The sequence below is a fragment of the Nilaparvata lugens genome, chromosome 10 (assembly GCF_014356525.2).
Source record: "Nilaparvata lugens isolate BPH chromosome 10, ASM1435652v1, whole genome shotgun sequence".
NCBI classification, from domain to species: domain Eukaryota; kingdom Metazoa; phylum Arthropoda; class Insecta; order Hemiptera; family Delphacidae; genus Nilaparvata; species Nilaparvata lugens.
The window spans coordinates 8595257-8720032 of record NC_052513.1 but is presented as its reverse complement, the minus strand read 5'-3'; the positions used below and the strand labels follow the sequence as shown (position 1 = coordinate 8720032).

General features: G+C 33.9%; 2 protein-coding genes and 1 long non-coding RNA gene across 3 annotated transcripts; 1 reads left to right on the top strand and 2 right to left on the bottom strand.

The window, feature by feature from the left end:
- Positions 1–7497: 7497 nt before the first annotated feature.
- On the bottom strand, positions 7498–56185 carry LOC111046826 (inactive hydroxysteroid dehydrogenase-like protein 1). The gene is made up of 6 exons (XM_022332463.2): positions 55847–56185; positions 21987–22109; positions 19282–19392; positions 16883–17103; positions 10243–10470; positions 7498–8461 (listed from the first exon to the last, which is right to left on the bottom strand). Exons 1-6 carry the CDS (start codon positions 56007–56009, stop codon positions 8342–8344), a joined length of 966 nt encoding a protein of 321 aa, XP_022188155.1. The 5' UTR covers positions 56010–56185; the 3' UTR covers positions 7498–8341.
- Positions 56186–84769: 28584 nt separating this feature from the next.
- LOC120353255 lies at positions 84770–86613 on the top strand. Its single transcript, XR_005572249.1, has 2 exons — positions 84770–85257; positions 86485–86613. It is a non-coding gene; the product is annotated as an uncharacterized LOC120353255 (long non-coding RNA).
- A 24446-nt stretch (positions 86614–111059) lies between these two features.
- LOC111050911 (charged multivesicular body protein 6) lies at positions 111060–122929 on the bottom strand. The gene is made up of 6 exons (XM_022337290.2): positions 122675–122929; positions 121400–121509; positions 120393–120516; positions 117467–117794; positions 114795–114891; positions 111060–111302 (listed from the first exon to the last, which is right to left on the bottom strand). Exons 1-5 carry the CDS (start codon positions 122735–122737, stop codon positions 114845–114847), a joined length of 672 nt encoding a protein of 223 aa, XP_022192982.2. The 5' UTR covers positions 122738–122929; the 3' UTR covers positions 111060–111302; positions 114795–114844.
- Between the last annotated feature and the right edge of the window lie 1847 nt (positions 122930–124776).

Below are 124776 nucleotides of genomic sequence, written 5' to 3'. Positions count from 1 at the left end.
CTATCAAGTGCAACTTAATTCTGGACCGAATTATCTGACATCTCAGGTATAACTTCAAGGCTCACTTATCAGGTTCTGACTCATTTGAATCTCCCTGTAAATGCCGAATCACCTGGCTGGCTCAGGTGTGATGTCAAAAATTTCAGGTCGGACCTGATCAATATTTTAGGAACTCAGACATGACTTAACGACTGACTGCTTTTAGGCCCATATGCACAATCTCAGTTTAAACGGAGATAAAGCAGCTGATCGTTTAAACCCAGAATATAACACATTAGAATGAATGCGACCATATTAATAAGTAATTGTGGTTTAGAGTTTAACGTAGATGGTACATATATGCACTACCTCCGTAAGCAAAGCCATAGTGCATTCTGGTGGCATCAGCACAGGTCTACTCACCACCTCCTACATCAATAAAAACACTAACTCACATTATTTGCTGTCTCAGCGCCTAGTCCGAGTCAGACAAGCATCCAGCCTGCACTGCGGAGCTAGGTCTAGAGACTCTGTGATGACAGAAAACGCTGCATGACAGGTGTGGCACCGACTCAAAGCCCGGGCCACACTTATCATACAGCTTTCCAATCCCTCTCCGATCCGATCACATAAGATCAGTGATGATAATGGCCTGGAATGGTGCATGTCACACATGTCCGTCATTCTGTAAAATATTATTAGATATAATGGGATTATTCATACTCGCTTGGGCAGGACGAGTGGGAATAGTCCCATTAGATCTCATGCGAGTATGAATATTCCTATTATTAGAACTCATGGTAATAATTCGCACTGAACCGGACATGTTCACTGATACTGGTATGTGGGAATCAACCTCCCTGGTTATACACTAATATAAACCATATCCACAGCTTGAATACCACAATGATTTCATTACTTCATAGTACATACATACTGTAGTAGAATTAGAAACCTTTTCAGAAATGTAGGCTTTAATCATCTAGAACTGAACATGAATCTATATATACTGTGTATAAAAGCGAAATGGCACTCACTCGCAGAACTAAAAATCTACCGGACCAAAAACTTTCAAATTTGGTAGGTATCAGTTGGCCCTTTAGAGGCGCACTAAGAACGGATTTGGAAAAATTTCCAGAGATACGCCCAAAATCTGCGTTTTTCCAGCGTTTTTAGCGGTTCTCAGCTTTATCGAGAACAAATGAACAGAAAATGTTCAAATTTAGTACAGAAGCTAAGCTAGGGTGTAATAATGTTGTGTTAGAAGGAATTTGAAATAACGCCAAGGATACGCCCAAAATTAGCGGTTTTTTTGCGTTTTCTCAGTTCTTTCAACAAGTAATAGAAAATGTTCAAATTTGCAAATTTTGATGAGGTGACTTTAATATTTCATCAAAGATACGCCCAAAATCAGCGTTTTTCCAACGTTTTTCTCAGCTTTTCTGCGTTTTTTTCACCTTTTTCAACAATTGATGGAAATATATTAAAACAAATTCAGTACTCAGGTTTAGCTGAGGTGGAAGAATTTTGTTCGCCAAAGATACGCCGATATAGTAACAGGTGTTTTTACCACTGTTTTTCTACGTTCTCAAATTTTCGAGATCAAATTGACATAAAACGGCTAGATTGGAGTACAATAATTCTCATAATATCCTAACGAAGTTTTCCACCCTGTACTAAATAATTGAAATTAATCGGTGATTGAATCGAGCGAGGAAGTATTTTGACTTTCTAATGGAATGAAGCATGCTCAAATGAAAAATGCAGGCGAGCGAAACGAGCCCGGTGATCTCATCCTTGGACGATCCAGTCGGGGGTCCAGGGGGTGGAGCCCCCTGGTTTGACGGATATGGCGAGCGAAGCGAGCCTGACGGCTAGTGGTTGAATAAATCCATTAGAGGAATCAAAAAATTAAATATATAACGGTTGCTATGGTTGCATCACCACATTCTTCCCCGTTTGAGAGAATTCCAATTCAAGAGTTGTGAGGTTTAGGTGCCAAAAAACGAAGAGATACTGTCGATTCACGTCCATCTTGATGACGGATTAATTTCATTCTCGGGATTGGCTTGAATGAGTTTAACCTCTTCGACTAAAGTGTCGCTTTTTGATCTTCTAACTAGCTTCTTCAACCAGACTGTGCCAGGGGCTGTCAACCAAGCAGGAAGAGATGTGCTGGTCTGACAACGTCGAGGGTGGAGAAACATTCGTTCATGCGGGGTGGCATTGGTCGCTGTGCACAGTAGAGACCGCATTGAGTGTAGTGCTCCTGGAAGGCCTGTTTCCCACCTGCAAATCGGCAAGGCAAGGCTTTTCAAGCCCAAAGTTATGGTTTTCCAAACAACTCCCACGTATCGTTCCGTCTGCCCATTTCCTTTAACCTAGCTCCGCAGTGCAGGCTGGATGCTTGTCTGACTCGGACTAGGCGCTGAGACAGCAAATAATAGAAGCGTTAGTGGGAATGCGAGCGGCCGCAGTAACATCTTCCACCCAGCAATGGTCGGCGTAGTTCCGCCTAGCGGACAGACGAAAGATCAATCCAGTCGGTTATTTGATCCCTCCAGCCAGGCTCAGCCAAGCAGCCGAGACAATAGATCAATGGAGTGACGGTCTTATTCGCGTTCATCAGCAGTTTTCTTTCTCACGATTATTTTGATTTTTGTGCTACCTATAATCAATAATAACTCCAGTCACCAGTAAAAAGTTTCCAGTGTACTACCATATTAATGACTTTTCATGATGATTTTTAATTATTTAAAAACATTGTTGACATTCTGAGCCTTCAGGCTAAACTTGGGGTCGCTGAGAACGAATCTGCAATCAGAATTTCTCTATCACGAAAAATAACGAAAAAGACCCAACTGTTGATCTTCCGGCAACCGTTAACAGTCATCCTGCAATGCGGCCGAAACACTTCCAAGCCAGACACCCATCTCAAATGACAACAACGCCAAGCTCTGAGAAACCATCCTGCACTGCGGCGCTAGGTTTAGTATCAGTATAGTAAGCTGAAAGTCTATCATAAATATCACCCTCTTCTTCCTCCTTAATATTAACTAGTCCTTCCATCTTCTGAAGTAGCCTCAAGAATAATGCTGTTGATGATGAATCAATGGTGTGTGTATCACCATGTCTCACAAGCAACTACTTACTCACCTTCATACTTAAACTTATCTACTGATTTGCACACATTTAGGGTTGTAAGGTGTTGTATGGCTGATTGCTGTACCTTTTTAGTTCTAAGACGATCCGACATGAATGACGATCCCCTATCTCAATGTTTGTATGAAGGTAGACCAAATAAGACGAAAAGGTTATCGAGATATTTGATGACTGTCTCGGCCGATGTGTCTGTACAAGGAAAAGCCCATGGAAATCGGTAGTATTCATCCAAGAATAGTGTATAGAAGGTTGCCTTGATCACATAAGATGCGTGGAGAACACAGCCGGCTATGATGTGACGTCATTCTGCGACCTCTAGGCCCGGTTTAACATGCATTCAAACGTAAAAATGCCCAACTTTGAGCCCTCATAGCAAATTAACCATCAACACTACATCATAGAAGTGAGTCACATCAGAATGTTCAGCATTTATCCTCCTTGAAACAATATCAGAACCAATTTTCAATAAAAATCTTATAAATGTTACTGGCGAGTCTGAAACAAATCGTTTGAACACACAAATCGATTTGATAATACCATTTCAAATACGTTTTTGTACTTTCTCTTAATTTTTTATGCATCGTTTCAGTTCTTTCTCTTATTTAGATTCTATTCTCATTTAGAAATTTTAAAATTTCATCCTCATGAAGGTCTGTGGAAAGAACCAACAGCTTCTTTAGGAATTTCAGGATATTATACATTATTCTATCAACAACTCCTGAAACAATGTGCACCCATCAACGGTTGCCTAGCTTTATCACAAAAATAAACAGTCTAGATAAGCCCTAGGAATGTTTGAACATCATTTAAACATTGTAAAGATTTTTATTAATCCTAATTATGAATAAAAAATAGATAAACACGACTTTCAATGACTTCAATGCTGTTATTTTATCAACAAATAAAGCGCATTACACTACCATACTGTAAGGTAGTTGAAACATTTTATGAATATGAAAAATTGATGTTTGGTATTTAAAGTTATAATTAGTTAAAGTATTTGAATTATAATTAAGATCTATTCTTGCTTTACACAAGTGTTCTTTGCATTCATAAGTATCCCATGGACACATTGAAATAAAAATAACATTCTGCTGTGAATAATATGATATTTCATTTGTAAGTTTGTGTTCCATGAAAATAATCAATAAAATATACTAATAATCGTCAATAATAATACTGCACTGAGTAGAAACAAAAACACAATAAAAGAGCAACGTGTTGGCACCACGCTTTCCAGTAGACAACTGAAATAATTGTTAGTAACCAGACAGTTCAACGATCTAAAAATAGCTTGTAACCATGGTGAACAGTTCCATGAATTCGCTAAATTGATTCTAGGTATTTGTCAATTAATAAAGTCCTAAACAAATACAGTAGTCATATACATATTTGTTCGCTATATTTTGTCGTATTAGTGTTTGAAATAAGTCGCTAGACTTTTCACAAATATGAATCGGTTTTACCGATTGAATATAGTGCTAGATTCAAGGACTTTCTACACTTTTCGAAATAAATAAATGTTTTCAAAATACATATTGATGTAAAGCTAGTTTCTTTCTGAATTGAATCGTATATTCATATTTTTTATCAATATAGCGGTTTTCAATATGCCAGTTTCTCTGAGTGCCAGTATAACGGTGTGAATCTACTCTTACGTCCTCCCTGTTTCTAGTAGAATAATTATGTACATCACTATTTATAACATATTTGCCCACATTCTTCCTCATGTAAATCAAACACACATAGACATATAGTGATGGAAGAGTCAACACACCTAATCCTTGAAAGAGAGGTTTACACCTTGCAAGCGGTGGTGCATGGCAAAAAAAGAGCTTTTTTGTGATTTAAAAAGTGTAACAGCCGTAGAGCAATTTTCCCATAGCTGGACACCATAAGCCAAGTGACTATATAAGTATATATGTGCGCATAATAGACACTCATTAATACATCATGTTCGACAATATCGCTTAATCTACGCAAAAGAAATATCCCTTTACTGAGCTTACCAGATATATAATCTATGTGACATTTCCAGTTCAAGTTTGTGTCCAGCATAAGACCTAAGAATTTCAGAGAACCCAAGCAAGTAAACCTCGTATTGAAACAAAATTGGAGGTCACTGGTCTTCAACGAGTTGAAACTCAGATTATTGGAAGCACACCAGTCTTCAATAGTCAATGTGCTTCTCTCAAGCACTACATTAATATGCTGTTCATCAGTACCACTGACTTTCAAGCCCAGATCATCGGCAAAAAGGAAAGAACAACTGTTTCTGCAGAAACTACTTATTGTATTTTGGCATTGATGTAGATTATGAACAACAGCGGCCCAAATATGGAACCTTGCGGTACACCATACCTGACCACTTTGCCACTTGAAAACTCATCACTCCTAAACCCAAATTGCATTCTGTCACCAAGGAAGGAACGAATAAGATCTACTGCCGCTTTTTCAATGCCATAAAAAGAGAGTTTATTACATAGAATTTCATGCTCAACTGAATCAAAAGCTTTAGTTAAATCAAAAGCTCTTAGATTAACATTACTTTGTTGCTCCAAGTTCTTGATAACTCCCTCTACAAGGTTTAAAACATTATCACTTGTACTTAAATTTTTCCTAAAGCCATACTGGTTTTTTGACAATATCTTATTGTTTTCGAAATAAGCGACTAGTTGCTCATGAAGGAGAATTTCAAAAACTTTAGGCAACATCTCCACTATGCAAATGGGCCTATAATTTTCTATTTTTGTCCTGTCACCATTTTTATGAACTGGCATCATTTTTACTTTCTTAAGCTCATCTGGGAATATTCCTAACTCTGCACATATTGAAAATGTGTGTTAGAACTTCGCTATATTTGGAGCAGCAATCTTTAAAATAACCATTTTAGAGTTCAGTCCATTTATATCCAAACATTTGCCGTTACTTAATTTTTTATGGTCTCAAGTACCTGCTTGACCTTGAAGCGCCTGAAACTAAACTTAGATTCGGGTTTAGACATCTGTTGAACGTAATAGTTTCACTTCTCCATCCTCAATCAAATATCCCAAGTATTTAAGGGTAGATTGGGAATATTTGCACTTGTCCTGGTTTACGGTTAGATTGTATTTTTTATTGCGTCTTGAAAACGTCTTAGTTTGTTATCATGATCTGGCTTGTCTATCCCGCAAATAATAATGTCATCCAAGTAGGCATAGACACCTTCCAACTTCTCATTCTGTATAATCGAATTTTTATTACGTTGAAAAGCAGCCACGCCATTTGTTACTCCAAAAGGGATTCTTTCGAATTGGTACAATGAGTTGTTGGTTTCGAATGCTGTATAAGGTCGTTCTGACTCCAAGATTTCAAGCTGATTTTAGGTCAATTGAGTTGTAAATTTTTAATTTTGAGATTGTATTTACCAAGAATTCTATTCGAGGTAATGGATGGGCATCAATAAGGGGTGTATTTGTTTATTGTTCGAGAGTAATCTATCACGAGCCTTCTCTTCTTGTTCTCTCCTGAGACTGGAAAAGGTTGTGCTCTCCAAGGAGAATAGCTCTCCTCAATAATATCCTCCGCCAGTGATCGATCGATCTCTTCTTTGATGAATTGTTCGTCGTCTCGAGAATATTCCCTTGATTTGACAGCAATGGGCTTGCAATCAGGAGAGATGTTCCTGAAAATAGATATTGGTTCGATCGTTGCATGTGATAAGGCGCAGATGGAAAGGGTGGGTTGGTCGCCGCCAAACCCGATACTCACCGACGAATGTTCTTTGAGGATGACGTCTTGGCCAATTATGACATCAGTGCATAAGTTAGGCAATACTTGTAGTGGGACGTTCTTGTAGATCTCATTGTTCAAGTTTATTTTACATCATACACTAAATATGGTAGACAAAATAATATTTTTCTGGATAGGTTAAAAATATAAAACATAATATTTGACAAAGTATTTTTTTTATTAAACTACTACTAAAATATCAGTCAAAATTGAATGGTAGGGTACAAACTTAGATGAAGCATACAGGAAGAAAGGCAAGCAAGCTAATTAAAGAACAATCCCCTAATAATAACATAACACAACATCTACAATACTAGCTAATTCTAATTAAGATGAAAAATGAAATGGATGAAAATAAAATAAAATGGATGGAATGTGAAATAACTTGAAATATACATAAAAAACATTTTGATGATTGATTTTGATAGAAATAAAATATTAATATAAGTTTAATTTATAAACTAATAGAAATAATAATTCACAGTGCTTGAACAATTCCATTACAAAATATATTATGGATGTGAATATAAAAGTATTATGATAGAATAAGAATGATGAATAAAACCTTTTTCAATTAGTTTTTTAGATTTTATGATCTTGAAAGAATAAAATAAATTTTTAATATAATTTCAGCAGGAACTTCATTAAGTGCGAAAAAGTGTCTAGAGAAATCAAAGTTATTAAAGATCAATTTGTATGATGAAATAGAATATTTACAGATATAACTCCACACAATAGGCTACTTACGCTTACAAAATGAAGAGCTGAGAGAGAGCATTAGTCACAAATGAATTATATTACGCTTTATTTCTCCATGATTTTCATGCCATAATGCAACTGATCATAAAGTAGTAAATTAAGAATAAGTTATGAGAAAAGGTAATTTTATTTTCTGCAAGCATTAGTAGGAGGATTTATAACACATTGATAGGTAGTTTATGATATTTATAAGTTTTGTGAATAAAAGAATAATTCAGAGCATGTTGGAGCGATATCATGGTTTTCAGTATATCATTCAGGATTAGGGTATGTAAATTAATGGCACTTTATAATTTGAAATAAGTTTCACAACGAACCCTCTATAATAATTTCTCAACTATATTTCTGAGATTAGGATTCTGAACTCTGTGATCAGGGTACCGTAATCGAGAAACAATTTTAGTAAATTTCGTTCATGTTATACTTCTTAATGAGATTACATCTCTTATTCAAGCAAATTTTGAATAGTTTATAGATAAAAACAATTGGTTCTGGTACCTTTCGTGAGATTCAAGATTGAGAGGATTGAAAAATCATCGCTTGAGACTTGGTACGGTACAAAAACCGGTAAATATTTTCCCAGATGTTTGTAAAAGTCTCCGTTACATCAACCACAATGCAAATTGAACTCTTTGATTCTTTACACCTTATATGTGAGTGATTAACTAATTTATAACGCTGGAATGTCCTTCAGCTTGCAGTTTTTCAAGTAATCTTGTCTGAAAACTTGATTGAGCATTCCTCCGACGTACATTCGCATCCACATGGGTGACAGCATCATTCCAAAATTCTGTAAAACAAAATGAAAATGAGTTGTGATTTCAATACCAAGTAGGCAAACATGATTTAAAAACAACAGTTATCATTTTTACCAAAATATAAATAATGACTTGCGAATACCAAAAATGTGGTCCAAATTTCTCCAGTGGAAAAATGATTGCTTATTTCCAAACTATGCAATGGAATTTGAATATCCATTGACAGGTGGATGAGACTCGAAAGTTATCTCCATCATCCAATCTTGTTGCAGTGCACCTGTGGATGAGTTGAAAAAATAGTTCAATGGATAACAAGTATTTCAGCTGGGTGACTGTCACAAAGCATGGGTTGGACTAACTTACTCGAGATCTAGATTTTTTATATGAAGAGCCGTGCCTCATGCTGAAATACAAGGCATCATGTACCTTTTTCTCATAAACCATTCAAGCTACAGACACTTTGGTATACTGTTCTATTGCTATGTCATGCATGTTTCAGCCAGTTATTACTATTGATTTATAAAATATCCTCATCAAGATATGATTTTTCTCATAGTTCCTTTTAAATCCCATATTAAGAAAAAAATTAAGCTAACCAAAAAATTACTGTATCTCAGGCTAAAATGTATAAATTTAAATTATAATAATACCTTATGCCTCTGTGAAATTTCACTACTTTGTCATTTATGTTAACAGAGGCACACATTAAATACAAAGACTGGTTCTTGAGAACAAGTTGGAGAAAATATTATTTTGAGAAAATTAATTCAAAAGAAAAATATTAAAGAACTAAAATTTTGCTCTACTGTAAGTTCATTTCCAGACGATTATAAGGAAAAAAGCTATTTACAGACAATGTGTTTTGTCAAAGTTTTTCACACAAGTTGATATGTACCTTGACGATGGAGAATCATAAAGAATAATTTGGATAACATAAATTAAAATTTATGTGAAAATCAAGAATAAAGTATCACAAAGACTTGAAATATGGTCCCAATTTCTCCAGAGAAGAAAATTATTGCATTATTTCTGAACTGTGAATTGGAATTTCATAAAATGTTCATTTAAATAATACTGTCTAACTATCATATAGTTAAAAGTATTGCTTATTTCTGAACTGTGAAATGGAATTTCATAAAATGTTCATTTGAATAATACTGTTTATCACACAGTTAAAATTATTGCTTATTTCTGAACTGTGAAATGGAATTTCATAAAATGTTCATTTAAATAATACTGTCTAACTATCATATAGTTAAAAGTATTGCTTATTTCTGAACTGTGAAATGGAATTTCATAAAATGTTCATTTAAATAATACTGTCTATCACATAGTTAAAATTATTGCTTATTTCTGAACTGTGAAAAGGAATTTCATAAAATGTTCATTTGAATAATACTGTCTATCACAGTTTTCCATCAAGGGAGTTTGTGGTTATGTGAACGAAGTGGAACTTCCTAGGGGACTCCCTACAATCCAAGCTATACGCTAGAGCAACAACAACAACATTTGGATAACTAATATTTCATAATGTCGATAAATCTCAATTCTCTTTTGCCATCCTCACAATGAGACCAGTATATTATTGACTGGATAACTAATATTTCATAATGTCAATAAATCTCAATGCTCTTTTGCCATCCTGACATGTACACCATGAGACCAGTATATTATTGACTGGATAACTAATATTTCATAATGTCAATAAATCTCAATGCTTTTTTGCCATCCTGACATGTACACCATGAGACCAGTATATTATTAACTTGGTAACTAATATTTCATAATGTCAATGCTGTTTTGCCTTGCTGACCTGTACACCATGCGACCAGTAGCCAGTGGTATGGCTGACTTCACCGAGGGTGTTGATGGCATTCTGCGCATATGTCTCGGCGTCGGGCACAAACAGTGTGCTCTCCTGCAGGCGATGGCTGAACGCATTCATCTTGGTGTTCACAAATAGAGGCGACACGTTCTGAATCGTGATTCCCCGGCTCTGGTACTCAATGCGCAGGGCATCCGTGAAGCTCTTCATGAACACCTACCAAAAATAGGAATATAAGTAAGTTTATACTGAAAACTAAAGTTCCAATAAGTAACTTAACTGAATCTTCAAAACTAACTTAATCTTCAACGAGACATAATAAGCTTCAGTTGACGTATGAGGCTCTTTGAACCTATGGATCCTTGAATCCGTCTCTTCAAAAACAAAATCTTCAATACTAACTTATTGAATTCTGCCTTGAGGTTGAATGGTAGAGAGGACTTGAAAGTCCTAACTCCGCCTATTAAATAATTTTTCCATTCCATTTTTATTGTAACATATGTGGTGAATTGAATTAAGATTTTCTCTGCAATCATAAAAAATAGATTGGAGCCATATTCAGAAAATATACTTGGTGAATACCAGTGTGGCTTTCGCAGAGATAGGGGTACAACTGACCAGATTTTTGTAATAAAACAAATAATAGAAAAATTCTATGAGCATGGAATAGATGTGCACTGCCTTTTCATTGATTTTAAGCAAGCCTTTGATAGTCTCATCAGGCCTAAGCTGTGTCAGATACCCAAGAGTTTTGTTATTCCGAGTAAGCTTGTTAACCTCATCACAATGATAATGGCTGCTACTACAGCCAAAGTGAAGATGGGAAATAGGCTGAGCAGAAGCTTTCATTTTAATGCTGGTGTAAAGCAGGGTGATGGGCTCTCAGCAGTACTGTTCGACATTGCTCTCCAGAAAGCTATTGAAAGGGTGGATCAGAGAGGTACCATATTCAACAAGATGCATCAAGTATGTGCATATGCGGATGACGCATAAAAAGTCGGACTGGTTGTAAATGAGAACAAGAGTGAATATCTGTGTGTGTCAGCAATCAAGTCCAGAGTACCAAGAAATATCTACGTGAATAACAAAAAGTTTGCAGGTGTAGAGAACTTCAAGTATCTAGGATGCCCAATAAATGCCACAGGTAATAATGCTTATATAAAAGAAAGGATTCAAGCAGCTTCTAGGGCCTACTATGCCAATGTTAGATTATTTAAAAGTAAGTTGGTCGGCAGGAGCACCAAGATAACAATATATAAAACATTGGTGAGTCCAGTGGCAACATATGCGGCAGAAACTTGGGTGATGAATATGGCTGACGAAAATGCGTTAAAAATCTTTGAAAGATCCATACTAAGAAGAATTTACGATCCCGTTCAGGTTAATGAGCAGCAATGGCGAATAAGAAAAAATGAGGAAATAGAAGCATTAATAAAAGGAGAAAATATAGTACGCTTCATTAAAGCCCAAAGAATAAGGTGGTTGGGGCATGTGATGAGGATGAGTGAGGCTAGAATGCCGAAAATAGTTTTTAATAGCAAGTTGCACAGCAGAAGAAAGAAAGGTAGGCTAAGGAACAGGTGGGTGGACCAAGATAGTGATGGATGACCTGAGAAAGATGGGGGTAAGAGGATGGAAGGAAAGAGCCATGAACAGGGAAGAATGGAGGTGTGTTGTGAAGGAGGCCAGAGCTCACCTAGGGCTGTAGCGCCGGATAAAGATAAGAAAGATGACGTATTCCTGTAAATTTTCGCATGTATGTTCTGAATGAAGAGTTTGATGGATATCTTTTCTTGTGCTTGAGATGAATCAGGACCTCCCACATTAAAGGAGGCCCTGAATGAATATAAATTCAATTCATCAAATATGGTACAATAAGGCAGTATTGAAGATTTAGTTACCGAACGGTTAAAGATTTACTGATAATCCAATTATCAGGCTACAGCTTAAATGAATATTTATTGAGTCCTGATTTTTGAATTTTTGTCTAGTGTAAAATAAATATTGATGTTTGAAATGTAAACAGAAGAAATAATTATTTCCTATGATAACTTTAATTACGTATATTTATTTTTCATTCTTATGTAAATTTTCATGTATGTTCTCAATAAACATCCTTATGTAAATTTTCATGTATGTTCTGAATAAATAGTTTAATTGTTGATTGATTGTGTAATGGTCCATTTTATCAAGCAAAATATGTTACAATTGTTAGCTTCCTTGTGCATGAGATGAATGTAATACAACATTCAATAGGGTAATCCCTCTATAATTCTGGCACTCCATTTTGTCTCCTCCCTTGAAAATCGGATGAATAATACCCCCTCACCATTCTTCAGGCATCACTTCCTCTCTCCATTTTAGACCTATCAGGTAATGCAAACTTTCGAAAAGAGTTTGTCCTCCTTCTTTGATCATTTCTGCCATGATAGCATCCTCTCCTGGTGCCTTACCTATTTTTAACTTGTTTTGCCCATGAATACGTCATAAAGATGGAAAAGAAAAATACGTTATTAAGGTATTATATAAAATAATTTTTCTACTTTTTCAACTTCAAACATCAATATTCAGACTAGAAAAGAATTCAAAATTCAGTTCTGAATAAATTCATGATGTAGCATATAGTATTTTTTTCAAATTTCGAATTATCACGTTCATGCCTTATGCAATCTGGTTAACAGCTTTCGAATTCACTGTGAATTATACTGGATTAGATACATGAATTCTATTGCGTATAATAGTGTGTTGTTGAAACGGTTTCTGGGGTGATATTTTCTGGGATGTTATCTGGGGTGATAGGTGCAGAATGAGGTTTGGTTTTCTAGTGAGGTGAGAATCGCACACTACCCAAGCGGCTCCATGCCGCCAGGTGCCTTGTTGAAGGGTTCCCACCTCAGAAAAATAGTGTTTTGTTGTTGAGGATGCAATTATAGTGGAGCGGTGAAGGTACCTTCAAGCTTGAGAGTTTTATTGCATGTAATTCAATGGTGGGGAACAGCAGAGCGGTACCTATGTCTCAGCCCATTCAAATACATGCATTACATTCAACACTCTAGCTTGAATACAGGTATTGTCCAATCTCAAATGATTTTGTCTTTTTCCAATTATTAAAAAGCGATCAAAAATGATAAAAAACGGCCACTCACAACTATTCTGTTCAAAATAATGGTCAACATTATAGGTAAAATGCGAGAACCCATTTTGAAAGAAACATATAGGCTATTACTTAGGCACATATGCTGGTTGTGCTCTTTCCAAAAGTGATTCCACATGTAAGAAAAGAGTAAATAAATGGATAAGTCTTACAAAGTATTTCAATACTTATTGTTAATTCGTTTTGAACTATTTTTGACGACACTGCAGTCTTATTTTTGAATAATACTTACTTACTCCCAGGGCCATCTATATCTAAGTTGACATTTGGCCGCACCAACAAACTGTCTCCACGTAGTTCGCTCCTCAGCATCTCTTTCTGTCGCTCCAAGTCTCTCCATGTCAGTCTTAACCTGTTGCCACCATCTCTGTCTGGGTCTCCCACGGGGTCTTCTTCCTGGAGGGTTGGGTGTTGAAACTTGTTTCAGCTTTGACTCTTTTCCTCTTGTGAGTATGTGCCCAGCCCACTGTAATCTCCTACACTTTATTTCACTTACAATTGCTGGTTTATTGTAGATTTCCTTATTATGTTTCCTCCTCCATTCTCCTTGCTCGTACGTGCGCCCATATATCTTTCGCAGCACTTTATTTTCAAACACTATGAGCTTTTGTTCTTCTTTCTTGGTCATTTTCCAAGTTTCAGCCCCATAGAGTAACACTCCACTTATAATTGTCTTGTATAGTCTGAGCTTTGTTCTGTGAGATAGGGACTTTAAAGAAAGTAGTTTTTTTGCAGGCATACATACACCTGTTTGCTGAGTTTGCCCTATTTTGTATCTCTACACTATCCAAATTTTACTTGAGATTGTTACTCCGATATATTTGAATTCCTGCACTTGTTTGAATTCATGTTCATCTATTTTCAGGCTGCCCATCCCTTCCCTCTAGTTTCTTGTAAAATGTATCAATTTAGTTTTGGAGTTATTTATTATTAGGCCCATTTTCTCGGCTTCTTCTATTAGCAATTTGGTGAGAGTTTTCATGTCCTCTATATTTTCTGAAATAATTGCCACATCATCTGCAAAAGCCAACACATTAATCTTCGATCCAACCTCTACACCGACATCTTGCTGTGCTACTTTTTGAAGCGCTTCTTCTATGGCCAAGTTGAATAGAATTGGAGAGAGCCCATCACCCTGTTTGACTCCTGAATTAACCAAGAACGGTTCACTGTAGTTGCCATCTATTTTAACAGAGCATCTTGATCCTGTCACTCTCATTTTTGACAAATTAATCAATTTCTTTGGGATACCAAATTTCTCCAGTTGTATCCACAGTTTATCTCTTTTAATGCTATCATATGCTTTTTGGAACTGCATAGAATTCTTTGTTGTACTCCCAATACTCTGCTATTATTTCTTTTAAGATGAAAACTTGGTTTGTTGTTGACGTGCCTTTCACGAACCCAGCTTGGTGCTCTTCAATTGCCCCATCACAATAGTATTCTAGGCGGTTGAGAATTACTTTTCATATAACTTTTGGATAATAGTTGTTGAAAACTAGATCTCACGTGTGGAGCGCTTTCGGATTTTTAAAAATCCATTTTCAACACTGAAAATTTCACACTGAAGCGCACCACACCTGATTATAGGTACTAGTTTTAATAACTACCTATTATTAAAAAAATAGACTGTAGTCCCGTCAAAAATAGGTAGGCCTACTTCAAAACGAATTATTAACTAGCAGCTTCTCAGCTAGCAGGTGTGTGACGGAGCATTTTCGTGATGGAGAATCCACGAATCGGCAATCCCCGAACGGACTCGATGAACACGGGCGGTTAGTCGACGGAGCACCTCTCTGTAGTACTGGCCGTTCACAAAGAGTTTGTGCCACCCGGGCAAACTGTAAACGACCAGAGAGGTGCTCCGTCGACTAACCGCCCAGGTTCATCGAGTCCGTCCGGTGATTACCGATTCGTGGATCCTCCATCACGACAATGCTCCGTCGCACACCTGCCTGCTCGTCACCGAGCAGTTGGCCAAATAGTCGAGGGTAACGTTGCCATATCCTCCTTACAGCCCGGATATGGCACCACCGGACTTCTTTTTGTTCCCCAAGATCAAGAGACAACTTAAGGGGACGTGGTTCGGGACTCTGGAAAACGTTCAACGTGCTTCGACGAGGGCTCTAGACAGCATTGAGGTTGCCGACTTCCAGGGAGCGTTCAGGGATTTGAAAATCTGTTATCAGCGTGTTATCGACTCCAATAGGGACTACTTTGAAGATATCTAATGAAAAATTGTACATATTTGAAAAGTGATAATGAAAAACTGAAAACAGATATTGCGGACCTACAATCTTACAGTCGTAGAGATAATATTGTGGTTACCGGAATAACAGAAACAAATAACGAATGTGTCAATGAGGTTTTTAATATGCTTTCAAAAACGATTGGAAGTGAGTTAACTGCTAGAGACATAAGTGTTGCTCATCGCCTTCCCAGTAAGAAGAAAGACAGCATCAAACCGATAGTAATTAAATTCGTACGTCGTCAAGATAAGATGTCATGGATGGGTCATTTTCGTCTAGCATCTTCGCAGGACAATAGTGGGGCTGGTATATCGGCGAAAAACATTTCAGCTGTTCTACCTGAAACAAGGGTGATGGCTTACGAACATTTGATACCTTCAACGCTTGAACTGCTAAATACGACCAGAACAATCGCTCGGGAGAAAGGATATCGCTTTGTGTGGGTACGTGATGGTAATATTCTTGTCAAAAAAGACGAAACCAGTAAGAATGTTTTACATATTAAAAGTGATGTGGACCTTTCTAAGATGTAAGTACTAAAGACTTGTTTAACAATGAACAGTAAAATAATTTTATTATGGACATTTTTGAAAATTTAGATGAATTCGATGAAGTTGAGACATTATGTTTGAATAACTCTAATGATTATTACAATATTATTTCTAATCAACCCAGTGTAAATTTTGATATAATTCATAGTAATATCAGATTCATTGGGAAGAATTTAGACGAGTTCTGTTTAGAATTTGCTAATGTATTGCCATTTATAGACATGATTGTATTATCTGAGACGGGTCACCAAGGTGTTAGGCCCATAGGGTGTGATATACCTGGTTTTAATCAGTACTATTCAATGAATCACACAAATAGAAATGGGGGTGTAGTAGTTTCTTGAAAAAAGATTATGATCATGTTCATGTGCGGGAATGCACAATAGTTGGGGCTAGTTGTCTCGTGATAGAGCTGAAAATTTTTGAGGAGGAGTGGGTTATTGTTTGTGCTTACAGATCACCTAATGATAATTGCCAGGACTTTGTTAACTCTTTAGCTGAGCTGCTTTCGAATTTAAATTTAGGAAAAAATATTATATTTGTAGGAGATATAAATATTGATATCTTGAATAATAGAAATAAAATACAACTGTATACTATATAAGTTTACAAGTTTTTGAAAATAAGGATGAGTCGTTGTAAGTAGAGCAATGAGTAAATGTTGGATTGGTTACTTTGGAGGCAGCGTAGACAGTCATGAGCGGCAGAGGCTGGAACTCAGCGCTGGACGACACATTGACAATGGCTCCCTTCCGGCGGTCGACCATCTGGGGGAGGACAAAGCGGGTCATCGCCGTGGTCGCCCCCACGTTGATGTTGATTATGTCCCACAGCTCCTTCTCTGGCACCTCACTCAGGTACATCGGGTACGCGTACTGCTTGCCTACATTGTTCACTGCAAATCAACACATTTCATATTTTGGACGTGAAATTCAAATTAATCCATGATAATGGTACATTTGACAAAGTAAAATTAATGATTTCAGATACTGTTTTTGGTAAGAGTAGCTATATTCATTCATAATGAAACACTAGCCGAATGTTGTCTTGAAATATATCGAATTTACTGAAAGTTAAATACATGTTTCAAGATGACATCATAGGTGTTGAAACATAATTATTATCATTAAAAAAAATCCAAAATATATGCTGTAAATCACCACGAAGACTTCTGCTACTGCAAATATTGACAACAGTTAATAAAACAGGGGTGATTTACAGCATTTAATTTGCATTTCGTTTAATAATAATTATTCATTAAATAGCATTTGAATAAATGCAATTTAATAGCATTTGAATAAATGCAATTTCTCATTAATTTCCATATGTATGTAATTTTTCAATAAATTCGTGATATTTTTGGACAACATTCTAGTGTTTCATTATTAAAATGAGGGTGTATGATTGATGCATCTGCAGGTTTCACCATAGAGAAACAATAGAATAAGTAGATATCCCATGGTATAGGGAATTTATGTCGTAACTTTTACTGTTATCTCAAGCCGATTACTGTCGATTATTGTCAATTTTTACTGTTTTGTTGGGGTGAGAGTGTAGGAACGGCACAATTTGAGAGACTACCAGCGTCACACAGCTGCATGGGAAAGAACTATGTGAACTATCTGCTTGGGATAACAGTAAAAGTTGCGACATAAACGCCCTATACCATGGGATATCTACTTACGCTATCGTTTCTCTATGGTTTCACTTAGTTCCTCCCAGGGCCATCTATGTCCAAGTCGTTATTTGGCCGCACCAACAAAAACCTCCACATCACTACCCTGATCATCTCCTTCGGTAGCTCCAAGCCTCTCCATGTCAGACTTGACTTGTTTATAAGTTTTACTACTTGCATAAATTATTACTACAGTGAGGTGAGGTCCACGTTATATATTTGATTAACATTGGTGTTGCTATCCTTGTCTATCAATCGACAAAGCAGATAGCGCTATCCTTTTCTATCTCCGCAACATTGCCAGATCGTTTTTCAACAATCTAGACATATAATAGGCTAATAAATTGACAGATTATTCAATTTCAATTATAAAAATGTATTTTTTAATCACTGAAAAATATACTTTCTTGACGATATAATAAATGATTATTTTGAACAAGAATGAACAGTTAATATGACATCAGATATACCAGTATCAGCTATTCTCTATAGAAGACAGTAACAAGGCAGAGAATCGGCATCGCTGTTTTCCTATTTTTCTTCACTGCTATTATAACGTAGACCTTACTAAGTAACTGGTTGAATGGTATTTTGAGTAGGTGCATTATCTTTTTCACGGGTTGTGACAATCGAGTGCACTATATATGTACTCATCTTGTCATCTATGCACCAAAGTGTTTTTAGAAACATCAAACCCCCTTCTCTGCGTGACATCCCAAATAAATACACTCAAATAGATCACATATTACAAATTATTCGTGTAAAAAAATAATTTTCCTACAGTTACGTTGAAAAGTGGTCATTGCTGCACTGATTACAGAACGCAAAGAATCACTTTTCCGCTCTAGTGCAGGAAAAATTTTTCTGCACTCCAGATTTGCAACATGGCAACGCAAAATACTTAGTAGGTTATATGGAGCAACAGTGCAGCAAAATCAAAATGAAGTTGGTAACAGTGACTGCTGTGGCTGCTATAGTGAGCAGAGGTGCAACGAAGCACAACGCGCTAATTATTATTCATTATATATTATAACCAAGGACAACGAGGACTTTAGGATTTTAGGATTAAGGTTTTTATCAATAATAAAATTACACAGAAAAACATTTGATGCATTTCAGGCAATTTTACCCATAATTACCCACTTTTCATATTCAATGGTAACTGTAGGAAAAACCTAATGTGAAATATGTGCGCAAAGTTCCTCTGCTGCACTCAAGAAACCATTCCGCCCTCGCCTACGGCTCGGGCGTAAACGTTTCTTTCGGTGCAGCAAACTGTCACTTTGCGCACTAGTTGCACAAATAACTATTAATTGATTTTTGTGTTTGTCACCTCATGTTCACTGTATGGACCGAGAGTTTGGTAGAAATAGTCAACATGGGCATTACCGTACTTACCTAATATTCCAATGGGAATATCTTTCAGCTCTTCGGCGATCATCTGATAGATCTCCTGACCCTGACTGAAATCAGCCACTATTATTTTGGTTTTCACTTGGTAGATTGTTGCTGCAAAAATTAACATAAAACAGTGAATAGATTATTCATGTCCTTAATCTTGAACGCTTCATGACTGGGTCCAAGATAAAATTATCTACGTTTCTTGTAGAATGTTAGCAATATTAATACACAATTAGCACTAATAATTATATACTAATCATGAAAATAAATAAGATTCAAAGTTTTAAAAATCTAAGTAAATGTTTTTCAGTTTGGAGAAGCCCTTCCAACATTATTCCAATTATTGCGAAAATGTATCAAAAACTGAAATACTGATGAGTTAAAGTACTGACTAGTGTTGCAAAAATATATAACCTATATTGTATTACAGCTTACAACATGATAAATAACGGCCAAAGATTTAGTAAAATTTCAATGGTAAATCTTTCTATAGTATAACAATATTCTAGGAGGATGCGAGGTGGTGAGGCAGCAAAATAAAATTGTTTATAAATCACGCAATCATATAGCTCAGATACCAAAATATAAATTGGACCAATATTCTTCCCTAGATATACCGCTTCTCTTTTCTCAATCCATCAAGTCTGCAATATCAATAATTACACAGTAATTTAAGACAATAATAGATAATTGCAGTTATTATAACTGACATTCAGTTATAATTGCAGTGTCTTATCTAAGTGCAAATGTGAGTTGAAGTGGTTACCGGCATCTGACAATCAAGTTGCTGGTGGAGTATTTCAGAAATGATACACTCTTTGTATCATGTAAACAAACTTAATTTTTCAAGTGTAAACTTAATAAGAATGTTTGCTTAAGAAGTTGAAACGTGTAATAATATGTCCCAAAAACCAGATGAAATCGAAGTTCAAGTACAAGGAAACGTTTAAGCTTGTATTTATGCTCCTTGAATATGCAACCGGTTCAAAACCAGCATTTTTACACCTTGTTTAACTCTACTAAATCTCTTCCTAATTCAGTTATTGAACATGATTCTATTCAAGTTTATAAATACATCAGTAGCAGCTTGAAAAAACGAATCAAGAAACTTCTTAATACAAAATCTTCATAACTACTCTGGTATACACATATATAGAGGTCATATATCATTCATAAGACTCCAGTAATCCTGAATACTGCACACGGTTCTGTATTTGCTGAGAAGTGGAATCACTGAACCTCCAAGCTCAACGTTTATTCAATGACATTGCTAAGTTTCTTTCAAAACTCTTTATTGATCTCATCTTTCTTAAATACACATGAGAAATCCAACAAAGAGAACATGATGTACTGGAATGTAATAATGCAAATAAAAATTTGCTGAAGGTCTCCCTAGATAAATATTATCATACATGGTACGTCGAATACCCACTACATTAAACAATAATGACTTAGTCATAAGTACTGTGCATTGAATCTCCTTTGTCAACATTCCACAAAACTTCAAGTAGTGAGTCACAAGGACATTATTAACGCAAACATTTTTTATCAGTAATTTTTCTTAAAAATATGCAAATCTAATCATCTTAGAAAGCTTTCATTTTTCATTTTATTAGTGCTGTAAAATGATAAAAAGTGTATTACTTCTGATTAATACGGTAATATAATTTCACCAAAAATTTTTTACCAGATATAATCATCTTAGTAAGCTTTAATTTTTCATTTTATTAGTGCTGAAAAATAAAAATGTATATTACCTACGATAAATACGGTAATATAATATTTCACCTTTGACATGAGAATCTTGTTCATTATAACTAGTTGGATAAATTCATTTTTACTTTCCTTGCCCTATTACCATAGGTAAGGAAAGTACCTATTGCTTTCCGAAAAAAATTAAGGTACCCCAATTTCTACATTTCTATACGTTTCAAGGTCCCCTGAGTCCAAAAAAGTGGTTTTTGGGTATTGGTCTGTATGTGTGTGTGTGTGTGTGTATAAGTGTATGTGCGTCTGTGTACACGATATCTCATCTCCCAATTAACGGAATGACTTGAAATTTGGAACTTAAGGTCCTTACACTATAAGGATCCGACACGAACATTTTCGATCAAATGCAATTCAATATGGCGGCTGAAATGGCGAAAATGTTGTCAAAAACAGGGTTTTTCGCGATTTTTTCGAAAACGGCTCCAACGATTTTGATTGAATTCATACCTAGAAAAGTCATTGATAAGCTCTATCAACTGCCACAAGTGTCATATTTGTAAAAATTTCAGGAGCACTGCACCATCTATGCAAAGTTTGGTTTTTGATTCCCAATTATCAGGCTTCAGATACAATTTAAACAAACAATTTTGAGTGGAATAGATTGAGCATGAGAATCTATACAATTAATGTTCAGTAACATTTTCACCTAAAATTAAAAATAAGCTCGAAATTCGAGAAAATGTGATTATACAATTACAAACTGTTGGCAACTGTTGTTTCTATTAAATGATTCACTATGAAGAGATAGCAGACCTCGTGTGTCTCCAGCGTTATTGCCCTGTCACCAGCTGGCTAAAATCTTTGAATAGTAGACTTGGGATGCGCGTGAACACTAGCGTCAGGTGATCAATTTTCATAACGGCAAGGAAAGTTGTGTGAGTGCGCCACACCAGATTTTTATGGTTAAACCATATGAAATACTTGAGTCTTACTTATCTCGTTAGCGACTTTGTTGAGTTTCTCCACACTTCTGCTGATGAGAACGATGTTGAGACCCCTCTTGGCCAATTCCTTGGCGTAGGCCTTGCCAATACCATCCGTTGAACCGGTAACCACTAAAACATACAAATTAATACATTTTTATTATTTTCCAAAATTGAGAATCAATTGTAATTGTAAATCGGTGTTACATCAGATCATAATGAAACAATATATTGTTATCAGCAAAAGGAAATAAAATAGATGGTATTGCACATTAAATATAACCGTAGGTCAAAAGATAGTTGTTAGATCTCGTGTCTACACTAACTTGTTCTCACTTGTCACCACACGCTTTCATTGTCTGCATAGTTGGATGTGTCAGCCCTCACAATATAGTAGCCTATTGAAATATCGTGGCGCGCTCAAACTCAGTAACTATTATAATACACTATTTGGGTGGTAATACACAATAATATAATATAATATAATATAATGTAATTATACAGAATTAATACAATAATATTATGGAGTGAGTTTTTGATTTAAAGGTAGAAGGGAGAGAAAAAACTAGCTTCAATAATAAATGAAGAATAAAGAAGATAAATAGATCTATCATATAACAATTTCCATTTTATATCATATAATCATAGACTAAACAAATATTTTGTCCTCTTATCTATATCCTACATTGTTATATATCATGTTAGGTATTTAGAAATAAGAATGTTATGTTGATTGAAGAAATGCCAAATTAATTCTATTCCATCGACCTGTATTTCATATAAATACTTTCAATATAGCCTACTACTGAACATTCTAAATAATGTGAGCATAAAGTAAGGGAATATTATTTATTATTATTTTGATAATCTCTGGTGTAAGTAAGTATACGCCAACTCTGTAAAAAATGATATTTTCTGTTTATTATTACAACTTCTATATATGAGACAACACTTTACCATTATATAAAGGAGGGAAAGGTAGTAGGTCAGTATCGTGTAAATGGGAGTTCGCATAATAAGAAGTTCTATTCGAAGATGAAATATTTTGTTAATTATTAATCCTACATTGTTATAAGATGATCTGACAAAAGAGCAAAGCGAGAAAGAGATAGCGCTATCCGCTTTATTGAATGATAGACATGGATAGCAATAGGTACCATTGCAATACCATTTGCAAACAAACACTGCCATTATAACGTGGCCCTCAATAGGCCTATAGGTATTTATATTATTTATTTTTAACATGGAAATTTCATTTTTTACAACTTTTATTAGTAATTCTAAGAATGATTCCATGTTTTAGATCAGATAATATCAATGTATGAACCAATCTCGTCTCCTAGCCATGTAAACCAGCATTCCTTGACATAATGGCTAACTATTGTCTTCCATCTAAGACTTAATGGGCAACATCATTTCTATTCTATCTATCATTTACCCACAATGATGCTGAATAATAATGAAACACTAGACTGTCGGACTTTCTATTAGAAGTGGAGAGTGATGCAATTAATGTAACGATGCAGTATTTATTGAACAATCGTGACTATCATTTAATTGTAATGCAAGTGATAAGAAACTCGGTAAAAGCAGGTCAAGAATACTCATTCAATCAAGAAACACTGACTTGAGCTTTCAATCGATGATTTGAGATTTGAAGTACCTAATAATTAACACTCCAATTATTGTCATAGACAGGTAAAAGTACAGTAGGCTATACATAATTTAAGAGCAAAGGTACCAAGAGAGATATTCTTCGAAAACATTCTTCTCAACTATACATTACCGTACACAATATTCTCAACTATGATGTGTTACAATAGCCTTATAGATGATAATGAATCATAAATTCGAAATTAATGTAATTTTTTATTTTTTTATAGAGTCAGTTTTTGTTTATTTGCACAGTTAAAAGCAAACATTTTGAAACTGCATTATTGATTTTTATACATATAGTACCTTTGTACTATTTTCATTTTCATTCTACCACTCTACCTAGTACCCACAATGAATTATATGTAATTGTTAAAAGTGTTAGTGTTTTGCTAGTTGTGCTGAATTTCACACAGAGGTGGAAAACACCTGCAATACTTCGGCTTCCAGAAAAACTTCTCACCATTTGCATCAGTTTCAACCTTGATCATGATTGGTACCGTATACTAACTCCTCAAGTATCCTCAACTATCGAAACCACATTATTATCCTGTCTTCAACACGGAAATTACATAGAATTGCAAGTGATTTTCCTAGCAAATTCAAGGTTGAAGTCAGTCCCAGTATTAGTTTGATTGATTTTTGAATAAATTACACAGGAACCAATAAAAGACAATAGTATAAAATCATATAAAAAACTTATTCATGTTTTTAGTAGAAAAAGTGTTTTGTTTTCACTCTTCGACATCCCATGCACATTCCATCCATTATTTTTATTGTTGATGTTGATTGCTGGAACAATTTTCCAATCAATTGAATTTTTGTTGCAACAAATATGATTATCTCTGCAAATATGATTAGGCTATATTATACTATGATATAGGATATGCTATGATATGCTATATGCTAAGATGCAGGAAACAAACGATTCAAATGTCTAGACCTACTCCTCCACCAATGTAATTGTACATAAATTTAATTAATAAATAAATGTTGAATGAAAACCTTATTTTTGGAAAACTTTATTCAAATCAATTTACAATTAGCCTAACGATTTTTAGTCATACTTTGGAACTCCATCATCAAACAGCACGGTGATTGACTGTCTATCCCGGTTTCTTTCTCAACTAGTATTTTGCTTGAAAATAGAGATGTTGGCTGAGATAAGACAAAGACACTAGAGAATAGAGTACAAAGTTGAAAAACGATTTAAAATAGAGATGTTGGGTGAGATTAACACAAAGACACAATAGAGTACAAAGTTGAAAATAGCTTGAAAATAGAGATGAAGTTTGATATAAGGCATACACAATACATTACAAAGTGAGTACAACAGACACAAATTATGCTTATAACTCACATATTTAGAGAAAACCGTAACCCATTATACAGTAGATATTCTCTATTAGCAAAACCCTATGAGCAAAACGGAAATAAGATATTTATTTATTTATTCGTGGATGCAATCACAAAATCATATTAATATGATTGAGAAGGAGCAACAGGCTTAGCCCAAAACTATTCCATTCCCGAATTTTGATAATTAATATGATCTTCGATTGATGAAATATTATTGCTGAATATCTTAGTTTTGAGTTTTTGTATTATTATGTATGTTTTATTTTTGCTCTTACTTGTGATTGATTTGAAATCTAGGTTATATGTTCCTCTTATTAAAATGTCTATATTGTTTTTGTTTAAATAACAAATAAATCGATTGATTTGATCTTGTTTTGTGAACTAAAATTAGTTTTCTGTCTTCATTTGAATCCAGGCAGATAGTGGAATGGGCATACAGAATAAGGTGTGGGCATACAATATAAGTTGATACTGTAACTTTATTAGTAGCCTTTTTCTGTTTCTTTCAGTAATGTTGTAAGCCTTTTTTTTTGTCTGGAGTTTGCATAAGGTGCGCGTGTTTATACTATAAATTATAACGCAGATAATCACACCCATTTCTCTGTTTAACATATACATGGACCTGCGAACGCACCTAGCTAAGTTTTGCAAGCAGCCTCCTGAAGCCAAGCCACTTCGTGAGTGGTGAAGTAGGTAGGCTATTACACTGATTATATAGTCGTCCATCACTTCATTACACGGAGGTATTCAGCTAATAAATTACACGCTGTTTTTTGAGAATATCCTTTGAATATTTCTCAATCACAGGTAGGATGTTGCGAAACAAGACTCCATCTCACTATACCAAAGTTCATGATCTCTTCAATTTACATGATCATGATATCCAAACTTGTTTATTGATTAAGAAAGCGTATTTCTTATACGATTACAGTCTAAGCAATGAACTTAATGTCTTATTTTTTTGAGGGAAACGAATCTCTGAAAAAAATGCATGTTATCAAGTTACTTGAAAACCGGATTTGCTTTGTAGAAATCACAGATTTTGAGAGACTGCAGTCTGATTTGCAACATGGGTTCTTGTTAATTTTTGTCAGTGGAAAATTCTGTTACCGTATTTTACCTGCTGACTCAACTTGCATCTCTAATTAATATTCAGCTATCATTACAGGACTAATTAATTGAACTGTTGTTTCTTTTTTCAATATACCTAGTATGTATGTTTTATTTTTGCTCTTACTTGTGATTGATTTGAAATCTAGGTTATACGTTCCTCTTATTGAAATGTCTATATTGTTTTTGTTTAAATAACAAATAAATCGATTGATTTGATCTTGTTTTGTGAACTAAAATTAGTTATCTGTCTTCATTTGAATCCAGGCAGATAGTGGAATGGGCATACAGAATAAGGTGTGGGCATACAATATAAGGCGTGGGCATACAATATAAGTTGATACCGTAACTATTAGTAGCCTTTTTCTGTTTCTTTCAGTAGGCTAATGTTGTAAGCCTTTTTTTCGTCTGGAGTTTGCATAAGGTGCGCGTGTTTATACTATAAATTATAACGCAGATAATCACACCCATTTCTCTGTTTAACATATACATGGACCTGCGAACGCACCTAGCTAAGTTTTGCAAGCAGCCTCCTGAAGCCAAGCCACTTCGTGAGTGGTGAAGTAGGTAGGCTATTACACTGATTATATAGTCGTCCATCACTTCATTACACGGAGGTATTCAGCTAATAAATTACACGCTGTTTTTTGAGAATATCCTTTGAATATTTCTCAATCACAGGTAGGATATTGCGAAACAAGACTCCATCTCACTATACCAAAGTTCATGATCTCTTCATTCTACATGATCATGATATCCAAACTTGTTTATTGATTAAGAAAGTGTATTTATTATAAGATTACAGGCTAAGCAATAAACTTAATGTCTTATTTTTTTGAGGGAAACGAATCTCTGAAAAAAGAATGAATGTTATCAAGTTACTTGAAAACCGGATTTGCTTTGTAGAAATCACAGATTTTGAGGGACTGCAGTCTGATCTGCAACATGGGTTCTTGTTAATTTTTGTCAGTGGAAAATCTTTTTACCGTTCTTTACCTGCTGACTCAACTTGCATCTCTAATTAATATTCAGATATCATTACAGTACTAATTAATTGAACTGTTGTTTCTTTTTTAAATATACCTATTATTTATGTTTTTATTAGGTATTTATTATCCTCTGATAATATATAATTTGAAATGTATCTCACAACCATCCTTAATGAAAATGAAATAGACAGTAGGTTATAGTTGAAAATTCAACTAGCCTATACATGAATAAACAAGATTTTATTGTATTTCAATCCAATCCTTTAAACGTTTAACCATTTGAGAGTCAGCAAAAAATAAATAAACTTCCCCAATTATTATAGTGGCTTTATTTTGCTTGAGGCTTATAAGTTGAGGTCAACATTCACTACCGGTAGGCCTACAGATTTTTTGTGTCTTTTCAAACCAAGAATGTGACCAAAATGATGAAATTTTCATTTGAAATTGAGTGATAGAGAATTGAATTCCTATAATGATATAGAAATTGAGTTTCAAAGTTTAAATAAACTATAATTTTGTGATGATAGAAAATCAAGGTTGTCATAGGCCTAGGTACACATTCAAAATTATTTATGTAAAAACGTACGATACATATAAGGACCTATTCATGATTATTTATCACACGTATACATAATTGTATGTAGTATGTAGGCCAATCAACGGTGAAACTATTTTACAGTCCTTAGTCGAGTGGATCAGATGCTGGCTTCATGATTCAGAGGCCCGGGTTCAAATCCCGGCTCGGGCAAGATATTTATCTCGGGCCACTCCCGTGTTTCGGATGAACACGTTAAGCCGTCGGTCCCGGCTGCCTAAAAAGCAATCGTTAGGTCATGTCAGAGGCCCTGAAATTGATCAGTTGCGACCTGAAAACTCTGACACCAGACCTGAGCCAGCCAGGTCATACAATATTATTATTATTAGTCCTTGAATTTAAGGCTACACGCAAAAATACGTATATATTGTTTCTGTGTGAAAGTCTTCAATAGCAATAAGTACTATAATTATTTTATTTATTAATAGCAATCTTTAATAGATTCAAAACAACGAATAATCCATAATAAATTGGAATCATGTCTCTGAACTATTTATTTAGTTACTTTAAAAGAGGTAAATTACAAATTAAACTGCAAATTCATGTCTGGTGAAAGGAATACACTGTAGGTTACTGACGAAAAATGTAGAGAAGAATACGGAGAATATACAGAAACCATTGATGAGTTGCCCGTAGAACCGAGGTAAAGGCAGTAGGCAGGTGTGTAAGCCGAATTCTTGTTATGTAAGCAAAGCTATTAAGTGAGAAACTTCGCTTACAAAGTCCAAAAGGTCACTTAAGAGGAGCAACACAGAGAGAGTTGAGCCCCAAGAAAGAGGACAATAGAGGCGTTACGAAATGGATATATTTAGGTGCGGTCAATGTACGACGGATACTAACTTAATGGTTTTTGGCCAGCCTGAGGTTTATTGTAATTGATAAGTTTCCTAAGTTATGATAGGCCTACCAAATTTTAAAAAGATGGAATATTATTAGTATATTATTAGCGTATGGCTTTGAATGGTGGGGAGACCCAAGGGTAGTTCCACCTCGCCTTATAGTCCAAAGTTCCCTAATAGGAAATCGCACTCTAAGGATATAGTGATCACAATACTTTAAATTTACACTTTTCAATTCGAAATTAAGTTGTTTTTTATGTTAAAAAGTCCAAACATATACAAAACCAAAACAAAACACAAAACCACCAAGCCAAATTTAGAAAATATTAAATTTAGACAATATAGTCAGGGCGCAAATGTCATTCCGTAGTCATTTTTGAGAAACAGCCGTGAAAAATGTCTCAATTTCTGCGTTAGGTCTAGCATAATAAGGATCGTGATGATGGTAAGTCGAAATCACGGGCAAACACCTCGGAAACAAGATGGCCGCCCAAATTTTCAGGGTTATGCTATATCGCTTTTATTTCAGTAACCGTTCAAGATATTCAACCGGTTTTCTAGACGAAAATATTTTTAAAATATTCCTCTACAATTTTTGTAAAAAAATTAAAAAATGAAATTTTCCTCTAAAACGCATATTTTTTTAGTTCTAACGCCCAAAAAAACGTTTTTTCTAACTTTGTTCAAATTACATTCCATTATAACTTTTTTTGAGCAAGAGATACCGTACAAAGAAATTTGAAATCTATGAAATTTAGAGCGTTTTTACTTTCCTTGCCCTACTACCATAGGTAAGGAAAGTATTGCTTTCCAAAAAAATTAAGGTACCCCAATTTCAAGTTTTCTATACGTTTCAAGGTCCCCTGAGTCCAAAAACATGATTTTTGGGTGTTGGTCTGTGTGTGTGTGTGTGTATGTGTGTATGTGTGTATGTGTGTATGTCTGTGAACACGATAACTCCATTCCTAATTAACCGATTGACTTGAAATTTTAAACTTAAGGTCCTTATACAATGAGGACCCGACAATAAGAAATTCAATAAAATTCAATTCAAGATGGCGGAAAAAATGGCGGATAATTACTAAAAAACCATGTTTTTCACGATTTTCTCAAAAACGGCTCTAACGATTTTCTTTAAATTTATACCATAGATAGCTATTTATAAGCCCCATCAACTGACATGAGTCTCATTTCTGGGAAAATTGCAGGAGCTGCGTAATATTCTCGAGAAAAATGGCGGATAATTACTAAAAAACCATGTTTTTCACGGTTTTCTCGAAAACGGCTCTAACGATTTTCTTCAAATTTATACCATAGATAGCTATTTGAATGCCCTATCAACTGACATGAGTCTCATTTCTGGGAAAATTGCAGGAGCTCCGTAATATTCTTGAGAAAAATGGCGGATAATTACTAAAAAACCATGTTTTTCACGGTTTTCTCGAAAACGGCTTTAACGATTTTCTTCAAATTTATACCCTAGATAGCTATTTATAAGCCCTATCAACTGACATGAGTCTCATTTCTTAGAAAATTGCAGGTGCTCCGTAATATTCCTGAGAAGAATGAATTTTGTTAAATTTCTATCACGATTTTCTCAAAAATGACCGATTTTTTTCAATTTCATACCCTGTATAGTTATATACAGGTAGGTAGGTAGAGCAGTTTATTCAAAAGAACACACATGTCGATATTTTATTTTTAAAACAGCTGTTTTGACAACTTTTAAAAAATCCTCAAATTTCATAATTCAAACAAAGGAAAATGTACTCTGAACACAATCACAGTATAATCGTAGTTTTAATTATTCAGCCGCCAATCGGCATAATGTTATTCCCTAAATTATCCTCGTTAATGAGGCTTATAGATCAATGGGCAAGGAAAGTTGTGTGAGTGTACCACACCAGATTTTTTCAACTCTAGAACGATCATAGAAAAATCCAAGATGGCGGCTAAAAATCTAATTTCAAGAGTTTGAAGTTCGCCATAGTAAAAGTTGTTGGAATTTGATAAATCTTACGGATATTGTAGTATGATTATTTTGGAGCTTCCAGATGGCTGAATCGATCCGATATCATCGACATTATTAGAACTACAGACTACATACTGTTCACTTTCTTGTTTAGGACAAATATTGTCCTTGTATTTACATACGGTACAAATAGAAAATCAAACTACCCTTTTCTATATATATTTTTATTTTTTCACAGCATGTTTCAACAAAGCCACTTTCAAGTGAATATGATATTATAACTTATTAAACATAGGAATAACAAAATGAACCTTAGACTGGTCAAAAAAATTTCAAAGGTATATTTCGTACATTGACCGCATCTAAATATATTTTTATATTGCTTCTTTTTCTTGTTCATTCATATCTTTTCATTAGGTAGGTACTCAAGCTGTTACAAACTCTTATGTTACTATGAACATAGTCTAAATTTCATATTCCAACACCCTTGAACCTTGTATGTTGATTTTCAACAAGGTAAATGAGCTGACAATTATCGATTATATTGCATCAACAAACCACCTTTGAACAATAGACATCAACTGTAGGTACTCTAGATCAGAGGTGATAATAGGTAGCCTTTCAGACAGAGACAGACCTAATAGTGATATTTTGTATATTATGAACAGGTTCACTCATTCTGTCGTAATTGTTGACACTCGTTAAGAAATACATAAGAATTAGAACACCTCTCCTGATTGCAAATTACACATTCCAAATCTACGTTTCCCTTGCGGCTTGATTAATAATTATTATCTCAATTATTGAGATAGTATCAGAGCGAAAGGATAGAGGATAGTTTACCGTAAACTGTTTTTCATGAATTAGTGAATCTGCTGGAGGAGGCTAGGTCCACTATAATTTTGGCCAAATTAGTGTCCAAAATGAGAATTGAATAAATGAGCGAATATTATAGGGTTTAGTACCTCTGATGGATTCTAACAAACGTTTAATTCAGCGTGAATTCTGCGTTGAGGATAATTTTCTTCTACTGGTTTTGACAAGTGTCTGTTCCACACGTTGGCGAGTCATCTATAGTGAGATTTCCTTGGCACTGTCACAATTGGTTGAATAAGAAGTATTGATGCTATTTCTTAGGAATGCTGACAGTATAAAGTGAATCTCACCATCATTTTACAAACAACCGTCTACTGTTATTAACTCCTCAGCTAAATGCATTCTGCAAACTGGTTTCAAAACTGACATTTTATTGCTGTTTGATGGATCAATTATGTTGGTGATAAAATTGAATTTTCATTCACGAGGAAAATTGATTTAAGCAATGTATTTCAGATACATTGAATGAATCCAATGCATATAAAAAGAATCAATACAATCCAATACAGAGAAATAAACCTGGGACAAAAAATAAATTTATTATTATTAGTAATTATGTGCTACTGCACAATTATACCAATACAAAATGACTAGAGAAGTTAGGTAAATCCTGAATTTCCTATCATAACTCGTTTTAAAACGACAGATAAAAGATTCACCATAGAAGAAATAAATATCAAGTACCGTACAGTATCAAGGAAAACTCAGATAGATAGAATCACTATAATAAGATTTTTGATTAGATTGTGGTAGAAATCTATTTGTCAGATTGATAAATTAATTTTAAATAGTGAGTGGCTTATTCTAATCGTGATTTTGCAATTATTCTTCACAATTTCATGGAAGTAGATTACAAAATTTTGCAATCAGCAGCGTTACATCGAAGACCTCACTTTCCTGGTAAGATTCGTTGTATAAATAATTAACTTGGCACTTGATTATTTCCATTTAGAATTTGAGAGATGCTTTGAATCGTGGGAAAAATCTTCTTTTAGTATTGGGATAAGAAAGGCAAACACATTTTGTCTTTGTAGATAAGATGGCATATTCTGAATTTTGTCATATTCTGCCAGTTGCAGGAAACCTTTCTTTCACTTTCTTGTTTTTTGTTTCAAAAACGACTTAAACATTGTTTTTGCTTTCTTCGAATATCAATACTTCATGTAGTTTTTTTGGTTTGATTACCGCACTAACAATATTAAAAAACTACATGGTGACTTTGTTGACATCATAGTACTACGAGCTCCTATGTTACGTCACTGGTGGTTCTTTACAGTAATAGAAGCATGAAATCAGTGTTTCTCTATTATCTCATGCCGACCTTAATCATTATTCCAATAATAAATTTGTGGCTAGCACATATTTTATGCCTTGAAGAGAAAGCTGGATACTAGTTTTGATAATACCATATCATTAGACCAGTAATGACCATGGAAAATATTCAATATAATTTCCGTTTCAATCATCTTTAGTATTCAATCAACTACTGTATGGTGATATTTTTGGTTACATAAAAAGGGGGGCAGTGTCTCATGTCACAGAATATTGAACGCATTCTAGCCTAGCGATAATAGCTCTGTATATTTTGTCACGCTGGCGAGTATCAAAAAATTAACTAGTAAAATATTTTGATTGTATGGTATGAGATGTTGTGGTATTTCTCCATAATTGAAAAAATAAGACTTTGATATTGTCAATACCACTTTTAAAATATTGTAAAATATTGTTGAATATTTCTGGATTATAAAAATAGGCTTCTGCATGTGAAATAGGTACTAAAGGTAGAATGGATTTGACAATTATATACGGTAGGCTACTTGTACAATTAAATAGGCTATTTGTGGATTTAAGTGAAATTTTTAATATTTTTTTGTAATTGTGAAGGAAGATTTTTGTTTGGATTTGTACATTTACATAACCTCTAGACTGTGTATTCCAAATTAAGGTTTAAAGCAGTTTTGGGCGAATGCCTGTTGTTTTTACCTGCATTGTATCTATTGTCTATGAATAAATGAAATTAACTAAATGTACGTGCTCTTAAATGAACTAGAAAAATTTGAAGGTCCGAAAAAATCAGAATATCTTATTATTTTATCAACTCTGAAAATGATAAGGCCAAATGATGTGTTGGCTACTAAGTTATCATTTGCTCTCCTTGTTTGAAAATGTATTATTGATCAATAATTCTATAATCATTCTTACCAAAATGAAAAGAAAATTCTCAACATTTTCCGATTCTTTGTATGGTAATTCCAATACAAACGAAAGAATATTTAATATACGGATACCAATGATTTTCCAATCTTTAAATTTCGACATTCATTGAGATAAATTGAACTTACAGAATAATAATAATAAATATAAAGAACTGAGTTTTATGTGAACTGAGCTGAGTTCTATAAAACATTCTTTTTGAAATAACAGCTTCTTGCTTTTGACTAATCTAAGGTGGTAGAGTAGTTCTTTCTTCTAGAATATTTCACACATCATGTGTCAGAATATCATTGGTAAAAAGCCTTCTATTCATGATTTAAAAATTCTCCAGAGTTTACTACGGAAAATCGAAGACTTAGATTACGATCGGTTCTCTTTATTGTAGCGTACTGTACACCTCCTTCTTCGTACACCTTCTATCTCTTTAAAGTACATTTTACAAAGTTTTCAAGTTATTTAGAACAAAGGCAGAGACAAGAACTTTGATTTACTTATTCCGTACAACTTTGACACCTGTGGAGCTGTGGACTAGGTCAAGACCCACTTTCTCTCCACTACACCCAACTCCCACAGAGAACGAAGAAAGGAAAAAAGAGAGAGAGGGTACTATTGGAACTGTGACAATAACGTCCTTATGTATTGATGGAGGTAAGAATAAAACTGTCCAGTTTCTCAGAGGTTAGTTATATCACTCTGTGTGAATGAAGTCTACGATCTCTTCGGAGAGAATGTTTCCTACAATGTTATTATTTGCACTCTCAGCCCGCGTAATAGACTTACATAACGTGGTTGTGATAGACTCGGGTCACCTTTCACTTGAAGGTTCAAATACATAAATGATCTGCGCAAATTTGAGAACCATAAATCTGTCATTTCTAGAGAGTGATCAAAAGTCATAATGGACATAACTGTATGGATTCCATTTATTTTAGTATTATGACCTATTCACATTGCATTTACGATAGTAGGCCTATAGCTTCAAAATTTCAGAGCAATAAACTTTTCCAAAATTCAAATGATATGTAATCAAATAATGTAGAATTGATTAGATTTCTACAAAAATCTACTAGGCTATTTAACTTTTAAAAACAAATTATTTAGTTGTGCATTGAGGACAAACTTTTATGTAACTTGTAAGAGTCAGAATTTAGTAGTTGAGCCATCACAGAAGTAATATTTTTTGGGGAATTAGAAAAACTATATATTTTATTTGAGGAAAATCACTTCCTTGAATGTCAATCAAATCAATCTATCTTGTATTTACAATTTACAAGTATGCATAGTGATTAATTTTTCCAAGAGAGTTATTTGAAAGCGGTCATACATGGGAAACAATTGAAATCATAGAGAAAAGATAGTTCAAATTAATTCTTGATTTTTTCAAAATTGATTCTTGATTCGACATTTTTTCCCTAAATTCATAAATTTAGGGGGTGGGGATTGCATCCATGAGCTATGATCTTGGGGCAGTGGTGGGTGGTGGGCATCTCTGCATGATAATTAATGTTGAATCAACGAGGAATTCAATTACAGAAATAATATGTCGATTTTCATTCGAAAAATTCGTACTGTAAGTAAGTGTAGTAATGGTTGAGCACTCATCATGTTTAGGGAATTTACAGGTCCAGGTACTGTTCTTGGTGAGATACATGTTTGTAAATTTTTAATAAATTCGTGATATATTGAGACAATATTCCAGTGTTTTATTATTAATTTACAGCTCCTTCTCCTTCACATGTATTCGTCAGTGTACTTGTTTGGTTACCGTATTTTTTTCAAAAATATTCAGGCAAAAAATTGCTTCATTTCAAAACAGATTGCATCAACTAAATACCTTCTCGGTAGATCTGCCTGGATCACTGTAGTCCGGATAGTAGCCAAATCCATCATTAGTATGATGAAGTATTATTATCATGATGAACTCTTCAATTTGAAGGAGGACATTGTAACAAGTTAATGTCTTTCACCTGAATATTTCATAATAACTAGGTATTAATCAACAGCTCCTCAAGTACTAGGCCTACTATCCTATTAAAAGAGCGGTATTACTAAATAGGATGTCATTCGTCTAGTCCAGTCTACAGTACGGTAATGGATCGTAAAATAGAATTAGTTAACAGACTGTTACTTTTACTTCCAGAACGAATTTTTCGCCTTGTAATCATGATATGCATCCAGTGGTGTTTCTCAAGTACATACATGTTGAAGAATCCTAGCTAAGAATCTGCTACATTTCTTCTTGGCCTATATGACTATTTTTTTATAGATATTACAGGACTGAAGAAAAATATACATTATTTTGATGAGAAGTATGAAATTCCTTATCATTTGAAAATAGTTAATGGATAACCAGTAGTTCTGTGAACAGTAGACCTCACGCAGTTATGCGATCTACTGTCCATCAGAGTAAATTTCTGTCCTGTCCTGTCGTGTCGGTGAGATATCGGTGTATAAACGGGCTGTTTGGGTTGTTGTATCGACAATGCTAATAATTTATGTAAACAGCTATGCTGCTATCATAAAATGCTTACCGAGTTGAAAGCAGAGAAAAGTCGGGAGAAAATACTATGCTACTTCAAGTTATCAATGGCATGCAATTAATAGTCCACACAACAGCTGTTTTTTTCAATAAGTTACATTGAGATATTGAATTGCATGCGTCATTGCATGCAATTTATAATCCACTCGACAGCTGATCTATGATGAATAAATTCTATAGTCTGATTTTTACTCTAATATTGGCGTATGAAGGAGGCTCCTTTTCCTTTTATTATTATCCTTGAAATGCGAAATTTCCAAAAATCTTGTATATACGTCGACGCGAAATTAAAAAAGGAACATACCTGTCAAATTTCATGAAAATCTATTGCTGCGTTTCGCCGTAAATCCGGAACATAAATATAAACATAAAAACATAAATAAAGAGAAATGCAAAATCATCGACTTGAATCTTTGACCTCACTTCGCTCGGTCAATAAATTTAATATTCAACTATACAGAGTTTTCCATGAAAGATGTAACAGCCGAAGAAAAAAGATTCTACATGAAATTTGCAACAAAAAATGTCCAGTAAATTTTTCTAATAATTACCCTAGATTTCCAGATCGATTGATTCTTCGATATTTTTTGCCGAAGGTCTACTTACCACCATTAAAACGTCATTAACTAGAAAGAAACGTGGAACAATAGAACACATTATATGAATGCTGTAGAAAATTTCTTCCTCTTTCCAACCATATTCTTAGAATTAGTCAGAATTGACTGCTAGTTTTCTAGTTATTGATATTTAAATGACGGTAAAGGCCTATTTCAAAAATATTGAAAAATCGATAGATTTCGAAAACTAAGGTCTATATGAAAAAATTCTACTGGACATTTTTTTTAGTAAAAAATGTAGGACATTTTTAAATAGCAAATTTCATTTAGAATACCGGTATATGGCTGTTACAATCTTCAACCTTTCGTGGGACACTGTATAATTTTCTCTCGTGAAATTTGATTCATTCTTCCCACAACGGTATCATTCAATTATTTCATACTTTTCAAATTTTAAATCTTAAGATTTCATTCATCCTACACTTTATTTTTTCGTTTCATTTCTCATTATCAAACTTAGCAAAAACATTATTATAGGCTATTCATTTTTTGGATGACTTATATTGTAGCCTACTATAATAACGTATGGAAAAGCATAAATTTATTGTATTCCTATTATACTAGTAGTTCTGTGACCAGTAGACATCGCGCTCAGTGAGTTACATTGACCTGTTGTTATGTTTTCTCAAAAATTAATAAATAATTTATCAATTAAAAATGTCTAGAAAAAATCCCAAATAAACATAGAGCTTTCTGTCCTATATTGTACCGTGACGTGTCGTCCCGGAATGTGAGTGTGAGCGCTGTTATCAGGTCTGGCTGCAACTGTCTACAACGTTGATGGAAAGATACAATTTTCAAGATGTTCGATGTTTTTGAACGGGTAGTATTATAGTCAACTGTCTACTAACGTTAATGGAAAGAAACATTTTCAAGATGTTCGATGTTTTTGAACGGGAAGTATTATAGTCCACTAGACAGCTGATTTATGATTAATAATTCTATAGTCTGATTTTTACGGTAATATTGGCGTATGAAGGAGGCTCCTTTTTCCTTCTATATTATCCTTGAAATGCAAAATTTCCAAAAACCTTGTATATACGTCGACGCGCAATTTAAAAAGGAACCTGTCAAATTTCATGAAAATCTATTACCGCGTTTCGCCGTAAATGCGCAACATAAAAACATATAAACATTTGAACATTCAAACATTTAAACATTAAGAGAAATGCCAAACCGTCGACTTGAAACTTAGACCTCACTTCACTCGGTCAATTATTTATTCCTATTGACTTATTCTCAAATGAAATCAATAGCTATACTTTAAACTTCTTTCAACAGAATGTTCAGAATCAGGACTGATATTAGGCTCTATTAATTAGGGGTAGGGGTACTGGAGGTACGCGGTCGCGTAGGGCTCCGAGCAAAAGGGTGCGCTATAGGTAAAGGAAGCGCTAACCGAGAAGGGGTGGCGCTCTCAAATTATTCAGTATTCAGAATGAAATTAAAATAGAACAGCAAACTTTACTTGCTCTTTGCTATTTAACAGCAAATTGTATTTCAATTAAAATTTAGCGTTCTTAGCCAAGCATTCTTAAGGAACCACTCAGAATCGTAAAACCACCTTTTGGAATCTTTCTGATTAGTTTCTTTCACTTGCAGGTAATATACGAAAACATTGTAGCACAGTACTGTACAACACAGCACAGCACCGTACCTAGCTGATCTGAAGATTTTCTCATTAACCATTAATTAGCCATTGAGGACTTCAGACCCACAAAGGTTTTTCATAACAAAAAGTCTCTCAATTCTTTTTACAGCATGATAGCTCGCACATTCTCATTATTAGATTTATTATAGAGTATTATAGATTTATTATCGAGTATCCTGCTTTTTTCCAATAATCAACCTTCTTTTTCTGACAATCAAGAAAAACTTCTTACAATCATCCTATTTAAAACAAATTTATCTCAACAGATCTCTTTATTCAGATCTTTTTATTATTAAAATCTCTTTTATTCTCTATATTATTTTATCTCTATAGTTATATCTGTCTTAAACAGAAAATAAAAGAGATTTTAATAATAAAAATATCTGAATAAAGAGATCTGTTGAGATAAATTTGTTTTAAATAGGATGATTGTAAGAAGTTTTTTCTTGATTGTCAGAAAAAGAAGGTTGATTATTGGAGAAAAAACAATAGATAAAGATACAAAATAGAATTCAGTGAAATTTCGAAACTCATCAGAAAGAAATGGAATGAATGGATAACTGAAAGAAAAACAAAGAAGTCAGAAGAGACCTTGAAATTTGGAAATAGCATTAAAGAGTTCAACAGAAAATGACTACTTGGAAAGAACACAATGATTTGTATGAAAAATGAGAGAGGAAATGAAGTGAGAGAAATAGAAGGTATACTCGAGATAATTTGTAATTTCTATGAGAATCTGTATAACCAGAAGAATGTAACTCAGAACAAGAAATTGGAGAACATGAATGTAGAAATGAAGAATGTCCACCGATATTGAAGAGTGAAGTAAAGCGCGCAATCGAGCACCTCAAGGAGGGGAAAGCAACAGGCCCTGATAGAATATCAAACGAGGAGTTAAAAGCAGGAGTTAAAAGAGTTATTGAAATAACAAAAATATTCAATTTATGCCTTATGAGTGTGGCTCAAAGCTAACTTGATATTACTCTTCAAGAAAGGTAATAGGAAGGAAATCAAGAATTACCGACCAATAAGTCTCCTGTCAAATATTTACAAGATATTTATGGCAGTAATTTCCTACAGGATAGATGGATATTTGACGGCAGCAACTTCAATCAACCAGACCGGATTCAAGAAAAACTTCTCTACACTGGATAACACCCTAGTCTTACAGGAACTGATAAGGAATTCTAATGAATATGAATTTCCACTAGTGCTGCTATTCATTGATTTCGAGAAAGCATTCGATAAAATCAACACTTCTTCCGTATTACGAACGCTTGAAGACTTGGGAATTGACAATAAATAGCTGGAATTATTCAGATTCATTTACAGAAACATGAAAATTGAGAGGAAAAGGTAGAGTTGTTAAAGTAAATAGAGGCTCAAGGCAGGGAGATATAGCCTACCATCAGCGAAAATATTTAATGCAGTTCTGGAAAAATCTCTAGATGAATTACAATGGCAGGAAAAATGAATCAACATCAATGGGGTGAAATTGAATACATTGAAATTGGCCGATGATATTGTTATTATAGGAAATAGCTCCGAAGAAGTATGTAGAATGATGAAGGAAATGATTGAAGTAACAAAAAAGGTTGGATTGAAAGTAAATGTTGATAAATCAAAAGTAATGATTCATAACAGTGAAAGTAACGAGAGAGTATTAGAGACCGAAGACGGAAGGATAGAAGCAGTTGAACACTTCATCTACTTAGGACAGAGAATAGGGAGAGATGGACAATGGGGAGAGATTACCAGAAGAGTGGCAATAGGTTGGTCAATGTTCAAGAAATACAGCTATCTCTTCAGACGCCTACTTCTAACATGTATTCTACCAGCAATTTTATACGGCTGCGAAACGTGGACTCTCAATGAGAAAATAATCAAGAAACTCAGAACAAGTGTGAGATCGATGGAAAGAATAGATAGGAAAACCAAAATATGGATCAGAAATGAAACAAGAATTGAAGATGTAGGTAGAATGATAATGGAGAGAAAATGGAATTGGGCAGGCCATATCTCAAGGACAACGGATGGAAGATGGACCAAAACAATACTCGACTGGCACAGCACGCACGCTGAGCAGAAGCAGAGAAAGGCCTCCGTACAGATGGGACGAAGAATTCAGGAGAGTATGCGGCGGAATGACGTGGCAGAGAGTAGCAAGAGAAAGGAAGGAATGGGAGAGAATGAAAAACGTATTCAAAGAAGTCTGGCTTGAAATGAAGAAGATGAAAGAAATCTTTACAAAACGCACTCGTACAACACTTTATCCTTCTATGGAAAATAGGGCGTGGGAATATACTACATTTTACTACCACGGTTGGGTGGTGGTCCAAAGTTGAATAGCCTACCTCAAGCAGTTGGCTCAAGCAATTCTATTTACTAATTTTAGTTTTGGCTGATCAGGCGACAACAATTTTGATTGGTATGTTTGGCCAACAACATTGATAATGATATAATAAAGATGATAATGGAGACATATAGGCTACATAGGCTATGGAACAGCTCAAAACTCAATCATTAGTGGTGTGGAGAGTTTAGTTTGAAGAGTCTATGTGGTGTCAAGATGCGTCTTGAAAACTCAAAAATTTGAAAGACGGTATCCATCCATAGCTCAAAAACATTGAACATTAATAGCTCCATATCCATATCCAATCATATTATGTTTGTTTTTAGCTCTTATCATTCGTAGTAGCCTTCCTATGGTAATAATGAGTTGGAGTGTCGAAAGAATTGTATTCAATCTTCAATGCGACCTAATGATAGGGCGTGGGAATATACTACATTTTACTACCACGGTTGGGTGGTGGTCCAAAGTTGAATAGCCTACCTATAAAAATATCGTAGTTGTAGTGATAAGAAACGAGAACAGATATACGTAACTGAATGACCTTGAAACGGTTGATGCACTTTGGATATACCGGTAAAGTATTAAACCACATTCCGTTAACTCTCTATTCTTCAGTGCACATTGCTGCAGCCACAACGCCATATAATGCAATGCAGTCATAGTCAGTGATGTACAACCTCAAGTAGCCTTACCTACTTACCAGAAAGTACTTACCTACCATAATAATGAGTTTTAGTAGTATTCACTCATCCTCGTCCCTTTATTAACTAACAACTAGGATTCTTGCAATTGCTTGCAGCATGACATGCATTGAATGCAACAAACCGCCACTTAAGATGTGCATGTGCATAATAACGAACTGTTTTTGGCTTTTAACAAGCACTGCAAATCAAGTATTTCGCAAGAAAAGATAGCAGTCTCTTGAAAGGCCGAGCTGTTATGTGATGAAACTGCAAAAGTTGTGCTTCTTCGTATCCTTCTTGCAGGTAATATACGAAAACATCATTTTCAGCACAGTAATGAAATTACTAGTACCTAGCTGAGCTAAAGATTTTCTCATATTCACTATTTAGCTAATAAGGAATTCAGACCCACAAAGGTTTTTCTTAGCAAAAAGTCTCTCAATTAATTTACAGTATTTGAAATAATAATGATATATATAATGATAGCTCGCCCATTCTCATTTTTAGATTTAGTATAGAGTATTATAGATTTAATATGTAGTATCCTGTTTTTTCCAATAATCAACCTTCTCTTTCTGACAATCAACAAATAACTTCTTACAATCATCCTATTTATAACAAATTTATCTTAACAGATCTTTTTATTATTAAAATCTCTTTTATTTCCTATATTATTCTATCTCTATTTATGATGGTATCTCTCTCGGACTCTTCAATCTCTTTCTCTTTACCGAATGTGTACTTTCTCCTCCTCCTCTTCATCCTACTCGCCCTTCCTCCTCCTCCACCTCCTCCTCATTCTCATACTTCACTTCCTCCCCATATCCAACTGCGAACTCTCCTGCCCACACCCCACTGTGCAGACTTCTAGCTTTCAAATAAAATCCTCACTTTAAATTTATTGTCCAATTCAACTAATTTGGAATTACTGTATTGAAGATTCTGAGCTAATTATGTAACTCAAGTGACCTGTTCATATTCCATCAATCGGAAACATGGAATATTATTAAATGATAGAAAGGCACCTATAAGGGTACATATAGGCGGATTTCGTGTTTATGATAATGATAAAGATTAGATGTATTTCATAATTAGGATATTGGGTTCAGTATTAGGTAAACGCCGACTTTTTCTGCTATTACAAATTTAAAAATATGGTGAATTCTACTTGATTAGTTTAATGATTTATTTATCATCTCATTCATGTGTTAATACAACTTTAATGAGAAGTTAAATTTTTTTAACGTCAAGTTTCTAACAGGATGAATGAAAAAAAATCGACTTGTATTTACAATAATGAGCCGTTTTGTAACACAGTCAAGTCCCAAAGTGAAAAGTTGAATTGGAATTGAAAAACTCCAAAATCTGCATATCTCAAGAAGCCGGTTAAGGTTTTTTTAATCTCACGAATTTATTAGCGAGCAGGCTCTTTTGGCTACCAACTCAACTGACCATTGCGAGAAAGAGCTGAGCTTGAATTCTCCTTATTTGAAAGCAGATACATTATTCCGCAAAAAATAGTCCCCTTCCATTCAATTTCCTCTCAAATAAATTATTTTTTCTCTGTCAATTTCATCATATAGTTCATGAGAAATCATTTCCAACACAAAAAGTGTTATTGAAACTTTTTTCTTTCTTCCCCTATAACTGGTGCCTCTCTATAGTTTCCGACTCTCGATTGTTCTTTCGAACAACTGAAGTGGGGGTTTGAAGGTTTTGATGTGGGTTTTCGTTTTTGCGTAATGATTTGATGACTACTGAAGAATATTTCTGGCTCTTTTGGGAGTGTACACACTTTCGCAGCCTGCGAAAGTGTAAACTTTCCTATAACCACCAAAAGTTTTCTTCATTACTCGTCGAATTATCACGCAGGGGTGCCCAACCCCTCCCAATGACACATTCCCTCAAATTTGGAAAAAAATCAGCTTTTGCCTTTCCGTAAATTCGGAGCCCAGGAAAAATAGGGTAACCAAGCGCGACTGCTATTTTTTGGGGGGACTTCCCCCACAAGATTTGCTTGCGAGCCCCCCTCAAGAATTTCAATGACGCATTCTTCCCTGTGGGCAACCCTGCATTAAACGAAATTCTACTTCAACATCATAACATTATTAAGAGAGGTTTTGGTATTTGTCTGAATCTCAGTCAAGTGGAGGATTCAAGTAATTTTGTAATAATTGCCAAGCAGTGTGCCAAATATAATACTGTACTACCTGAACAAAAAGTATAGGAAATATACAGTATGTGACAATTAATAATTCAATTAACACTTTGCACGGAGATGTTGTGGAATTTCTCCATATTACGGTGAAATAAAAAGATGTTGTCAATTCCACAAAGTATTTTATTTGAGTCCAAACTAGTTTCGATGCACTTGGCATCATCATCAGTGGTACACTGAGGAAACTGGAAATTGTATAGGGGAAGGAAACTCTGGCTGGTCAGTTCAGGTGTGACAACACAAAATGTGATTCAAATATTAAAAACAAAATGAATTATAATAGCTTATATTTTAAAAGCTTATAAGCTATTTAGCTATAATAGCTTATATTTTATAAGCTTATAAGCTATTTAGCTTATAAAGCTATTTAGCTTATAATTCATTTTGTTTTTAATATTTGAATCACATTTGTGTTGTCACACCTGAACTGACCAGCCAGAGTTTCCTTCCCCTATACAATTTCCTGTTTCCTCAGTTTACCACTGATGATGATGCCAAGTGCATCGAAACTAGTTTGGACTCAAATAAAATACTTTGTGGAATTGACAACATCTTTTTATTTCACCTTAATTTATAATTCAATTTGTTTTTTCTTTTTACAGTTACAGTATTATCCACAACTAAAAACAAGATTCGCTGGAACTTGGAATGGAAAGCTTATTGAATGTTGCGAACAAAAATCCAGTCAACGAAGGATTATGGAGGGAAAAGTTTGGATGACAATTTCGATTTTTGACTGCTCTTTCAAAAACATTGTCTTCCAAACTTTTCCTTCTATTCCCTTTTTTTAACATTCATTGCCTGGAACATATATTATAAGAGAGACTTATTTAAAGCAGTCAACATAAGCGCCAGTAATTTTTGTTACGTTTTTCTGTTATAGGTACAAATTTTTTTAAACGACAGTAGTGATGGAGAGATGCTAATCCAACAAAATGATTGAGAATAAAGCAATTACAATGTAGAACGGTACTGAAATACTACTGTGACTGGAAATTAAAATCTTTCATTATGTAGTGAGGAAACATTGCCAGGAGTCAAGTACACTTCCAGAAAATTCTAATTGGTACTCTCCACTTTGGTAGTTGGAGCGGAAAGTGCTACCGATGTCACCACCATGTGAACGGTGAACGGTTTGCAACACCACACAACTGAAAACGTGGAACCGGTTCCATTTCATTGCAACAGTCCAGCTACAGCTGCCAGCAAATAAGCACCAAATATCTGCATAAGCAGTGGACAACGGTCCTCTCAACTTTCCACTACTAGATTCACTTCAAACTGTCAGCATTTCTTATCACGTGGTTCCCATCCAACCAATGCTGACAGTCTAGAGTAAATTCCGCTGAAGAAACGGAAACAAGAAACGCTACAACTGTGATCTGAACGGAGAGCAGAGAGATTATTAAATGTTTCGAAAGGGATAATCACGAGGCGAGCGAGCGAGAGGACCTATAGAAGGAGTTGGCAGCGCCAGTCGTGATGAAACATGCGCCGATCCCTGCAACGTGAATGTCGTTATCAGGATGTTGACTTCAGTTTCATCAGTGATGCTGTTGAATTATTCTCAAAATTCTATCAACTGATAAAAGTGGTAAACAATTTTAGTCTAAAGATTATTTACAATACACAATAGTTATTCAAATAGAGATTGAGAAAATTGTATATTGGTAGAATATAATGAAAAAAAATGAAAATTATAGATCATGTCATATTTCCATCAATCATTTTATGTGAATTATTTTTCTAAACATCAAAATGAGCATTAAAGTTCATGAGCTTTAAGGTTCATGGAATACATCATCCAATGATGTATAATTTAAGTAAAGGACTGATTCTGAATAATATTGACAACACAAAATTAGTAAGTTGTAGCCCGACCAAGCACCTTTTATCCTTTACCATAAAATAACAAATTAAATCAAACATTTAATATATTAATGTAAATAATACATAAGTTTACCTCAGTTTATTATTATCTTTTTGTTCATATACAAATTATAAGTGTGTTTCTTTTTTATTTCTTTATGCTGGGACTCCCATGTAGGCCTTTGCCTCGAGAGTACCTAATTATTTCCTTTCAGATGTTTGTGTGTGTAGAAGTGATATTTTGTTTTTTTCACGACATTAGCTATATACAGACTTTTGTAACAATACATCACTTAACTATTCATACAGTGTAATTAATATTATTTTATATGATATTGTTTTTTGTTCTTTTGTACACATCTTAATGGAAATAAAAATTATTATTATTATTAATAACCATTAAAAGTCATCTAGAGAACTTTCGCGACACCAACAAAAGTTGGTGATGATAAAAGAATTTGTATCACGTAAATGCTATTCATAGCTATGAATAAATGCTATTTTATTTCAAGGGGTGCCCCCAAGATGCACCCTCTTCCTCTGAATTTAGGAAAAATTTGGCTTTTACTCCCCCTTATGGAGAAAATGTGTCAGTAGTCTGACCTTTTTTCAAAACCCACAAGATTCTAATTTAATCCCCCCCTCATTATAAATTTCAAGGACGCAGTCTGCGTCCATCTAGTTCGCCCCTGTGGGCACATCTGTTATTTTCAATACCTGCCATCACCCATGCAACTATTTATTTGAAACAAATTTGCCTTTTATTTTTCAATAAAAAACAAAAAACTATAATAAGGATATATTAAAAAAGTCACGTTACTCTTTTAACAACATCTCAAAATTCAATAACATATTTTAACCATAGATTTCTCTATTCCCAATTAGAAGGAGAAGAGGAGAAATTAGAAATAAGGGATAAATTAGGAGAGAGCTCCTCCAACAATCCTTACATACAGAATTCACAAGATAGTAGAAGAATAAAAATTGTTTTATAAACGATATTCAAATAAGATAAAACTGATATTCACTTTGAACGAACATTATTGTTTTGAAATATAAATTATCAATCTGATATTTTCTAAAGATCACTGTTGTCAAGTAGAAAGTTCTCGAGCACTTTGTCTTCCCATTGGCGAGCCAGCATAACTGCGGTTTTTGTGTACAGATGTGGACCCATGAGAGGTCCCATTTGACCCATGTAAATGCACAGCCAGAACAGCCAAATGCAAATTGCACTCAGGGTAACCATCAACTGCACTAATCCAACGTCATTCACGCACCATTTTGTTATGAAGCACGGCACTATAAATGCGATACACGCAAAACAAATAGTAACTATGATTATGACTAATGATGAAAAGTGATCCATCATGAAATATTTACAGAAATCACTGATCAAGAATAGGTTAGTTCAATTAGTAGAGCGATCAAATTAGAATATGACATGTGACATTTTATGCCATATGGACTCGGAAGTCACATGCATAGAATTATGAAAGTATGGAGAATAATATTATTTATCGAGTAATAGATGGTAATACAACAGATATTGAGCTATATTCCTACAATGAATTTATTCTATTTTCATTTTCTCGAGAGAATCTATCGCTATTTGAGCGTGAATCTGATTGGATACGAGAAATGCGCCTGTTACTATCAAGTTAGCTCCGCGTTTTATAATACTGTAAGTTCTAGGCTACATGATTTAAAAAAGTTTCCTGAAGATTCGGAAGTTCGGAGTCCACTTAAAGCTGTAGATGATTCTCTCTCTCATCAGGCCTACCTATTTACAAACTTGAAGCACATTACAGGCATTACACTCAGTTAAACTCTCAATTAATTCATAGCAATGAATTTCAATAATAATGCTGTTGATGATTTTTAATAGAAGCTGATTGAAGTTTTGGTTTTTAAAGAAATGATTGGATACAAGTATCATAGAACATTTTTTTGATGTCATCATTTTTGTTTTGAAGAGGCATTTAAAATGATGTACCCAACAATGGGTGTTTACATTTAAAATATTTGAGTTACAATCCCTCATTTCTTTAAAAACTAAAACTTTAATCAGCCGCCATTTTGGATACAAGTATCATAGATAATTTTTATTGATGCCTTCCTTCTTGTTTCAAAAAGGCCTTTAAAATAATGTACCACACAATGGGTGTTTACATTTAAAATATTCGAGTTGCAACTCCTAAGTCACCCCTTTATGAGGGGTTGAAATTCAGTTGTACCTACGTCAAAAGGTAGTGTATTCGACCAATAACTCATCCTGAAAGTTACAGTATTATATCTACAACTTATTGAGGGGTTCCCATACATATGACTCACTCTGTATAATGTGAATGTCTATCATCAATTTGCCAGGAAGAGATTTGCTCCACTATTAGACGGAGCCGTCATTTTTCTTGTGACAAGGCTAACAACTGCGCTGGTTGGCCAATTATCGCCTACAACAACTTGCTGTACCGAGTCACAACATCGGTCCCATTCTCCTTCCATCGGGTGTGAAGCATATATACCAATTGCCGGTGTGGCCTTGAGGTGATCGCAACAAACATTTCAACCGGTTCAATGAGTGCCTAACTTAACCAGTTTAGTGGTTGAACCTTTCTTCAATTTGTGCTCTAACAAGTGGTAGACAGTTGTGCCCAGTCTTTGTGAGCTTTTACTTTTGCTCCTTTCTTTGGAGAAAGAAGATTCTAAGGCTAAGGCCAAACTAGAGCGGGTTTTGTTGACAAACAATTGTCACAATTGCATCCAAACCGTTTTGGTGATTGCCAAACATCACTAGTCCTCTCATTTGGCAAAGATGACGGACAAATATCGTTAATTACGGTACGGTAATTGATATTCCTATGACTTTTATTGGTGGGGAGTCTCTGACGGAATTCCTATCTCACCTGAATATATGTTTTAAGTCGTCAAACAGCCTCACAACTTATATACATCACCATCAGCCGGGATCGTCAATTTAACGTGACCATCCGAATATTTTTGAATCAAATCAATCGAGGTTTACAGTTTGGTGAACATTCATTTTAATTAGATGTATAAAGTGTATCAGATACATGAGAGTGATACAGTGAGAGTTAGTAGAGAGAATATCAATGTCTCGAATGTATTATTGATCGATTATATTTCCAATGTAGGTAATCAATCAAATTCTCAGTAAATATATAATTTCCTGATGTATGTAGTATCAATTCTCACTTCAAATGAAACAGTGTGTATTCATAGGTCCCACCATTTGTGAGATCCAGCGCGAATCAAGAGCCTGGGCCTCATCTTTAGTGTACAGGGAGTTTCTTCTTCTTCTTCTTCTTCTTCTTCTTCTCTTCTTCTTCTTCTTCTTCTTCTTCTTCATCGTTCTCAATAGCTTGGTCCTCATTTGAAATCCTTTATTATTCCTACCTATATCCTCATCTCCCACTGATTCAGTGTTGTCTGTTTGAATCTCATCTCACAGGCAAACCAGTTCTCAAGGTTCCAAGCTGCTAGGAAATATGGAAACTTCCTATACCAAATACAAAATATACTGTACGTAAATTTTATTCAGTACCGGTACAGAATAAACTCAACAAAGAAACATTATGGTACAACCTTTTCTCATTTTCAACTACCTGATAACCATCCACGGAAGAGTTTTCATAAGTATTAAAGCATGGAAATGTTGACTAATATTTTACCTCTGACACAATATTTATAACAAACTACAATGAAGTACCTAATCGAGTAACCTACATAACTTGCCATAGAATGGAAAAGGTTAAATCCCTCATTAACACCATTTTTACTGTCATTCCTTCATGGATAATATTTTTTTGAACTCGGACCATATTATTTGTTCATGTGCTTCCCTGCACACGGATTGGTTGTGCACAATAATTGACAATAGAATATGGTTTATTATTTTTATGTAGTATAGGTACCGTAAGTGTAGTGTGACTTCAATTTTTTCGATAGGCCAAAATTGCTGCTATTTTTAATTAGGTACCTACGCAGAAGTTTCGAGGAACAAGAATCTGAAGTTGACATTTTACTTTGCACAGCATTTCATGTATCATTTATCTGCGAAATATCTCAGTAACGTTAGGAATTGGGCTTGGACAAGTAATTGCTTGGCATTAGCAACAGTACAAAAATAGCTATATAATAATATCTTAGTATTTTTGGAAGATTTTTCATAGTTACTTGGATATGTCGAACATGAAAAACCTGAAGTATGACGGGAAGCGCAATTTCATTATTATTCATGTGTGCTTCATCTAATTCTTAATAGAATTATATTCCGCATGCATAGCTCTGAATAATAATAATGTTCTATTTTGAATTTGCTTATTTTAAGAAAGCAGATACCAATTCAAGAAAATCAAGAACTAGAGGATGTACAATTTCCATATGAATTGATGAATAATTTTAATGATTCTCTGAATCTGATACTTTCAGTTTTTACTGAATTAAATATACTGTACTAAACAAAGAATTATGCAATAATGTTGGGCTTAACCTGTTGAGAGAAAAAAAATTAAAATATATCGAATAATAGCATATATTATCTTATTATAGAGAATTGAGAGTTATATGTAAGATTTTATTCATCAACTCATAGGATTTTGCAAAGCTTATGCAAAAGACAACAACGCAAAAAAAACTAAAAAGGAATACACAGAGACTGGTTTTGTCCGTTTGACTGCTGGTATTTCCTCTGCATAAGGAGGCAAAGTGGATGCTGAACTAACTTTTCAAGGCCATTCATTAGAGATATTCCAATACACGATTGAGGAGAAGAGAACAACAAAATATTAGATTAAAAAGTCAGAGAATCAATCAATGATATGATTTCAAACTATAAGCAATATAGGTACTCATCTATCATCATCCCTCTCATTACTCACGCACAAGTCTATAGAGCCCATGAGGGCATTTTCATCAGCAAAAAATAAAAAACCTATAAGTCTATAAGCCACATTCTCGAGTTTGCCCACATGGAGGACTGAAACGATTCAAAAATTTATTTCTGGACGATGCCATAATTTGGCTCAAGTAACAAAAACGCTATTTGAGAATAATTATTGTCAGTGAAAATTTTTATTAGAAGGATCAAACACATTGAGCATAAGTTATAAATACAAGGGAATCAGACTTGATATGTTTAGGCTCATGTTAATCTATGAGTCAATAACCTTCGACATGATCAACGTGGAAAATTTCACCGCCAGTCTGAAACACGTGTGTTGGGAAAAAAGAAAGAACCTCCCAGCTCTGTTGCACGTGTGTTTCTAAAATGAATTTCAGGATCTCACACCCGTTGGCCTCTACCGGACCATAAATTTGGTCGCTCAAACTGAAAAAATTTCGAAAATAATAGAAAAAAGAGAGACTACAAAGCGGCTGTAATTTGGAGGCTGCGCTGGAGTGTCCATGAAGCATGGACTACAAAGGCTCTGTTGAAACCGGATGGGAGATGGAGCGACCAATTTCTAATACATTTCTGAAGTAAGCCGCCCGAAGCTAAGGAATGCTATAAGTAACAAATCTTCCAGTGTAATACTTTTCTTATCAAATATCGGATAGCCAAACTAGATACTCATAGATTGTACTCGTATGTTTACTGCTGAGAGTGATAAGATCGTGGAGAGTTGATTTTGTCAAATCCACTGGTTCATTAAAACAATCTGCAATTGGCCTACTAGTTTTAGTTGTTACACCATAATCAATACCTAGTAAACCGAAGAAATTGGTAAATTGGTGATAATGGTGTAACAACCGAAATTAGTACCTCAATTTTTTTCAATAAACCATTAGTTTTGGCTACATTCCAGAAGAAAGAGAGGAAGACCAAGAATGAGATGTGAGGATGAAGTAAGAGACGATCTCCAAAAAATGGGATGTAGAGGATGGAAACGAATGACAGAGAACCGAGAAGAGTGGAGAGCTGTAGTGGAGGCGGCCAAAGCTCATAATTATATTGGGCTGTAGTGATAAAAAAAGTAGTTTTTAAAAGATAAAGGCGTTTTCATTCGCGATAGTTAACAGGGAGCTTGTAGAGAATCTCTATGGTAGTACTGCATTATATCTAACGCTCGAGAACCTCAATTGAGAACACTTTTTTGTAAAAACCAGGGGCGAATATAAGGCCCACGCCCCCCCCCCTCACCCGAAATAATAAATATAAAGAAAAATAAATACAGTAATCTGAATTTTCTAATGAATGATGAGCGAAGGCATCGCCGCAGCAGACAGTGCTATTCCTCTCCACATATAGGTGAGGAGAGTGGGGTGGAGTTCGTACCAGTTCGGCTTGCCAGTAGGGGTCTTGGCAATTTATACATACATGAAAGAAAAAAATATTTATAGATAGAAAAATATTTGTAGCTAGAACCCTTCCAAACACGATAATCACAATCGCGTATTTAATGCTCAACTCACACTTATGCGACTCAGGTCGAGAAGAGACTCGACTCTAGTCGAGAGCATGTATATCAAATGGAGACGTCGCGGAGACTAGAATCGAGTGGTCTGAGTGTCGGGTGAGTGTGAGTTGAGCCTCACTAACTATTTTAGTATGGTACGGATAAGTGTTTACAGATGTGATATTGTTAAAATCTTGACCAATGTTTGAGAAATAGTAACTGAGATCTTTTCATCATTTTGTTTCTTTAGAAATATACATTCTTTATGATTTAATGTCAACAGTAAAGAAGCGTGATCTCGGTAAAGTAAAAAAGGCGTTTAGCGCAAATTTCCCTCTGAATATGAGCAGTAAAACTGATATAAAGTATCATGGGGTGTTTACTTAAAATCACTTAACCTTAAATTAACCTTGCCCCCCCCAAAAAAAAATCTATATTCGTCACTGGTAAGAATCTTTGAAATGTATAAGTTTTACATTTAGATTTTTATTCATATGAAATGTGAGGTGGTAAGAGACTGATTTCTAGGACCAAGGTCAATTTTTCATAAGTAGGCTATACGTAATTTTCTTTCGAAGTTCATTTCCTACATAAATATCCAGCAGCTTTCTAAAATGAGTAAAAAACTACAGTTCACTCTTTCTGTCATTAGACGAAGAAGCATTCTCATTGCAGTACACTACAATAAGTAGGCCTAAATATGTGGGACCCTAATGATAGAAGTCATTTAAAAATTCGAAAGCAGAACTAGATACTACTATTCTTGAGTCATCGGTGCATTTTTAATTACGAAGCAATGTTAAACTGCAGTAGTTCTCCTACTTATTAAGTAGCCGTGGATGGCGTGAAGGTGAGTGTAGAAATTGCTAACAATCCATTGAATGTGCATAATCGTTTTCTCCATCCGTTGAGTTACAGTTACAATTATAATAACCCTTCTTTCAACATTCACCTCCGGATTTGAAAATAAGAGAAGGAAATAAAGTAATCTATATCAACTATAGGTAGCCTGGTAGCCAGTAGACTTATGCCAGTGCCCAGTAGACACGAGAAAGAACTTTGCCAAGGATTTACATTCAATAATGCTTGTATGAAATAAAATTCGTACTAGCTGAAACTATAGATATGATCTTGAAAAAATTAATGAAAGGATATAATCATTTAAAGTACAGTAAAATGATAACTAATTCTTTGAGATTTAATGACCACATAGGATCACTGTAGTCTCTGGTTAGTCATCTCCTTTGTTTATTCACTTCAATTCTCTTCTTTTCTTCCCTGTACCTTCTCATTTTGTCAGATATTTCTTTTCTCAATTCATCTGAACAAACCTGTTGCCTTCTTTCAATTGTTTTTATTGATAAGATCCTCCTTCTGCCAGTGATGGTTGGAAAAAAGATATGTCTTTTTTTATATCCACAAACCAAGGAATTGTGGCTCTGTCTGTTTTCGCACTCATGAATGTTCCAATAAGTCTTCTTAACAATCGACTCGCTGGGGTTCTAAGAATATGTCCAGAGAAAGAAATTATCTTTTTGCACATTGCGTCAGTTATTGGTTCTATTTCCCTATGAATCTGTTCTCTTGGAAGGAGTCTGAACTGGTTGTCAACTACAAGTTTTTTGCTAAATTAACTCATTTATAATATTGTATTTTTTTATACAATGATTAGAAATGTCCAATCTTTATCAAGGTAGGCCTATATTATTTCCAATTACGGTATTACTATAGCCTTCTTAATATTTCAGACTCTGGCGAGTTTCAAGAGAAATAACTATAGAATGGCCGACAAACAAATATTTGAACGTGATAGAAAATAGAAAAACAAGACTAATTTTTTGTCGTTAATATTTGTGATTATACATATCATTAGCTCTGAGATATTGCTTTGAATTTACTCATCTGAATCATCAGTTGGAAAAAATACAGGAGGTAAACACATTTCAATAATATTCCTTTCTATACAGGTACAGTATTCCATTATTATACGTTATACTCTTGCCAAGCTCTCCTACCTCAATATTAAATAAAAATATAAATCTCATTACCATTTAAATAATTGTGTCACAACATGTTTCGGACATTAATACCATTTTCAAGTTCGAAACATGTTGTGACAAAATAATTTAAAAGGGTACCTACTGAGATTTTTATTTTTATTTATATTAAAAGCCCTAAAGAAAAAAGACTCAATATTAAATTATTTATATTTCTCAAACCAACACAATAGAAAACAAGATCAAGAATCCTCTTTCTTGAGGTTCATAGATATTCCAAAAGTGTTCCTACATGAATAGTTTGGAAGGGGCTGTTATTAGAATCATACTCAATTCTCTGAATTTAATATAGCGACGGAATAAATAAACCATAGTGCTTCTCTACTCTGTGATATAGCCGATCCATCCATACAACAGTAATGCAATAAATACCGGAAAACTTTTCTGTAAATAGTATAAATGATAATATTATATCTGATAAAGAGGTAAACATATTCAATATTATATATTGGATAGTATTATCAATGCTATATATTATATTGAACGAATATATTATAATATATTATATATATATATAATATATTATATATATATATATATATATATATATATATATATATATATATATATATATATATATATATATATATATATATATTATATATATATATATATTATATATATTATATATATATATATATATATATATAATATATTATATTATAATAAACGAAAGAACTGGCTTATACACGTACGGGATCGGAAAATTATGTTTGACACATCATAACGTCTGAACTACTGGACTGATTAACTTGAAATTTGGCTTATAGATTCTTAATTAACCGAGGATGGTTTTCATGGTTTCAAGATTTCATTACGTTAAGTTTTCATTTTGTCACGTTTTTGAATAGACCCTTGCAGAGCACGGGTTTCCTGATAGTCTATAATTGACCGTGCGAAGTGAGGTCTACGATTCAAGTCGACGGTTTGGCTTATTCTCTTTATGTTTGAATGTTTATATGTTGCGAAACGCGGTAATAGATTTTCATGAAATTTGACAGGTATGTTCCTTTTTAAATTGTCGTCGATGTAGGCCTATATACAGTAAAAGGTTTTTGGAATTTTTGCATTTCAAGGATAATATAAAAGGAAAAGGAGCCTCCTTCATACGCCAATATTAAAGTAAAAATCAGACTATAGAATTATTCATCATAAATCAGCTGTCGAATGGATTATAAATTGCATGCCATGACGTATGCAATTCAATATCTCAATGTAACTTGGCTGCTGTGTAGACTATTAATTGCATGCCTCATTGAATGCAATTTTTATGAACTATTAATGAACTATTGATTGCGTGCAATAACGCATGCAATTAATAACTAAAATAAAATAGTATTGTCTTTCTCTGCTTTGAACTCGGGCAACTCCTGTTGCCAGTATGTCTTGAAGGAGATTAGCTTTTGATGTTAGAATTTTTGATACACCAACCCCAACAGCCATTAGCCGTTTTCACACCGATATCTCGTCGACACGACATACAGACAGGATTTCAAATCAAATCAAATATTTTTATTGCCATTAACAAATACATGTATCGACAGTTTACTCTGATGGACAGTATAAGAGGAGGCTGCGGTTTATAACTGCGCGAGGCCTACTATTCACAGAACTACTAGTATAATAAAGGAAAGAATATTGGCTCATACGGGATAGGAAATTCATGAATGACGCATCATCACATAAAGTTTTCAAGAAGACCGTGCTGAGCACGGGTCACCTGCTAGTATACAATAAAAATATCTCATTTAAAAAAGTAGAAATAAGAAGAATACATATTATATTATAAATATTGTAGAAAAATATAGATCTAAGACAAAAAGAATAGAATTTGAATGGATTAGATATTTTCTTACCTGCCCACGTTCCATACTTTTCGACCAAATCTGTGGGAACATCCCTCAGCCGAGGAATAACATGCGCCTTGAGTCCACAGATTATATTCCACAGGGTTTCAGTCACTACACAAAAAAGATAGAAACCACCAATATAAGCTAGCAAATCAACTGTGTGTGGCATTTCTGTCGATTATTTCGGTATGTTTTACCTTTAAATACACAAAAACAATGCAACTTTTGTGGCTGAGCCACTGAGCACAGGTATCACTGAATGAAGCACGTGTTGGTGATGAAAGTACTTGCTGACTTACTTCGGTTGCACACCGCTTGACTTTTGGAGACGTTCTGGATAGAAAATCGAGCGCTGCACCCGGAGTCAACATTCTGATAACCGACCGGCTCGCTAAAGGCAGCACACAACAGAGCTTCTCAATTGATACCGTTTTCCACTATAATAATTTACGATTTCATTTTGATTTTGATTACAGTGTTATCAGAGAGTAAAGATACCGTTTACTTGTAGTCTTAATCATTTGTCTCTGGTGTGTTATCTTCTGTACATTCTATTTTCCTCCTCGATCGGTTGGTAGTCCCTCTCCATCTCAAAGTAGCCAACATAAAGATTTCAATACCTATCAACTTTTTTCGTTAGGGCTAAACTTGAATAGAAATGAAAAATAAAAATCTGTGTACCCTTCCTTCATTTTTTATTTACAACATGTTTCGGCCATGATGCAATTATCAAGTAATTTAATCAGGTTCAATATTGTATTTCGCACCTTACTGTTGAATGATAAATTTATAATTTATCTGATCTACAACTACGAGATTCAGCAAATCGCAAAAACCCAATAATTTTAGCAAAATTAATAACAGTAGATAACATGTAATTGAACTTTTATTTAATGGTTTCTAGGACGCCCAAGAATGAGTTTAAAAGACATGTCAAAATATTGTTATTTTAGAAGAATTAATGTTAATATAGATCATCATTACCATTGTTGACGTGAAAAATTCCACCAATTTCCGTGTTTTTTCCCCTCCATGTTGTTTGCTCTATCAACTTCAGTTATAAGCTGGCTTGCTTTAGTTATGAAGTGTACAGTACAGCAATATAATTTTTCAATATTAAGTTTCAAAGTCAGTATTCAATTTTTCTATTCTACCGGGAGTATTAATTATTAATAATTATTATTACCGTAGGCTATAGGAAAGTGCGGTTTTCATAAAAATCAATTTTATTCATTTCATGTTTTCTATTTATGATGAAGTTCTAGAGATCATCCATGTAATTCAATCAATCAAACAAATAGAAATTGGAAATTGAATTAACCCACCAGTCTCAAATGTCAAAAATGTTAATTGTACCCACAAGATCAATATTTACGGTGGTCATTTAGCTCAAAATTAGTATATGTCAGCATCAGTTTTCGAATAACTCACTTTACTAGTACACAAACACAGTTCACCATCGTCTTATCACCTCAAATACCATGTTGATGCCATTGTATTAGAAGGTATGTATCAGAATAGAATCTTTTTGTTCTGTTATCAGTTCCAATTGTGTCATTGAATGATAAGAGCGCCAATTGAAGACATCAAACTTCAATGGAAGCCTCCGTTTCATGCTGGATTTAGCGGCTGAAGACCAGATAGGGAATCTGGGACAAACGGTTCCCCACCAACAGCAAGCAATACGGCGTTGATAATGCAAGAACCTGCTTCACGACTCACGACACTATTCTTGCAGTCTGCAATCGCTCTATTGCAATATCAATATTATACTTTCAAACTATACACAGATGTATCTAGATCTAGATATATATTCACTGAAGTTTTCTGGTATAAATATAATATTCATAAACGGCCAAAGCATTGGCATTTGTTTTGTTTGCTTGAGAGCATTGACCAACCCATTCTTGTGTGAGGATTGTGTTTCAATTAACTTTCTTCTCGCTTTACATTCAACATATTACTTTCTTCTATCGACGACATATTGCAATGGATCTACTTGTTCTGAATCAGTTTATGCCAACGTACAATAAATGAAATATCTCATACACAATGGGTATGAGATCTCAATCACTCAGGTAATTTGACAGTGGGTGTAATTGGGGATCCTACTCCAATTGAAAATACTACCGTACTTTACTATGACTTTGAAAATCTGGTCCGCCATCTTGGAACCGCCATGTTGAATGCAACTTTATTTTTTTTAATAGGAAGGTGGTCATGCGATACATAATTTCGATACAGAATTTCAAGAAAAAATGAATGGCGGATACCGTATATCGATATCTCAAACCGTTTCTAAGATATTCACATTATTAATCAATACTATCCAAAGCAGAAAGGAGAGAAGAAAGTCCGAGAACGGCTTAATATATCATACACAAAGGTTATTTGATGGTGAGTGTGATTGGGGATCCTACTCAAATTCAAATTACTACTTTACTATGACTTTGAAAATCTGGTCCACCACGTTGGATCCGCCATGTTGAATGCAAAATTTTTTTTTTTAATAGGAAAATGGTCATGCAATACATGATTTCGAAACAGAATTTCGAGAAAAAATGAATGGCGAAAACCGCAGATCGATATCTCAAACAATTTAGAAGATATTCACATCATTAATCAATACAATGCAATTCATGAGTGGTTAATAATGTGAATATCTTCTAAACGGTTTTAGATATCGATGTGCGGTTTTCGCCATTCATTTTTTCTTGAAATTCTGTATCGAAATCATGTATCGCATCACCACCTTCCTATTAAAAAAAAATAAAGTTGCATTCAACATGGCGGTTCCAAGATGGCGGACCAGATTTTCAAAGTCATGGTAAAGTAGTATTTTCAATTTGAGTAGGATCCCCAATCACACCCACCATCAAATTACCTCTGTGTATGAGATATTTAGGCTGGTTACAGAGCTCGACCGACCGTCAGTGCATATGTACCATCCTGACCGTACGCATCGATGAATCAGTTTTACACATTCAGAGCTCGACCGACCGTCGGTGCGTATGCACCATCCTGACCATACATCAGTTTTTCTGACTCACAAAATGGACGCCTTTACAGATTGTTATTACAGCTTATTATCTTCGTAAACGAAAGATTAAAAGACGTAGATATCAAGTTCACCCGATGGTCGCCCAAAGAGCATTTCAAAGTAAATTTATTACCATTATATATATCACTAGCCGTCAGGCTCGCTTCGCTCGCCATATCCGTCTAGCCAGGGGGCTCCGCCCCCTGGACCCCCGACTGGATCGTCCAAGAATGAGATCAGCAGGCTCGCTTCGCTCGCCTGCATTTTTCATTTGGGCATTTTTAACATATTATGTTAGGACAATCCAGTCGGGGATCCAGACTAAACGTCTGGCTAAACGGATATGGCGAGCGAAGCGAGCCTGACTGCTAGTAATATAATATTCCCAGGATTGAAGTAGCAGTGCCCAATAAATTTTTCCGCGATAAATGCATTTGAATCTTCAACTTGGTGCCAACCTAACAAAGTCAACTCAACTTAATGCCAACCTGACAAAATTATTAATTTGGTTGCCAGTTAACAGCTGTTTCAAAGAGGTACTCTATCGAGATTATAGTTCTATAGTAACATATGATATGGAAATTTCAATTATAATTAAGAGATTGGGAGAAGAAGAATAATACATGCTGGAAGACGAACTTTAAACTCTTAAAAACAACCCTTAGAGTTAAAATATTGCCAAAAGATTTCTTAGTGCACCTCTAAAGGGCCAACTGAACATACCTACCAAATTTGAACGTTTTTGGTCCGATAGATTTTTAGTTATGCGAGTGAGTGAGTGAGTGAGTGAGTGAGTCAGTCAGTCAGTCAGTCAGTCAGTCAGTGAGTTAGTGCCATTTCGCTTTTATATATATATAGATTTCTTGGGGTGAAGATACTACCTCAGAATGTCCATCAGAAATTTTGATGAGTTATTTCGAGCTTGTATCACCATTGGGAATACTTGCAGTCACTTTAAGCTACGGCTCAAATAAAATGCAGATAATATTAATAGTATATGATTTTTTCAATAAAAAATTTAGAAATGATTGAATAAATGTATAGAAAAACTCTGAATTCAAATATGACACTATTTGAATTCACTCATTATGCTATTCAATTAAATATCAGCTGATTGTCGGGCAGAGGTGTCAGTACATTGGTTATGTTGCGATTGGGCTACTGATCAGTACAGCTCTGAAAGCTTTCTATTTGTTTCAATAGCGCGTCAGTCGACCGATGGAACGGATGCGCACGAGCTCGACCGATGGTCTTCGTACGCTGTATAAAACGCATGGTTCTGACCGTGCGCAAACGTGCCGTCAGTCCTGCTCTATAGGGATACATGGAATATCTATGGAAAAGACAAGCGCGACCGACGTACGCACTGACGGTCGGTCGAGCTCTGTAACCGGCCTAAGCCGTTCTTGGACTTTTCATCCCTCTGTATAGTGTATATCCCTCTGTATGGCGACGACCGTTTCGTGCTGTTTTTGCACATTCTCAAGCCAAACAGAAACAGGAGAACAAAGAATTTGAGCGTTTTTTTTCATTTTAAAGTTATAAAAGTACATTAGTAATAATATTAGTGAAAACAAGATGGATAACCAACAAGGTATATTATTTTAGTCTTCAGGCCTACACATTCTCATCATGAACACTCTAATTATTCACAATTAATTAAAATAGCTATACCGTACCTACCCCCAATATTTATTCGTGATATACGATGGCCTAAAATATTATATTTTCATCATTAAGGCTACGGTATATCTATATATATATAAGCGAAATGGCACTCACTCACTGACTGACTGACTCACTCACTCACTCACTCACTCACTCGCATAACTAAAAATCTACCGGACCAAAAACGTTCAAATTTGGTAGGTATATTCAATTGGCCCTTTAGAGGCGCACTACGAAATCTTTTGGCAATATTATAACTCTAAGGGTTGTTTTTAAGGGTTTAAAGTTAGTCTTTTAGCATGTATATTCTTCTTCTCCCAATCTCTTAATTATAATTGAAATTTCCATATCATATGTTACTATAGAACTATAATCTAGATAGAGTAACTCTTCGAAACAGTTGTTAACTGGCAACTAAATTAATAATTTTGTCAGGTTGGCATTAAGTTGAGTTGACTTTGTTAGGTTGGCACCAAGTTGAAGATTAAAATGCATTTATCGCGGAAAAATTGATTGGGCACTGCTACTTCAATCCTGGGAATATTATATTACTAGCCGTCAGGCTCGCTTCGCTCGCCATATCCGTTTAGCCAGACGTTTAGTCTGGATCCCCGACTGGATCGTCCTAACATATGATAAAAATGCTCAAATAATGAAAAATGCAGGCGAGCGAAGCGAGCCTGCTGATCTCATTCTTGGACGATCCTGTCGGGGGTCCAGGGGCGGAGCCCCCTGGCTAGACGGATATGGCGAGCGAAGCGAGCCTGACGGTTAGTAATATCTATATATATAAAAGCGAAATGGCACTCACTCACTGACTGACTGACCGACTGACTGACTCACTCACTCACTCACTCACTCACTCACTCCCATAACTAAAAATCTACCGGACCAAAAACGTTCAAATTTAGTAGGTATGTTCAGTTGGCCCTTTAGAGGCGCACTAAGAAATGTTTTGGCAATATTTTAACTCTAAGGGTTGTTTTTAAGGGTTTAAAGTTCGTCTTTTAGCATGTATATTCTTCTTCTCCCAATCTCTTAATTATAATTGAAATTTCCATATCATATGTTACTATAGAACTATAATCTAGATAGAGTACCTCTTCGAAACAGTTGTTAACTGGCAACTATATTAATAATTTTGTCAGGTTGGCATTAAGTTGAGTTGACTTTGTTAGGTTGGCACCATGTTGAAGATTAAAATGCATTTATCGCGGGAAAATTGATTGGGCACTGCTACTTCAATCCTGGGAATATTATATTACTAGCCGTCAGGCTCGCTTCGCTCGCCATATCCGTTTAGCCAGACGTTTAGTCTGGACCCCCGACTGGATTGTCCTAACATGATAAAAATGCAGGCGAGCGAAGCGAGCCTGCTAATTTCATTCTTGGGCGATCCAGTCGGGGGTCCAGGGGTGGAGCCCCCTGGCTAGGCGGATATGGCGAGCGAAGCGAGCCTGACGGCTAGTAATAATATATTTATTAATCTAAATTCTAGTCTTCTATATTGTCATTCATATAGGTCTGTTCAAATTCAAGTGATATTTTCCACCCCTACTAAATACAAGTCAACTGTTATATTGTGAAATTCAATTTACAACAAATGGACTGCGCAGAGCCTGATGGATTAAAAAATAATATTGACATGAAACAACCCGTGATCATTGATGTGGAGAGCATGTGGAGATATTTAACAAACAGATAATTGCTACTTTTGTAATATAATTTCACCTTTCCTTAAAGTCTAGTCGGATGTAGTCATATGCTATGTGTCAGTAGAAGTATATATATATTTTTTTGAATCATATATAGCTTTTAGTAATATGTGTCGGTAATAGCTATAGGTAGCTATTACTATAGGTACTTATAAGGTTAATAACAGATAACCAACTACACGGTTGGCCAGGTTTTATGATGTACTGAACGTGAAGGCTTTCACTAAAGATCTTCCATTCATAGCGACGAATTGCAACAGTGCTGCATTTTACTGAGATCTTGGAAGGAAACGAATCGCGTGCTGACGCCATTGAGCATTTCATGTTGAGTTTCTATGCTATCAAAAGTATGACAAAATTGTTTGAATTATACATTTAGGATTTTGCAACGTTGTATGATCATCTGAAAGTGCGGTAAGCCTATTGCAGAAGTATTTTGTTTCGGTGTTAAACCAATGAGATTTGCTTTCTAATATGACAAGTCGGGATATTGGGGTGCAAAGCACAAATCAAGTTATGTGGGTGATAAAAAATTATTAAACGAATAAAATTTGGTTTTGTAATATAGGGGGCTAGGTACCACTTTTATAGAAATAAGAATAAAATGAATCAATGTTTACTGCGGGTTGTGCTTATCTGATCAACCTGTGTCCATTTCCATCCCTTCTTCTATTAGATCTATCAAATTCTGTCTTCATTAATTTAAATTTGAATTTTAAAAAACACTTACGGAGTGAAAATGCACTTACATTGATAGTGACAATAGTTTCGTCCTGGTGTGGGTCATCATCTGATAATGACCAACAACAGGTTGAAACGATCGTCACTATCAATGTAAGTGCATTTTCACTCCATAAGTGTTTTTAAAATTCAAATTTAATTTTAATAGTGAAAAAGAATGGATATGCAACAGAGTATTCATTATTTATTGCTAAGGTCTTATAGTTTCTTCATTAGAAGGTAATTTTTTATAGTGTATCTGTATTGCTGTATTTGGCCTACTAGAATTCAGTTCTACCAGTATGCTATAATATTATCCTAGCCGCCAGGCTCGCTTCGCTTGCCTTATCCGTCTAGCCAGGGGGCTCCGCCCCCTCTGAATCATCCAGAGATGAGAACAGCATTCTTCATCTGAGCTGGCTTCCTCCCGTCAAATATAATTTACATTGCAATCAGTTGACAGAGATCACACAGGAAAACGTCGCTTTTGGCCGTATCTTTGGCATAATTTCCAAGTCCTCAAACAGCAACCTATATAACATTGTACACCTAAGTTGAACCCTCGTGAAAAAATTTGAACATTTTCTCTCAATCAGTTCTTGGAGAACCTGAGAAAACACAGAAAAGCCGCTGTAAAACAGCCTATATCGAGCGTATCTTTGGTGCTACTTTGAAGTCCTCTCAAGATGAAATTTCTTGATTCTAGCTGAACTTCTATACCAAATTTAAAAATTTTCTCTCTATAAGTTCTTGAAAAATGTAAGAAAACGCTAGGGAACGTCGGGAAACCTCAGTGAAACAGCCTATTTCGGGCATATCTTTGGCACAATTCTGGCGTAGTCTCCTCAAGACAAAATTTTCTAAACCCTAGCTGAGCTTCTGTACCAAATTTGAACATTTTCGCCTATAAGTTCTTGAAAAAGCTGAAAAACACAGCAAAACGTTGAAAAAACGAAGATTTTTGGCGTATCTTTGGAAATTTTCTCAAACCCGTTCTTAGTGTGCCTCTAGAAGGCCAACTGAACATACATGCCAAATTTGAACGTATTTGGTTCAGTAGATTTTTAGTTCTGTTGATCATGAATGAGTGAGAGAGTGAGTGAGTAAATGAGTCAGTGCCATTTCGCTTTTATATATATATATATATATATTATATATATATATATATATATATATATATTATATATATATATATATATATATATATATATATATATATATATATATATATATATAGATGTTCCACTAGAATGTTTGGGTATAATATAAGTATAAAAAATTTACTTCGACTAAATTTTGCGCCTTCAAAAACTTTTCACCCAGGGCATTAGCTCACTAACTACTGACATTTTTCACTAAAGATCAAATTTCCAATCTGCCTTATTAATTCAGCACAGTCACGGAGTAAAGAACGACGAAAAGAAAACAAACAGTTATGATAACAGTAGACACTTATTTATTCCGTGGTATGGTACGGTATAGAAGGTATTAAGGCTGTGCAAAGGCTAAAAATAAACTTTCTCTTCGAAATATTTTTCGATTTGTATATCATTAAGCTATCAAAATGAAAAAGTTTTCTCAGGAAAACATTTTTTTTTCCGATCATTACTTTTTGAGATATGAGCGCCTGAAGTTTGATTTTTTTGGACAGATCATTTCAAATTCGGTAAGATATAAATCCATGAGATTTATAGGATGGATTCTTCATGGTATTGTTGATCTTGTAAAAAAAATTCTGAAAATATCAGTTTTTGAAAATGTTATTCAATTTACCAAAAGTAACCCAACAAAAAGTTATTTTTGGTTATTTTTAGTAAATTGAATAACTATCTTAAAAATGGATATTTTCAGAAAATTTTTGTTTTACTGGATCAACAATACCATGAAGAATCCATCCTATAAATCTCATGGATTTATATCTTACCAAATTTGAAATGTTCTGTCCCAAAAATTCAAACTTCAGGTGCTCATATCTCAAAAAGAAAAGATCGGAAAAAAATGTTTTCCTGAGAAAACTTTCTCATTTCTTAATGATATACAAATCGAAAAACTTTGAAAAATATCACGAGTAGAAAGTTTATTTTTAGCCTTTGCACACCCTTAAGTTGATGATTCAGTACCCAAGTGGAGAGTTCTGCGGACAAATTCTTTTTTGAAAAAGGTTAAAATTATTGCAAACCGCATGAAAAAGAGTATAGAAGTGTTTCTGGGGTTTTGCTAAACTACGGTATCAAGATTACGCTTAACTGAGGTACCTCACTAAAAATAAAAATTCTCTATGAATATGAAGTGTTTTTCATAGAAAAATTAGGGTTTTTGAACATGAAGAGGAAGAGCTACTCCGTCTTTCAGACTTTGCTTGACAATCGTTTTGCCTTGTTTTGAGGTACGGTACTGGTATCGTCATATGAAACCATCATCAACCACTTCGGGAGTCCAGTTCTTTCTAGGTACTTTCAAATAATATTTTACGATGTGTGTTATGTAATTTCTCATAATATAACAAGCATTTTTTTGTTCTAGTATGAACTAGAATACAAGAAATTATATTTCTCAACTTCAATTGGTTAGTGCAAAAGAGGATAAATATTTTATAAATATATAAACTAGCAGGTAACCCGTGCTCCGGAAGGGTCTAATTAAAAACTTGACAAACTGAAAACTTGACGAGAAGAAATCTTGAAGAATAAAAAATAGGCCTATAACCATCCTAGGTGAATTAAGAATCAATATGCAAAATTTCAAGTTAATCAGTCCAGTAGTTCAGACGTGATTATGCGTCATACGTGAATTTCCTATCCCGTACGTGTATAAGCCAGTTCTTTCCTTTATTATAGTAGAGCTGATAAGAGCCTAATAACGTGAACAATTTATTGAACAATCATGGCTGAACTCGGTGCTCATCATGGGTGGAAAATGAATCCAATATTAAAAATGAATGCTTCAATTCTGTAAGGCCTATTGTTCTCCATGAACTGGATTCAACTGCAAGCCCTGGTTTTGGCCCAGTGTTAATCCGATTGCCCCGATTTACCAATCAGGATTTGAAGAAGGTTATTGTAACAGTTGTGAAGCGAAAATAATAGACTAGTCATTCACTTTCAATGAGCACATAATACTCTCAAAACCAGTCTTTTGTTTGGAGCTTAATATTTTTTGTGCCATCCATGGTCGCTGGACTAAAACTGTTTCCATGTATCTCTGTGGCAACATCCCATGTAGTTTTTTGTTGAGTCCTGTTTTTTCTGCAATTCAATTTAACTAATTCTCTTGTTTTGATGTCACATCTGAATAAGAGGTGGTCATTGCGTAATCGAATGGATTGTTTCAAGCTGTTGAATGAAAATTGACCTGAATCTGCAAGGCGAAAGTGAGTTTGCCCTTATAGGTTGGACAATAGAGAGAAAGAGAAAATCAAACTAACAAAATGTAAATTGTTGCTTGCTGAAAATTTGGTTTTCAGATAATAGTTAATTAGGCTGAAGCTGAAAGTATCTTTGATGGACGTGTGTGAATTATTTATCATTATTTTTAAAATATGGTGGAGTGACGAGCTTAAATCTCTAGAGAAATATAGCCTAAATTTATTTGCAAATAGGCCTGAATGTGGCAATGCACAACTCAAAGTAAGCTTGCAGCACTCTGTGACACATAATGTAACAACAAGACAACATACAATAATTATTATCAACTGTAATTAGCGAAAAAGCAAACAGGGGAAAGGGAGAAGGAATAAAGAAATTATCTGGGGAATGAAGAATAAGGAATATAAGATAATAGGTGTATTATCCTAGCTGCGTTCATTGGACATCTGAAATTAGCAGTGGAAAAGTAGTGTTGTTTCGTAATCGATTCAAAGACCATAAATATTGACAATGTCGCTTGGAATCATCAACTTCTTACGAGGAATATCACCTTTGATTTGTGGTTGATGAGTATTCAGATGACATTGTTCATAAATCATGCACCACCTATATCAAGTACGGTAGGCTACGGTACCTACGGTACTTTACGCTTCTATATACAGTACTGCACTTTGCAGTAGTAGGAAAGCGCAGCTAGGATTACCATATTAAGTCTCATTATTCAAAAAGCAACAATCTCTAAAACACTGATCTTAAGAAAGATTTTTCTAAAGATATGGAAGGAAGAGGGTGGGTCCCTCCAATCTGGGTTTGACTTTATTTTTGTGGATCAATTTTGCTCAAAGAAACTCATTTAAATTATTAGTAAATTAGAATAATCAAATACCTTATATGAATATACCTTGTATGAATGGAAGGTTCCATTCATATTTTATTAAATTATAATAAAAGTCTTATTATAAGACTAGTCTTTAATCTATCCAAAAGAAGCGGTATTTTCAATCCACATAGCGCCATTCATACAGTTGCGTAATTGTGTTTCCAGGTTATCCGAATTTGTAAAGAGAAAGCCATATCTGATATGTATTCATCCACGTGGACACTGATAACACAATTCAGGACCATTTTAAATCCCGACAACAGAAACAACATGCCAATTTAAATAACTCATTAGCCTGTTCTCTATTCTCAGGTCCAAACAAAATTGAGTGTAATTTACCTAGTTTTCAGGAAAACATCCAAAATGGAAAGAACATAATAATAGCCTCGATCTTTCCAATTTGAGACTTGATTGTTCATCAGAGAGTAGAAACCTTGAGAAAAGCACGATTAATGCTTTAAATACTAAACACTCTCAAGATAAGGTGTACTGAAAGTTAATAGAGTTGTGGAGGGAGCTTGACTTGATTTAGAGTGTAAATAATTTGGAGGAAACTCTAACGAATTGAAAGCTACCTTTAAGGAATCACACCTGTTAATGATAATAATATTAGTGTTGGCTTGAACACGTTTACAAAATGATTGAAGATTGAATATTATGTAATCACGGTTAGCGTGCAACGCTCGGGGGTTATTAAAATATGTCTCCTCCATTTTATATGATCAAGTTGCTATTAGCAAATGAATGTAGATTGCAATGAAGAATCAATAAATCAGGTGAATATGAAATCTTCTCTCTAGCGTAAGTAGAAATTTAGAGAACTTTGCAAAATTGATCATAAAAAATAGTTAATTTGCAGTAGGGAATAATGAAACGAATCTCAGGGACACCATGCAGGGTATTGATTGTGGAATTACGTGAAATTGAGCGCCTAAAAATTATTTTCTGTGTAGGTTATTATTTGTAACGTTTTAGCTCATAGATTAAGATAGCCTTATAGTTATAAAAATTAAAATTATTAAAGATATTTGAATTATATGATGAGGATAAATTAATTTTCGAAGGCTATTAATTTTAAAAAATTCAGTGTATAAACCTTCCAATCAATTAATACAAAGAAGTGAAAAAATAACAACTCATTAACTTTATATATAGGCTAAGCTCCATCCGTTTTGGCGAAATCAAATTACAATACCAGTATTCAGTACTTCAAAAAATAACAGCGAATGATCTTATAAAAACCTTTGTCGTTTTCCTTTGCCATTTCAAAATAGCGTTTAGGTAACCGAAACCAACGAAGGTAATTAATCAATCAAGTAAAAAGCTTGTTAGGCCTTATACGACATTCGAAAATACTAATCCGGTGCAAGTTTTTTAGTCATTACATTCAATTGAGAAAACAGATCTCCATGTTCTTTCTGATTTTTAACTGAAAAGTTGATGACAGTTGTAGGCTACTGAATTCTGCCACTACTACTTGTTAACATGAAAATGATTCGAGTGAAAAAGTTTTTGAGTAAAAAATTATTTCAATGAAGACGATAATCTACATAAATGGAACCGAAACCCTTTAGTAAGTTGTAGTAGTAAGTTGACGTAATAGTAGTAAGTTGATGTAAAACGGCCGTTACAATCAAAGAAAGATGGAGTACCTACCTTTAATTCATTCAATTAACCTACCACTAGTATTATTCATTGATTTTTACCCTACTCATTGATTTTTTCATTTTTAAGTATTTCATTGACTGGTACGACTGACTGTACCGGTATTTCAAAACTTCTCTCCTATGAGCTGGTCAAGAAATGACCATAATTTTTGTTTCTATCGTTGCAGAAGCAGTAGGCTAGACTACTTACGAAGCGCTACAGCCCTGCGTGGACATTGGCCTCCTCAACAATTCGCCTCCATTCATTCCTCTGATTGACCAGTCTAATCCAGCTTCTCACTCCTAAGCACGCCAGATTTTTCTCTATATCCTGCAGCCAACGTGTTCTCGGGCGACTTCTTTTCCTCGATCCTTCCATTCTTCAAAGAAGCATGCCTCTGTATCCTATTGTTCTCCATTCTTCGCACATGTCCCAGTCAGCTGATTCTTCTATAGTCTGTCCAGACTGCCGAGCACTGAAAGATTGAGCCGACCCTCGCTCCCCCACGCGCAGGCACACACGCCTGGCCAATCTGCGCCATTGATATACTATGTATACTACGTAGTATACAGGTAGGCAGACCGTCCCTTTACTCACACACACACACAAAAGGAGACTGCGCTTGTGTGTGTAAGTAGTAGGAGGGTCGGCCTAATCCTTCAGAGCTCATGCCTGTTTGGACAGAGTTTATACCTGTGCATTGCTTCTGATTCTCCGCTCTCCATTTTCGCATATGAGGCAATGAATTCTTATTCTTTTCCGTTTGAAGTATGATATTGGATCTATATTAGTCAATCAAAATCTTTTCTGACGTATTTTTAATACGGTAGCCTACCAGAAAATACATACTCATTCTTTTAGAACGGTTATATTATTATTGAATGAAACATGTGATGATTTATAATTTATTTTTAAGAACAGTATTTTTGAAAATATATATTATTATCTCGTTTCGGATGCACTATATATCAAGGTTTCGTTCATCTTTCCATGCAGGCTACTCAAATTATTTATTATATATTTTGTTAACTATACAGTATTACAAATTAAGTATTACCGTACTCTAATTTAACACTTTGTTGGAATAGAATAAGGTATGCCCTAAAGGCAAGTATGGTATTTTAATACTTGAAACCGTGCCAGTATCTTTGATGAATAAATTTTATCTCTACACTAGCCGTCAGGCTCGCTTCGCTCGCCATATCCGTCTAGCCAGGGGGCTCCGCCCCCTGGAACCCCGACTGGATCGTCCAAAAATGAGATCGGCGGGCTCGCTACGCTCGCCTGCATGTAGACCTCAGCGGAACCTCTGTACCGAATTCTGGACTCCCGACTGGATTGTCCAAAAATGAGATCAGCGGGCTCGCTTCGCTCGCCTGCATGTAGACCTCAGCGGAACCTCTGTACCGAATTTGAACGTATTATGTCAATTTGATCTCGAAAAACACCTGTTACTATATCGGCGTATCTTCGGCGAACAAAATTCATCCACCTCAGCTAAACCTGTGTACAGAATTCTTTAAAATATATTTCCATCAATAATGGAAAAAGGTGAGGAAACGCAGAAAAGCTGAGAAAACGCTAATTTTGGCTAATTGGATAAATTGGTATTTAGAAGGTCCTGGATAAATTCAATTCAATCTTCAACTTGGTGCCAACCTAACAAAGTCAATTCAACTTAATGCCAACCTGACAAAATGTTTTATTTAGTTACCAGAACAACTGTTTCGAAGAGGTACTCTCTATAGATTATAGTTCTATATTAGCATATGGTATGGACATTTTCAATTATAATTTTAAGATATTGGAATAAGAAGAATATACATGCTAAAAGACGAACTTCAAACCCTTAAAAACCACCCTTAGAGTTAAAATATCGTCAAAAGATTTCTTAGTGCGCCTCTAAAGGGCCAACTGAACATACCTACCAAATTTGAACGTCTTTGGTCCGGTAGATTTTTAGTTCTGCGAGTGAGTGAGTGAGTCAGTCAGTCAGTCAGTCAGTGAGTAAGTGCCGTTTCGCTTCTATGTATATAGATTCATGAGAACTACACTCTGTTTAATAATGTTATAGGATTATGGGGAACAATACAAATTCGACCAGCATATTTTTCAATAATTGTTTTGTTGACATCAAATTCAATATTCAAATGTTGAACTGTGGAAAATGTACGAAATATTGATCATCAATATCCACTCAAGTGAAATATGTATAAAAAGAGATTACAGTTTTTTCCTAAAATCACACAGCTCTCTTGAATCACATTCTACTAACCAGTAGTGTGTCATCAACAATTTGTACTTGTGGATTTGTTTTGACAAGTAGAGGACGATTAACTGGTGTTATTTGACTTTGAAATCAGCTTTAAAATGTGTTGATTTGTCGTTTTTATAGCGATAGTTTGCATAATCTAATTGCCATGACAACTGGCAACTCAAATTCCTAAGCAGGATCGTTTCAGCATTTCGATTGGCCAATAGAATTAATCTGAAACCAAATTAGCATTTGATTGGATCGAGTTTTTTTGATAAAAAAATGAGACCTCGTTAAAGACGAAGACGAATAAGAGACTTTAGAGAAAGAAAGGAAGAGAGAGTTGAAAAGAGACAAAAATAAATTAGGAGATAATAAAATGATGTAGAGTGTTGTCCAGTTGTCTTTGCTTAGGTGTGTGAAATATATGTTATGCAAAGAAATGCAAAAGACAGCCAATTAAGAGTTTGAATGAGAGTAAATTCTAAGAGGGGTGTGAGGTATAATTCATCAAATTTCAGTTTTTTTGGAATTGGATTGAGGCAGTAGGAAAAAGTTAAAATGGAGATGAGAGGATGAAATTAAAATTCTTTCGAGGATTGAACATGCTTGTAAAAGGGAGTCTGTTCTCAACCATTTTCAAAGTCTGAAAACTTATCTCTGAGTGAAAAATTCCTATTTCCCCTTGAAACCGATATTGAAGGGATAGTATTATCGTCGTGACTTATGACATTCTCCATTTCAATCAGAAAAATTAACAATAACTCAATAACAGATTATAATGATAAGTATGAAAATGGAAATTAATCATAAAACAGAGAGTATAGGTACTTGAAATATATTTTCAAAGAATTTCACAAAAAAACCTTGGAATGAGCTTGCATAGCCGCTTAAAGGTAGGCGCACTCCAATTGAAATCAATTCATCAAATATAATCGTCCGATCCGTTCGATGCGTGCCGTCCATCCGATGACGATCTGTGTGCGTCTACCTTAATAGGGAAGAATTCTACCAAAATGATCACTAAAGATTGAATAGGTGATATAGCTGAATAAATCAATTAGAAAATAAATGGGCCAATGAATACATTTAAAGTGAACAGTTTATAATAATCATATTTCCGGTGGAAAACAAACAATAAAGATCAACACATGAATTAAGTTATACATAAATTAATAATATCATAGAGAAACAATAGCATGAGTTGCGCTAAAAAAAGTTACGATAGCGTGACTTATGTTGTTTCTCTATGATGATATTATTATCTATGCGTGTAATTTTATCCACAATAGCAAAAAATCAATGGTCTTTAAAGTAGAAGAATTTGAATTTATGAAACTGAGAAAATTAATATTTTCTTTATTATGTTAAAGTCAAATCTCAATGAAAATGGGTAGATATTGATAGGAGAATGAATGAATGGGTTGGATAGAATAGAAAAAAAATTATGTAACCTAAGTTAATTGAAAATCAGCCGTGAACCAGTCTTGTAATAACTGTACTCTCGTTAATTTTTATGGCCATATTTTGATCTCGAAAATTTTCAAAACTTGTTTTGATAACAGTTTTAACATATTTTTTAATCGGATAAATTGAAAGAGGTGTAATTTACAAGTATTTAGATTTGGTTAGATAGCATTTTTTTAATTTGTTGACAGCTGTGAAAAATTGACATGACTAAAGATTTATCGCAACACTCATCAGGGTCACATGTCCTAAAATCCATGTGATTCGTAATAAGTAAGTAGCCTACTGCATTTTTTCCATTTAAAAAACAAATAAGAGTTTCGATTCAGTTTTTTAAATTATGTAATTCATCGACTTACGAATATTATTTTTTATTACAGAATAATAGAAACAAAAAATATGAAATCGAAAATTCAAGAAAAATTGCTTTGTTAGGACTAAGGCATGACCATCTATAGTTACACTATAGATCGACCATGGCTAAGATAAAACTAAATTGATACCGTATGATTTCTTTTCAACTAAAAATATTACAATTTCATTCAAACAATGTTTACTTCCACATTGCTCAATTAATTTTCTTCAACATAGCTTGTGCTCAACATTTATTTTTCCGTCAGAAATGGATTCTCAAAAGGTGATTATTATTCAATTTAACCATATTCCAGTTATTCATCATGAAATTATTCAACTTTGATATTCTGTTATCTGGGTTATTTCTTGTTATTGTGGTTTTAAACTCATAAAGCTGCGTTTACACCAAAGTTATAAACAAAATGTTAATAACATAATCCTTATACATATATGTATAACATATGATGTGTTTGTCAAGTTCCGTTCATTCTAATGTAGTATCTATAAGGATTAAGTTATTGACATTTTGTTAACAACTTTGGTTTAAACGCAGCTAGGGACGTTCCGATACCTCAAAAGTATCGATACCAGTACTTGGTATCGGTATCGAAACAAAAGTATCGATACCTCTAAGGTATCGGAAGAAAAGTATCGATATGAGTAGGTATCGGAATATGAGTACTTTTGAAAATTAATTTGATACTTCAGAAAAACCTACGTTTCCGGTTACCTATTGTACTTTTGTACCTACTATATTGATCTTGAATAATTAAAATAATAGATTGTGTAGGAATCCTACAAGGATAGCCTACTTCAACTAGGCCTATTTCACCAACGATTTTCTCAACAACAAAATAGAATAGAATTGGCTCAAACTTCTTGTTAGCCATAGGCCTATATTTATTTAGGCATTTGTTAGGTTATTTGATAGTATTAAAATATTTCAAATATTTTTGAAAATAACTTTGTTGATTGTTGATAAAAAACTTACCTGAATAAACTCCCTTCTACAGTCTTTACAGACTTGGAGCCTGACGCTGAAGCTTTTTCATTCACAGATTTACTTTTAATAATTGGTACCATGAACTCTCATAAATTATGTTTAAACAAATTGGATGTGTTTCCGCAGTATTTTATTTCTTTAAAACATGACTTGCATTTTGCAGCTGAATGGTTTGATTTTGTAAAATACTCCCAAACATCCGATCTTGGAGGAGACATTTTCAATTCTCAATGAAAGAATGAAACATGAACATGAAAATACAATGTATTTTCACTTACCAACAGGCAAACGCAAACGCTCAGAGAGATAGATAGAGTCAAAGAGTGGCGAACTGGTGATATAGGTTATACAACTTGTATACAGATTATTGTTTGTCGACTACGATGGTCTTTCAAAGTCTCAGATACAATGATGATAAAATACTCAGTTGAATTTTATAACCACTCATTTGATGCAATTAGAGTACTGTACCTACTTAATTTTATAAACGATATAGATTTACCAATAGAATATTTTTGATTCGATACGACTGATCCAAGTACTTTTTGATTCGATACGAGTACTTTTGATTCGATACCGAGTAAGTATCGAAACAAAAGTATCGATGCCAAAAGTACTTGGTATCGAAAGGAAAGTATCGATACAAGTAAAGTAGTTACTTGTATCGGAACGTCCCTAAACGCAGCTTAAGGCCGGTTACAGAGCTCGACCGACCGTCAGTGCGTATGCACCATCCTGACCATACATAAGTTTTTCTGACTCACAAAATGGACGCCTTTACATATTTTTATTGCAGCTTATTATCTTTGTAAACGAAAGATTAAAAGACGTAGATATCAAGTTCACCCGATGGTCGCCCAAAGAGCATTTCAAAGGGAATTTAGTACCATTATATACATCATTGCTTGGGGTGAAGATACATTTTTCAACTACCTCAGAATGTCTATCAGAAATTTTGATGAGTTATTTCGAGCTTGTATCACCATTGGGAATACTTGCAGTCACTTTAACTACGGATCAAATAAATGTAGATAATATTAATAATATATGATATTTTTCAATAAAAATTTAGAAATGATTGAAGAAATGTATAGAAAAACTCTGGATTCAAATATGACAATATTAATTGAATTCACTCATTATGCTATTCAATTCAATATCAGCTGATTGTCGGGCAGAGGTGTCAGCACATTGGTTATGTTCAGGGCCGCCCCGAGGTTAATAGGCGCCCGGGGCAAGATTTTGATATGCGCCCCCCCCCCCAAGTATAGCGCGGTGAGGTAGTATTTGAAAGTAAAGCTACATTGCTCTTCCAGGAGGAGAACTTCCATTATGGGCTGCATCCTCTCCTTGATAATCATGCTATAGATTTTGTAAGAAGTGTTTAGCAAGCTGATTTCTCTATAGATGTCACAGGAACTTCTTAGTCCAGTTAATATAGACATAAAAAAGGAGGTGTAACTGGGCACCCGCCGAAAAACCTTTGGGTTTGGCAGGACCCTCAACTGTTTGAATTGTGAATAAAATTTTGATTTGATTTGATTGATTGTGCTTGCAATTTATATTGTAGTTATGATTTTTAAATATATTTTTTGGATACATGAGAGAAGACCGGAACAAATAGTCCAGAACCTCGTATTTTCAGCTCATTTTCCAGTTTTCAGCTTTTTCTGCCAAATCCAGTGATCTGACGGGAAAATTTGCTCCAGCCATTGTTTTAGATTATAAAATGAGATCATTCGCAACTATCTATCTCCAATAAGTACTGAGTTATGATTTTTTTTAAAAATGAGTGAAATTCAAAGAAAAAATCAACCTGTACCCTGATCTTAGATTTTAGAGCACAAAAATACGCCCAGAGGGACTTTGAATTATACATTTAACTAATTGGTAAAAATCGGAAGATATTGTTGATAAAAAATTAAAACTCATTTTATAAAATTTTACTCATTTTTGAAAAATCATGACTCAGTACTTATTGGAGATGGATATAGATAGTTGCGAATGATCTCATTTTATTCAGAATTTTATAATCTGAAACAAAGGCTGAAGCAAATTTTTACATCCGATTACTGGATTTGGCAGAAATAGCTGAAAACTGGAAAATTAACTGAAAATACGAGGTTTTTGGGCAACTCTGTATCTAGCACAAGAAAATTTTGCATGAAGAAATTGGTTCTGGACTTTTCTCATGTATCCAAATAATATTATATTAAAAATCTGGTGAGGCGCACTCACAAAACTTTCCTTGCCGTTATGAAAATTGATCACCTAATCACCTTACGCTAGTGTTCTCGCGCATCCCAAGTCTACTATTCAAATACATGAGACAGCTGGTGATAGGACAATAACGCTGGAGACACACGAGGTCTGCTACTTCGTAGTGAATGATTTAATAGAACCAACAGTTGCCAACAGTTTGCAATTTAATAATCACATTTTCTCGAATTTAAGCTTATTTTCAATTTTAGGTGAACATGTTACTGGACATTAATTGTAGAGATTTTCATGCTCAATCTTTTCCACTTCAAACTTCGCATAGATGGGGCGGAGCTCCTGAAATTTTTACAGATATAGGACTTGTTGCAGTTGATAGAGCTTATCAATGACTATTTCAGGTATGAATTTGATCAAAATCGTTCGAGCCGTTTTCGAGAAAATTGCGAAAAACCCTGTTTTTGACAACATTTTCGCCCTTTTAGCCGCCATCTTGGATTGCATTTGATCGAAATTGTTCGTGTCGGATCCTTATAGTGTAAGGACCTTACGTTCCAAATTTCACGTCATTCCTTTAACTGGGAGATGAGATATCGTTTACACACACACACACACACACACACACACAACACACACACACACACCACACACACACACACACAAACTGACCGACCAGGAAACTGACCGACCTGCAAAGTGACCGTCCTGAAAACTGACCGTCCTACAAACTGACCGTCTTGCAAAGTGACCGTCTTGCAAACTGACCGTCCTTATGACGTCATAAGCACCCCGACAGGGGGAACATCAACTGTTCAATGGGAGAGCCGATCGACTGTAAACAGAGATGGCCTTGAAGTTCCTAGCGTTCCACAATTCCACTTTGAATACTTTGAAGTAATGCGCATGCTCTGGATCGACCAATAGAATTTACACGCGCGACTAGCCATTACATTTCAAAATTGCTAATACTTTGAAGTAATGTGCGTGCGCTGGATCGACCAATAGAATTTACACGCGCGTCTAGCCACTACATTTTAAAGCCTAGGTTTCTCTGAACCACGCAGCGTTACTGCGGGATGCGCGATGACGTAATCATGCAAAAGTTTGCTGCAGCTATTGCTAGGGAAGTGTTTTCTCTGACTTCACGCGCGCAATTCTCTGTAATTCCCTCTGCGTCGCGCACTCAAGAATTTTACTAGTAATTCAATTGTTCCAAAAAATAATAATGCTTTAGTTACCTGAATATGCCTACTAATTATTAGATAGCAAACAATAATTTCGGCTCTAATTTTCATACAAAACTTCAACACCATAGTAAAGGTTTCAACTTGATTCAAATCAAATCATTTATCTGCCATACAACAAATACATATTCAAAACGAATAAAAGAAAATACATAATTTTATAAACAAAAGTATAAAATAATAAAATAAAAAGTAAGCATAAATAATACCAAAATCATAATTAGATACTTTTCATTAACTGTTTTGTTCAATTTTTCATAATTTTTACTTCAGTTCTTGAACTTGAATTTTTTCTAGGGGAGAGGAATAAAACCATTTTTCCAAATATTCAGGGATGTATCTCCCCTGTTAACGGTGGAAATTAGGCTACCCCCGTTTATCATAACCGGGAAATTTTAAGGGTAGAAGAAGCTGCTGGTGCATTGTTTAAGGATATGAACTACTATGGGTGGCCATACTTGTCTTCTCAACCACATGCTTGAAACTCAATAAACTATGATCAACTCTGAAAAAATATAAGCTACATTGAATTTCTTCAAAATAATAGATGGTGAAAAATAACAAAATTGACTCACCTTAAAGTGCTATCTTTTTATTTTCATGCTATCTCAGTCCATATACACTAGACCATTCACTGTCTAGCTTATAGTTTCATAATTATCATTGTGCTATTCTCTCATCTCCTAGATATTTGTGATATTTGTTCGACTCATACAATATAAAGAAAGCTAACTAAGTAGTTGCTGAATTGGCCACGAAATAAATGTAGGTCTCATTTCGCTGGGGGGGGGGATACATCCTCATATCCCCCCTGGATACGCCACTGACACAACAGCACAGGACAGAATTTACTCTGATGGACAGTATTAGAGGAGGCTGTGGTTTATAACTGCGCGAGGTCTACTATTCACAGAACAGTACCTCATAAAACAAATGTATTGAAAGCCTAAAATATTCCCTAAACTTGGTATCTTTATCCAACAGATGCCTTGTAATCACAATTCTAGAAAACCCTTCTTATCCCCAGTCAATAAAAAGTTCAATGGGTTTTCATTTACAAAATTCATTAATAGATCATTAGCTAGAGGAACGTGTTGGACATCTATGTTGCCTATGACTGAAAATATAATCGCGTGCTGCGAGGTTGCTGTCAGAGAAAACACCCGCATTTTTTATCACGCACGCGTGATTTTCGCGTATCACGGTTGACGGAACCCGCAATAACGCTGCGTGGTTCAGAGAAACCTAAGCTTAAAATTGCTAATACTTTGAAGTAATGCACATGCGCTGGATCGATCAATCGAATTTACAAAAATTGCTAATATTCTCAAGCATGAGCAACGATCAAGAAGAACTTATTATGTTATGTTATTATATGTGTAGACTTGGTTAGACCGAAGTATAATACTAGTAGTTCTGTGAACAGTAACCTCGCGCAGTTTTATAAACCGCAGCCTCCTCATATACTGTCCATCAGAGTAAATTCTAGCCTGTCGTGTCGTGTCGGCAAGATATCGGTGTGAAAACGGCTAATGGCTGTTCGGGTTGGTGTATCAAAAATGCTAACATCAAAAGCTAATCCCCTTCAAGACATACTGGCAACAGGACAGCCCGAGTTCAAAGCAGAGAAAATTTGAGAGCCAATACTATGGTATTTTAGTTATTAATTGCATGCGTTATTGCACGCAATCAATAGTTCATTTAATAGTGCATAAAAATTGCATTCAATGAGTCACGCAATCAATAGTCTACACAGCTGCTGATTTCTTTCCCAAGTTACATTGAGATATGCGTCATGGCATGCAATTTATTATAATCCACTCGACAGCTGATTTATGATGAATAATTCTATAGTCTGATTTTTACTTTAATATATTGGCGTACGAGGGAGGCGCCTTTTTCCTTTTATATTATCCTTGAAATTTCCAAAAACCTTGTATATAGACTACGTCGACGCGCAATTTGAAAAGGAACATCTGTCAAATTGCATGAAAATCTATTACCGCGTTTCGCCATAAATGCGCAACATATAAACATTTAAACATAAAGAGAAATGCCAAACCGTCGACTTGAATCTTAGACCTCACTTCGCTCGGTCAATTAATAGACCTGCAGTTTTACTTATGCTAGGATCGAAATTTCAGGTGGGTTCCCAACCACGGAGATGTGATTATGCAGCTCATAATTTTCTGTTAGCTGAGCTGGCCTATGAGATCCTGCGTTTATTCATTTATTCAACGATGATTTAATCGATGATATTAATCGAACAACAGCTGTTTCTCTTCAAGTTACATTGATATATTAAATTGATTGCGTCATTGCATGCAATTTATAATCCTCTCGACAGCTGATCTATGATGAATAATATTCTAGTCTGATTTTCACTCTAATATTGGCGTATGAAGGAAGCGCCTTTTCCTTTTATATTATCCTTGAAATGCAAAATTTCCAAAAGCCTTGTATATACGTCGACCCGCAATTTAAAAAGGAACATACCTGTCAAATTTCATGAAAATCTATTACCGCGTTTCGCCGTAAATGCGAAGGAACATAATTATAAACATAAAGAGAAATGCAAAACCGTCGACTTAAATCTTAGACCTCACTTTGCTCGGTCAATTATGTTCCTATATATTTTTATTATATATTATTTACTACATCTATATAGGCCTATTGCTATACAGAATATACAAGCACACTATATTCAAATTGCTATACAGTCGAGCCTCTCTATAACAAGCCACCACTTAATAAATTCTTCTAAGCAACAAATATTTTTATGTCAAAAACAAATGCCATAATGGAGATACAAGTCACACGTCATGGTCTCGAATAAAGAGAAGCAGACATAGAGCGAATGGCGCCGAAATGAATACCCTACTCTTCAAACAAAAAAGTAGAAAGGGCACTCCGTGCTACGAGCATGGTCATGCTAATCAGTGTTGTCTTGTGGACAGTGTTGGGGAAGGCCAAGCAGGTTAATAAATTCGTCAGTGTCCACAACGATAAAGATGACTTTTGGCGCACTAATGCAACAATATGAGCACAGACGCTAATAAGGGGCATACGTCTGAAAGAATTCTGTCTCTGAATCCAACCAACCATATACTAATGTACCATAGCTAATATTTTTCTATTTGAAACAGTCTACATTATTTCAAAGATTTTCAATAGAAGGGTTCCCAAGAATTTTGTAGAAAGAAAGCCGACAGTTGGTGACAATTTTGAGGAATGGAGAAAGAAGATGCACTTGTAAAAATCTCTGTATGTCCGCCACCAGCAGTACCTGCATTCAGATGAATTCAACATAAAATATAGCATTTATTCAGCATTTATAATAGTTGCGATTCAAAGTTCTATCAAAATTATATAAAAAACCGCGGTTTTCTCAAAAACCACTCCAACGATTTTGATCAAGCTCATATTATAAATTGACATTGGTAAGCTCATCACCTGCCACAAGTACCGTATCTGTGAAGGTGCGTACAGATATAAGCGCCGCGAACATGAACAATTCACTTTTAATCAGCTGACTATATCTGTATTTTCACAGAAACGGAAAGATGCAGATATAAAAAGCTTGGCATCAGCTGTTTCGGATGGACACGTTAAGTCGTCGGTCCCAGCTGCCTAAAAAGCAGTCGTTAGGTCATGTCAGAGGCCCTGAAATTGATCAGTTGCGACCTGAAAACTCTGACACCAGACCTGAGCCAGCCAGGTCACTCGACATTATTATTATTATTATTAGCTGATTAAAAGTGAATTGCTCATGTTCGCGGCGCGTATATCTGTACGCACCTTAAGAATTGCAGGTGCTCCGCCCCATCCATGTAAATTTTTATTTTCCATTTCTAATTGCTGAGCGAGCCGAAGGTGAGCGAAGCTCTTATAGATGAAATTGTTATTATTTGTTGGGATACTCCTCCTAGACCGTTCGACCAATGGTCATGAAATTTTGCAGAGATATTAAGTTGGACACGGTGACTGCTACTAGCAAATAATATTCTTTATCCGACTTCAGGACTTCTTATTGATTTTTAATAAATTCAGGAAGGTTATTGTGTTATCTTTATTTAAAAAAGTATGAAACATTTTGTCCAATATCCTTTTCCACTGAAACTTCGAGGTCAACATTTGAAGTCCAAGACTTAAAAACCAGAAAATCCTTTAAGCCACGTTTATACCACGTTTACATTACATTAGACATAAGGATGATATAACTAGATCTACAGTTAGATTGACTAGAACTCTGAAGAGTCATAAGTACCTACAAATTTGCATGTCTAATTTACTACCAGATAATGTTAAGCAGTTACCATTGAAAACGTTTTGTATTGCTGTTGATGAATGGCTCAAGTCTAAAGCTTTTTATTCTGTTAATGAGTACCTGGAATAACTCAATGTGTATGTGTAAATTTTATCGTTTGTATGGTCTATCTTGTGATATTTTACCTTTTACTGACAGAGCATATTTTTCATGATTTTTTTTCCTTAGTTTATTGTTAAAGTTAGCATATCATTCTATTTATGTATTTTATTATTAAATTTGTAGGCACCTGCTGTAAAATCTTTTAGGTTTAGTGAAACCAATTTTGTAATGCATTTTTTAATGCAGTTTTCATAATAATATTGTAAAAAATATATATCGTTTCTTATCTCTTTTAAAATAGAAATGAAGTATCTTTTTGATATTTGGTATTATTTTGATGAGATAGCAGTGCACCCGTTCTTGTTCGGGAGGACTGAAAAGTAGAGAACAATTATCAAAGTTTTTAATATTATTATATACCAGTACAAATGTTTATCAAAGTACTACATTATATCAGGAAAAACTACATGACAAATATTTTAATAGGATATTAAAAGATAAGTAAGGGAGGCTTTCCTTTTAAATGTTAAGGTTACTTATAAAAAGTTGGATAATAATAATTATCATTGATAATAATTCTTTATTCCAAAAGAATATTGAATAGCAATTTTGGTAAACATTCATACAAATTTGGAATAATTCTATTCATACAATATAATGTCAGCAAGTCTAGGTATTCTAAATTATCATAAATTATTGTACCAGGTTATCACTGATGTTGTGTTGTAGGTTGTATTTACTTAAACATTACAGGAGTAATAAATAACACAAGTTGGTTAACGAGTAAACAAGTTGAACAAAATGTATCTATAAATGGATTGGTTTTTGGAATAAAGATATCATCTGAACAAGTACATTTTGTAAATTCTATCTATTAATACCAATAACAACTCATAGTCCAGTCAAATGGTCGTTTTTCAGGAAACAGCCCCGAAATAAGTTTTTTCGACGGTTCTATAAATGGGGCATTGAATTCTAATCTGAAATTTGCTAACACACCAGAGGGCGACTTAACCACCAAAATTTTGGACTTTTTTCAAGTTCTCCATTTAATCTCGAGAACCTTGAATTTTACGATAAAAAGCATTCTCTATACGATATTAAAGATGATAAAATTTCCAATGAATTGAGTGATCGCACAGGACTAATTTTTGGATTTTTTATCTGAAGTGTTCCACAAGATACGCATCTTTGAATGTGCGAGAAATTTGTGATATTTCCTCCATTTTCACAGTCTCGCATAAGCAACGTTGCGTATATTGTGGAAAACTTCAGATAAAAAATAAAAAAATCTGGTGTGGCGCACTCACACAACTTTCCTTGCCGTTATGAAAATTGATCACCTGACGCTAGTGCAAACGCGCATCTCAAGTCAAAGATCTGAGCCAGCTGGTGACAGTTCAATAACCCTGGATACACACGAGATCTGCTATCTCATCATATTTAATAGAATCAACAGTTGCCAAAAGTTTGCAATTGAATAATTACATTTTCTCAAATTTCAAGCTTATTTTCAATTTAAGGTGAAAATGTTACTGGACATTAATTGAAGAGATTTCCATGCTCAATTTTTTCCACTCGAAATTTTTCGTTTAAATTATATCTGAGACCTGATAATTGGAAATCTAAAATCGAACTTTGCATAGATGGGGCGGAGCTCCTGAAATTTTTACAGATATGGGACTTGTGGCAGTTGACGATATAGCTTATCAATGACTATTTTAGGTATGAATTTGATCAAAATCGTTGGAGCCATTTTAAAGAAAATCGCGAAAAACCCTGTTTTTGACAACATTTTCGCCATTTTAGCCGCCATCTTGAATCGCATTCGATCGAAATTGTTCGTGTCGGATCCTTATAGTGTAAGGACCTTAAGTTCCAAATTTCAAGTCATTCCGTTGATTGGGAGATGAGATATCGTATACACAGACGCACATACACTCATACATACACACACACACACACACACACACACACACACACACACACACACATACAGACCAATACCAAAAAACCACTTTTTCAGACTCAGGGAACCTTAAAACGTATAGAAATTTAGAAATTGGGGTACCTTAATTTTTTTCGGAAAACAATACTTTCCTTACCTATGGTAATAGGGCAAGGAAAGTAAAAAGTAGTCGAGGTTGTAATGAATTTTCTCCTCTTTTCACTCCCATGAATTATACTTCTGTTACCGTTCAAAAGTTACAGCCAATTGAATGATGATTTTTATTTTCTAATTTTTCTTGCGATTTTACTGTTTAAAGAGTCTCTAAAACGAGTAAAATACTTTATAGAAACTTGCGATTGCTCTCAAATGAGAGAAAATTTCATGCTCTATAAGCATAGTTGCCTTAAATTGATCTTGCATTACTGTTTATTATCGTGAAAATGAGAAAAATATCGCAAATTTCTTGATTTTTTGAAACAAACGTATCTTACTTCACGATTATATTTTTACAAAAATCATTCCCCTACATAAAAGAGTAGATTCTTTTCTTCAAATCAAGACCAAGTATCATTTTGAGTTACCGAGACACACAGTTTTGAATATAGAAATTGGTCATTTTTCTATGCATTGAAAAATATGGGCTAAAATACACTACCTAAAGGAGAAATTTTCTATTTTTTCAACAAATTTCAGTGACATGATAAATGATTTTTAACCGCCTTGACGAGCTGATATGAACAAGCTGTATGAGGAGATGTGATTATTCAGTCATTTGAAGTTTTAATCCTCGACGTAACCTTATGCATGCCCCCCACTAGGAAATACTGAAATCATGATCATGAAATACTGAAATAACATCATGAAACGCCCTCGAAATTGGAATAATTACATTAGATTAAAATGTGCATTACAATTTAACTTATCATTGGCTTTTAAGAAAATTAGGTTGCAACAGCGAGGAAACTCAAACACAGAACCATTAAAAATTAAAATTAAGCAAAGGAGATCAGAATAATAGTGGATGATGAAGTGATAATTTATTTTTGTCAAAGATTTACCTTTAAACTCATAGGCTTAAAATTACTAAAATTCCTGCATACAAAATATTATCAATTGTATTTTTTATGCTTGATCAAATACACAGCTGCAAGATCAATAAAAAGTGGTTCAACTGATGAGAGCACAGCAGTTATTTCAAGTCCTTTGACATTTGCAATTGTTAAAAATTTTCTTGTAATATGCTTTGAATTAATTGCTTTTTAGGAAGTCTCCAAACAATAGAGAAAACCTCTTATGATAATATCATTCGAGTTCATAGAGACATTGCAGTCAACCAACCAAGGGAAAACAAGATTACTCGCGATATCAAAAAGGCGATTCGTCGTTTAATCAACGGAGAAATAAGAATTACACACTTTCTGAGCGCAGTGGCTCATGGTGTCGAAAACATTGTCAATAGGCCACTGCCTAGAATGAGTGGTTCCTTCTTGATATTGCTGGAGAGGATGAAGTGATGTGAGAAGGTAAGTGTCAGATTGGCGAGATAACCATTACAATGGTCGACAGCCAAAAAGTTACATATTACTTGTACCTTGATTTTAGTATGTGGAAATTATCATTTATATTAAAGCGACAGAGTAATTTTTCATTTCAAATGGGATAACCAATGAATCCTAATGTAATATTATTCTTGTGAAATAAACATTTAGCTGTATCCATAATTTTTACCAACTCTGCACTAGTGACACCCTGGGTTGGAGAACTCACTCATGAACTGTTGTATTGTAATTTTTGAAACCCGCAAATTTTTATTATACAGAGTTGATTAAAATTATGAAAACAGCTAAATATTTCTTTTACAAGAATTATTTGAAAGGAGGTTTCATTGGGGATCCTATTTGAAATGAAAAATTACTCTTTCGCTTTAACATCTTTTTCCCTCATATGAATCGAAATTCATTTTTTTTAATGAGAAGATGGTCATGTGATACATGATTTCAATACAGAGTTCCAAGAGAAAATCGCACATTGATATCTCAACCCGTATCAGTTTGTTGATGTAAAAGTTGCAAATTAGCCAGCTGAAATCATGTGTCAGCCCATGAAGGACTGTCTGTGTGACAGCTCCCAAATAGCCTCAGCTGATGTTATGAATGAATGGAAAAACTGTAGTAATTGCATGCAATGAATTCTTCAACTGGCTTAATGATAAATCACAACAAATGTTTTACTTGAGCAATTTCAATGTTATTTGTTATATCCTGAAAAAGGACGAAGGAGTCGGTAAATTTTGTTGGCCAACGAGCTTGAGCTGTAAAAAGAGTCGAAGAATATGTGTTCAAAATTTGAAGTTGATTGATCAAATCTTTCAAAAGTTATTGTTGAACATACACACGACGGAAAACGACTTTGGCCTTGAGTTGAAAGTAAAAACTCGCTAATGCTCGATTAAATATTTTTTATGGATTCTATATGCATTTTCTAAATGCATTTTTATTGATTTGTATCACAGCCTACTATAGATTATCTAAAGTAAGCCATGTTTGAATGCATTTTCTATATGCATTTTAGTTTGATGTTACTATGATTATATAAATGTCCTAAATATTTATTGATAATCTACAGATGTGGTTCAATCAGTTTAAACATGTGATGATAAGATGTTAGGAACTCCTGACTCATAAACTAGGTAATATTACTGTTTTCATTCAAATAACTGATTCAAAAAAAATTAATTTTCATCTTTTCAGGTTGTCCGTATCTCCAGAAGAGGTTGTAAATATTAGGTGGATAGGAAATATTATTAGGATAGATCTGTAAATATTATAATGTATTAATATATAAATAAATAAATTGCAACTTGAAAATTATGTAGAATATCAAGACTTTTTATTTCTATCATTAAAAAAAACACCTTGTGTGACTAATTTGTTTCAAATTTTCGATGTAGTGTTTTTCCTCACATGAAAAATCACTGTTGTTGGATCTAGTCCAACAAGGAAAGTTCAGACTTGATCATTGTTGAAGCATTGTCCAGATGCTGCATTACAGATCTGACTCGACTAAATTTATAATGTACAGCAGACAGCATTGGAATATTCAAGAAATATATTGAGAGTCATAAGAAAATATAATTGGACTAATGTGAGTAATAGTGCTTACTATTAAATTGATAAAATCTATCACTTTATTTTTTAATTACAACACAATATAATACAACTTGGATAAAATATAAAAATAGAAAGTATAAATGAATGTTTAAATATAGATAGAAATACAAATCTCAGAACCCTTTTAAATTATTTTATCACAACTTAATTTGGACATTAATGCCATTTTCAAGTTTGAAAATGAATCGGAATGCTTCAGACTTGAAAATGGCATTTAATGTCCAAATCATGTAGTGATAAAATAATTTAAAAGGGTACTGAGATTTGTATTTCTATTCATATTACAAAAAAGCCCTAAAGAAAAAGAGAAATAAGTGTTTATATGTGATTGAGAAACTACTAGACAAATAATTATTATGAAAGTTTGGGAATATGTTGTGTGAATAAGTCTCAAGTCTAGTAACACACACATCAATTTTTGAACTTACGATTTTATGCAATCCTAATAAATTTGATTAAATTGAACAAAATTTGACAAACATATATTATGATGTGATCATGAGTTTGTCAAGCTCCTGGTAGAGTTTATAAGGACGGCAAAAAATTGTTCATTCAAAAATTGATGTGTGTGTAGTTAGACTTTGGACGTTCGATAAAAATTAGTTAGAATTTTTATTGTACAACCAAAACTTGAAGTAGCTTTAGACACATCGATTTTATATCGTGGACGTGCATTTTCAATGATTTCCTCCAGCTGCTTGCCAGTAGTAACATATTTCCATTTAAAAGCCAAAACATAGCCTCCCACACATTTTCTCTTACCTTTGAACCAAATAAAATAGAATTTATTAGGTCATGTTTATTTATGACTAGACTGCCTGTTTATCAGCCTGCAATGTAAACGCAATGCTGTGACAACGTCCCATGTTCATGAACATCACAATGTCCCACTTTTGTTTCAGTTTGTCTGGTAGGAATAGGCACTCGAAGATGAGAGATACTCCCTAAAGTAGGAACTTTGAATTTTACCCATTGAATAGTCAATATTGTAAATAAGGATATTTATTTAAAATAACTCTTATTCTTTTGAAATACAAAAGTTTTTTAAGTTGCCTGATTTAAAAAAAATGTCGTAATTAGTTTGTGTTTTATTTCTGGTTCAAAATTTTTCTTAATAACTCAATATTTTCAAGTTCTGAGAGTTTATTGAATGTCATCATTCTATTATATTCGGTTTTTAATCAAATCAAATTCAAAATTTTTAGTTTTATTTCTGGATTGAAAAATGACTCAAATCAATTTAAGAGGATAGCATAACCTATAATTTTTATTCATTCATAACTCTACCTTCATTGTATTATCATTCATCCCATCATCATCACCTAGGCTTAAAATACTTCTACAAAGTCGCCTTTGTAAAATAATAAATAAATTAACAGGATTGGCTCGTCAAGTGCTTCAAAGGTCTAGAAATATTTCTAGTTTGATCATCGTATGACTTGTTTATCAATAATCACCTCGGTCGGTTCTTCTAAAGTTGCGTTTATTCCAAAGTTATCAACAAAATGTTTATTTTTCCGTCCTTATAGATTCTATTACATTAAACGGATCTTGACAAACACCTAAGCACATCATTTGTATGATAAGTTACAGTATGTTCAATCTAATAGAATCTATAAGGAAGGAAAAATAAAAATTTTGTTAATAACTTTGGTGTAGACGCATCTTTAGCTAGGCACTGAAAAGCCTTCCAACGAATACCACCAAATAGTAGCAAAGCTGCCTTAAATATTACTAAGAATATTTATGATATGAATTATGGAATTATCTGATACTTTCATTAAACATAGGATGTCATGGAGTATAAGACAAGTCATGTTATTACATAATAATTCTAACACTAAGTAGTTCAACCTAGTTTAGGTTTGAAAGGAATTTTTGAACACTATAAAAAGCTCTATCAACTAAATATTTTTTAATTTGTTTTTTGAAAATCTTCAATCATCATTACTTTTCAAGATTTGAGGTAGCTTGTTATAAAATTTCCTACCAATATAATCTGGTTTTGTTCAAATAACCTACTATTGTGACCCATTATATGATAATCTGCTCTGTTTCGCGTATTATACTCATGAACATCTGAATTCTGGATCACACCACTCGTTTTCACATGCATTACAACTTCATATACATACAAAGATGGCACAGTTAATAGACCAAGCTTTTTAAATAAAGGCCTACAAGAGTCTAACCTATTCACTTTCTCTATACATCTGAGTGCCTTCTTTTGAATCTTAAACACCCTGTCCATATTTTGTTGTGATGAATTACCCCATACTAAAATAGCATACCTAATATGAGATAGTATAAGTCCATGGTAAGCAGTTAACAGTAGTTTTTATCATTCAGCCTAGCAAGCTGCCGCAGGACAAATACCCCAGATGATATCTTATTACATATCCTCTCAATGTAAGGATGCCATGTTAATTTCCTGTCCAATAAAATTCCCAAGAATGCTACTTTCTCTTCTTGGTCTAATTCATTTTCCTCTACAAACACATTTATTTCTCTATCCTCTACTGAATTATATTTACTTTTGAATTGTAGGAATTGACATTTCTTACTATTTATTGTTAATTGCCTTTGCTTCAAGAATTGGACAATTGACTGTACTCCAGTAAAAGCATTTATTTCTAGACTATCTAATAAATAATTGTTAAAGATAAGCGATGTGTCATCAGCAAACAACAGAGCTCTGTGATCTTTTAACTCTTTTGGTAATTGGTTCACATACAACAGAAACAGTAAGGGACCCAGAATTGAGCCTTGAGGTACTCCAGCCTGGACCTCCAGTTTTTGAGATTTAATTTTTACTATTTCATTCCCATCCACCTTGGTAAGCTCAACACACTGGTTTCTACCTATGAGATATGATTCAAACCATTTTAGTTCTATACCATTCACACCTACAGTTTTTAGTATTTCCAATAATATTCTATGGTTCACACAATCAAAAGCTTTGGATAAATCAAGAAATATTGCGGCTGCCTTCTCACCTGAATCTATTATATCTATTAGTCTTTCAACAAGGGATACTATTGCAGTCTTAGTAGATTTCCCTTTCTGGAACCCATGCTGTTCATCACATATGAAATTAATTTCTTCCAGGTGCATCAATAGCCTATTTAAAACTACTCTTTCAAAAATTTTACTTATTACATTTAGAATACTAATGGGTCTATAATTTTCAACTCTTTCAGAATCACCGCTCTTGAAAATTGGCAAAATTTTTCCTTGTTTCAGATCATCAGGGAAAATACCCTGCTCTAGTGAAGTATTAAGGAGATGCAATAAAGGGTCCAGTAATTCATTTTCACATTCTTTTAAAATTTTGCTTGAGACCCCATCCAATCCTACTGTTTTTTTGTTATTCAATTTTTTTATTATTCTTGACAACTCATCTCTTGATAATGGATGAAATTTAAATACCTTTTCAATTGGCTCAGCATTTAATGTAGTTGTATTACAACTAGTGTTCAGTGACTTTTGGAGATTATATGCAACCTGTTGATAATACTTATTGAAAAAGTTACAAATGTCTATACTATCATCCATATAATTTCCATGTTCATCGATTATCCTAGGGACATTAGTAACTGTATCTTTTTGAGCTGCTCTCCTATTTCTATTAATTACCTCCCAAACAGCAGAGTTAAAATTGGTACTAGTTGTTAATATTTCAGCTGTTTTCTTACACTTAGCTTTCCTCACTTCTTTTGCATAGTTTTTCTTTAGACATTTGTATTTGACTTCACTCGGAACATCCCTCACTAATTTAAATTCCTCATAGGCTTCCCTAACAATATTTCTTTGAGTAAGAATATCTTCAGTTATCCATTCATTTACTTTGTCCAATTTACTTTTTACTTTGACTTTTTTTATTGGACAGCATACACTAATGTGAAATCTTAGAGTATCAATGAATTGCTTATATTTGTAATTTAGGTTACAACTGTTATAAACACTACTCCAATTTTCTTGAAGCAGTTCCTGCTTCAAACAATTTATATTTCCTAGCTCATATTGCTGAATTTCTTTCACAAAAGTTTTTTTTCTGCTTGGATTCTGGCCCTGCAACTTAACATCTAAAATTTGATAGTTATGATCTGATAGATCTGAGCTACCTAACCTGACATTACAACCTTCTATATTTGTGAGGATATTATCAATAATTGTCTGTGAAGTTCGAGTTACTCTTGTATATTCGTGGACCTTAATTTCTAAATTATTCATATTAATAATATCTCTAATGTCCTCTGTCATTTTATCCTGCCTGGCAAAATCGGTATTGAAATCTCCTACTACTATAACATTTGTGAAACGAGCGGTTGTAATTTCCAAAAGTGTGTGGAGCAGCTCACAAAATTTTTGCCAGTCTCCATTTGGTGACCTATAGATACCTAACACTGCTACCTCAAATCGATCATCAATTTTTAACCTTAGTCCCGTCACCTCTAAATCCATCTCAACAGAAAATCTCTTAACAAAATCCAGTTCATAAGTTTGGGTATGTTTAGCATTGCTAGTGAATATACATACACCACCACTTCTATGAGCTATTCTACAAAATTCTGATCTCAGTGAATAGCCTGGAATCCTAACTTGATTTATTTCCTTTATTTTTAAGCCATGCTCTGTGAAAATAACAATGTCAGGATCCTCCTGTTTAAGAAATACTTCTAATCTGTCAATTTTGTTGCGAAGATACTGAATATTTTGATGATAAATACTAAAAACCTTACCATCTTGTGCTACTCTATCTCTAGCATTTGTAGCTATTTCCCTTTCCCTGTTTTGAGCCAATTTACTAAAAAATCGTTATTTGTTTTTTTGACTGTTTTTAAACCAGAGGATTGCAAACGGCTTTCAATCAGCTCTGCCAATCTATTACAAAATATTACTTTGCCAGATCGATTTAGATGCAACCCATGATTAGTGAAGTTATGTCTTTTCAGCCTTTCATTTAGAAAACAAATCCCCAGTTGTTTAGAATTCTTATTTTTTAGGCTGTTGATTGTATTATGGATTGATTTGTTTGTCGAATTGATTGCTTCATTTAACTCTGGCCTATCAAACCTATTAGGAATAGTACTTATTATTAAGTTTGTCTAATCTGGCAAGTCGAGCAGTTTATTCAGAACCAGTTATTGCAGATTCGGCTCATAGTTTCCAATACGTATGATTGACTCTTATTGGTAGAAATACTGTATATTTAACTTTGAATATAATATTTTTACCCTTTTGAAAATGAATATTTCTACAAATTTTGAATTTTATTTGGGAAGCTTTCAATTTGTAATTAAGAATTGTGAATTGTAATTGAGAAATAGTAAGATGTAAGTTACATGGGAAGTTGTTAATTGAAGATTAGAAAATATTCCACTTGTCCAATGTCACATTCCATACTTGCATTCTTTGCATGAATTTTAATTCAGATATAATTTTAATAAGATCAACTGGATTTTCAACAGAAATTTCTGACTAACATATCTCATTACCGTATCTCAAATTGAATTAATACTTTCTCAAATACAATTCACTATTCTTAATATTACATGATGTGATAACTTCTAAAATACGAATGTCTATTCTCAATTATTGGGCTACAATTGATACTTTCTTGAATCAAATTTGAAAAGGTACCTATAGATTATCTCAAGTCTGGTAGCCTATAGGTAATACCTACGGTACACATTTATAATCAATTCAACCAGATTTTAGCGAATACTTAGCCGTGATAAAAAATAGCCATTTAATAACAATAATAATGTTTTTATTAAATCTAGAGCTTTTACAAACAAAATTTTGTAATAATTATCAGTCTGTAATAATTATTTTAGTAAAAATAGAATTGCTATCACCCGATTTCATTCTTTACCTATTTTTCCATTTTTTTTTAAATAATGCAATGTTTCCAAATACCGGTGACATAACCTATTAAAATTACGCCAAAGATAAGGCTAAAATCAGCGATTTGAAGTGCATTATCGTATTTCGAAAATTACACAAGGTACATCTAATTGAAATTTTGTAAAGTTTATAACAAGATAAGCAATGCAATTATTACTGATAAAAATGTACTAGAATAATGTATTAAGAAAGTAAAACCGGTGATTAGGTTAGTGATTAGTTTCCATAATAGGCCTACATTTATTTCACAATAAATTATTTTAAGCTGCCGTACTACTAACAAAGAATTTACTTTATTATTGTAGCTACAATACATACGGACTATCTAAATAAAAACTGTTGATTGAAATAGTCTTCTACATAATTTATTTTAGACCTTAATACAAATAAATGTAAAAATGATTCAAACTTTTCTATTAGCTAGCTCTACGTAACGTATTGTTTTAAATTATATTCATATAGGTATTTTAAGTTTTAAATCAGTTACCTTTGATTTGTAACTTGAAGTGAGTTCTAATAATAATAAATAATTATAAAATGTATAACGCACTGTAAGCATGTAAGCAGTAAGCAGTGTTAACATAAACATTAAACATAACCTTTAAACCGTGAAGTGTAAAGTTTATACAGAGTGGAAACGTGGAACGATCCTATCGTTCAAGTCCACTCAAGTTTATTTTTGTCTACATTTTTGACTGTCGACCAGCTCACCAGTTGAACAACTTTACCCACCCGCTGATGGCAGTCCGACTGTTCTTATGACGTCATAAGGACGGTCAGTTTACAGATCTGTCACTTTGCAGGACGGTCAGTTTGCAAGACGGTCAGTTTGTAGGACGGTCAATTTGCAGGTCGGTCAGTTTTTAGGTCGGTCAGATGGTATACACCCGACCGATGGTCCTCGTACGCTGTATAAAACGCATGGTCCTGACCGTGCGCATGCGTGCCGTCAGTCCTGCTCTGTACGGATACATGGAATATAATATGGAAAAGAAAAGCGCGACTGAAGTACGCACTGAAGGTCGGTCGAGCTCTGTAACCGGCCTAAGGCTTGCAAATGAAGACGGTCTGGGAGTAATATAATTTTGAGCCTGATAAGATTTCCTGGTAGGCCTATTCTTTAAATATTGCAAACAAATTAGACATATGATTAGAATTTCAATTTGATTTTCCATTCCTTATATTAATAGAAATTAAAAAAATGATGAAACGGTTTTTGAAAAATAGGTTCCTCTGCAACAATGGAACATGCATTTTACTCGATTTTACAACAAATCAGTGAGCAACTAAAACTGAATTTCTAACAAACACCCAAGTGGCTAATATGTGTGTCCTTCCATTCAATAAGGAAGGGATATTTATAACATGTTTTAAAATATTAATTTTCACTTTTCATTTTCACAAAATTTGTCTTAGGCGTTCCCTACATTTATTCAGGCTGAATTATTCCTTTTACTATCGTAATCTAATAATTAATACTATAGACTCTTACTACTTTACGTTATAATACGAGTAAAGAAAAATTAAATAACAACGTAACCAATTCTCTGCCTTGCCACTGCCTTCTATAGAAGATAACTGATACCAGTATATCTGATGTAGTTAACTGTTAATTCTTGTTAAAAATAGTCAGTTATATTTTGTTTATTGAGAAAACATATTTTTCAATAAAATAAGTTGGTTACATTTCAATAATTGAGATTGAATATTTTTTTCATTCTATATTTTTACATTAAGGTATTATAAACCGATTTGGCAACGTTGCGGAATTCGAGAAGGATAGCGCTATCTGCTCTGTCAAATGATAGACAAGCATATTAGGACCAATGTTAATCCTTCAACCCTGAAACTTTTTAAGCACTAATGGAATATTCTCTGGATACAAATCTAAGGTTAATTTAGAAATTTGAAAAAGTTACATTGGCAATGCTGTTATTCTTTGGAAGGATGACCAAATCTCAATTTTTTTGTAGAGACTGTAGAAACGATTAGAATAAGATACAGTATTTCAAATTCAACAATGTCAAAATGGGTGGAGCTATGTATATTTCAATTTGGAGTGATGGTATTTTTTCCATTTCCTTTTCATAATTTGCCAAAAATAAATTTTATTTTTCTATTCCAGGGTCATCAAGAGCCCGGCCTATGGCAACATGGTGATGGCCTCCTCACCATCATGACCAATGACAAAAGTACAATGAAACGGTCTTTGATGATAACATGGTGTAGTCTGACTCTGACGACATTCTCATCACCACCATCATGGAGTAGTCCCACTTTGACGGCCTCCCCATTACCATGGGCGACGACAAGGACAACAAAGTAGTCTATGATGGTAACATAGTGTAGTTCAACTCTGTCAGATCCTCAATACCATGGCTTAGTCTTAATTTGACGGCCTCCTCACCAACATGAAAACTAATAAGATTTTTCCGTCATGGAGGATCTCTCTGCTCGCAGGCTCTTGCCCACCAAAAGGTATATGAGTATAAACCAAAGCTCAAAAATCGATATATTGAGGCCTGGATATCAATATTTGATTGCCATCCCTAGTCTGACTTTTATAACATTCGTCACCAGTGTCCAGGCGAAATCTCTTGACAATAACTCTGTGTATTGATGCTTCATCTATAAGCATCCTGATGACGGAGATCAAAATCAATAAATCAAGGGATGGTTTTCTATATGTCATTGCTAACCATATCTTTGTGTGGGATGAAACAATCTAGACTCCAAAGAATTCTTATTGCAACATCTCATAACTCTAAGAGCAGTCATATTCAAAAGAAAAACTTTTTTCCATGTTCTAAATTTTAAAAAATCTTCTAATCCTTCAACCCTGGAACTTTTTTGCACTAACAGAATAATTATCTGTAATTGTGTCTTATATGGCGATCTGTCGTACTTGACTCGTTCACATATTGCACATCCACTTATCACTTCTGTTACTGTTTTAATCATATTCAGCCAATAATATTGACGACTAGGGTGTTGAACTGTTTCTTTGACCCCGCGATGATTGGTTCTACCCGTATGATACTGTTTGGTGATATCACTCTGCCTTGCTTTATCTTCCACAGTCCCCACCTTTTTAGAACATATGGATAATTTGATCTCTTTATCCCATTCTTCATTCATGTAATGATCCTTGATTTTTGTCAAAAATAATTGTTTCTCGGAATAAAACATAGTAGATCTTTCCTCTGTTCGTTATCTGCCTAATAATATTCATGAAATCACGATCCGTAGTTTCGGATGGAATGATTACTGTCGTCGTTCTAATTGGGCCATACCTATGAAGTTTGGTTTCAATTACTCCATCTGGTTTTTTAAGTAGAATTATTTGGTTTCTTTTATTATTGATTATATCATCCAATATCTCCATCTCATTCGGCTCTTGTCGTGCATTTCCATCAAGTAATTCGACATCAAATGATGCTGGGCTCCATTCTTCATCATTAACTGGGTTATCTCTCAAATATATTCGTCGATAATGTAACGGAGTCAACTGATAAGGGGTTGATATTCCTAGATAGACAGTCTGCAACCACGTTATCAGTTCCCTTGATATGTTTAAAATGGTATACTGCCATGTTTAAAATGGTTTATTTTAAAATGGTATACTGCCAATTTTTCCTTCCACTTCGTGATTCTAGCGGAAGTTTCTTTCAGTTTGAGTTCTGTTTGTAGTTCAAATTCATTTCCATATAAGTAAGGACGGAAGTTTTCTTCACACCATACGATACCCAATAATTATTATCCTTCTATGGTGCTGTATCGTCGTTCGGCTGGAGTTAATTTCCTACTTGCAAATGCAACAGGTCGGTCTCCTTGTGCTAAAACACCTCCAATAGCTTCCGAGCTGGTGTCAGTTGTCAACAGAAACGGTTTATGCAAATCTGGAAAATTTAGTATTGGAACTGTACAGATCACTTCTTTACACTTTGCTACAGCTTCAACTATGTCACTTGAAATATTAAATGTTATTCCTTTTCTAAGTAGCTTAGTGAGAGGTTCAGTCATGTGAGCAAAATTATTTATAAACTTCCTGTAATAGCCTAGCATCCCTAAAAATGTTCTCACTTCTTTCACATTTTTTGGTACAGGTATTTCTCTGATTGCACTTACTTTCCTGTCATCTGGTCTCACACCACTGCTCGATATAATATGTCCCATGAATCTCACTTCTGGCTGACACAATGTAGATTTTTTTGCGAAACCTTTAGTCCGAATTCTAACCCTTTTAAATAATAATTTCAGATGTTTTTTGTGTTCACTGATATTCTTACTAAAAACAATAATATCGTCCATATAAACTTGTATCGCGTCTTCATCTAATCCTTCTACAAAATCATCCATAAGCCGCTGAAAAGTTGCAGGGGCATTCTTCAATCCGAACGGCACACGTGTGAATTCGTAGTGTCCTCTTTCGTAGCTGAATGCAGTTTTCTCCATATCTCGTGGATTCATCTTTATCTGGTGATAACCAGCTTTCAAATCCAATGTGCTGAACACTGTAGCTCCAGTCATTCTGTCTAACATATCCTCTAATCTGGGTAGCGGATATCTCTCTAATGTTGTCCTTTTGTTTAGTTCGCGGTAGTCCACTACAATTCTGAATTTCGGTTCTTTTCCAGGTTCACTTTTTTGGGAACTACCCACAATAGACTGCAGAACCCTCCATTACAGAGAAACATTAATTCTTGATAGGAAATATGCGTGAATATTAGCATTGGTTATTTCGTCCATACTATTCGCGACGATCTGAGCATAGACCGCATTCATCCGTTCTAGAAACAATTCTAGTTCTTTTATTTCTCCATTGAACAGTTTAACCGAGTCTATCATACTCATAAGATATTGAGCACGTGCTGTTTTCACTTGTTCCATTTTCATTGAAAGCTCAACGTCGGAGGTTTTTGATGTAGAGGCAATACTTGCGTTAACACCTCCTTGAGTATTCATTTTTGGACTATCACAATAATTGTGAATCACTAATTATGGTACAATTCACTTTCGCGTAATCCACGTGTTCGTATCCACTGTGTGAGGAAAAAAATGTACACAACCTTCCCGGGTTTCGGCACCAGTTAAATAAGTTGAGGAATAAAGTGGTCTTTTGAGAAAAAAGAACAAAGTTTCTATTTCGAGAGTTGACATTAGAATGTCTTCACTCGTTTATTTGAAAAACAAATACAAACTCTTATCAGGTGATAGTGAAGACGTAAATAGATAAGGAGAGTGTAGCTCGCCTAACATGTATATCAATGCTTCCCTTACCAAACCGTTTGAATACTCACTCTCATTATTATTGCATTGGGAGGCGGGTTTCTTATTTTCATCAGAACATTTTCTTACTTAAAGCTTTTTTTGGTGCACAAACTGACTTTCAGAACAGAGTTTTCATTTTTGCTTGAGTTGGCCACACATAATTGTACTGTAGGTACATAATTATGTATATTGCAAGAGGAGACGAGTTTCTTATTTATATTAAAACATTTTTTTTACAGAAATCTTATAAAATTTTGTTGGACATTTTTTTGTACACAAATTTTAGTTTCCACACCAGAGTTTTTAATAGGGTCGGGGTAGAGGATGGGTGACAAATTCATTTTGGAGAATTTTATCAGTTTTTTTAATATTTATTTTATTTAGATACATTGATACATACAATATCATTCTCAACTATGAATGATATTAATAGGGAAATGCTATCGCAGTCATTTAGTTGCCGGCACAAAGAAACAATCTGTAGGAGATGTGAAAAAGTTGGTCACATAGCAAGTGTACATAACAAAGTTATGTTCTAAAACAATGAATACTGTATGCTCAACATCCATTTATTATTATATAGTTGAATACGAACTATTGTAAAATTGAACATAATATGGAAATTGAATAAGCCATGATTGGATAGAGAATACTTTTTAATGCTTACACTGTGAATGGTAGATAAGAAAAATGGTAGATAAATTACCTACTTGTTATAGAGGTAAAACACTGCAAACACAATGGATGAGGAGAGTCATTTTTTTTAAACAGTGAAATGCTATGTTATTTGATAAAAGATATTCATCCTCACTGGTTGCTAAAAAATTATTCCAGCTATAAGTAAGCCAGTTATGATTAATACTGAATAAACAAATATGACGTTGTAACTGTGTCTGTTGCACCACACCTTAAAAAATTACAACTATTTAGAAACATTTTTACACATTACTGATTAATGTATAGAAGCATCTAATCAATGTTTCTATGTAATTTCAACGAATTATTCGGAATCTTACTAACACTGTGATTACGTAAATATTGAGTCCAGTATGCTATTAGAAACTGGATTTAAATATACTGAATAAATTATATACCTAATTTGAGAATCTTTCACAAGATTTTAAAAATTGCAATATATTGCTAAGTGTAAATACATACCAAAGAACAACGACAAAGGACCTTGCATTGAGAGCACTCTGACAGCTAGGTCCAATTTTTCACAAAACTAACATTATTATTACTATGTTAAGTATTTTACTAACATAGAATGGTGGCTGAGGTAACCGACTACGAGTGAGCACACTTGTTACGCTACTTATTGAAAATGTCGAATTTGGCGGTGGCAGCATGTGAATCACTTTCAATTTCTAACCGCTAGGATCGCAACATTTACATTCGATGAAACGTTAAATTCAAAATATTGCAACTTTCCGTTATTATTTGGACAAAGCTTATAATCTGACATTAAATGATTTGAAATTTTAAATATAAATAGTTTAAACATGTCTTCAATCGCTTTCGGTAGTCCGAAATCTTAACCCATTACAGATTTTTCACATCACGTGCTCAAAGTTGACCAAAATTTGAAAATTCACAAAAATGTTCCTAGTCTTCCCTAATTATCAGTTTTTTCAAATTTCTTATACGTATACTATCACGTCCATCGATTTAATTTTTGGAGAAACATTTCAAAATGTTGGGGCCCCAAATGGGGCGTGAATTTACAAATTGCATTCAATTGCGGGCATCTACTCGATGAACAGAACCTATATCCCAAGTTTCATCGAAATCGGTTGCATAGTTTTGTCATTAGCTGTCTGGAAATAAAAAGTCCCAAAATTAATAAAATGACATAATACCCGCATATGGTATCTTCGCAAATTAATATCATAAACATTTCGTTCTGGTTTTAAATGAAAGCGCTAAAAAAAAATTAAACGCCTAAATTGAGATGGCGGTATTTTAATTTTCTGACTTACAGGTCTCCAAAACAAGGATCTCTCGTTCCTATCCACCTTGAAGGATTTTCTATAAGTCCTAGTTACTTGCTCTAAAGCAAGTTGGCACCGTGACCCAACCCCAGATACATTAACAAAATAATCATTACAATCTCAGATTGAATCTCAATAATCTGCACAATATCAGATTGAATCTCTTATAGATTCCATTACCAAGTTAGTAAATCCCTTTGATACAAGATGCATTCAAGATACTTTGTCTTTTTGTCTCCCAACCAGAGTGCTTATCATTTTCCATTGCTTTTTACTGTTGCCTCCATTCTCAGTAGAGCGTGTAATATCTTTCTTCTATTAAAAAAACACAATATAAGAACTTATTTGAAATATTCTCCCTCTTGCACTTCCACAATCTCCAGGTCTTGAATTTTTTCACAACTAACATGTGATAAGTTTTCTGATTCTTTAAAATATTGTTTCAAAAAAGACAATTGTTCATTTTTGTAAGATTTCAAAAATTTTCCTTTTTGTAGAGCAGTGGGTGTTCTCATTCTTATTGACTTTCTAAAGTGGTCCCTTATGTTGTTCCATCTGTTTCTACATAATGACTCATTTGCTTCCAATTCATTTCCTATAAACTCCCAATAAATTATTGGTTTCTTGTAGTCGGCGTCCATGTACTTGAGATGGGATTTTATGTCATAAAGCCAGACATACGCGCACAAGCTTTATAAGTTTATTGTCGTTCATTGTAATTTAGGCAGTGTAAATCAAGCCATCCGATGTATTATGTGGAAGATGTAGGATTTTTTTAATCTTGCCTCTAAGGTCACGATCTAATTTAGGGAAAATATTGCCACTTATTTATTTATTTATTTATAAGGTTAGCAAAAAAAATACAAGAATCCGAAAAGAAAAAACAGGCTATTGCCTAAAACTTCTTCAATTTCCTAATTTAGTTTTAAATTGTCCAAATATTATAGGTTATGTCCATTCAAATTTCTACACCAAATCACAATCTAAAATATAAATTAGAATAAAACAAACAATTTTAAATTTGGATGGATTGATAATAAAAGTTTCTTGAAAACATGAAACAAACTATAAATTCACAAAATAAAGAATAAAAACACTTAAATTTTGAGCTCGAAAATATCACATTCACTATAGCTATATAACAGCTGTAACATCATCATACAACTTGGAAGATCATCGATCATAAAAATGGTAATAACCAGGGAGTATGTATATAAAGGCAACTTTTTGCATAGGTTTCAAGCCTGGAGGCCCTATCAACTGCATTCAAGATTTCATTATAATTATTATAATTATTTTCATTGTTTAGTCCAAGATTGCCAGTAAAATAAGCTCCGAGATATTTAATTGGTGAATTAATTTTGGATTCTTTAATCAGAATAATTATCATGAATTTTGATCTTGGATTCAGATTGAATCCAAGTGTCTTTCAAGGCTTTCAGGCCTAGAGAACCACACTTTTCAGAAGAAAGAGTTAACCCTACTTTTTGTAAGTGATTAATACTTAAATGAACTAAATCTTGTAATTCTTTATTATTATTTCCAAAATTAAGTCAAGACAAAATAAGTCTTAACAAAATTAAGTCATCTGTAAAGGCTAAAACTGGAATTTTGTTATTATTTGATGCTAAGAAGCCTTTGTTAGATTTATTTAAAAGATCAATCAATGGATCTAGAACACAATTGAATAAAAGAGGTGAAAGAGGATACCCTTGTTTGACACCCCATCTGATTGGAGAAACTTCTTGACTACAATTTTTAAGAATCGTTTTTGAGTTTTTGTACATTTCACGAATTATTAATCTTGTTCTATCATCTACTCCCAAGCGGGAAAGAGAACCAATGATGAGAACATCATGTGAGACACTATCAAAGGCTTTGGAAATGTCAACAATACCAAAATTTAGTTGAGATGTTTTACCTTGCTTAATAATATTGCTCATAGCAACAATATTTTCAAATCTCCCGTTCTCTTTCATAAAACCTTTTTGGGCTTTATCAAAGTTAATCATTTATCGGATTCTTTTATCCAATTAATTTAATTGAATACATTAACATTTTATATGAACTAGAATCGTGAATGAAAACCAACTGGAAAATGGATACTTTGTTATAACTTAATATAAAAATCTTAAAGCACCCTTATTTTTAAAAAACTTTAAAATAGTTCAACAACTAGGTTCGGTGATCACACCATCGTCAGGTTATAACATTTAATTTTGTTGCTAGGGTATCTAGTACAGATAATTCTGTAAAGATATGACAGTCTCCCCTCCTAATGTGAGACCTCATTATATAGATCTCTAGTAGAGGACAATCTCCATAACGTGAGGGAGGACGGTGATTTCGCACTGGCCGTGGAGATCTTTCTAAGTCGGCGCAAAATTCTTCTGGTGCTGGAAACTAATGATGTCTAACTCTGTACTCTTGGTACATTAGATAACAGTTCCAAACCCCCAGGTGTACTTGTTTTGTACAAACAGTCTTACTTGCACTCTCTCCCCCCTCCTTGAGCGAGCGAACATGTTTGGATTGATTGCTTATAGGCTTCAGTTGATGGGGAAAGTCAGTTGATTGACTTCCTCTCCGATTGATTGGGACTTGATTGATACCAGAGTAGTAGTAGATCGATTGATAAGTGATGTCATTCTCTTCATAACCCACTTCTTGAACTTTCCATTTGAATTGTTCTTAGAAAATAGTTGATCAATTGATTGATTTGTTAGGTCATTCTCATTTTTAAAATGAGCGTGTGTCCTCATTTTGAATTGATTTTGTGTTCCCATTTTGAATTGAGTTTGTCTTCGAATTGAGTTTGTGTTCCCATTTTTAATTGAGTTTGCCTTCTCATTTTGAATTGAGTTTGTGTTCTCATTTTTATTCTTCACTTGGAATAGCTCTTCTATAATTCGTGTTTCTTTTGTGGATTTATGGAGAAATGGATTCCAGTATATAATCAAATGTATGGGTACTCATTCTGAAATATCTCCAATACCTTCTCAGTCCGGCCTCCTCGAGCTCCGCTGCGACAATTTGACCTCTCGCTGTTGAACAGCTGTCAACAAGTCAGTCAGTGATTGCACTTTTATTTTCAAATCTTCATTTTCGGCCATCAATGCAGTTTTTATCTTTGCATTAAGTTCTTCAGCTTCTGTGTCAATCTGTGGTTTTTTCTAAGAGAGAGAGCTTGCTTCAACTCTTTGTACTCCAATGTCAATTTATTTATGTACTCTTTGGTATCTTCAAACTCAGCTTTATGGGTCTGAAGCACTTTTAGCATTTCATCCTGCCACATTTTCAAAGTCTGAAGTTGTTGCTTTGAAGCCAAATTATGTTGTTGAAATGCAACTTTAAGGTTCTAATTTTCCTTGATTAAATCTTGAAGTCGAACCTGTATTTCTTCATAAGTCAAAGTCATGTTCAAAGGAATTTCAGAATTCACCTCAACAAAAAGCTTTTAATTTTAAAACTTTCAATTACTGTAAATTAGCCAATAGAAAACAGCCTACAAATTACAATTCATGCAAAATCAAAGATGATCAATGCTCGTTCAACATGCCAGAGATATTTTATTTTGAGATAATATAATGAGCTCTGAGCTGACTGGTACAGAGATGAAAATTATTATTACTTGTGTTTCTGTTTGTGTTTCACACACTTCAGCAATAGATGAAGTGATGGATTTGGATTACAAAAACTACCATCATGCTCAAAATTTTTTTGCAACACGTCACTATTATTTTCTACTTCGTCATTTTCTATTATTTCCTATGAGCCACAAATTTGTAACTTTCAAGACGTCATGAATCTTTTATTCACTCAATCTAATTCACTTAATCTCAATCTAAAGGTTTACTTTAGTAAACCTGCTTGATTTCAGCCAGAGATTATGTATTATAAATAGTATTCTTTATAATGTAGTATAATTTGTACATAATTTGTTCGACTCCGTTAGTTCATCAAAATAATAGTCTGTATGATGTTGAAGAAAACTAGTATATTCGATATAGTATTTTTCTCAACATTTCAACTAAAAAATACTTATTGAAGTTATTTAAAATGACAGAAAGTAAAATCAATTTTTGTAGAATTGAAAAAAGTTGTAAATTGATAAGAACGTTTAAATAAAGAATTATTTTTTATTATTCATAATATTAATAATATAATCTCATGTATATGTTATATTTGCTGGTGACGAGTTTTTGTAATTATTAAAGGTTTAAGTTGATGTTTTTTGGTGATAAAAACATTTTCCTGGAATTGTCAAATGAATTGTTGTTATAATTAATAGTTGATTAATTAATTATTTAATCATTTATAACACTTTATAATAATTTGTAACATTCAGTGCATAACTTGTAAACAGGTGATAACTTACTTATCTAATGATAGATTTAAATGAGAAATTATTATCTTCAACATACAATGATAGTCATATTTTGTGCGTGGAATCATTCCTTGTAATGTAGGAATGTTCCTTCATGTTTATTTAATCTTTAAGTTCTATGTAAATTTATCTGTTCAGTTGTATGTATTTTCTCTTTTTCGTATGTTTTGTTACAATTTAATAATTTTTACTTTATTTACATGTAGGATTGTATTGAAACGACTCTGTGTGTTAAGTTATGCGAGTAATTCAGTAAAATGATATGTTCATGTATAAATAATAATAATAATAATAATAATAATAATAATATAATAATAATAATAATAATAATAATAAATTCAATATTCATGCTAGATTTCATCAATTAGTTAAATTAACATGTTCCATGCGTCTACTGCAAGACTTAATAATGTGCTATTTCAATACCGTTTGTCAGAACCGCTCACCATTTTAATTCCCACCTAAATAGAACAATGAGATTGTACAATAGACTAAACCCATTCCTTGACCCCTTCTATGACCGCTACAATACATTAAAAAAATATTGTGGAAAATTATTCTGCTCAATTGATGAAAAATTATTATTTTTGAGCTCTACTAACTCTCCTTTTTTCAACTGTTTCTTCTCTTTGTATAATACATATTTTTCATCCTATACCCCTTTATCAACTTTCCGGAATCCAACACAAATATCGTTCTCTTCTAATCCTATTAGTTATACTGAATCGTTGTTGAATATTTTATGATGTGCGATATTATTTTCTTTTGTTTTCTTTTTTAATTGTAATGTTATACTATCAAAATATGCTCATGCTCTATGTTTTTATGGAATAAATAAAAATAATTTCTGAGTAAAATTGAATTATTTTTGCATTCAATATAATAAAAACACTGTTTAAAAATTTGAAAAAATTCAATTAAGCTGTTTCTGTTCATTGTTGTTAATTATTAATAACTTTTTTATTATTTTAGATTTATCAATATTGATGCTCCAATTCTATTCATTGTTGAATAAAAACTTTTACAGCATTGATGATGATTATTTAAAAAAATAATATTCCTGCCTGAGGGTGGGGAATATAGATTGTGCCAAGTATTTTAAAATATTTTCTGCTTGAATGAAATAAATATACTTTGTGATGTGGATTAATTCTTCAAATTTTTATACGAATATTGATTTTTATCTAGTTTATAGAACGATAAATGGTTTTGCCCATGGGCTGCCGGGCTGTATAGAATAGCAGCCCTAGCTTCCCATTAGTCCAAGGTGCTAGAGTGGTAAGACCCCACAAAAAATCCTTGTTTTCCCTCTTAGGGAAAATTGAGGTGCAAAATGGTAGACATAACATTTGTTATATTCTATTTACGAACGTATAGGCTACATCATTCTGTGCATTGGGCATCTTATTGAATTTCAAATAATTTAAAAGACCAACAATATTAGGAAACAAATTAGTAACATACAGTCGAATGGAGTAAGCTTGCTGCTATAACTCTGTCTCACGCCATTCTGCTGTGATATTTCAATACCGTTTGTCAGAACCGCTCACCACTTTAATTCTCACCTAAATAGAACAATGAGATTGTACAATAGACTAAACCCATTCCTTGACCTCTTCTATGACCGCTACAATACATTAAAAAAATATTGTGGAAAATTATTCTGCTCAATTGATGAAAAATTATTATTTTTGAGCTCTACTAACTCTCCTTTTTTCAACTGTTTCTTCTCTTTGTATAATACATATTTTTCATCCTATACCCCTTTATCAACTTTCCGGAATCCAACACAAATATCGTTCTCTTCTAATCCTATTAGTTATACTGAATCGTTGTTGAATATTTAATGATGTGCGATATTATTTTCTTTTGTTTTCTTTTTTAATTGTAATGTTATACTATCAAAATATGCTCATGCTCTATGTTTTTATGGAATAAATAAATATAATTTCTTAGTAAAATTGAATTATTTTTGCATTCAATATGATAAAAACACTGTTTAGAAATTCAATTTAGCTGTTTCTGTTCATTGTTGTTAATTATTAATAACTTTTTTATTATTTTAGATTTATCAATATGATGCTCCAATTCTATTCATTTTTGAATAAAAACTTTTAGAGCATTGATGATGATTATTTAAAAAAAAAATAATATTCCTGCCTGGGGGTGGGGAATATAGATTGTGCCAAGTATTTTAAAATATTTTCTGCTTGAATGAAATAAATATACTTTGTGATGTGGATTAATTCTTCAAATTTTTATACGAATATTGATTTTTATTTAGTTTATAGAACGATAAATGGTTTTGCCCATGGGCTGCCGGGCTGGATAGAATAGCATTCCTAGCTTCCCATTAGTCCAAGGTGCTAGAGTGGTAAGACCCCACCATAAATCCTTGTTTTCCCTCTTGGGGTATTTGCAAATTGAAGTAAAAAATAGTAAACATATTCAATCTGTCGAGACGGTGTGGACTGAAAGGTCATCAGTTTAACAATATTTCAATCACAACCACTGGTGAAGGGTCTTATTCTCATTTATCTTGGCATTCAATGTTCAATACATAATTTCATCACCTATAAGTACAAGTCTTAGACTTGTATTATCAGAAAAAATCATGCTATACACATATTAATTATTTTTGGAATGATTTCCTTAATCTTAGTAGTGTTATCTATGACATTATACAGTAATTGAGATAAGAACGAGGGCTTGCAGCATTGTTTTTGGCGGGAGATTGGCCATTCCGCGAACCGGAAATGCGCGACCTGCAATAATCTTCATACTGCTCGCGTTTCGTTTGTGTGCGACGCAGCGCACAAAATAAATATTGTCTAGTAAGACATATAGTGGACATATAGTGGAGGGTAAGACATTAGTGTGGAAATATTGTCTAGTAAGTAACCATTTCAAGTAGGAAATTATAGTAAAAAAGTGAAATCAGGTAAAAATTTATAGTAATACAATAGTAAACAATACTTGTAATACTAGTACCACCAAGGTATCTAGAATACATTTATTCTAGGTACATTGAGCACCACAAATACTTGAATTACAGAAAACTAATCGATTTTCCACTCCATTAATGGTGAGTGATCGATTTTGTGCAACATTTTTTTATTCATGCAAATGCACTCATAGGCTAGATACAAAAATTGAAAACATTGAAAGAGTCAATAACTTCTTTGGCCTATGTAGCCGGGAGACATTGCTGTGTCCGGCCTGCAAAAACTGAGCTTCAAATTTAGAATTCATAATCCACTCACAATGTAATGCACAATAAAACTTCCATTTAAGGTTAGAATACATTCGTAATATTGCCTTTGAAATTTCTTCATGAAAAATTCACTTGAAAAAACATTTTGGGCTAAAGTGCATGTCCAGTGCCAACATACCTGTGATCAAATTTTTGGTTGGGATCGATTTAGTATGTTATTTTGAGCACAAAATCACAAAAATTAAACGACGCTCACTATTGTTTTTAAAATAAACTAAGTTCAAAGTAGCAGAACTTTACATGCATTTAACCTATAAGTAGCAACCATAAGTAGCTAAGGTTAGGAAAAGATTTATGTTCGGAAAGCTTAGATTAGGAAAAGCTTTGGGTTAGGAAAACTCAGATTAGGAATATCATAATTTGATAATTTCAATAATCAAAATGGCTGCTACTAATAGGTTAAATGCATGTAAAATTGTGCTACTTTGAACTTAGTTTATTTAAAAAACAATAGTGAGCGCCGTTTAATTTTTGTGATTTTGTGCTCAAAATAACATACTAAATCGTTCCCAACCAAAAATTTGATAATAGGTATGTTGGCACTGGACGTGCACTTACACCACATTTTGTTCTTAAACCTTTGATAAACACATAAAACATAAAATTTGTCCAAAAAATGAGATAAATTTAATATACTCCCAGTTATGAAACTGGGAATTTAAAAACTTTCAACTCTGTTACTAAGGCAACATAAAAAATGTTCAACATTGATGTTATTTTACATTCAACAGCTGATGAAACAGATGATTTATTGTGTCTTCTATGAATGACGTGCCACTCAGACGAACCAAGTCAACCAGGGGCCGTGTCATTCATATTTGTATCACATCTAAATTTATATCATATTATGAGGATATATCATTACTATAATGTTGTATACTACTACAATTTCCAACTCCAACCAGTTGCAAGTTTTAAGTACCTGGGTTCAAGTGTACAAAGAGATGGAGGGCTTGATGTAGAAATACAGCATAGAATAAATTGTTGATGGATGAGCTGGAGAAAAATGAGTAGTGTTCTTTGTGATAAAGAGAGTGAATTGTCAAATGAAGGGAAAAGTGTATAGATCAGTTGTGAGGCCAGTTATGCTGTATGGAACAGAAACATGGCCCATTTCAAAGAAAGAGGAACGAAGGATGGAAGTGACTGAGGTGAGAATGTTAAGATGGATGTGTGGGGTTACAAAAAGAGATAAAAAAAGAAATGAATTGATCAGAGGCTCTGTAAAAGTTGGACCACTGGGAAAGAAAATGCAGGAGACATGGATGAGGTGGTTTGGACATGTGCAGCGACGGGAGGAGGATTATGTTGGACGAAGAGTGCAGGATTTGGTTTTGGATGGTGTGAGAGGACGAGGTAGACCTGGGATGAGGTGGGGAGATAGAATAGCGGCTGACTTGCGCGAGAGTAGTTGGAGGAGTGAGGAAGCATTGGATAGGGCTTTGTGGAGAGGCAGACTAAGAGAAAGGAATGCCGACCGCATTTAAATGGGATAAGGCACAGCCAAAGAAGAAGAAGAAGAAGAAGAATGTAGTATACTACTATATATCACTACTATAATGATATTACCTAGTAATAATACCATTTTGAATGAGAAATATTGTAAATAATTTAGTAAAACGGTGTGGCCTCCAGTAAAACATAAAGTCCAGGGCGATGGCACTCAATGAAACAATACTGTCATCCAATCATGAATGACATGGCATTCAATGTGTTAAGATGATTAGTATCTTTGGATGTGAATAATTTTAAATCTGTTTGAGATATCGATGTGCTGTTTTTGCCATTTATTTTCTCTTAAATTCTGTATCGAAATCATCTATCATATGACCATCTCCCCATTAAAAACATGAAGTTATATTAAAAATGACAGATCCAAGACGGAAAACCAGAAGTGACAAAAGTAGTTTTTCTAATCCGAAGAGGTTCCTAACTGTCCCCTTCTTCTTTCTCCCATGAGTGATGGCAGGTATTATTGGCAGTAAGTTAGACCACTACCAGATTTACAAGATTTGTAAATTTAGGTGGTAGTAGGGTTAGACACATGCACAATTTGACAAAACATTGCTTCCTCTACCGGGAAGCAATCTCCTGTCAGTAATAATCATCTCGATGCACTGAAACCATAGAGGAAAAAAAGATAGAAGATAATTTGCAGCTTTCAGACATTAGACAAGTGAGGCACAGCACAGAAAGGTAAGAGATCTCCAGGGAAACCAGTCAACAAGTTCCAAAGCTCGGTTTAGAAATCTTAATAGCAGCAAGCAAGGGTGAAATAACATGATTGCTGTTGATTTGATAACTCACATTATGTCAAATTTGAAACTACCGTTTATTAATGAACAAAACAAGCCCTAAATGAGTAAAATCTCTTTTCCAGGCTGACCTTAATAAAGATTATCAATAATTTAAAAATATATAATGACTTGAAAATGGCATCAATGTTGAAACATGTTGTGATAAAATAATTAAAAAATGTACTGAGATTTTTATTTTTATTTATATTACAAGTAGCCCTATACAGAAAATTTTGAAAAGAGACAATAAATGTTTGTAATACAGTGTCTTTCTAGCCTGGAAACCTACCAGAAATTATGCAATAATATTCACTATGCAGTTGGGCAAATAATTGTAGAAGTTCGTTTTAGATGGTGTATTCACTATCCCAAGTTTGAAAATAAACTTTGAACACGTGTGTGGTACGTTACTACATCACGCCAAATTGGCGAATTGTCGGGTCGGTTTTTTGGAACGCACATCGGTGGCCAGCTTTAGACACCACTGGGTCCACCCTTTCAAATTCAAAATGAGATTTCCAGGAAAATTCTGAATTTATCATTACGTCGAGAACCTTAATATCCCTTCATAGAATGGAATCTCATTTACATTCATATTTTTGTCCTAAACAAAATGTTTATGTTTTGTCCTTAATTCAAGAAAGCCGCTAGCCGTTTTTCTTTTTGCTGAGAATGATGATCAGTTGAAAACCTGGCTTGTGTGTATGAATAGGCCTAATAGAAGGGATGTTGCTACATAAGTGGACCTACAGTTTTAGGTGAGTTCCGTCCTCTTGGGAATGATTGATCAAAAACGTTTTCTCATTGAGTTACAAAAGCATTCCGATGACTGCACTCTAGCAAATTCTGACGTCAACATAGAGAAATAACCCAATTTCTGAGGATATTTACTCCTTGTTTTAAACTATTTTATCTGTGAATTTTAAGGTGAAAATTTATTAAATATTTTTATTTTGTAATGTCAAAATGAGAAAAATGCAAAATATAAGCCGGTAAAGGATTTCCACCAAGAAAAAATTCTGATGTGAAGTTGAAAAAATAATATATTTTTCCAGTAAATATTTCAATAGCACAACAAAATTGAATAATACAATTGTAGTAGTATATAGACTATACAATTATCATTTATATAATTATCATACAGCTTGGAATATTGTAATTATACAGGTTGCCCGTCCAAATTTGAGTTGTTTGAGAACGATGGGTGGTATGGATTATTTCACATCAAAAGGGAAGAAGACAGAAGCCATCAGGATCCTTCCATTCATCTACAAATGGAATGAGTTATTATTGAAAATATAAAAGTTCTCCTTTTTATAATGATAAAATTATATCAACTACAAACTTGTTAGTAATGAAGACACTATTTTTTTGAATAGATGAAATTGTAAATTCTATGGCAGGTCTATACGTAATTTCAAATAACATCAGCAATTTTATGAGAATGAAATTGTACTTTTCTACTGATTTCAAATTTTTGTAAGATATTGATATAGTCTTTCTACAGAGTGTTCTGGAAAAAGGTCACATAAGTCAGGGTGTGATTCCTCACATCAAAAGAAGAAAAAAGTTCCAGTTAACATAGCTCCAAAAATGCTTAGTTAGCAAGTTATACAGAGTGAAAGATTTCGTCTGAATTTTAGTTCCCCTGCTGAAACAAAGCCCTACGGGCATTTGTTGGCTGTTAATTAAGATGTGTAATTTAGCGTACTTTATCTAAAATTAACTGAAAAATTGAATAAAACCGTTTTCAGACCTGTAGCTACAGTAATTTTCAAGATATGTGACGGAATACGCGAAAATTGGTCCTGAAAAACAAGTTCCTCAAGGTTTGAAGCAGATTTACTAGGTTAAATGTAGAATAAACACAACATATTTTTTTACAGAACTTGCAGAAACTTCAATTTTGAAGAGAAAGATGTAAAATGAGTCTATAATAGACCAACACAACCTTTAAAAAAATAATCGTTAATTACATACAAAACGCATGAAAAGAGAGCTTAACAGATTGTGTCACGTGCAGACACGTGACTACACCATCTTGTTAGAAATTAAAATTACCGCTACTATAGTGAGGTCCATATTATAATGAGAGTGGAAAAAGATAGGTAGGAGAACAACGTTGCCGATCCTCTATGGACGGTAGCTGATACAAGTTTATTGATGTAATATCAAAATAAATTTTGTAATAAATTTTTTACTGATGTAAAAAATCAGCTGATAGTTGCAGTGATAGTAGTTTTAATTTTTCTGCTCAAAATTTTCAAGTTTATTTCAATATTATTGAAACTTTCGGATTGTTTAGTGTTATTTCCGGCTCTTATCAACCCTTCGAAATTCAAAATTCATCAGTCATATCTGGAATACGTATTCTCTGAGTGTTAATCTTTGGTGAAAACAGAAATTTTAAACTTAACCTCACTTTGGACTATTTATGTGCCAAAATCAAGGAATTGAAGAAGTTTTGGGCAATTGCCTGTTTCTCTTTCCAAATATCGTGTTTGTGACTGTTCTAATAAATAAATAAATAAATAAAAATATTAACTATTCATTCACGTTTTAAATAATCAATTAGCCTATATTTTACTAAGCAAGAAATTATATTATTCAATAAATTCATAATGAAGATGAAATTTTTTGTTAGTTAATTATTAATTCTACATTGTTAAAAGACGATCTGGCAACAGAGCAAAAGCGAGAAAGAGATAGCGCTATCCGCTTTGTTGAATGATAGACAAGGATAGCAATACCATTGCTAATCAAACACTGCCATTATAACGTGGACCTCACTATATTACAATGCTAGACTTTCTTTCAAGATGGCGGATTTTGGCGTCAGATACTGACTTCCCATTCTATGGTTCAGCGCCACAGATCTGTGATAAATAATCTGTGATCAGGTTTTTTACTGAACGTAAAAAAAACACGATGGAATTAATCAGTGGCGTTGAACGCAACCAATGTTATTTTTATAGTTTTTTCATTCAAATAACATACCTCCTATTTGCTAGCTTGCATGCATCATTTGCTACATAGTTACAACTTAAAGCTGGCCACTGACGAGCATTCCAAACGGCGTGGCGCGGCGCGATGTCACTCCAGCTGGAACGATCCAAATCCGTAAATATTTTGTGGGTCAATTCACGAGCACTCCATTCCATCACTCCAGTAGTTGATGGTTTGTGATCAAGTATGGACGAGGAACTTCTCCTGATTTCAAAAGCTGTGTGTTTGTACGTAAAAAGAAAAAACCCAAACGGAAATGGGTGAAACGTTTATTTTCGAATAGGCGGAATCACACGCATCTGAATTTATTTCAAGATCTTAGTGTCGAACCTTCGGACTGGAAGAATTATTTGCGTATGGATGAAGATACCTACAACCATTTACTTCGTTTGGTAACACCGATGATTACAAAGAAAGATACAGTCATGAGACAGTGCATTACTCCCCATGAGAGGTTGGCTGCAACTCTACGTTTCTTGGCCACCGGGATGAACTATGAAGAGCTGAAGTTCATCACAGCGATATCACCGATGAGCCTCTCATCGAGTTGAGCTTCTTAACTACATCTTTTGTAGCTGTGGGATCAACAGTTTTAAAAAAATCAAGGATCATCTCCAGAGCAGCGTTGCTTTTTACCTTGTCATGGTAACCAGGGTCTGTTATTTTCCACAAACAGGTATGATCCCTGTACATCTCGATCACAGAGATTACAAAATCCCGGTTCGAACTCATGACAACACAACAACACAAGAACAAAACAACAATCAAAACAAGAGCAAAACAGCAATCTATCCTTCCAAGTCAACGGTCTGACACGCACTGAGACAGGACAACCCACAGGTTTCCACATTCACGGTCGTTCCGTCGTTCCAGCATGCCATCGAGATTCCCCATTCACGAGGAGTTGGAGTGACGTAGGTTTGGCGTGGCGCGATGGATTTTCAACCGGTTGGAATTCCATCGAGCCTCGTCGCTCCACCAAAATACGAGCGCGATTCACCATTCACGTCGTTCCAATGGCACGCTACCGTGCCATTTGGCTTGTTGGAACGCTCGTCAGTGGCCAGCTTAACAAGGCCTGGATGAGAATAGTTTAAGAAATTGAATTAGTGGAAGAATTTGATTTACTTGTATCTCAAGAGTAGTCAGCATGTCAATGCGGTGATATTTTTGAACAGTGAATATTTCAGAAATATAAATTCGAAAATCTGATTTATAAAAGTATTTAAGAACTGAACAATTTGTGAAGTAATGAACTACAAGACTTATCCTATTTCGGACTATGTGTACCCTTATCTAAATTTGGGAGAGGAATAGCACAAGGTCGCCTTGTTTTTCCTCTCCCTATCATTTTGATGATACATTTATTGTATGATTAAAAAAGAATAAAAAATATATAATAAGAAAAACTTGGAGAAAAGCTGAATTTGAGCAAATGCCATAATGCTTCATCTATGTTTCATAACTTAATAAACTCTATAAAAGTTATAAAATCAGAAGTATTGAATAATTAAGGTTTATTATTGAATGAATAATTTTATCAGTAATAGCGCATGATTGACCGTACTTGAAGTGACATGAAAGCAATGACAATGTAAATTCATAAAAGATTCAGATTATTGCTGAATGAGCCGTTTCACACTCATAGATCATAAACCAACTGAATTGGTGAGGTTACTAGTTGTAACAGCATAATCTTACTATATTTTATTAGTTATCAACTTCAAAAATTAATAAATTTGTGGATAACTCACATTAGTTCTCAATTTTTCATTTTGGGTAACAAGTGATCCATTATTCATCTTTATTCGGCAGCAACAGCAATCTTTTTCGCTTTCTTTGGTTCAGACACTGGAAATAAAAGAACTAAAACGTTAAATAAGTTGATTTACATCTAAAAATATTCACAATAAATTAATGAATACAGTTGAAAATACATATGTATTATTTATACTCGTATGTTAATTAATTCAATTGTATACTAGGATTCAAATTATTTGCCTTTTTTCAATTTCCTCATGCTTCAAATAATCAGTAATAATAAATTATTTGACTTGATGTAGAAAATGAATAAGATAAACTTTTTCAATGCAATTTTAGCAAGAAGTTTCACTGTTTCTACTTTCTACACATAAATATAAATTTACAATGGTTTTTGCACGTGACAGTTCAACAATTTGATTAATTGTATTATATTGAACAAATACCTGATTAATTGCTGTACTCATCGTTTAAACAAATCATGAGGGTTTGGTGATAAATGCGTTGATTTACAAGCTAATTTACAAATAACAATTTCACAAGGGTCGCTTTGCACTGCACAGGGTCAGTCTGGTGAAATTATAATTGCGAATCAAACAAAGAATAAAACTGGACACTTCTGCCTTTTCTGCCTTAAACTAGACTTTGAACCTACCCACTAAATTAAAAAACAAAAATAAAATAGCTGACAACATGGATAAAAAATAATCTACAATCATTTCCTTCTATCATTTCATTTTATAGACTGGATTGATTCTTCAAGTACACAACAATATAATGCCAAGTCTTGCGTACTAACACAACGTTGATTCAAAAACAAAACTAAATCTGAAGAGAGAATAAATTGATTGGAGTGGATGAGAGTTGATTAGTATCTTTAATCGATTGAATCGCACTCTAAAATAGTGGTTTTGAAAAATATCGTCTGAAATATAATCTCATAGTGTAAGAAAATCCAAATATTTAATAAAATATTTCTTTCAAAACGGAGAAGAGTTTTGAGGAAATCGAAGATTAGAAACGTTGAATAATTTGTCAAAAGCAGATAATGTAAACATAGCATTCTACTGGTTTTCCAATGGAGATAGAAATGTTGTCAATCATGTTCGCGTTGTGTTGTGACATTCACCAAATTTTTAAATTTCGATCGATGTCCTGATGCCTGTACAAAGATTTACGCTCTAATCTATATACAACTAAGAAGACACATAATATAAGAGCTATAACGTTCACATGAACATGAACAGAATAGCTATTAATGTATTATGGGCGTAAAGCCATAGAGAAACAATAGCATAAGTAGATATCCCATGGTATGTTATAGGGCGTTTATGTCACAATTTTCAATGTTAACTCAAGCCGATAGTCCACGTAGTTCTTTCCCGTGAAGCTGTGTGACGCTGGTAGTCTCTCATATTGTGCCGTTCATACCCTCTCACCCGGCCAAAACAGTAAGAATCGACAATAATTGGCTTGAGTTAACAGACAAATTTGCGACATAAACGCCCTATACCATGGGATATCTACTTACGCTATTGATTTTCTATGGTAAAACGTGACTTACTGCTTGAGCAAAACAGTTATCGCGCTGCACGATAATTTTGCGAAAGCATTAAAGAAGTAATACACTCGAATAACTTACTTTTTTTCTACAACTGTTGTATGGGACTAAAAAAACATTAAAAAAAATTATACATAATAAATTGTCGCCATTCATGAGCTTGAATGACTATACCGAGTGATTCAAAAAGGACTTTAAAACTTCATTCATATAAATATTATTAAACAAGATACAGAGCTGGTTTTGTTGTTGTTATAAAGGAAAACGCTTCAAGCTTTTTTACCTTAAACTAACGATATTCTATGTGACTTCCGTTAGTTACCCTACCGACATCCTATCGATAGTCGATTTCTTCCCACAAATCAGTGGATTGGCCGTAATGCGCCAATTACATGGCCCCTCGTTCCCCAGACCTAACACCGCTGGAATTCTTCTTGTTGGATTTCATAAAAGATAAGGTGTACGTACCCCCTTTGCCAGCCACTCTACCTGAACTTAGAGCAACGATTTGCGCTGCTGTTGAGCAAGTTACACCTGAAATGCTAGTGCGAGTCTGGGAAGAAATCGACTATCGATGGGATGTCTGCAGGATAACCAACGGAAGTTACATAGAACGTCTTAAGTTTAAGGTAGAAAACTTGAAGTGTTTTCCTTTAAAACAATGCCAAAATCAGCTCTGTACCTTGTTTAATAAGATTTATATGAATTTTCAAAGTTGTAAAGTAATTTTTGAATCACCTGGTATTATATAATGGCTAGAACCAGGATTCAATTAGCTGAGTGTAGACAAAAAGTCATCATTACTTAATTTTAACGAGCGGTAAAATGAACTTGCGCAGCGAGCATAAAATAGATTATCGGTTACCTACCCAAAAATCAGCTATTTTGAAATGAGTTTTCAGTACGTAAAGAAGTCTTTTACGAGCAGTTGTAGAAAAAAATGTTTTCCATAATATTGAAAACGTTTCTGCTCACAAGTAAGTTACGTTTTGAAGTTCATTCGATTATGATGAAAACAACAAAGCTGTGGTCTACTTTTCATGAACAGTAGTTGCTATGGATATTAAATCATGATTGTAAAAAACAATCAAAATTTCTATTTACCTTTCTCTCTTTCAGGTTCTTCAGTGGGGACATCAGGGAGAACAAGTTCTTCTTCTTCTTTTTCTTCCTCGGCTTTGACATTGTTTTCGATTTGTTCGTCCGTGGGCAATTGGCTTTTGTTTTGTTGGTCAGCAATCAGTTGGGCGAACTCCTCCTCTACAGCCTCATCATCCTCAGCGGTCATCGCTCCACTCAGCAGATCGTCTATCTCTTTCTGCTTCTCGATGCCCTCTCTTGTTTCATCCAATATTTTCTCCACTTCTTCAATGTTTATCATATCGTTCACTTTCTTCAGCGCATCGTTTCCTACTTTCAATCCTTCCACGACCTGCAATCAAGATAATATTATAATTCTATCGATATAAGTATGCATGGTTGAAAAAGCTTAAAATTAGGTGATGAAAGTCAATAGGGGTATTCACAATGTTGGAGTTAGCTGGCTAAGTCGAGCTATTCGCTAACTCCTGCTATTTGCTAAGTCTGTGTTAACTCAATGCTATAGTACTACGTTAGAAAGAAAAGCAGGTTTGAGTCCGCTAACTCTGTTAAAACGGCGGCCATGTTTGTTTATAACCTTACCTTTTCAAACCAACCTCTTCTCCTCACTCAAATTTGTTGTTGTTTCACAAATTATCCGCTTGGAGCGCTATTGCAGTTAGCTTATAGCAGTTGGTTTTAGATGGGGCGTTCACAATCCAGAGTTAGCAAATACTATACTGTAGTACTTTAGCTGGCTAAAACAACATTGTAAATACCCCTAATGTTTTCTTGTATCTGAACCATCTATTTCAGTAGTGTAGTTGAAAAACCGTTAATGTAAAAAATTTAGTTCATGATTAGTTAACACTGTACTCTAAAATAATCGAGCGAACGATTTATTAGGTAGTAGAATGAAAAATATTCACCTGTATTGATGAGTTTCACTTTGAACGGTCGAAATTGGTTGAATGGGAGGCAATGATGTTATTTTTTGAAAAGAATGCAGCCAATTAAAATTGTGTGTACATCAAATTATGAACTCTACTTAACCTCTGTACTGTTTTTTTTTTTAAATCAAAGTTAAATACAGTTTTGGGCGAATGCCTGTTGTTTGCACCTGAATTGTATCTAATGTCTATGAATAAATAAATAAATAAATTTTCAAGTGAATCTCACTATAGAATATATTTTGCTATTGGAACGCATAATTACTGACATGGAAATTTATTGACGAAACAGTATTGCGGGATGTTTTTGATAAATTTGAATTTGATAGATGTAAGGGTCTATTAAGCGTAATAATCCCATAATTTTCAGGAAAAACTTATATAAAAACAGGATAAAACTTATAAAACTTCCCATAAAAACAGGAAAACTTGATCTGTTATACTGATCTGAATCAATTAGTTCGCTACCAGCACACTTAGATTACGTTAATTAGAATTTTGGAATAATTTTATTGTAAAAAATTTGAAGAAGTGGAAAATCATTACACTGTTAAATGGTGAGTTAAATACTGATAATCAAAGTGGAATTTCATTATAAGTGTTTCAGAAGTTGTGTCAAACATTTTAGGGTATTGTTCCTGGATGATGGGAGACTACAAATGTCGTATTTGAAGTGTCCAAAACTCAGCGGTTATCCTTATAGCTGCCATTTTGTTTTTTTTACTCAAGAATTTTTATCACAAGAACGAAATGTTGTATTGATCTGAAATTTGGATGAATATTTATGCTATGAAAAGTCAACTTAAAAAAATAAAATAAAAAATTTTCGATGTAAATTTTCAAAATGGGGGCCTAAATTTTAAATTTTTGATGGCATATTCCACGAAATCGTTCACTTTACAGAAAATTTACAAGAGACAAAAACGTTAGAAAATTTTATCAAGATTTCAAGGATACCTTATTTATTAAGATTCGTCAAAGAATAACAGAGAAATTAATTCTTTTCGTACTGCATGCATGACCACTTTTCACCATTTAAACATCAATATGAATTTTTCAATAAATTATAATATTATTGTATTCAAGATGAAGCTTTGAAACTCGGTATGGCTCCATATGGCCATACAGCTGATTTTACAATGTTTATCAGATGATCTTGTTTGTCTTGTACATGCATGTAGTACAAAAATAATCAATTGTTATTCTTTGTTAGTCTCTGTTATTCTTTGACGAATCTTAATAAATAAGGTATCCTTGAAATCTTGATAAAATTTGCTAACGTTTTTGTCTCTAGTAAATTTTCTGTAAAGTGATAACCGCTGAGTTTTGGACACTTCAAATACGACATTTGTAGTCTCCTATCATACAGGAACAATACCCTAACATGTTCGACACTACTTCTGAAACACCCTGTATAGGTACACTAACTTTTACACTATCAACAGGAGGAATAGTATTGTCTTGGCAGTGAGCTGTAGAAGTTACTCAATCTTTATACTTTTTTCCAACAAAACAAAACAAGAACCTAACAACTGTGACAAGAATTTTTATGCTTCACAATATCATGGTGTTGATAGAATAATAAATAATTTTTGGATCACATACCAATTTATTACTTTATAAAGTTATGCTACTGTGATAAAAAACCAGCTCAATAACAAAAGTCTTTAGCAAGACCCAAAATTGTATAGATTTTCCCAATAAAATGCTTGTTTGATTGATTTATATGAGAGTGTTTTAAATGAAAATCGTTTGATGAAAACTATTGAATTTTTTTATAAAAATGTTGAAGGAATGTAAAATAAATGTAAGACAAAGCACAAATGCTTTATGATGAAAGCACAAATCATGATGAAAAAATATCTATCGAAATAGTTATTTGTGGAGCAAATGTTTGAATAAAGTGGTGGAATAGATGAAATAGAATAAAAAACAATTTTTTCTTCCCAAAAGTTTAAAATCGAAACTTCACCTATAGCCTATGAGTAAATCTTGATTACCTGGGTTTCGATTTGAGCAAACTCCAGGTCGTGAACCAATGTTTCCAAGTTTTCAAGCTGGCCATCAGTTCTGCTTAGCAGTTGTTCTTGGTATCTCTTCTTCTTCAGTAATAATTTGGCACGACTGAAAATATAAACAATAGTCTGTTAAAATACTTATAAACTATACTTGTATGTTTTCTATTATGAATCGAACACAACATAGAATAACAAAAAATAAGTTAGAGTGGTCTCCTGAAACCGGACAAGCAGAAAAACACAATAAATACTGTAGTGAAATTGTAGATTCTTAAACCAAGGAGATTGGAGTGCATTGCAACTGACAATAATATACTATTATCATTATATACTATCAATAATAACTATTAATCAAATATTAGATAGATCTCAAGATTTATTATTTTTTATTATAATGTATATTTGGACTGTAAATTTTTGTGATTTTCAGAAAAGTGTTTGCATAACCTCATTTGAAAATTTTTAATCAAAATTAGGGGGAGAAACAGTTTTGTGTTTATCCTGTTGATTTTCTCCCAATCATTAATTTGATATTATGATTGTGGAATGAAATAAATAAAATCAAAAAATGATATGCAGTTTTTCTTCTTTCTCAACAATTCTTATTATCTTAGTTCATAGTTACTACTACACTTGTGTATATTTTATACTTACTTATATTGTAGTTTTGGATTTATTTGCCTTGATGAAATTTAGTCTGATAAACAATAAGGCTATGTTGTTTGAAGATTAATTAATCATTATTTGAATAGGTCTGATATTTGGTCAATTGTTTAGTTATTTAGTTTAATTGTAAGTTCCAAAATTCAATAGCTATTCATACACATCCAGTATTATTGAGGCTATACTGTATTCTATAGAAAGCAGAGAACGCCTTCTGCCAGAGAATCGGTAACGCTGTTCTCCTATCTTTATCCACTGCCATTATAACTTGGACCTTGCAACTGTACATTTGTTTCATTATTGTAAAATGCAATAATAATACTTACTCTCTCTTCCCTTCATTGAGTAGTTTCTTAGCCAAGAGACGTTCATTTTCCAAAGTTCTCTCTATTCTCTGTTGATATTGTTTCAGTTTATCACGCTGCTGTTTCATTTGCTGATGAAAAAAATATAATGTGCAGTTTAAATATTTATACTTGTGTACAGAATACTCAATACCAATATTTTTTTGCCCATTGGTATCAAGTAAAACAATATTGGGTTATTTAAATAAGAGTAATCTTAGAGAAGAATTTTACTTTCATTAGAATAAAGTAACCTATTATCGGATTCAATTTTTTTTAATATAATTATATTCAATATATTAGATTAAGATTATTAATTGAAAGATGGAGTTAGGATAGAAACTTGAGATTAAAAATTATAAGATTCAATCAATTCAAGACGAATTATGACCGACTTAAGTAAAGATAGAAGAGTAGGACTAATAGGATATTTATTTCATTGATAAAAGACTAATACAATAGGATTGAAATTTAGATTTCCATTTATACCCCGCTTTTCAGCGCCTCTATTTGATATGAATTGTGTTTCTTATCTTCATTTATGCTTTGATTCCAAAAAAGTATCTAATTTTAAAGCATTAACATTGTAAAAATAGATAATTTTATTAAAAAAAGTTACATAAGTTTGGACTAATAATTGGTTAGGTTGGATCAAACCGAAGACGTTTCTAATGATTTTTCTAGTAGGTAGGCTAACTGATGCAGGTATCAGCAACACCTAAAAAGGTGTCATCTTATCAAGCTTAATCGATAACATTGGATGATTATTTTGAGTTGTAAATTATTCTGACTTGTCAAATTTTCACCCCTGTGGCAAAAGTGGCAAGTTGACACTTTTTTATAAAGTTTGAGATTATGAAATACATTTTGATCTGGAACGGTAAGTAATTAAAAATTTACGTATGTAAACGTAAAATACCTTACGCAATAATAGCTAGAAACAGTAGCCTATCATAGAAAAATAGGCTACTGAGTTACCAGTGAATGTTAATGAAAAAAATAGTCAGGTAAGTTATTTTCTAGTTGCTTGAAGAAACTAGAAGAATGGAAGTAAAACTAATATTTCAGGCTACCGTACCTACACAATTTAGATTACTAAACATATAGTAATTTAGTACCTATAAAATTTTTTTCCAATGTCCAAGTCTATTTGCATCATCTTGAACTTGTATATTATTAGCCAGAATTGATTATAACTAAAATGTTAAATTACTTGATAGAAATATAAACAAGGAAAATATCAACACAAAAACTAACCAAAACAGCCCTGTCGTGATTTGTCACTCTGCTCACTTTCTTCTTTCCAAATATATTTCCCATATTTCATTCTACTTTGCCACAACTTCATAGTCGTAATAAACACATTTTATAAATTTTTACAGCCTTTACTATAGAAATCGGTATAATTTTTATGGAAAAAATTGAAGATAAGTAGTAGTGAAATGGGTTGATAACCTTATTTTCGACTCAAATCTGAATGACGTGTATGACGTAATCTTTTCATTGCCCAGCTGATCAGTTATCTGGTCACCGCCTTCTATAGTATTCGACGCGCGAAAAATCAAAAAGAGCGCTAATACGCTTTTGTGCAACCGGCCCAATGAATAAATTAATGTATTCAGGAATGTATTCTATATAGGTTCATTAGTTATACATTTGTTTTATTATAATAGGAACTATTAAACAGATTTACACGAATGAATATGACCAGTGGTGTATCCAGGAGGCTGGATATGGGATGTATCCCCCCCCCCACGAAATGGAACCTGATTTTTTTCTGGCTGGAACGTGGTTTGCTTGGAACCAAGAGATGTAAGCATGCTTGCATCCTTCTTCACTCAGGTGATGGGCCATTTCTGTGAGTAGTATTTTTTTCTCCACCAGAATACAGCATCTGTTACTTAGTTCACTTAAATCCTTTTGCCACCAAATAAATATATGTTTCTCTTCGCATTTTGCTATTTATCATATTATTAGAAAATGTCACTTACATCCCTCTGGTTCTAAGTGCCTCAATTAACATCTAGAGCCATATTTTTGTTAGATTATACTATGTAAGTCAAGAAATATAGAAGGGATGAGAGAATAGCAATGATAATAATAATGAGCTATTTTCTTATAGACAGTGAGTGGTCTAGTGCGTAGGGACTAGATAGCAGCAGGGGATAGAGAAACTACAGATAGCATTTCAAAGTTAGTTCACATTTTTACCATATATTATTATGAAGAACTTCAATATAGCTTATAGTTGATTATAGTTCATTAAGTTCCATGCATATTCTTAAACAAAGCTCCAGCAGCTTCTTCTAGAGAGTACCTCCGAAAATTCTACAGTAGGCAGGAGGGACTCATCCCCCTAATATTTGAAAAAAATATTCACCCACCCCAAATCAATGTAATTTTGAACACGCAAGTGAAAATTATGTGAATTGGAAAAAATTGTTAATCAAGTTAAAACCAAGCCTGGACACATCCCCCTAATATTTTTAATAAAATTTTTCATCCCCCCCCCCCCTAAAACGATGTAATTTTCGACTCAAATCTGAATGACGTGTATGACGTAATCTTTTCATTGCCCAGCTGATCAGTTATCTGGTCACCGCCTTCTATAGTATTCGACGCGCGAAAAATCAAAAAGAGCGCTAATACGCTTTAGTGCAACCGGTACAATGAATAAATTAATGTATTCAGGAATGTATTCTATATAGGTTCATTAGTTATACATTTGTTTTATTATAATAGGAACTATTAAACAGATTTACACGAATGACCAGTGGCGTATCCAGGGGGGTGGAAATAGCAGCTTCTCTTTGTCTCAGAAAAAGAGTAACGGCCAGCAACAGTCACAGTTATAACATAGTTATTCAAAAGTATTCTTTGAGTATCTATAGTGAGGTCCACGTTATAATGGTAGTGTACGATTTGCAATGGTGCTGCTATCCTTGTCTATCGTTCAACAAATGTGAAAGAGTTAGGGGTTAGGTCCTATTTAGGTTATATTTGATGTTTTATTAGGATAGGTTAGGTTTTTGCTTTGAAATTGCAATATGCTAGAAGGGGCTAGGGTCTAGGTAGAGTTATGATTTTTCATGTTTCAAAGGTAAAAGGATAGGTTAGGGGGTTAGGATTTTGCTTTGAACCACATGTTTGTGAACATGTTCATGAAATGAACCACATTTTTGTGAACATGTTCATGAAATGAACCACATGTTTATGTTTTGTTCTAAAGATGACGAATAAAATCTAAAGTATTAAATGTGGAAGGGTTAGAGGTTAGGTTTAATTTAGGTTATATCCAATAATGTGTTATTAGGAAAGGTTAGGTTTTTGCTTTGAAATTGCAATATGCTAGAAGGGGC

Bases quoted from the DNA above. Each gene is read 5' to 3' on its own strand.
- LOC111050911 (XM_022337290.2), bottom strand. From the start codon at position 122,737: ATGGGAAATATATTTGGAAAGAAGAAAGTGAGCAGAGTGACAAATCAC. The intron at 120,517-121,399 runs GTAAGTATTATT...TTATATTTTCAG, and splicing joins CTCAATGAAGGGAAGAGAGA to TCGTGCCAAATTATTACTGA. The intron at 117,795-120,392 runs GTAATCAAGATT...TCTTGATTGCAG, and splicing joins TTGCTCAAATCGAAACCCAG to GTCGTGGAAGGATTGAAAGT.
- LOC111046826 (XM_022332463.2), bottom strand. From the start codon at position 56,009: ATGCCACACACAGTTGATTTGCTAGCTTATATTGGTGGTTTCTATCTT. The intron at 22,110-55,846 runs GTAAGAAAATAT...TGTATGTTTTAG, and splicing joins AAAGTATGGAACGTGGGCAG to TGGTTACCGGTTCAACGGAT. The intron at 10,471-16,882 runs GTAACCAATCCA...TATTTTTGGTAG, and splicing joins CTGTCTACGCTGCCTCCAAA to GTGTTCATGAAGAGCTTCAC.